This window comes from Perognathus longimembris, chromosome 11, assembly GCF_023159225.1.
Source record: "Perognathus longimembris pacificus isolate PPM17 chromosome 11, ASM2315922v1, whole genome shotgun sequence".
Taxonomy (NCBI): domain Eukaryota; kingdom Metazoa; phylum Chordata; class Mammalia; order Rodentia; family Heteromyidae; genus Perognathus; species Perognathus longimembris.
Genome location: NC_063171.1, coordinates 38,260,830 through 38,403,389, shown reverse-complemented (window position 1 = coordinate 38,403,389; position 142,560 = coordinate 38,260,830). Strand labels below are relative to the sequence as shown.

General features: G+C 48.4%; 1 protein-coding gene and 1 long non-coding RNA gene across 6 annotated transcripts; both read left to right on the top strand.

The window, feature by feature from the left end:
• The first annotated feature begins 26,903 nt into the window (after positions 1–26,903).
• Kirrel1 (kirre like nephrin family adhesion molecule 1) lies at positions 26,904–135,683 on the top strand. 5 transcript variants are annotated; one of them, XR_007212646.1, is made up of 16 exons: positions 26,904–27,209; positions 112,176–112,325; positions 114,264–114,413; positions 119,897–120,054; positions 122,268–122,418; positions 123,353–123,458; positions 123,619–123,767; positions 123,982–124,109; positions 125,023–125,197; positions 125,300–125,400; positions 127,321–127,519; positions 129,071–129,178; positions 129,331–129,476; positions 130,051–130,128; positions 130,338–133,589; positions 133,639–135,683. XR_007212646.1 is itself a non-coding variant. In XM_048358070.1 (15 exons), the coding sequence occupies exons 1-15, from the start codon at positions 27,158–27,160 to the stop codon at positions 130,812–130,814; spliced, it is 2,280 nt and encodes a 759-aa protein (XP_048214027.1). In that variant the 5' UTR covers positions 26,904–27,157; the 3' UTR covers positions 130,815–133,976. The 5 variants fall into 5 exon arrangements, 4 of the variants coding, with proteins under 4 accessions (XP_048214027.1, XP_048214025.1, XP_048214028.1 ...); XM_048358070.1 differs by having other exon boundaries at positions 125,071–125,197; positions 130,338–133,976; XM_048358068.1 differs by having other exon boundaries at positions 130,338–133,976.
• On the top strand, positions 41,836–57,584 carry LOC125360084. Its single transcript, XR_007212647.1, has 3 exons — positions 41,836–41,848; positions 42,284–42,286; positions 55,069–57,584. It is a non-coding gene; the product is annotated as an uncharacterized LOC125360084 (long non-coding RNA).
• Positions 135,684–142,560: the final 6,877 nt, after the last annotated feature.

Genomic DNA, 142,560 nt, shown 5'->3' with positions numbered 1-142,560 from the left:
AATTACTGCCTTCCTGTTGAAGCACATGACTCCCTGCCTTTCCTAATTACTACCTGTTTCCTTCTGGTGCGTGCATGACTTTGCTTCTGCCATGCTGAAACATTGAGAACAATGAGCCGAGGCATCTGCAGAGAGCAAATCTGGAAAGAGCAAGCCCACCTCCTGACTTCTACCATGACTGGCTAGGCCAGGGCAGAGCCTCCCAGTCTGTAGTGTTGTGGGGCTTGGTAATAAGTGGCTCCTAAGAAAAGGAATCACAGAAGGGGAGGGCACTTACCCACCAACCCTCTGCTTTTCTTGGTTTCACTGAACCCTTATTGGAAGCTGATGAACCAAAGACTGAGGCCTACAGTTGCATCATGTCCACTTCCTAGATGGAAATGCCTTCCCAGAAGACACCCTTCTTGATAACAGCAGACTCAGTGCTCTGTCTTCTGGCTCTTACCTCCACATTGCTTCCCTTCTGGGTTGCCTCTTCGTTTACTCTCCCACTCCCTTGCCATTTCTCCTCTCTGGGCCCTCCTTCTGGCTCCAGTTTTGCCATCTGCTTCTTTCCCATGAATGTTGGGTGAGTGCAGAAAGCAGCTACTGTCTGTGATGTGCACCTCTTAACCAGATAAGCCAGACTCTGGGTAGCTTCACGGAGGGGCAAAAGTCAGGGTTGATGTGGAGAGAAGATAATGAGATCCCTCAAAGCACCAACTTTAATGTTTCACGCTCTCTCACACATATGTCAGCCTATTTAATACCTCTGAGGTACATTTCAGGCACAGTAGCCATCTCCCTGAAGTATATCCACCCCCATGATGGGGTAATTAATCACTCTCTCTCTGAGCCTCAGCTTCCTTAGCTGTCAAATGGGGTGAGCCACTGTGGGCCTAACCAAAACCAGCCATAACAGCCTTCTGTCTTGAAACAAAGGAGTGGAGTTTATTCCTGATAACCTCTTCCTTTGGGCTTGCCAGAAGGCCTGCCCACCTCCTCGGTACATTTTGAGAGGCTTCAGTACTCTTATTTGAGGTCAGGGATGTCTCAGACATGCCCAGATGTCTGGCTTAGTCTCTAAGAATTTGACTTACACCTCACCCCTTGAAAAATCAATCACCTGCTCCTGTTTTGGAATCTGTTTCCTCCTTGAACCCGAGAGTAAATCTCTGTAATCTGCTTTTTAAAATTCTGGCATGTTGTTGTTCCTTGTTGTTATTTTTGGCCAGTCATACCATATTGCAATAGGACTGAAGGAGAGAGTAGAAAGAATTAGAAGTAAGACAGTGAGGTAGACAGTAGAGGGGAGGGAGTAAGAGAAAAATCTCCTCCTGTCTTGGTAGCTGGAGCGGTGGGTGGATCTGGCCAGCAGATGGCAGCACTGCACCACAGTGGATATGAGCGAGGGTGGAGGGGCCTAGCCCAGGGAAGATGAGTTGGGTGTGGAGCCAAGAACTGTGATGGGAGCACAGAGCAAGAGGTCAGTTGGCAGATCCCTATGGGATGCCAGGCTTACATTCAGGGATCCGGTTCCCCAAATGGTATCTGCAGCATCTGGTACATCCAGTGGGATCCAGCTCTAATTTCAAGCCCTGTCACCTAGCATTGGGTGACTTTCCACAGAGCTTTTCACACCTGTGAGGCTTCATGTCCTCTACCTGTCCAGTCAGCTTAATCTGCTTTAATAGCACCATAGGATAGGTGGCTTAAACAGTAGATATTCATTTCTCACAGTTCTGGAAATGAGGAGTCTGTGATCAGGATTCCATCATGGCTGGTTTCTGGAAAGGCCTCTCTTCCTGCCTTGCAAGTAGGTACCTTCTTGTGTCCTTACATGGCTTTTCTTCTGTGTGCATGAAGATGGAGAAGGGAGAGAAAGAACAGAGAGAGAGAGAGAGAGAGAGAGATTTGGTATAACTTTTTCTTCCATAAAGACAGCACAACAATGTTCATTGCAGCACAATTTGTCATAGCTAAAATATGGGAGCAACCCAGATGCCCCTCAGTAGACGAATGGGTCAGGAAAATGTGGTACATATATACAATGGAATTTTATGCCTCTATCAGAAAGAATGACATTGCCCTATTCGTAAGGAAATGGAAGGACTTGGAAAAAATTATACTAAGTTAAGTGAGCCAGACCCAAAGAAACATGGACTCTATGGTTTCCCTCATAGGGAATAATTAGCACAGGTTTAGGCTAGTCACATCAGAGGATCACAAGAGCCTAATAGCTATGCTCTTAAGAATGCATAAGATGATGTTAAGTGAAATGAACTCCATGTTATGGAAACGACAGTTATGTCACTGTTGTAATCACTTTCAACATGCCATGTGAAACCATAGCTTCTATTGTTGATGATCCTCTTGTATTCCTGTGTTTGTACCCACACTATCACTGTATCTCATCTGAGTACACTGGATACTGTATATACTGGTATTAGAATTAGGGAAGTGAAAGGGAATATCAAAATCAAGAGACAAAGGATAAAAAGACAAACCACTCCAAAAGCAATACTTGCAAAACCATTTGGTGTAAACCAACTGAACAACTCATGGGGGGAGAGGGAAGGGGGAAGGGGAGGGGAGAATGAGGGAGGAGGTAACAAACAGTACAAGAAATGTACCCAAGGCCTAATGTATGAAACTGTAACTTCTCTGTACATCACTTTGACAATAAATAAGAAAAAAAAGACTCTAGTCCTATGGAATTAAAACCCCATCCTATGACCTTATGTGTTGGTCAGCTTTCATTTACTGTAACAAGCACGTAAGACAATCAGCTTATAAAGGGAAAAGGTTTGTTTTGGCTCACAGATGTCAGGCTTCAGTCCATGGTTCATTGGTCCCATTGCTTTGAGCCTGAGCTATGGCAGCAGGGCATGGTAAAACCACCCACTTGGTGGCCTGGAAGAGTAAGAGACAAAGGAGGAGTCTGGAAGCCCACAGACCCCTTCAAGTTTATTGAAGACTTCCCTCTAGGCCCCACACTTAAAGATCCCATCACCTCCCAGTAGTCACATGAGCTAGGGAACCCAGCATTTATCACATGAACCTTTAAAGAATTTTCCTGATCTATGCCGCAGGACCATGTAAAGTCAATTACCTCCTTAAGGATTCTGCATCCCAGACATCAGTTCCCTGTCTAACCAGCTATGGAATGGAAACATTATGTTGTGGCTGGCATGTATGGTATCATCAGGCCTATGGTGGTTGTACCTATTCCAAAGGTGTATAGACCTTTCCCTTTTCATTATTTCCGAAACATAACAACTACTTCTTCATAAAGCATTTGCATTCTGTTAGGTGTTTAAGTCATGAGATGTCTTAAAGTATAGAGGAAGATGCTTGTAGGTCACATGCAAACACTGCACCATTTTCCATAAGGATTTGGGTATCTACAGAGAGTCCTGGAACAAATTGCCCAGGCTAGAGGTGAGTGACTGCACAGTCACACTAGGAGTTAGCCTTCAGCATATGAATTTTTTTCTTTCAATTTTTTCTATTGTCAAAATGTGATACAGAGGGGTTACAGATTCATATGAAAGGCAGTGAGTACATTCCTTGTTCTACTTGTTACCTCCTCCCTCATTTCCCCCACTCTCCCCTCCCTTTTTCCCTCTCCTCCCAATAGTTGTGCAGTTGGTTTACACCAAATGGTTTCTAAGTGTTGCTTTTTGAATGGTTTGTCTTTTTGTTCTTTGTCTCTCCATTTTGGTATTCCCTCTCCCTTCCCCACTTCTATTACCCGTATCAGACAATAAAGCGTATGAATTTGACAGGTAATTATGATCTTAGTAGAAGTGCACCAAAATACCTATTCAATATGCTTGTTATAAAGAATACACAAAAATACTTGAATATGAGAATGAACCAAAGGACTCTGGACACCCTGGGAAGTGACTACAGACACATTTAAAATTCATTACAGGAGTCAGTCATGGGGGTGTTTGCCTGTAGTCTTAGCTACTTAGGAGGCTGGAGGATTGCAGTTCTAAGCTGCTCAGTCAGAAAAGTCCTCACAAGTCCATTTCTAATCAATCAGCAAAATTCTGGCTTGGAGGTTGGCTCAAGCAGTAGAGTACCAGCAGTGAGCAAACAAGTTGAGTGGGAATATGAGGCATTGAACTCAAGCCTGGGTACTAAGAAAATAAATTTAAAATTTCCATAAGGAGCTGGGCATTGTGGTATACACGTGTAATCCTCAAGAGGCAGAAGCAGGGAGTTTGAGAGTTCTGGGTCAGCCTGGGCTACATAGCAAGACCCTGTCTCCAAGCCTTAGCTAGGATCACAGGCATGTACCACCAGTGCCTGGCTTTCCTATTTCTTTTTGACCATCACAGCACAAACATTTGAAATTACACTTTAGGAAGGACTCATTAGTAGTCAAGAGGCATTAGATGGAAAGTGGAAGGTGATAAATGATCTCCTTGCTTAGTTAAGTCTTTCTACTATCTAGGCAGCAATTGGTATTGGTATGAAGGCAGAAGACCTTATGTGGCTGGCCTTAAGTTCAGGAATGGAGCTCATCTCCTTAAGGCCAGGGCTCACTTAGTAAGCACATATGGAACCTACAGGTCTTCCTGGGCTGTGGTTGAGGTAAGAATGACTAGGGAAAGGTCTTCAGAAAGAATGTTTGAATTGGCTCTTGCACATGCATTCCCTAAGCCCCTCTACTTGATTCCTCCCTGAGGAATCTGCTCAAATTCTCTCCTCCTCCATTCCAACATGAGCTCCTCTGTCCACCTACGGGGTCAGCTTGAATCTCAAAAAATAAAATCCTAGCTACTCAGGAGGCTGTGATATGAAGATTGCAGCTTGAAGCCAACTTAGGCAGAAAAGTGTTCCTGAGACTCTTATCTCTAATTAACCAGCAATTTACTGGAAATGGAGCTGTGACTCAAGTGGTTGAGTCTTGCCTTGGCCAAAAAAGCTAAGGGCCAACACCAGGCCCTGAGTTCAAGCCCCAGTATTGCAATACATGCACACACACATTTATACACACACACATTTACACACACACACACACACAGAATCTCAAAAACCCTTAGAGATGTCACCAATGTGACTACATGGAAATGTATACGATTGAGAGAGAAAGCCATGGTGGGATGTGAGAAGTCAACCTGGCATTATCATCATCATCAATTATCATGATCACTATTTAACTACTATTTAATTACTATGAGACAGGGTCTGAGCTGAATATAGCAAAAACAATGTTCAGTGAAATCTCAATCCTGGCCCTGAGCAGACATCTGGTCTACCTGAGGAGAGAGGCATTAGTGGCATGTATCATGTGCTAAATGTGTGTCTGACACTTCTCCTGTTTTCCAAAACTTTACAGATAGACAGTATGGGAGGGCACTGTGCAGGAGGTGAAAATTGAATATTAAGTAGCAGGTAGACAAGAAAAGAGAAAGGCAATGCAGACAGGAGGAGAGCAGGGAGCAATTGAATGGGGAGAGGGCCATGTGTGCAATGTCCAGGGCCCCCTGATGCCTGGTAATGAAGTAAGCAATGTGTTATAAGACTGGAAAAAGCAGCCAGGCAGCAGTGGCTCACAACTGTAATCCTAGCTACTCAAAAGGCTGAGATCTCAGAATCCCAGTTCAAAGCCAGACCTGGCAGAAAAATCCCTAAGATCCTTACCTCTAATTAACTACCAAAATATTGGAAGTGGAGGTGTGGCTCAAGGGGTAGAGCACCACCCTTGAGTGAAAAGCTAGGTGAGAGTACAAGGTCCTGAGTTCAAGCCCCAGTTCTGGCACAAAATATAATAATAGTAATAACAATGACAATAATAATAATAATAAAATAGTTTGGGACAATCTTGAATGATAGGCAGGCATGTAAATTTCCCTACTAGGCCCTGGGGAGCTGTTGGAGACAGGGTTTTCCTTCCCTCTTTGCCTGAACCTACAACCTAGCAATTTTAGAGTAGTGACTAAGCACTCACTCCATTACCTCATTGTGTAACCAAAAATTAGTCCAGGAATTAAATCCCTCCACTGCAGCGTCAGTCCAATGTGGTGCAGAGGACTCCGCTTGGTGCCCAACTAGCCGCCTCCGGCATGCACAAGTCCTCTGCTCCCCCTTCCTTCCTTGGCCTTCACATTCCAGTTCCCTAGCTATGTACTCGTGTGAGATCATAAGTCACAGTACCATAAACCACTCCAGAGTGTGTAATAAGTGAATTATTTACCAATGTCCCTGGCTAAATGTTCACAGGGATAAATGATTAAGCCGCAGATCTGTCAAAAAGTTCCCATAAATAAGTAATTCTGCGCCGCCTTAATGGGCTTTGTAAATTACTCATTCATGCCACTGCCAGATCACTCTCTGGGGGTAAATTCTCAGGCCTGCTGATTTACTGCTGAGACCTGCACTAGGTGAGACGAATTCTGCTGGCCAGCTGGGCAGACTCCCCAGGTGCCAGGCCACCTGGCAGAGCCCCTAGGGATGAGGTTATTGGAAACCAATTGCTCTGCTATATCACTTCATAAGAATGTGAGGTCAGATGTGAGCTGACCCTCTGGGGCCCCTGTAGTCTGCTCTGTAAGACAACCCTGCAGTATCCAGAGCTATAACCATGAACATAGCATCCCAGGTCCCAGGCTTTGTCATCCCAATGGTCTAGAGAAGGAGACAAAAATGGAAATACAATAAGGTTAATGCCACACCAGAGTGCTATTCTTTGTATGTGTGTTGGAGTTTGAACTCGGGGCCTCATGTTCTCAAGTGGCCATATTGCTCAAAGCTGGTGCTCTACCACTTAAGCCACACCTCCACTTGTAGCCCTTTGCTGATTAATTGGAGAAAAGAACCTCATGGACTTTTTTGCCTAAGCTGGCTTTATGGAAGCCTTCATCCTCAGATCTCAGCTTCCTGAGTAGCTAAGATTACAGGCATGAGCCACCAGTGCCTGCCTGGCTCAGGGTGCTATCCAAGTCCATTAGGGGCACATCTAATTCAGCTGGAGAAAATGGGGAGATAATAAAGCACCCCTAACTCCTAGAGCTTCTGGCTTCCTTTCTTGTACCATCCACAGCAAGCCCCAAAGTGTGTGTGTGTGTGTGTGTGTGTGTGTGTGTGTGTGTGTGTGTGTGTGTTTGAGTTCATAGGAGGCAGAAAGTTGTAACCTAAGGCCAGGGAAGAAATATTTGTGAGCAGTCCTAATGGTTACTCTACATGCAAATTCTAGGACTGTGAACTTTCCAGCCACTATGTACTGAAAGTCTTTGTGCCCCCAAATTCACATGTTGCCTTAACACCCAATGAGATGGTATTGGAAGCTGAGGAGGTGGGGGCTTTAGAGGTGGAGTCCTCATGCAGAAGATTAGTACCTTTAGAAGACACGTGAAACAGATGATCCCTGCTCACCCACGAGAAGATAGATACAGACAGAAGGTGCAGAGAGAGGGCGGCCATCTACAAGTCAAGAAGAACCCAATCTGCCCAATCTATGTGACTAGCTACAGCAGCTCCCGCTCACCAAGGCATTAGCTATGCATCTGTCCTCAGATCCCTGAACTTCTTTCCTTTCCTTTGCTTTGACTATTTTGAGAGGATGGAATGAGACAATCCATAGAATAACCCTATGAACCTGGCATGTGGGAAGTGCTCGGTGGCTTTGTCAGCCTTCGTGCTTCCGATATTCATCCTCATCAGTCCTGGTAGCAGTGCAGTAGAAGGGGACCTGGGAAGTGGTCGTCACACCCACAAACACACACACACACACACACACACACACACACACACACACACACACACATACTCCTTCTCCCTAGCCAACATGGCCTAAATCAGCCACATCTTCCCCAGCATCCTCTTGGCATGAAGATCCCAACACCTTCAGCCACGAAGCAGGTGCTGGTGTCTGGTAACCCAGCCTCAGCCTAAGCCATTTTCTGTCCCCTCTGCACACATGGTGTGAATCACCCACCCATCCAGGCTTCAGTTACCAATTTCACTGCAAAGGCGAGACAATACACAATACAAAGGCTAGAATACTGGTCCAGGGAATCCTCTGAATTTCCCAATGCCTTTGATTTCCCTTCCTACCTGCCCTCCCTTCCAGCTTGCAGCTCTCCCTGGCCATCTTGTAGAACTAGTCTTTCTTGACTGATGGTCTGGGATCTGGAGTCCAAGGAAGGAGGGAAGAGCCTCCTCAGACAGAGCCTGGAGCTCCTCTGCCTTGCCAGAGGCCAGAGACATATCTGTGTCCCTGTCACATCAGCACAAAAGGCTTGTCTGGGGAACAGCTGACTCCTAAAAGCTTGAGCCCATTGCTGGGTGGAGACTCCTGAACTGCTAGACCACAGAGGCTCCCGGCTTCCTTCATTAATTTGCATGTGGGCACAGTGAGACCTAATGAGCTAATTGTTGCTTGGATTGTCAAGGGTACAATTCTGGGCCCACAGGTCAGAGAGCCCTGCCTGCTCTGCCTGCACAAGCCTGAAGGCGGCTGGGAGCCTTTATGTTCCACTCTGAAAAAAAGAGAAGATATGATTTCCCATCTTTCATAATCGAACCAACTCACACTTATTCACAGCTTGGCAGGCTTTCAGCACTGCATGAGCATCCGTCAACTCTTCATTCAGTTCATTCTACAGCGAGCCTCTGCCGTGTGCAAGGGCTGTGGCAGGTACTCAGGCATATTTACTGTGCAGTTGGTGCCTTCTGGAAACACACAGATGATTAGGGGAGATAAGACAGAGGTGCTGCGGAACCGTAATGTAAAGCAAGAGGCTCAAGGGTAACAGTGAAACACAGCTTTCTGATGAGAAGCAGCCCGGGAAGGAAAGTCGTGTGGTGTGAGAGGCTCCTCCACCCCCTCGCCACCCCATTTTAGGGGATCCTGAATATGGGTGAACTGCAGTAGGGAGGTCAGAATAGCAAGGTAGGAGACAGCAAGAACCAGCCCATCTGTCCCTATTGTGTTTGCGGAAGTAAAGGAGAGCTGGCCTGGTGGAACAGGTTACAAAGGTGAAGGGAATGGAAGGCTTTTTCCTCCTCCCATGCCACACTGCCGACCTCAAAATCCACACATGTACTCTTTATTTTTGTCTTTTGGCCCTATCATGTGTCTTGCAATGCATTAAGGGGCTCTTGTTCCCTCCTCACAAACCTTTGGATATGTTGTGCAATTCCTACATTCCAAATGAGCAAAGGCTTGAAGAAGGAATTGACTCATGCACTGATAAGTGTTGAGCCAGAATATATGACCCTCCCCCTTCTAAAATCTTCACTTCCTCCGTTAATCACCCTTCATCAGGAAGCCATAGCAAAACTCTAAATCACCCATGTTTTCATCTTGTTCTTGAGTATAACAAGGGCTCCCAGAATACCGTCAGATTCTCAGTTTGACAAGCAAGGCCCTTCAAATCTGACTAATTGTATCTTCAATCTCCTGTTCCACTAACCCTTGCCTCCATTGTCTATAACCAGTAATTAGAAGAGTTCGAGTTTATTGAGCATCTACTATTTCCAGACACTTTTCTCTCCCTCCCTTGCCGGTTGAGGAAACTGACTCATGGACTGGTTTAGTAATTAGCCTAAGGTCACATATGTTGCAGAGTCTGCGAATCACACTCAGACAGTCAGGCTCTGAAAGAGTGAGTTCTTTGTGATATCCACGAACAGCAAGTGGTTACTGGCTTCCATGAGATGATTCATGGTCTTCCTTCTATCTGAAATATCATGCCTTTCTTGTTTGCCTGAATAAAAACTGCTTTGCTCTCAAGACTTTCTGAAAGGCATGTATTTTCCAATGATTTTTCCCTAAATTAGTCTAGGGGTTAAAATCTTATCTAGCGTTCCTCACGGGGAATGCTGTCTATCTCTGTGTCATCACTTCTGTTTATGTGTCCGACTTCCTCATAGGCTTAAAGTGACTTGAGGACAGAGGACATCTCCTACATCTGCATTTTCCCAGGCTGGACCTCAGAATAAGGTGGACCCCACTTGTCACTGCCCCTACCACCTATGTCCTTCCTTCTTTATATAACTTTGCAAATGGTTGTTGTATTTCACTGCTTCTAGTCCCTGAGCTTTTTCACTCAAGGCTAGGGTTCCACCACTTTGAGCCACAATGCCACTTCCCATTTTCTGTTTTCTGGTAGTAAATTGGAGATAAGAGTCTCATGGACTTCCCTGCCCAGGCTGGCTTCCAACTGCGATCCTCAGATCTCAGCCCACAAGAATAGCTAGGATTACAGGCATGAGCCACTGGCTCAGCTCTCTGGTTCTTCCTTAAATCCACTTAGCCAACCCTTAGCCCTCTCTACTTCTCTGGGGAGTTTATATAAAGGTCACCTCATGACCTCTACATTTAGTTCTGATCTTGACCAGCAGCCTTTGGCAGTATTGACCACCTTTCTCCCTTGAAACTCCTCTTCCTTTGGTTTTCAAGGTGCCATTTTCCCTGGCTTTCTCTTTACTCTCCTTCAAAGACTCCTCTCCCTATTCCTTCTTGCCTCTGACCTCATAACATAAGAGTACCCCCCAACTCCAATCCACAGGCCTCCTATCATTTCTTATCTACATTCACGCCTTAGGTGACCTCATCCAATCTCATGGCGTGAAACACCATACATGTGCTAAGGCCTCCCAACTTTAAATCTCCTGCTCAGAATATTCTTTCTTGAATTATAGATTCTGTTATCCAAACAATTTACTGGCTTTGTCCACTGAAGTGTGTAATACCTCACACTTCATATGTCCAAAATCAAGCTCCTGTGGCCTGTATACACACACTCCCCAGACCTGTTCATTCCTGCCAGGTAACAGCCTTCAGCCTGCCCACTGCTCAGGCCTCCAACGTGGGAGCCATCCTGGACTCTGATCTTCTTCTCACAATTCACATTAATCCATCAACAAGTCATGCCCTTGTTGACTTTAAGACAAGTCCAGAATCCATCTTCTCCTTAGCTCTCTCAAAGTTCTCACCTTGATCAAGTCCCTCCTAACTGGAAGCAAGCTAGACAGATGAGGAGACAAGGGAGTTAAAATTAAGTATGAAAGGGGATAGACTCAGACATTAAAACCAGGAAGTAAAATCTGAAAAACCAAAGCAAATAGCTGTCTTCCCCCCATACCTACTTTTAGAAGTTAGGAGGACTGGAGATTAAAAAAAGGGGTGGAGGGTACTCTAACATGTGCCTTCTCCTTTGCAATGTTAAAAGACTAAACTTTAGCTGGTGAAAAGACAGAGAACTGGTAGAGTGTTCTGGGCAAAGGGAAGTGCTACAATCCCCTGTCTCTCTGTGCTGGGTGGGCCTGTCCTTCTGCTTGTTTCAGAATAGCAACAGCACCCATCTCTTCCACCCAACAGTGCATAGCCTACAAAATTAAGAAAACTGAGGAAAAAGGAAGGGGTGGAATCAATGGGGAGGAAGAATAATAAAAGGGTGACATTGATCAAAAGGTGTTGTATAAACTGCCTTGTTGAATGGCAACTCCTTTCTACAAACTACTTAGAAGACAATGATATATATATATAGATAGATAGATATATGTATATGTATGTAATATAAAAAAGAATTAGGAAGTGTTTTCCCAGCTCAGAAAGTATAAAGGCCACAGATAAAACGTACCATTTTTAGTCTTGACTCCCATTTCCTCTTTGGGAAGCTAGAACTCTCTCTCTCTCTCTCTCTCTCTCTCTCTCTCTCTCTCTCTCTCTCTCTCTCTCTCTCTCTCTCTCCCATTTCTTCTTATTTTATCCTTTTATACTAAAATAAGTCCTTGCTAAAACTTCCACCTTGTGAGCCTCTCCTCATTGTGAAATACCAGGAAATTCTTTTTACATGTGGCTCTCAAGTACCTGTGATTTTTTTTTTTTTGGCATGGGAACTGGGAAGCTGGGGGAATCCTTCACCCCTGATGTGGTGATATCCTCATTGGCCTCTCTGCATCAGCCTTACCTCCCTTCTCTTAGCTTGGCAGAATATTGCTGCTGCTCAAAACCTTCTACTGGTCACACAATTCCTCAGAATCAAAAGCTCAAAGTGAGATGGGCGTCCTTGGCTCATATGCGTAATTCTAGCTACTCAGGAGGCTGAGATCTGAAGATCCTGATTCAAAGTGAACCCAGGTAGAAATGTCCATAAGATGCTTATTTCCAATTAACCAGCATAAGCTAGAAGTGAAGGCTGAAGTGATAGAGTGTTAATCTTAGGTGAAAAGTCCTGTAAGGCCTTGAGTTCAAGCCCCTGTACCAAAACAACAACAACAACAAATGCCCAATGAAGAACAGCAAAAAGGAGTAAAAAAGTTCCAGAAAGGGAAACTGGGGCCTATTCTTTATTGTACTAAGTACAATAAGCATGGTTTTACCTCAGTTTTTTTTTCCTGGGACTTGAACTCAGAGCCTGAGCACTGTCTCTGAGCTTTTTTGCTCAAAGCTAGCACCCTACCACTTGAGCCACAGCTCTACTTTCAGCTTTTTGATGGCCAATTGAAAATTAAGTCTCATGGACTTTCCTCCTCGGTCTAGCATTGAACTGTACTCCTCAGATCTGAACCTCCTGAGTAGCTAGGATTACAGGGGTGAGCTACCCATGCCTGGCCACCACCTCCTAGCTTTTACACTGTAATAGCCACTCTAGAAAAGCTGCCCCAGATTTCTGCATGTCCAATTTCTTCACCTCCTTCAGGTCTTCATTCAACATCATCTTTTTAGTATGTCATGTCTATCTCTGGCAAACCCATCCTCCATCCCAACATTTTCCATCCCCCTTTTTTCTTATTTTATGTCCTTCAAACTTATTATCTGACACACTGTGTGCATTTATTTCTTCATTATACTGATTATCTATCTATCTCTACAAAGTCATGGATTTTTTTTATATCTGTACCAACACCTAGGCTTAAACTCAGGTCCTTAGACTCTTACTTGGCTTTTTTGCTCAAGGCTGGGTGCTCTACCACTTGAGACACACCTCTGGCTTTTTGTGGGTTAGTTGGACTTTTCTTCCCCGGCTGTTTTTCAACTTCAATCCTCAGATCTCAGCCTCCTAAGTAGCTAGGATTACATACATGAGCCATCAGTACCTGGCTGTGATCTTATTTTTTTTTAATTTAATTTTTTTTGCCAGTCTTGCAGCTTGGGACACAGGACCTGAACACAGTCCCTGGCTTCTTTTTGCTCAAGGCTAGCATTCTACCTCTTGAGCCACAGTGCCACTTGCGGCTTTTTCTCCTTATATGGTGTTGAGGAATCGAATCCAGGGCTTCATGCATGCTAGGCAAGCACTCTACCACTAAGCCACATTCCCAGCCCTTATTTATTTATTGTTTTTACACTCATTTATTCCTGTGATTTATCTAATGTCTAGTTTCCTACTGACACGCAGTAGGCACTCGGTGAACACTGGCAGAATGAATGGGTGAATGACTGGAGATACAACACTTCCCCAGTGGGTAAGTATTTGTTGGAACTGAGTTAATGCTGTCCAAGTCCTCTGCAGGGTGGAGTTTCCTCATTGGCAGCAAACCCTGCAAATTTCCAAAGCATCAGATGCTACTCCATTCACATGTAAATACAGAAACAGCCCCGAGCCAAAGAGAAATTACTTTTGTGTTCTCCCATATATGTGGATTGATTGTCTAGGCCTCTGCTCTTCTCTCAGAGAGGGGGAGCTGACAGGCCCACTGTTGTGTGGCAATGTAGTTCACTTACAAATAGAAGAAACGACTTGCAAACCAGCTACTTTACGAGTGAAGTTCTGGAAAATGCTCTCTTCAGAAGCAAAGAGGCAGTTTCTTGCTCACCTGGGAGGAAATTTCTGGTTTATTGTGTTTCTTTCCAAAGTTATAGCTTTCCAATCCTGCCAGAAGCCACCCAGGGAGCACTGCCTTTCAGAGTGGGGCTTCCAATTCTGAAAAATTAATTTTAAATAGAGACACATTACACCTCCCCACAGAGTACTTAGCAAGAAAGTGCTACTTAGACTCAGCGAGGCTGCCAGGTCTGCTCAGGCTTGGGTACTGATGGTAGTTGGTTCTTCATCCCCAGTCCATTCTCACCAGCCCAGTGGGATTCCCCACTCTTCCACCCTTTCCTCGGACTCCATACATGGTCCTGCCTTCTCTTCTGCTCTTCATCAGCCACTTAAATCCCACACATATTTATTGGGTGTCTGCTTTTTGGGGTTTCCACGGTGCTGGGTACGGAGAGAGTGTGAAGACAGAATGAATGTTTCAACATGTCACTCATTAGAATTGGGGAAGATATAATACAGGATTCTTCAAGGAACATACTCCCCATGTAACTCACGTTTGTGGAGTACAGGCACTGAGCCAAACACAGTGACAGGTAAGCAGACAGAATGTATACACACACACACACACACATACACACACACACACACACACACACACACACACACACAGAGAATACTAAGAGAAGGCTTCAGATGCAGAGCTAGTTGAGGCAGTATCCTGCAATGACAACCACATGTCATTGGGATTCTGACAAGCTAGCTTCAAGGTCCATGGTGGTATGGAGGCTGAGCATGCCAGCCTGAGGGTACTGGACCTAGTCCTGCTGCAGATGGGTACACTGTGGAGTCTTAACCAGCAGAGATGGTCCTGAGTGCCTAACCTGAGTGGGGAAAGCATTCTGGACAAGAGGTTTGGCTAGTACAGAGGTCGGGTTGATAGGACAGTGATGAGAGAAAGCTGGATACAAACTTGGCAAAGGTACTTTGCAAATGTGACCATGGTTCCCCAATTGATTCTGATTGAGTTCCATCAAAAGGGAGTTCACAGCCAAGTACCAATGGCTTATACCTATAATCCTAGCTCCTCGAGAAGCTGAGATCTGAGGATCACAGTTCAAAGCCAGGCCAGGCAGACAATTCCAAGAGATACATCTCCAATTAAGCAGCAAACAAGGCAGAAGTAAAGGTGTGGCTCAAGAGGTAGAGCACCAGCCTTGAACAGAAAAGGCTAAGTATGAGGCCCTGAGTTCAAGCCCCAGTACTGGAACCAAAAAAACAACAACAAAAAAAACCAGAACAGTAAAGACCAAAAGAAATTCTTTAAGAAAACCCACTTTTGAATCTATCTAAAATAAATTATTTAAAGGTACTGAAATATTTGAGGAAGGAAAGGAAGCGATTCCTCAAGGAGCAGAGGAACTGAAGAACTATGATTCTGCAAGAAGCAGCCTGTAAAACACACACACACACAGAGAAGCCAGAAGCCAGCTTAGCTTTGGGGATTCCATCGTTGACTTCCCTGTGCGCTAGGTCATATTTGCCCCAGGTGATCTGGGAGTGTGTGTGGCTGGGCACTTCTGAGAGGTCCTGAATGTATGAGGGGAAAGCAAGAAAGGTGTTCTTAGGCTGTCTATGGGTGATACAGCAACCACTCTAGCTAGTACCATCCTCTTACCTACAGGACTTTGTAGAAGAAATGTACATTAAAAATCTTAACCCTAACTTCAGAATGGGCTGTGCTTGGAGGTAGGGTCTTTGAAGAGGTATGTAAGTTAAATAAGGTTATAAGGCCCTGAATAGTCTAAAAAGAGGAAATGGGAACACAGACACCCACAAAGTGGTGACCAAGGGACCTACAAGCCAAGGAGGGGGATTCAGGACAAACCAACCCTATCCACACTTAGATGTGGGGCTCCAGCCTCTGGAAGTGTCTACGGTGGGTGTACACTGTTTAGTCACCAGGTGCTGGGTGTTTTCTGATAGACTCCAGAAGAGATCTGGAAGTAAGGGAGGGGCGCGCTGGGGGCAGGGTGTATGAAAGTAGCCCCTCCTACCCAGGCCCATTCCTTCTATGGCACTCGGATTTGCCTGGGAGCAGAAGGTTTGGCTCTGAGGTAGACCCGTGCAGAAATACTTCTGCTCCTCCCACCATCTGACTACCATTGTGCCCACAGGGCGGGTAGGGCTGATGAGGGGGGAAATTCTCTCCTCCTGGACAAGTTCTGGGCTCCCTGTGTTTTGCAAAAAGGAGGGTGGTCTCCCAGACTGTGGAGGCAGGGAAGCCGAGCCTGGGCTGTGTGGGGCAGGGGAGTCCCTCCCTCCTCCCTTCTCCCTCCTTCCCGTGGCAGCTGAGCCCCCAGCCCTCCTCTTTGTGGTTCCAGTTTATTTTCCAGTTAATGGAATGGGGGAGGCCCAGTCACAGCCGCTGCCCCTGGAGACGGAGTTCTAAAGGCATAAAGGCATCTCTTGCCGGAGCCTCCCGCCAGCGCCTCCTTCTCTTCCCTCGCCCCGGCCTCAGGCTGTGGTGGGGTGACACCTGCCTAGCGGTTCCCTCTGTCTGCCCTGTCTGGGAATGACTGCCAAGGGGTCTGGGTCCAGGCCAGTGCTGGGTGGTGTGCGAGGGGAAACCCTGAGGCCTGCCTGTCTAATCCTGCCTCTGCCATCTGCCAGCTGTGCATATCCCAGCAACTCACTAGTCTGTGTGAGCCCATGGTGCACCTTCTGTAATACAAGCCCTGGGAAGTCTGGGGATTTTGCTCTTGGCTCTGGATCCAGGATCTGTGCAGGAAACAGAGCCAGAAACAGGCTTCTGTGAGCCAGGCTCCGCAGACTCTCACCAGACCAGGCCTGGGCAGGTTACCTCACATCAGAACTTCGGATATTTGAGAGAGAGAAAACACCCCAGTGCCATGCCTCACGCCTGTAACCCTAGCTACTCAGGAGGCTGAGACCTGAGGTCCATGTTCAAAGCCAGCTGGGGTGGAGAAGTCCTTGAGACTCTTATCTCCACCTTAGCCACCAAAAAGCCAGAAGCAGAGCTGTGGCTCAAGTGATAGAGTGCTATCCCTGAGCACAAAAGCACAAGGGACAGGGGGACAGTGCCAGGCCCTGAGCTCAAGCCTCAGAACTGGCAACAAAATAAATAAATAAATAAATAAATAAATAAATAAATAAATACAGGCATCTCACATGAAAGAGAAAGAAGAGACAAAGGCATAAGGGGAAGAAACCTGGGCACTGTCCAGGCAAACACTAACATGTTGGAGAGTTAGGGACCATGTAGTGTGTGAAGCCAGCCACAGAGCTGTTTATGTAGCTGGCAGGTAAATAGAATCCAGAGGCTGTGCACGCCTTGATTACCTAGAGTGCCTAGAATTCAGCAGAAAATAGAATGACAACAGGGTTTTGCATGCCTGTTTTTGGAGTGACAACTCCACTCCTTGGAGCAGGCAAGTAGCCCAGAGCAGGGGCTCCAGCCGTCTTGCTCCCTCAGAAGAGCAAGGAGTGCCGCCACCCCTGAGCAGCGAGGGGGGGCAGGCGGGCACGGAGAACGACGCGTGAGTTACACCGTTATAAATACGCTTTAGGGCCCTGTGACGTGGCCATAAATCGCTGCGCTGGGCTCAGGTGATGTCACTCGACGCTCGGCTGTATTTATAGCTTTGTTCACTGTTCCTTGGATTTTTTTTTTTTACACATTCGGGTAATATGTGTCTTCTCAACACTACACACACACACACACACACACACACACACACACACAGTGAACAACAGAAGATAAACTTTCATACCGCTCTTCTTGCTTCCGTTTGTTGGAAGAATGATTTTCCTGGAGTATACCAAATGACTACTTAGTGAGGAAGCTTCTCCTGCAGTCTAATTACTAGCTCTCTGGCTTTATACTCCTGTATAATGGAGCCCAGCCCCTTCGGTACTCCAGGAAAACCCATTCTAGAACTTAGACCAGGAAGCATCTTTTACTTTTTTGATCAATCATGATAGGGCTTAAACTCAGGGCTTGGGCTCTGTCCCTGAGCTTTTCTCCTCAAAGCTCATGTGCCACTTCTGGTTTTCTGGTGGTTAATTGGAGATAAGAATCTCACAGACTTTCCTGCCTAGGCTGGCTTTGAACCACAATGCTCATTTCTCAGCCTCCTGAGATATCAGGATGACAGGTATGAGCTACCAGCACCCAGCTGCATCTCTCACTTCTATCACACCCTTCAATCCTACTAGGTGCCAAGATCTTGTGACAGCATGGCCCCATACTGGCCCACTCCTGGGCTTTTGAGAATTAGCAAAGGAAACAGACAGAGAATGCCTAATCACTAGTGGGACTGGGGCACACAGCAGGCAGATGAGGGCAGTAGCAAGGTGATCTAACCTGTCTGGAGGGATTCAAGAGGCTTCCCCAGAGAGGTGTAAGGTCTGTGGGATGAGAGGACTCAGCCCAGGCGGACGTGGATGAAGGGATGCCGTGGTGATCTGATGGTGACTCAGGGAAGGGGAGTGATGTCATATCTGAGCTTGAGAAAGACCTGCAGGTAGTAGAGACGAGGAAGGGATGTGAACAGATACCAGAGGCCTTCACTAGTAGTCAAGGCAGGAGACTCAGCCAGGGGAGATGGAAGAAAGTGCATCATTTTCTGGGATAAAACAATCCACAGAGCCTGGTACTGGCTCATGGTTTGAAGCCAGCTCAGTCAGACAAATCTGAGAGACTCTTATCTCCAATTAACTAGCAGAAAGCTGAATGTGGAGCTGTGGCTCAAGCGGCAGAGCACCATCCTTGAGTGAAAAAAAGCCAGATGAGAGCACAAAGCCCTGAGTTCAAGCGCAACTCAGGCACAATCAATCAATACAAACTACCAGCAGGAATCAGAGACTAGATGTGAATGGGGTAGGAAGAGGAGTTCAGGACAGACTGGACAATAGGGCACAGGGAATGTTCTTGAGAAAGGACAGCTGATGGAGAAAGCCAGGATTTCTGCTATTGGTTTGGTTTGGTTTGGGCAGAAAGGCAATATCTTCCTCTGGGTTTGCTTTTCCTTGGGCTGGGCACGGGAAGGGTAGAGGGATGGGTGGCTGGAAGAAGGTTGAAGCCCAGGGCTAAAGGTGGGTAGAGGAATGGTAACTGCCATGGCCTGGAAGCAGAGGCCTTAGTTCCAGGGCCTTTATTGCTGGCTGTGTCTTGAAGGCTGGAAGAGAAGCATTGGAGAGACATTAAACCAACATTCTCCATCTGTCCATTTAGGAAGCACCACCTGAGCCAGCAGCCAGACCCTGCTTGGAAAGGCACTGCTGGGCCTGTTCCCTGGCTCAGAAGCAGGGAAACCAGTAGAAGACAGGGGAGTAGCACTGGCTGGCATGGGGCTTCTAGATGGGAAGGCCCACCAAGTCACATGCAGGGAGCAGGAGGGAGGAACGAGGTCTGACCCTTACCTTAGTTGCAAGATCTAGGGAAGAAGTGGGCTCCAGGAACTTCACGAAACAGTTCTCACACTGGGAGCGCTTACAGAATTTCACATGGCCCCCATGGAACTCCTCAATTGACATTTCCAGAAAATGACCTCTGACTCCATATTGCAGGCAGAATATAGCACTGTCACAGTACCACAGGAACATGTGAGGCCCAGAGAGGGAAGACTATTTATCCACCACCAGAAACACTTAGGACGCACGGAGATTCTAATTCTCAGTTCTCTAGAGCTCTCACTTGATGACTCTAAGATGGCCTCAATAATTCATGGTCTGTACTCCTATCCCCCCAAAAAATCATTTTTTCATCTCTGTGCTTCTCAGCTCTGTTGTCTCATTCATTCGTCTTTCCCTTGGCCTGTGAATTCCCGGAGAACATGTGGTTGGTCCGGGGGAAGCTTGTTAATACATTTCTTGGCAATAAAGAAATGGCTGAATGGGTGAACAAACTGATTAATTAATTACTACTAAAACCCTTAACAAGTTTCTTTTTTTGGAGTGGTGATTGTGAAGACTGGAGTGACTTTGTTAAAGGTTGTTCTTTAAGGCACTGTCCCCTCTTATAATTAGGTTTAAGTAAACTAACCCCTGTGTTTTCACAAACCTCATTCAACTCATCCTTAAATCTACCATAGTGTTCAGTGTCTTTAATATAAGTTCAAGTCATAATACTAACTGCTAATCTCATCTCCAGCTAGGATGCAAACATAAACCACAATCTTGCAGTCCATTCCTGGTATTAAATGAACCTAATGATGTGTGGTTTTAGGTTTTCAAAGAAAGAGTTGGAAAATGCTGAATGTCAAGACTGTGGTCTCGGGGTAGGAATCAAAGAAACGAAAACCAAGGGCCAAAGAATATGATAGAGCTCTTAAGTGACACCCAATCCCCTTCCTGCTCACTTCATTTTCTGATTTTCAGAGACCTACAGGAGACCAGCATATGTAATAATGGTCAGAACTTTTGGGACACAAAAACAATTTTACTTGTAAGAGTATTTGAAATACTGAGGCACTGGTGGCTCATGCCTGTAATCCTAGCTACTCAGGAGGCTGAGATCTGAAGATCTCAGTTCAGACTGGGAAGAAACATCTGTGAGATTCTTATCTTCAATTAACCAGCAAAAAGCTAGAAGTAGAGCTGTGGTTCCAGCGGTAGAGGGGGCTATTCTTGAGCAATCAAAGCTAAGTAAGGGACAATGCCTTAGCTCCACGTTCAAGCACAAGTACACACACACACACACACACACACACACACACACACACACACACGTATTGAGGCGAGTCTGGAATTCAGGGACTGGTCACATGGATGAACCCTTACCTAAGAGACAGGAAGTTTAGGTTCTGATCCTGACTGTTCTAGAATTTGCTTTGTAACTTCTGGCAGCATTGTCTCACCCTTTCACAAGGGAATGGACTTCATGTTGTCTGAAGTCTCATCCAGATCTGAAGCTTGGTGCTTGAATCATCAATCCATCTTATTTTCTCCATTTTTTTCCCCTAATTAAGTCTATTTCCTCCCACCACCTCAGTGCCTCTGTCTAGGATCCTTGAATCCTAACCCTGTTTGTCTCCCCAATGGGCCACTCCTTGGAAACGAGATCTTCCAATCCCTGTGAGCACTGACAATGAAATCCTCATTAAACCTAATAAGAGATAACTGGTCCATTTAGCACAAATTGTCTCCCCAGGTTGGAGCTGGAATATGAAGCGCTGAGAATGGGTGGTAGGGAGTGGATCATAGTCGCTCACTGGCATTGCTGATGCCTGGTAAATACACAGGGTGTGTGTCTTTGCCAAGGACATCCTCTCTAAGCCCCTGCCCAGCAACTGCCTCAAACCAAACAATTTCTTCCTAAATATTTTGGGAGGGTTCTTCCCAGCAGACAGCCCATGGTGGAGTCTGACAGCCTTTCACTGAATAGTGGGACTGCTTCATAACATAGTCTCCAACACCCAGCCCCAGTCATGGCACCTGACCTCCTTTGACGCACCTTCAAATTCTCCAGGAGGCCAAGAAAGGCCACCTAATACCCCATGGCTACCCAGGATACCTCTTTAAAGCACCAGAGAGCTGTGTTTCCTTAGAATGTGTTCTTTGATCTATACACAGGTGGCCAGGTGGTGGCAGAGATGGGGGGAGGAGTGTGATGCCTTCTCAATTACTAAAGCCATTGGTCCTTGGCAGACAATAAGCACAGTTGGCAAATATGTTGGAAAATATGACTCGAGGCGAATATGAGGATGCACCAGCTTAGGGGTGCAGAATTATTCTTCTGATTTATTTTCATGGACAAGTAGTGTGTGTGTGTGTGTGTGTGTGTGTGAATGTGTTCATGCTAATAGTTGGGCTTGAACTCAGGCCTGGATCCTGCCCTTCAGTTTTCTTTTTCTTCTAAGGCTAGTGCTATACCACTTGATCCACAACTCTACTTCTGGCCTTACGGTGGTTACTTGGAGCTAAAAGTCTCATAGGCTTCACTGCCTGGGCTGGCTTTGAATTTTGACCCTCAGATCTCAGACTCCTGAGAACCTAGAGTTACAGGTGTGGGCCACAGGGCCCGCAATATGTTTGGCTTTTTGATGGTTAATTGCAGATAAGAGTCTCACAGACTTTCTTGCCTGGGTTGGCTTTGAACCATGATCCTCAGATTTCAGCCTCCTGAGCAGCTACGATTACAGAGACAAGCCATCAGTGCTCTGGGATGGGACTGGTACTCTTTACCCAGGCTCAGGGATGCTTGGTTACTAAGGAATGATCTATGTGCTTCAATGGACGCCTGTTCTTTCTCCTGCCTTCCAACTCTTCTCAGTGCAAGCTGGAGCCTCTCCCCAGTACCATTCAGGCCACCCCTTACCTCTGCCTCTATTACTGCATTATCTCAAATATTGCATTCTTAAGGAAAAGGAGAACATGAGAATATAGGCTGGGAAAGTAGGCAGAAGCTCAAAGCCTGATAGCTAGAAGGACTTACACATAGCCTTGTGCTATATGATATGAAATTGGAGAAGAACTAGGAAGGAGTCTTTTTGGTTTTGTTTTTTTTCTGGGAAGACTATGGAGGAGTAATCTTCTATGCTTGGGGCTGCAGCCTCTGCACCAGAGAGGGAGGCCAGGAACCCTCCAGCGCTCCCTTACCCAAAGGGACTTGAGGTTTCCTTTAGGATCAAGATTATTTTCCAGGCTGAAAAATCAAGATCTTGGCCTTTCTCTCCTCCCTGTCTTATAAGCAGCAGGGACACAATCCCCCACCTCCTCTGGCTGGGGGAGGAAGGGAGGGGAAGAGGACAATTTATAGAATTGTTCTGCTGTTCTTAGCCCTCATTGAGACAAAGAATTCATTTCAGTCTCTCAAGGTGGCTTCTCCTGCTGATGGTCATAAATTGCCTTCCTGCTCACTCCCTGACCTCTTGATCCTTTTGCTTTTGTGCTCAAGAAATTATTAATATTTCTCTTAACTCCATGTGTAACCTTCGACTGCTTCTCTCTTTTTTTTTCCGGGTGAAGTGGCATCCTTGGGAATGACTAGCTCTGCTCCCACTCCCGAATGCTTTCCGTCTGGGCTGAGCTCTGTGCGTGGGATAGAGACAAATCCATACCACAAACAGCCAAGAGGTGCTGGCGTTGGGGAACTCTAAAATCAGAAACAATAACAGCTAGCATTTACTGACTGCTTGCTCTGGGCCCAGCACTGCTCTGAGCACTGTGTGGACAATGCCTTAGTCCTCCCACCCACCCCCATGTATTATCCTTGCGTTTACACTCTGGTGAGAGTGGCTGATGGTGACCTGGTGAGAGTGCATTTGGGGACACAGGATCACACAAAAGGACAAAGAGAGGTGGGTAAGGCCAATCTTGCCCCTTTTATAACAACCCTCTGATAAGAACCTAGGAGGAAAGCAGAGGTACTGGTGGCTGGTGCTTGTAATCCTAGCTACTCAGGAAGCTGAGATTTGAAGATACCAGTTGGAAGCCAGCTGAGGCAAGGAAGTCTGAGAGACTCCTATCTCCAACTAACCACCAAAAGCCAGAAGTGGAGGTGTGACTCAAGTGGTAGAGTGCCAGCCTTGAGTGAAGAAGATAAGAGTCAATTCCCAGACCTTGAGTTCAAGCCCTAGTACTGGCACACACACACACACACACACACACACACACACACACACACTCTGTCTCTCTCTCTCTCACACACACACTCTCTCTCACACACACACACACTCTCTCTCACACACACACATACACACAACCAGGGGAGGCTGGTGTTGGTGGCTCACACCTATAATCCTAGCTACACAAGAGGCTCAGATCTGAGCATCATGGTTTGAAGCTAGCCCAGGCAGGAAAGTTTGTGAGATTCTTATCTACATTAAACTACCAAAAAGCCAGAAATGGAGCTGTGGCTCAAGTGGTAGAGTGCTAGCCTTGAGCAAAAAGAAGGTGTGAAGGCCCTGATTTTAAGTTTTAGGATCGGCATGTGTGTGCCTGTGAATGCACACACACACGTGTGCACACGCACACACAAGGGAATTCAGGAGAACTAAGCAAAGCTTTACAAGGTCTAAGTGCCTCCTACTAGGGTCTACCTTTTAAGGATCCCAGCCACCCTGGGAACCAAGTCTCTAATCTCACCTGCTTTAGGCTGGACATGTAAACCATATCTCCCCACAAAGTCAGGACAGGTGTCACCTCTGTTTTCAGATGAAGAAACCAAGGATCAGAGAACTTAGATACATCAACTGTCCAAGGTCACACAGCAAGTATGGAGCAGAACTGGATTCACACCCCTCTATCTGGTTTCAAGCTCCATGTTTCTTACTTTCAACACTCTGCTCAGCCTAGCTGATGGAGACAGGGTGACCAGCTTTTCTTCTTCTCTACCCTCAGGAAGCTCTATAATAAGAGAACACGAATAGTTCTGACCTCCCAGGCACCCCAAGTTTAACTGGGGTATGGACAAACATCCTGTTCTCGGAAGGTATGTTGGGTCTGATGGCAAAGACAGAGGCTTTGTCTTGAGCAGCACTGTCTGATGCCAGGGCCTCCACCCCAGGACGAAAGCTATGAGATTAGACTCCAGGAGACTCAGTTCATCCACGAACACAGAATTGTGAACGTGTGCTGAAAAGATGAGAGTGAAGAGACGTTGGGGGGCTTCATGGAGGTTGCTTCAGATGGAGAGAGGTGACACAGGATTGGTCACTGGCAGAGGAATACTAATGAAGAGATGACTGTGGGCACCCTGGTGGTGGACACTTGCGGGCAACACCTAGACAGTAGTCTACTTCTCAGCCCTGGCTACGCATTGGAATTACTTGGGGGGCATGCTTATAACTACTCCAGAACAATCCATCTTTTCAGGACAAGTCACACATATATTTTTAAAGCATGTCTGGAGTCTCTAATGCATAGTTGGTGTTGAATACCTCTTGGTGGGGTGGGATGGGGAGGCTCTGTAATCTGGGATGCTGAAGGCTCTGGAGAAGTGAGTTTGCTATGGGTTGAGTTTGGTGAGGATTTGGGATTAAAAGAAGAGGTTTCCCTCCCCCCGCCCAGTGTTGCTGTTTTTGTTTTCTTTTTGTCTTGTTTGTTCATCTCTTGGGGGGAGCACAGAAATGGAGGGACAAAGCGTGAACTAATGTAGCAGTGTCACTCACTATGTTGACACTATGTTGAAAATAAACTATACAACTTGTAGTGGGGACAGAAGGGGAAAAATTGGGAGTGAGGGAAGAGGTACCATGGTCCAAAAAGAAATGTACTCTTTACCTGACTTATATGACTGTAACCCCTCTATACATGCTTTTTTTTTTTTTTGGTTGTGGCTTTTAACTCAGGGGCCTGGTCATTGTCCCTAAGCTATTTTGCTCAAGGCTGTTGTTCTAACCACTTTAGAGCCACAGAGCCACTTCCGGTCTTTTGGTGGTTCGTTGGAGATGAGTCTCTTGGGCTTTCTTGCCTGGGCTGGCTTCCAACCGTGATCCTCAGATCTCAGCCCCGAGTAGCTAGGATTACATGCGTGAGCCACCAGCACTCCGCTATTCTGACCTTTATAATAACAATAAAAAAGTTCAAAGAAAAGCGATTCCTCCTTCCTTTCCTTCCCTCCCTATTCCATTCATTCTGTTTCATTTGCCTCCCACAGCATTTTATATAACCTGGGATATTTTATAGTTTTGTAAGGCCACTCTTGCTTCTTCTCCAGAATGGAACATTGTTCATTGTTATATCCCCCTTGCCTCAGATTGTGGCTGCCACTCAGCAGGCACTGAAGAAGGATCTGGGAGTGCATGATTAATGAATGAATACATGAGAAGCCCTTGTGGGTCTGTGTGTTGGTGTATCGGAGTGGGGTTACATTCTTGTATCTCTGGGCTTGATATGGCTCTATGTTCAAGTCGTGTGTTTTTGAAGACATGGGGAAATCTCCGTGTCCATGCACACTGTGCTCCTGGCGGTGAGTGTGTATTTTTCTGCCTGTGTTTCTGTGTCCTCGGGCTGTCTTGGACCACCTCTCTTGGTGTCCGGATACTTGGAGGAAAGAAGTGTTGGTGTCAGTCTGACACCAGCAGAGGGCACCAGAGAGCCACTGCGCTTCTGCTCTGGGACGGAAATGGGGGCCGGAATCTTGGCGGGGAGTGTTAAGGACCCGGGAGACACAGGATCGGGGAGAAAAAGAGGTGGTGGAAATCTCCCTAGGCCAGCATTACTGTAAAGTTGTGCAATTCCTGTGACTCTTCTGTTACTTCTCCCAGATTGGTTCACAGGGCCTAGACCTCCGGGCACCCCCAGCAACCCAGTTAACAGAAAGGGCTTGGTGAGGAGTGGGGAGAGGAGCCTGTGCCCACTGTCTCCAGGAATCCCTTCCCAATCCAGTCACCACCCCCCACCGCCCCCCATCTCTCAAACCCAAAAGATCTCAAACTCCCCCTGCGGTGCTTAGAGATCCCCTTGTCTGGCCTAAGGAGAAGGACCTGCCTCCCCCCACCCCCCAGCCGTCGAGTTGGCTGGCTCACCCTCAGGATGGCTAGACTCCCGACAGGAACAAAGAAAGCATCAACTGCGCCTCTCACTCAGCCTGGCCCCACCATGGCTGGCCCCCGGGGCTCCCAGAAGGCCCAAGAAGATCCCCAGTGTGGGATGAGTAGATTTGGGGGTGATAGAGGAATGTTTATACTCTTCCCCGTACCCCTTCCAGCAGTCACTCATCAACTGAGACTTCTTAATGGGGGGGGGGGGGTCCAGGGGTCAGATTCTGGGTGTGTAATTAAAAAAAAAGAAAAAAAGACTCGCGGCTAGAGGGTCGTCCTCACCCCCCCCCCCCACCGCCCCAACCTCCAACCCCATCCGCGTCTCGGCTCTGAGGCCTGGGGGTCCAGGTTGAGTCTAAACCGGAGGGGCGCGCGGGTGGGCCGGGGCCCGGCCGTCGGTGCCCCGGAGCCCGCGCGCCTCGCGTTCTTTGCCCTCAATTCCTTTCTCTCCGCGCTCTTCCCCCCCACCCCCCACCCCCCACCCGCATCTCCGTTCTGGCGAGGGGAGGGCGTGCGCGCGCGTTGGGGGACCGGGGGGAGGGGAGGGGAGGGAGGGCTGGTGGAGGGAGGCGCCGTCGGAGGGAGAGTAAACGTCAGGAGGGAGGGAGGGAGGGAGGGAAAAAGAGAGCGAGAGAGCGCGAGCGCCAGGGAGGGAGGGAACCCGGGAAGGAAGAGAAGGGGAGAGAAAGGGAGAGCGGCCCCGCGATCGGGAGCGAGCGGGCGGGAGGAAGCTGGGGGCGCAGAACTAAGTCGGGAGGGGGCGCGCAGGGCGGCCGGGCGGCGAGTTTGTGCGGGGCGCGCGCGTGTGCAGGGGCGGCGCGGCGGGGGGCGGCGCGGGCTCCCTCCTCCCGGCCCGCGCGCGGCTCGCGCCTCCACGCCAACTCCGGGCCCCAGCCGCGGGCGGGCGGGCGCACGGCGGGCGCACGGCGGGCGGACAGCATGCTGAGCCTCCTCGTCTGGATCCTCACTCTCTCCGACACTTTCTCCCAAGGTAGGGGGGCCCGGGTCCGCGCCGCCACCGCGGAGAGGGGGCGGGAGGGGCAGAAGGGGAGGTGGGCGGCCGGATGGCCCCGGGCGCGCCGGGGTCCACACGCCTCCTGGCGTGGGGCTCAGTCCGGGCGCGGAGTCACCCAGCTGGCGACAAGGAGTTTTCCGTTGATTTGCCCAAGTTGTTTCCTCTGGCTGCGCGGGAGAGCACGGAATTGGGGCCGCGGAGGCGGGGGTCGAGTGAAATGTGGTCCCGAACGCTCAAAGTCTTTTCCGGAGACCTTGGGTCGTCCCCGCCCGCCCCCCTCTCTGAGGCCCGGGGTGGGATGGTGTGGGGGGGGGGGGGCGGCGGCGACGCCGGAGCCCTGGCTAAAAGGGAAAGCTGGGATTTCAAATTTAGGGAGTGTGAGTGCGCAGAGAGCTGGGGACCTAGGCTCTTTAGAAGATGTCCTTAAGGGATTCCTCAACTCAGCTCCTGGGGGCACCCGCCCCCCAGTTCCAAGCTCAGCTCCAAACTGCCTAGGCCTGACCCCCCCCAGAGGAAGCTGGGGTGCGCCCGTACTAGTACCCCTGCCCAGGAGGCTTTGGGCGAGGGAGATGGCGTTCTAAATACTGCTTCTGGTGAGGCTGATGTGGAAGGGAGCACTGGGGAGGGCTCACCCCACTTGGGGACAGGAAAGTGTTGAGTGTGAGACTCATTTGGTTCTGGACGGGGAAATGCTGCGAAGTGAGGGAGGTAGTGGAGAGGTGAGGATTGCCGGTGGAGCCTGAGGGGGGGGGGGGCGGCCGGGGGCTGCGGGGTGGGGGCCGAGGCCGCCCTGGGGCCACATTCCAGCCACAGCTGGGGTAGGAGAATGGATTCTTGCCTGCGGGTTCTGACTCCCAAGGAAGATTTAATCCTGTTGAGCTCCTCCCCACACACATACCAAAAAAAAAAAAAAATGGAGCTGACACACGTAATAGACACACAAACACCATAAAACAGTCACAGACACTGAGACAGCCTACTCACCTACTGAGACATAGACATAGACACAAACATCCCCCACACTAGACAGACACAGCCGCGGAGATGCTGACACCTCTCAGGAAGACAGATTCTTCACTGCATCCACACCCCCCCTGCATCAACTCTCACACACACACACACACACACACACACACACACAGAGGACATGCGTGCAGACAGGCATCCACAAGGACACGACACTCACACAGAAAAGCTCCAGCAAACAAAGAAACTTGAACAGACATTCACATAGGCAGACACCTTATGGAGATGTGCAGTCTACAAAATGGAGGAGGTGGTCTTTTTTTTGGGGGGGGGGAGGAAGGATAGGGTGGAGGGGAGACAAGGAGATGGCTCGATTGGAAGGGCCTCAGGCATTTTTTTTTTAACCAGGTTCTCAAATCCCTTCCTGGATTGTGGGTGTGTGTTTGGAGGTGGGGTGTTTCCCTGGACCCCACCTCTCCTGGTCAGGCCCCTCCTCAGCTCTGAAGGCAAAAAGTCCTGCTGAGTTGGTGGGGGCCGGGCCTTGATTCCTCTTTCCTCACTGGGCCCCCAAGCCCAGCACATCTGTAGTGTGATGTGAGAGTGTGAGTTAGTGTTGGGGAGATGAGGGGTGTGTGTGTATATGTGTGTGTGTGTGTGTGTGTGTGTGAGGCCTGGCCCTGGGATTGGCAAGTCAGGCCAGCTACTTGGCAGAAAGTTGGGAAGATGACTTAAGTTCTGACTTTGTTCAGCTAGGCTGTTGGAAAGGGAGGAAGGGGAGGGTCTGGGTGGGGAAGGGCAGCAGGGTCAGTGTTAGTATGGGTGGGGGGGGCAGCTTATGTCTGCCCCCCTCTCCTGCGGGCCTCACAGGTTAGCAACATGGATACGAATGAACCTTAAGGAACAAAAGCTGCAGTTAGCACACGGGAGAGACAGACATGTGGATTGAATTGGGGACCAGAACAGCCAGGAAGAAATGTGTGCCGGGTTGCCTTTCTGCCTCTGGAAAGGGGGAAGGGGAAAAGGGAGGAAGGGAGTATGGAGCTCCCTCTTCCCTTGCTGCTGAGGAGGGGGAAAGCCTCACCTCCTGAAAGTGTGCCGAAGTATTCTGGGATGGAAGGAGAAGATATCAAAGAAAGGAAAGGGGGAGAAAGAGTTAGGAAGGAGGGAAATCTCTCCCGAGGACGGGGGTTACCTCTCAAAAGGCCAGGAAGAAGACTGGAGGGAAGGAGTGAGGATTTGTGGGGAGACTTGGCAGGCCCTCATTCAGCTTTAGCCTTCCTTAGCCTGCACCCCAGACAGGAGTTGTAGGCCAAGGACTAGGGCTGGGAGAGAGCATGCCAGAGGTTGGCAGGGTGTTGAGAGATGGTGGAGGCAGGGAAGGGGGTTGGAGAAGGTGGTAAGACCAGAATTGAGGGAATCAGAGAGGAGCTGGGAAAAGGAGATTCAGCCTCAGCTGAGAAATAAAAATCGTGTTTTAAAGAATTTCAATGGGCTTCATCAATCTTCATTTTTCACTAAATAATTTTCTGTATCTTATCTAAATGAAAACCATTATCCTTCCCCCCGTTTCCATCATGCGCCGGCTCCTCAGACTGATTGCGCCGAAAATTGAAATATTTATTCATTTTCTGGGAGATTTTCTCGCTCCCTAGTCTCAGGGAGGAGAAATTGAAAAAGAAAGATTATAGCTAATCAGAGCAATGTGGGATGACAGGCCGGCTGGGGTGGGAGCTGCCTCTTAGAGGGGGATAGCTGTGGGGGTAGGGAGAAAAGTCTGTCCCTCTACCACTGCCCCACCCCCACCCCTTGGCACTCATGCCACTGATTTTAAGGGAGTAAGGGGTATAAAGAAGAGACCCAAGGGCCTCCTAAATTCCTAGCATTTAGCTCTCTGAGCACAGTTATATCCTGGCAGAGAACAGAGGAGTTGGGAAAGGCTCCCCTCCCAATTTGCACGCTCACAGAAGCACACACAGCCTCCAGATGTCCCACTTCTGCCCAGAGCAGGACATTGAGTGAGGGGGCAGGGCAGGGGGAAGCTGGCAGAAATATTGGGTTTCCCCCTCCCCCACCCCCCGACCTTGATTGGACTCTACCTACCTTCTGCTTTCTACTCAGATCCAAAGGGAGATGTCAAACGTGTGAATCGTGCCACAACCCTGGATTCACAACACCTAGGTAGCCATGGCAGAAGCAGCCAGGCGCCTGCCCCACCTGGTTCCTTACCATAGTGGGTCCTTAACTGTCCTGGTTTGACCTCCAGTGAGGCAGAGGGGAAATACCTGCCCTCCCCCCATAGTTCTTACACCCCCCCCCCAACCCTCAAGAGAACTGCAAGCTCTAAGGAAGCTCCTTTAGGAAATCTTTCTGTGCTTGGGGTCCCAAGTCTTCATTTTTCTCTTTATAGTTCTGGCACAGTGCTGTGCCCTGTGGTAAGTGGCCCTTACATATCTAATCAATTGATTGTTTTGATGGGAGAGAGGCAAGCAGTAAATGCTGACCAAATCACAGGCACACAGCCAGCTAGCTCCCCTTTCACCCCTGGCAGTCAGGCCAGCTGGAACAGGTTATGTGCTCTCTGCATGCCTCAGTTTACTCATCTGTAAAGTAAGGCTAGTGACAACGCAGTATTGTGTGATGGCCACCAACAGTACTGATCCTAGGAAGTGCATGGCTGCATGCTTGCCTGAGCGTCCAGTAAGTGCAGAGGGAGGACTTTGTGTCTGGCTGTCCATTAGACAGGCCACTGAATTTCTGTGCTGTGTCCTCTCCTTGTGATGATTCTGTGTTTGAGCCCCAGCTCTTCGGCTTCTTCATCCTGGGCTTCAACCCTACCTATGTTTTGGATCCCTCACGGAGAGAAAACAGATGGGGTAGACTCAAAGACAAAATCATTCCTCCCCTGGTTGGAGACTTCTCAGGAAAGGTCTGAGGAAGGAATTTGAGGGTAGGGCGAAGCAGAAGAGGTTGGGGTTTGAGTGAGAAGGAGCTCAGGAGCTCGGGGCGGTGTGAAATGAGGAAAGATGCTAGACCCCGAGGTGGCAACATTTTAGAGTCTGGAAATAATACGGATCATTTATTGAGCCTCCGTGCTAATTGCTTTATATGAACTAGTTAATGTAATCTGTACAACCACCCCCTGAGGTAAGCTCTGTAATTACCCCCATTTCATGGATGAGAAACTGAGGTTTAGACACGTTAAGTATCTTGTCTGTGGTAGGGAGAAAAAGATTCCTTCATAGAGGGAAATTCACTCAAAGTTTTAAAACAGTCCTTTAACAATCTTCCCCCTTTGAGATTCTGCTCTACATTTTTGGGGTGTTAACTTGTTTTCCTTTGATGATATGACTGCTACTAAGCAATTTTTTTTAAAGGTTTACTTGGCTGTGTTCGTTTCTATATTAAATGCAGTCTTACTTGTCTAGTTGGAAACTTCCCCTTCCCCTACCTATATCCCATCCTCCAAGGCTTATCCAGAGAGGTAGGGGTAAGCACTGAGTACCGAGTCCAGGAAGAGTCTTAGGATAAGAAACTCCTCACATGTCACTTTCTGAATTAGCCCAGTCCCTGGCACACTTAGAGGCTGAGGGGTGTGTGTGTGTGTGTGTGTGTGTGTGTGTGTGTGTGTGTGTGTGTGTGTGTGTGTGTGTTGGTACTGGGGCTTAAACAGGGCTTCCTGCCCTGGCTTGCTTTTTTTTTTTTTTTTTTTCTCAAGTCTGGCTTGCTACTACTTGAGTCACACCTCCATTCCAGCTTTGTGTTGGTTAATTTGGGGATAAGAATCTCAGGGACTTTTCTGCCTGGGCTGGCTTCAACCCTTGATCCTCACTCAGATCTCAGCCTTCTGAGTTGATAGGATGATAGGTATGAGCCACCCTGAAGGCTGAAGTCTTGGATGCCTTTGTTCCAGCCTGACTAGGCAGACCCTCAGCCACACACTTCTGAGCCTGTTTCCGGTGACCTGCCTGGCCTTGGACAGCACAGTGGATTTATAGGCACTCAGCTCTGTGCCAGAGCATCAAAAACTACCTTTCATGGAGTTCCTCCTGGCTGCTTCAAAGCCTACACAAGTTTGCCACCCCCTATAGGACAGGAAGGGAGGACAGGTGTCTTCCTCTCTTTCTCCCTTACTCTCTTGCTCAGTCCTCTTTTCGATTTTTAGCACAGGAATGGCCCATCCACCTCCCTCTTGCTTCAGTGATTATTTATGAGGCAAGATGTTTTAGTCAGCGGGGGTGGAAATAAACACTGCCCCTTGTCTTAGAAAGGAGTTTGTCATGATCTTTTCCTCTCTTCCAGGGATTTTTATTTTATTTTATTTATGTTGGGTCCTGGGGATAGAAGAGGAGGCCTCAGTCATGCCTGGCAAGAGTTCTGCCCCTAGCTGGACCCACCCTTTGTGTCCTTTAGCTTTGCTCTGTGTGCAGTGTTTTCAAATATTAGCAACCTTGTCAAATTGCACCATTTCATTTGGTAGATCTTCCTAGGATGTAGGCAGGGTAGTTATTCTTTCTTCATTTGCTAGATGAGAACACGACATTCTAGACAAGTGGAATAGCTGGCTAAGGGGTGGAAGTTGAGCCCAAGGAAGAGGCCAGGAGATAAGTTCTTAAACAACTTATGTCTTCCCAATTTCTGGAGCTGTTTCCATTCCGAGGGCAGGGAAGTTCCTTTCCATGCCCCTTCCTGACCTACCAGTTCCTATCTAGTTTCTTCCCAGGGCTTTAGGCCAGTGGACTTGGCAGTCTCTTGGAGGGGACTCTGACCTGGAAAAGGCTGCACTGTGGCCGTAGGTCTTTAAGTGGAAGAGAAAGAGGCTACTGTGTCTTTGATCCTCCTGAAATGTGAGAGACAATATATGGAGTCAGGACAAAGAAGGGTATCTCCAAGTGAAGAAGGTCTATCTCATTTGTGGAAGGCCTACTTTGTGTTTGGCAAATATCATCACCAATATACTGACAACAATTTGTTAATGGTAGGTGTTATTAATCTCATATTACAGATGGGCAAACAGGAGCCCAAGTAAGTTAAACAGATTGCCTAAGATGATATAACTAGTAAATTGACAGCAACTTACAACTCACTAACCTGATAGAACCAGGTATGGGCTTGAAATCTAAGCCTGTATGTGGGGTGCCGCATAGAGATAGAACCTAGACGATTCTATCTCCACATCTCCTAAGGCTCCAAGTGTACTTCTTTGGCGTGACTGCTGCATGCAAGCCTGGAGTTGCAGACTCATTTGTGTGTGCAAATGTTCACACATGCCTGACTATGCTTGTGAACAACCATTTCTCAACCCCAAGCACATCTGGACAGATAGCCCTATCTACCCTAGCCATTGCATTCATAGAGCATTGGTGTGCAACAGCATTGCATTCCTCTGTATCCATTTTCCTCCTGGCTGTATCAGCCCTCCTGTCCTGGAAGGCACTGCTTTTTGCCTTGTATTGTATACTCTGCATCTTTGATGGATGTTCACGCTGCCAAGTTGAGAAAGCAGAGCCCTTAAGTTAGTTCCCTGTTCGCCATCCTCTGACTCTGCTTCTTCTATGTCCTGCAGTCTCAGCTCTTAATCCAGCCCAGCCAAGTCTCAGACAAGGCGAGCCCCATTGTGTTCTTGGGGGTACTCAGGATGAAGGCTTCTCTAATGCCTAGGCACACTGGAGAAGATTCATTGTTCTTTTTCTTCTCTCCACCTACTTTCTCTCTCTCCATCCATCAACCTTCTCCAACATGGAAGGAGTCCCCAAGTTTCCAATTTCACCTCCATCCATGTTTAATTTCTTCAACCACTTTTATTAACCTTTTTTGTCTCCAAGGCTACTGTCCTCATCCCTCTCTGCCCTTCTTGAGCCCATTTAACAAAATTGGGATTGTATTGAAATAAATGGGCCTTGCAGCCAGCCAACCTAAGGATGGAGGATCTTAAACCCAGGGATGGAAATCTCTAGCACTTTGTAGCAAATTCCATTAGGAGATAATGCTGCTGCTTCTTTCTTTCCGGGGCCAAACCCTGAGAAGGTGATGAGAGATCTTCCAGAAGGCTGTGTGGGTCCTTGTTTAGAGGCACAGAGGGACAGCAGGAATTTCTGAGTCTCCGAGGTGCGTATCTGGGCCCAGTAGGACTGGTTTAGGAGGATGTCCCATCCCAGGCTGGCCTAGGAATTAGAATCTTCTTCAGGACAGGATGATTGCTTTTTCTGTCTGTCCCACATTTCCTCCTGAGGCAGTGGGAGGAGTATATCCTGGCTGGAAGATATGTGGAAAAAGTATAGGATCGATTCCCTCCCATAGCTGAAATGCAGTCACGTGCCTCTGAACAACTCTGAGAGATGCTGTATTACTAAACACTTTCCTTGGTTGTGTGACCGTCACACAGTGTACTTGTACCAACCAAGTTTATATCACCAGATGACATAGACAAGTGTCCATCACTGACCAAAATGTCCTGGGGATAGAACTCAGGAGCACTTGTCTAATGCGCATGAAGCCCTGGGTTCAAACATGGTCTGCACCACAAAAGAAACAAACAAACAAAAACAAAGAAACAAAGGGAAACATTGCTACGTGGCAAATGACTATAATTGGATGTTAGTAAGTGCCAGGCAGTGTGCCATTGTTGCAAGATGACTGAAACACTATCTGTGCTCTTAGAGACTTTTACTTCTTAGTGCAAAGGGCTCAACTTTGGCAGGCCTGTTTCCTCTTCTACAAAATGGGAACAACTTACAAAAAAAATCAACAAACACACACTGCTATATGCAAAATATACTGGTAAAAATAATGTGGCATAAAAATCCTGTCATGGCTGGGAATGTGGCTTAGCAGTAGAGTGCTTGCCTAGCATGCAGGAAGCCCTGGGTTCGATTCCTCAGCACCACATAAACAGAAAAGGCCGGAAGTGGAGCTGTGGCTCAAGAGGTAGAGTGCTAGTCTTGAGCAAAAAGCAGCCAGGGAGAGTGCTCAGGCCCTGAGTTCAAGCCCTAGGACTGGCAAAAATAAAATAATAATCCTGTCATGCGTGGTGCCTCCCCTCAAAGGAGCTAACATGCCTGAACACATGCATGAATGTGTGCACCGCCCCCCCCTCCCAATTTTCTGGTAATGCAGAGCAGGGCAGGGGCCAGTTGGTACTGTCATAACAGATCCCAGCTAGATGGGTCAGTGCTTGCTATGGGCTGAAGTGATGAGAAGAGAGGAGGTAGAAGAGAGGAGCACCAGATGGGCCAAACTTCTACTATCAAGGTATGTCTGCCAGCTAGACAGGTGTGTTGAAGCTGTTTGTTAGTAAGGAGGTAGACTAGGGAGAAACAGATAGAGTGATAAAGAGCAGGGGATGGAGCCAGAGCCTGAAAGGCTTGATAGGCCAAACTTGTCTTAGGCCAAGACTGTCCTGTGAGAAGTAGGGAGCCATGGAGCCATGGATTACTTCTTCCCCTTCTTTATTCTCTTCCTTCTTTTCCTTCTCCTCCTCCTCCTTCTTCTACAGTCCTTGGGCTTGAACTCTGGGCCTAGGCGCTGTCCCTGTGCTCTTCAGTTCAAGGCTAGCACTCTACCACTTGAGCCACAATGCCACTTCCGGTTTTTTGTTTTGTTTTTGCCAGTCCTGGGGCTTGGACTCTTGCCAGCCACTAGGCCATATCCCCAGCCCCACTTCCGGTTTTCTGGTGGTGAATTGGAGATAAGAGTCTCATAGACCTCCTTGCCTGGGTTGGCTTTGAACCATGATCCTCAGATCTTAGCCTCCTGAGTAGCTAGGATTACAGGCGTGAGCCACCAGTGCCTGGCTTTGAATTTCTTCTTGTGCCAGTCTTGGGATTTGAACTCAGGGCCTGGGTACGGTCCCTGAGTTTTTGTGCTCAAGGCTAGCACTCTACCACTGCTCTACTTCTTACCTGCTGGTGGTTAATTGGAGATAAGAGTCTCATGGAATTTCCTGCCTGGGTTGGCTTTGAATCATGATCCTCAGACCTCAGTGTACTGAGTAGGATTACAGTGTGAGCTTCTGGCACCTGGCTGAACTTTTGTTTTGTTTTGTTTTGTTTTGCCAGTCCTGGGGCTTAGACTCAGGGCCTGAGCACTGTCCCTGGCTTCTTTTTGCTCAAGGCTAGCACTCTGCCACTTGAGCCACAGCGCCACTTCTGGCCATTTTCTGTATATGTGGTGCTGAGGAATTGAACCCAGGGCTTCATGTATACGAGGCGAGCCCTTTACCACTAGGCCGTATTCCCAGCTCCCTGGCTGAACTTTTAAAGCAAAGTGTATATTAAAAACTTATATGGATGCATGCTGGTGGCTCACATCTGTAATACCATCTACTCAGGAGGCTGAGGTCTGAGAATCACAGTTTGAAGCCAGCCTGGGCAGAAAAAGTCTTTGTAACTAGGAGTAACAAGTTTGACAAGAAATGTACTCACTACCTTACCTATATAACTGTAACTCCTCCGTATGTCACCTTGACAAAAAAGTTAAATTTGGGGAAAAAAAGACTGTGAAACTCCTATCTCCAACTAACCAGCATACGGAAGTGGAGTTATAGCTCAAGTTTTAAAGTGCCAGCCTCGAGCAGAAAAAGCCAAGCAAGAGTGCAAGGTCCTGAGTTCAAGGTACACACACACACACACACACACACACACACACCCCAAAACAAAAAATAGGCTTCTCATTTCATTCTTCACCTAACTGTTCCCTCTCCCCTCAAACTCTAAGCTGTTGTAGTCCCTTCAGTTTGAGCAACAACAACAACAAAAAGATGAAACGGACAATCAGGGTCTGGCCAGGCAGCAGTGAGCAGAGACTTTAAAGAAAGGTCAGTTCTACTGTGGGAATGGGAAGGCCGCCTGGGATCTGTGACCTGAGCTGAACTGGGGAGACTTTCTCTGAGAAGTTTTGGGTGCAAGATTAAGATGCCTGAAGGAAGAGTTCAATAAAGATAGGGGAGAGCTGAGTCTGAATCTAAGCCCTTTGTCATCTGGCCCCTCTAATCCCAGGCCAGCTGTATACTACGCAGAATCAGTTTCCATTGGAGGGAAGGAAAATAAAGTGAAGTTCCCTGGGGGAGAAGTGGGGGAGGGGAGGGGTCAGTCTTGGGCTATTTCCACAGATCAGTGGCCTTAGCTGTATACGTGCATTTAAGGGGCTGAACCTAGAGATTCTCCCACCTTCCGTGAGGAAGTGAGCTCCTATTTTCCCTCATGGAAACCTTTGAAAAGGGGGCCCTACCAGGGAAGCCAGGGCCTGCCTGTATTCAGTAAACAAGTTTTCCATGGTTTTTTTTTTTTTTTTTTTTGTCTTGTGCTGGTTCTAGGCCTGGGGATAAAAAGGTAAGTGAGATTTAGTCCTGTCCTTGAGGCACTGGGCCCTGTGCGCGAGATGGATATATAAACACATATTGACAATCCTATAAGATAAAGGCTGTAAGAGAGGTATGTGAAAAATGCTGGAGTCTTAACTGTCCAAGTGTGGGAGTCAGGGAGAGTGCTGGCCTGTGGGGGGCGGGCGGGGGGGGGGGGGGAGAACATCCACAGATGTGAGGCTCTAGGGCTGCCTGGCCTCTGGAATGCCGGCCCTTCGAGATAGCCCAGCTCCAGACAATCCCTGATTGTTTCCCCCCTGCTCCGGATGGAAGGAGCTGAGGAATCTAAAGGAGTGAGCTCTGATCTCTCCCGAGGATGACGATTTCCAGGAACAAAGGCAGTTTATATAAAGCACACTTTCCCTGAATCTCCCAACCTCTTCCCTTCCCCCTAACCCCTACTCCCACCCAAGAGGGCCGATTTCTAAATTAACTTTGTCCTTGTAATCAGCTTAGCACAGGTTTTATTATTATTATTATTGTTATTATTATTATTTGTATTATTATTATTCCCCCCCCCCCCCCTTCTGAGTTCTCCCTGGAGCAGCCTGGGGCCCTGCTTGCTCCATTACCCAGCATTGTCAAGCCGGGAGGCGCTTTTAACTGCTGCTTCCATTCGATTCGCTTAACTGGGAGGTTATTAAAAGGAAAGGAGCAGAAATGGGCTCGGCTGGGCAGGAAAGAGAACACAGGAGCCAAAGAAGGCATTTTTTTTTTTTTTTTCAAGGAACTTAGGGCTGGGCAGGCTGGCAGGTAAAGCCAGCCTGGGAGAGATTTTCTTCCCCTTGCTTCCTTGCTCACTGAGAATTTCCCTTTCTACCTGAACAGTAGGAGTCCTGGGCTTCAATCCCAAACCCTGAGCAATCAGTGTGCAGTTGGTGTGTGCCAACGCAAGGGCTTGAACTCAGGGCTTGGGCACTGTTCCCTGGTCTTATTGGTCAAGGCTGGCGTTCTGCCATTTGAGACACACTCTGCTTCTGCCTTTGTTTCCTTCCTTCCTTCTTTCCTTCCTTAGTTCCTTCCTTCCTTCCTTTTTTGCTGGTTAATTGGAGATAAAAGTCTCCTGGACTTTCCTTCCCGGGGTTAGTTTTGAATGGAAACCCTAAGATCTCAGCCTTTTGAGTAGCTAGGAGTACAGGTGTGAGCCACTGGTGCCTGTAATCAACTTGGTGTCTTAGTTTCTTGCATCCCCCAGAAATCGGCCAGCCTCATTGCACTGTGGGTGGAGGTGGGGTATCACAGAGGCCCCAGATTGCCTGCTCATCCTCTTTGCCCAACCCTCAACCCACACTCATGGCTGGGTATGCCATCATTGCTGTATCCTCAGCCTGTACCTCACCTCAGCTGCTTGGTTGATGCTGGGGAAGCCTAGGCCAACGTTGGCCAGCCACACTTCTGTGTCCTCTTCCCTCACCAGTCAGTGGGTGAGTGAGAATGCAAACTCATTTTAATGTCAGGGCAAGCCAAATATAATTAGAAAGGAAAATCTGACTTTGAAAAAGAGAGAGGAAAGAGAGAGAAAATCTAATGCAAAGCCAAGTTAAAATGACTTCTGGATTATCGGCACTACTGCTGCTCTCCATTTATGCAGAAAATTGAGAGGAGAGCCTGTAAAGGCAGTAGCTAAGGGATTTAGTTTGCACACATTGCCTTTGGTTTCATGCCAGAGTAATGACATAAGATACACCCAAGGCCATAGAAACAGGCAACCCCAAGAAAGTGACCTGGGACCCCCCTAGCCAGGGGTCTACAGGAGGGTTAGCCTCTGTTACTGTGGCCACTATCTATCACTTATTTGGAGCCTCAGTTTTCTCATTTATAAAATGCACACCAGCTGGGTGCCTGTGGCTCACACCTCTAATCCTAGCTACTTAGGAGGTCAAGACCTGAGCATCCTGGTTCAAAGCCAGCCTAGGCTGACAAAACCAAGAGACTCTTATCTCCCATTAACCACCACAAGGCTGGAAGTGGGGGTGCGGCTCGAGTTGAAAAAGCCAGGTGAGAATGTGAGGCCCTGAGTTCAAACCCTAGTACCAGCACAAGAAAAAAAAATGCAGACCAATCTCACAGGGTTTGCTGTGGGGATTGAATGAAAGACTATATTAAGAAGCAGTATCTGGTACTCAATATAGCAGTTCCTAATAGTGTACAGTGCTTGCTTTTCACATTTCACAGTGCAAGGCCGATGGGAGGAGGGAAACAATAGTGTGAGAGATGAGCAAATAATAGGCCAAATGTACATACATCTGTGTTAGTGGCGCCAAGGGAGCTGAGGGGCCATGTGGGTAATCCTTGTATTGGGTGGGGAGCTGTGAGGAAACAGTAGGACATCAGGGTGTCCCAAAAGCACCCTGCAATAGAATTAAGTCTGTGTCCTTGATCTGGTGTTTTGAGTGGCCTCTGCCCTTTGTGAACCTCAGTGTCATCTGAGAAACAAAGTGACAGCACCCTCCTCCTCTCTTAAGTCCTAGTAGCCAAGTACTCGCATGCCAGCACCCGGTAAGCTTGACCATCATTTTAATTCCTTTCTCTCCAGAAGGCTGGGACTCCTTTGTGTTTATTTAGAATGAAGATTTCTTGAACTTTTCAGATGCTTGCAAAATGTCTGGTGACTTGGTTAAAACCCGAAGGGTCAGGTGGAGGCTTAATCTTCAGCCTTCCAGGGGGAATGGATGCCACTGTAGCTGGTCCTCCGACCGCATGCTGAGGTGTGAGAGGAAGCTTTCCTCTGGGGAAACAGCTCTTTGGCGTTCTAATGGGAATCAAGCGAGAATAGAATTCATTAACAGAATTCGCTTTTCAGCCAGCTTAGTTGTATAACACGGCCTTGATGCATCATTGATTCGGGAGCATTGATATGTTTGTTTTAGAGGAGCAGGTTGTGGGACTGGAGGGCGAATGGGGAGATTGTCAGCATGCCTGTTTCAGCCTTGGGACTGACCTGTCCAGCCACCTCCCAAGCCCCCAGCATCTCCCCTCCCTGACTGGACTTCTCCTTCCAGCTGCCAGCTGCAGACTGGAAAAGCAACAGTGGAAACCCTTCCATGCCGGAGCCAGTCATTTCCACTCTGTTTTTTTTTTTTAATGAAAAGTCTTCATCATTCATCTTGATGGGAGATTGGGGGGCGGGGGAGGATCATTTTGACAGACCTTCTAGCCACAGCCTTGGCCCTGTTGGTTTTGGTTTGAAAATTGGGTCATGAGCAAATTGTGTGATTTGGGAAGAAATGGAGGTCATAGCGTAATGAGAGAGCACAATTTGTGGAGGGTGCGGAGCAGTAGGGAACCATCTCTGTGCAGGTCACTTTCTCCCTTTGATAGAGACCTAACAGTTGTTGAGCCAGTATAATGTGCTGGTAACTCGGTCTCAGTCTGGAGCTCCAGGAGGCAGAGGAGCAAATGCCTCTAGGGTTGCCTGGTTGTATTCCTTCCAGGTAAGAGTCCTGTCCACTGGGGTAACAAGTATTCCCGTTGGCTCCTTTTCTTCCTCTCTGGCCTTATGGAAAAGTGAGGAATGTTCATCCATTTGCAAGTGCAAAGAAGAACCTACCCACAGAAGCCTCAGTCCCTGGGGTTTCTGAGTAAATAAGGAAGGGGGTGGATCCATCAGAATTGGGCTTCCCGGGAGAAAGAACCTAAGGTCAGACATGAAACTGGAGCCTTGATTCTGGAAGATTCCTCAGCATTTTTAGTCTTCTTCTAGCTGGACTAACTGGAGTCAATTTGGGACCTCAGTGTTTGGCTTTCATCTGAAGAGAAAGGAATTTCATTAGCGTTCCCTGTTTACTCCTTGTCACATAGGAAGTTCTTTCTTGTGTCTAACCTCAACCTTTCCAGCTCAAGCTATCTTAATTAGGGACTGTCATTGAATAGTCTTAAGTATTGTGTATATTTGGATAAATAACACGTTCCTCAATAGCTTGGTTCATGTTCTCACACTTTAAGACAAAAAGCTGCTTTTATTAAGAAGCCAGCTCGGAGAGGTGAAGCTTCCTCTCACGCCCTGCAGGAGCCAAATGAGGGCTCTGTAGGGTCAGAATTTGCTTTCCAGCAAACCACTGAGACTCTCCCACAGTGTTACCTGACAGTGACCAGAAGGATGGAGTTCATAGGAACCTGGCTGAGTGTGTCCTTACCCGTCCAGTTTTCCCTTCTGTGCAGCTCAGAGCAGGTGGGGGATGGAAGAGTCTGGTATCCTTCCACCAGCTCTAGCAATGGCCTGAGCATCCCCTCTCTCTGTCTGCTCCCTGGGGGGCTGGCGGGGGGGGGGGGGAGAAGCAGAGAGAGAGAGGTGCTGACATCTGCTGGAGCTAGCTAGGTAGGAAAGTGTGCCTGAGGTGGGGAGTAGCGCGTCTTCTTGGTTTGGAGCAGAAGGTTTTGTTCTTAGAGTCAGGAATTTCCCCCTTCCAGGTTTGTCTAAGTGAACCCAAAGTGATGACAGTGTGGGTAGAGAAGAAGGAGATGATGGGGTGTCTGGTGGGGTACCACAATCTGATGAACAAATGTGTGCATTTCTCGGGGATACTGGACCTAGTTAGAGAAGTCCAAACTTAGAGCCTAAAACTTGAACTTAAGGGAAGAGACTTGGATTCTATCAGATTGCCAACTATGTATAATAGGGGGAGCGGACTCCCTATCTTCAGAGCACATAAACAGACACATAGTCCACCCAACAGAGGAGGTGGGTAAGGGTAGGAGGGTGAGTCCTCATGCATCTGCATGGAAGACAGTGGAAAGAGGCTCTAGAGCCTGGTGGACAGTCAGTTAGGGTAGTTTCCCTCTGAGGAGTGGAGGGAAAGGGCAAAAATGATAATGGGAGCAGGTAGGAAGGAGTGGCAGGGTGCAATGCATGAGAAAAATGGAAGAGAACCCCCTTAACAGGAGACTTGGTTGAAGACTATGTGGGGGAGGGGCTGTCTGCCCAGCCTGGGTTGCAGAGGCCAGAGGCTGTGGAGCTGAGACCTATGGTGACACCTTGTCAAGTGTGGCCCCTGTAGCATTCACACCAGCTGCCCGCATGACAGGCTCTCTTCCCGCACAAACACTGAAGCCCTGCACCTCCAAAGAGGAATGTTCCGGCAGCTCCTGAGAGGGCAGGTGGAATGCAAGTCCTCCAAGAGGGAGCACCCAGGCCTCTGGGGAAGAGGCATGTGGGCATCCTGATCTAGAGAAGGCAGTGACAGGATTACGAGTGGACTGCTTGTCAGGCACAGCCTGCCTTTGTGGCAGGGGAATATACCCTTTTTCAAGGGTAGCAGGATAGGACAGCCATGGCCCCAGGTTCTGGAATCACAGCCTGTGGCCTGGCATGGGACAATCTGTTGCAGGCTGCTCTGTGGCTGTTCTCTATCCGCAGAGCTACTGGCCCCCTTTTCTCTGGCCTTCCTGCCCCCTCCCTCTGCTCCCAAACAGATGCTCCCTGGACCTTCTTCCTCTGGCTGTCCTTCCCTGTCCGTTGGTCTGTCACTCGGCAAGAGTGCAGCATGCCTGCTCCTGAAGCATTTGGTGCTTGATAATTTGTGGATTATAGCTAACTCTCGATAAAGATTCTCCTAATTGCTTGCCTCACCTCAGGTTCTATCATCAAAGCAAAGCCATGAGGCCCCCCTCTCGCCCTCCTTTTCTTTTTATTATCTCTTAATTAATCACTCTGGCTTTCACACTTAGCAGATAATTACAGTCTCCTGGGCACGCAGCTCATTTTCATAACCTCCTGCTCCAAGCCGGCAGCGGAGGGGGTGGGGAAGAAGAAGGAGAGGAGGGGAGAGTGGGCAAGAGTCCCACTGGACGAACATGGGGAGGCCAGCGACAAGAGGGTAAGGCCTATAGAGAAAGGAAGGGACACTGAGGGGACGGTAATAGGGACATGTGGCATGGAGTGGTGATGGGATCATGGGAACCGGGACCTCAGGTCTACCCAGCAGGCCCCAGGATGTCTTGCCAGTAGCGAGAGGCTGGCAGTGTCCCAGGGGAAGGCCCCACCCCCGTGGGCAAGGCAGGGTGGACTGGGACATAGTCTTTGTCTCTGAATTGTGTAGTCTAGCTGCTCTCACCTGCTCTGAGCCACAGCAGGAGGAGGTGTGGGGCAGCCTGAAAGCTTAGTGAAACACTGGAAGGTCCCGAGTGAATTTCATTCATGGGGTGCCAGGTGAAGTGGGAGGGGCTGGGACAAGGAACCAACAGCAGCCTGGTCATGAAGGAGTTAGGATCCCTGCTTGGGAACGCTTCTGATTTGGAAGAAATGGGACTCGAACTCATGGAAATAAATAGCCAGTGACCACAGAGGAAAAGAGCTTAGTCAACTTCATTGGGGGAGGGGACATGCTAATGGGTTTACTATACGTTCATTGCATTTTAGAGATGAGGAAAGCTAAGCTGGACACCTGTGGCTCACTCCTACAATTCTAGCTACTCAGGAGGCTGAGATCTTGGTTCAAAGCCAGCCTGGGCAAGAAAAGTTTATGAAACTCTTATCTCCAATGAATCACCAAAGAGCTAGAAGATGAGGTGTGGCTCAGGTGGTAGGGGTCCCAGCCTTGAGCAGAAAAAAAAGCTAAGGGAGAGATAAGGAGAGGAAGTAATTTGCTCACGTCAGGTTAAATCCAGGTCTGTGTGGTTGGCTCTTAAAATTGTGCTCTTACCCTGGATCAGCCTAGCACTGGACAGGATTTAAAGGGGAAAGGGGAAGGAAGACACTGGCCCTGCTGGCCCCAGCCCTCTAGACCTGACTGCCAGCAGCTCTGCCATTCGGGCTTTCTTTGAGCTTCCAACCCAGAGATAAGTGGAGAGGGTACATGCCAGGGTAAGGGATTTGAGAGGCTCAAGAGAGAAAAGTTTAGCCAGCCAGTTTTTAGACACGGAGTTTGATTGGGACCTAAACTTACTGTGCATTCCTTATCTGTTCCTCATTCTTGTTTCTGAGCAACTCTGTGGCTTGGGCTTCTTTCTAGGGGCCCCAAAGGAGGAGTTTGGGGGTGAGCAATGCCCCAGAAAAGCCCCTCCCATTTTGAATTTCCCTTCATGACCTTTAGTCTCTTTTGTTCTGTCTATAGAATGAAATCAGTGGGTTTCTTTTACTTCCTTTGCCCGCCATTAACTGGCATTGGAGGTCTGGAACATCACCTCTCCGCGTCTTGATTGGTTCTCAGGAAAAGGAGAATCTTGAGGACAATGTAGAATGGAGTTCCCTGGTAAGTGATAGGTGCTCCAATCACCTAGCCTGGGCCTAGTAGCAGGTGAGAAGATAAGCTTGCTTCTTACAAAGCTGGCAAATGAAAGAAAGCCTCCCCGCCCCCCCCCCCTTTCCTGGGTGAGGGAAGGCATCACAATTCCTCTTCCCCCACTTCTGGTTGTGCTGCCAAGCAGAGTCTTGACATCCAGACCACTGACCCAGCACATTTTTTTTTTCTCTTGTGCCCAAGAGTTGTCTTTCCAGCTGGGGGCTGACACCAGCTCAAAGTGTATTTATTATTGGCACCCAGCTTCAAGCAAGGTTGAGGTTCTTTTTGCCTATCAGAGGCTTGTGTGTGCCAGCGCACTGGCCATATTGAAGTCTGATGACTTATAGCTTCTGATTTACTGGACAGTACAATAGGAAAATCAATCATTGGAAGGCAGAATAGGGAGAGAGCACTGGATTGTGAGTCTAGACATAGATTAGTATTCCTTCAAGGAATGATCTTTGTGACTTGGGCTTGTTCATCTCCAAGATTCTTTCTGGCTGCATATTTTTCTGATTCTGTGCCATCTTATGTTGAGTTCCTCAGAAGGATGGCTTTTTCTAGATAGATAGACCCCAGCTTCTCTGATTTTAGTGAGCTGTGGTTGGAAGTAGTGCTTTCAGAAGGCTGAAGTGGGTACCCTAGGAGAAGCAGCTTTTGCTCAGGAACTGGAGAGTTGTTTTGTTTTCAGCTCTCTGGATTTGGGATGAGGAGAATAAGGAATCTCTCCTCACCCCCATACACTGCTCTTTGGGGGCTGACCCAGCCAGCTCAAGAAGGTGGGAGACCTGACCAGCGGTGTGGGTGCTTGTGTATGCATGTTGATAAGATATTTTTCTCCCTCCTTGAAGAAACATGCTCTGGCTTTGCCCTGAACTTTAGCTTTGGCCTATGAAAAGGTTTTGCAGAGTCTTGTGGGAACATAAACATTTGGCAGATTTCTTTCCCTGAAAGCTATTTCTTGTCTTTTTCTTTTTCTGGGAACTTTAGCCAGCCAGATCAAGGCCCCTCTTTCTGCCCTTTCCCTCCTCCCTCCCCTCTGCCTGAGACACCCAACCCCCTGTACCCGCCCCCCCATGAAAACAAAGTTGACTGGTGTGTACTGGGGCCCGAAGAAAGGAGTGAAGCAAACAGATAGCTCTCCCAAGAGGAGAAATTACATGGGAAGGGGAGAGAGAGAGAAAATAAGCAAATGGCATCAGTGGTGAAAAGTGAATTCCAGACATTTAAAATTCTTTTGGTTTTAATCATCTCGGAGGCCAGCCGGAGCTGAGCTTGTGGGGGCAGGGAAGAAATGAAAACCAGGGCCATCTACTCCCAGCTCCCTGGAACCTCCTGTCTGCAAAAGACAGAAGCTTTCCCCCTGGAAGCTCTTGTGGCTTCTCAGCCCAGACCCACAAGGCCTCAGCATCTAACTGCCCAGCCCAGGGCCCAGGAAGGCTTACCTCCTCCAGAGGGCCCTTCCTGACTAACCCGCCCTTTTATCTCGGTTTACAGGCTCAGTTTACACTCAGCTTTAAAGCATTGACCTTTCAGTTTTCTAGCCAGATTGCAGGTTCCCTAAGGCCCTGGATTATGTTTTGTTCAAAACAAAACCAAACCAACAAACAACAAACCCAGCCTATTTCATAAGCCCTGGCCAGGCCTCTTATGTGGGTTGGGGCCCCACAAACTAGGCCACGTTTCTTATCTGTAAAGTGTGGAGGGGGGGCTTAAAAAAGTGTCTGAAGAGCTGAGCAGAGCCTAGAAAGAAAAAGAATGAGGTGCTGTGCAGGTCAGCACCTCAGAATTCTCTCCAGGATGGTCGTGGGGATGGAAATGATGGAGATAGAAACATGGCTAAAGTCTGGGGAAGGGTCTGCTGATAGCTTCTTCCCACTGCCTTCTCTGATGGCTGCAGGTAGAGATGGAGCCTGAATTCCAGGCTCTCTCCTTTCCTTGGCCAGGTGTTACAGTGAAGAAGTGCATCAGGACACTTTGTGAGGCAGGGCCCACAGGGAAGCAGAAACCAAGGTAGTCCCAGGACAAGGACTCTCTCCCATGTGAAGAAGCCTTTTCTTCTAGGTCCCTTCTTCTGTGCTCAATCAGCATTCTTCTTCCTTCTGAGCCCTTCCTCCTCCCTTCCTTAGTCCTTCCTCCTAAATAGCAAGTTCTCCATTTGTCTCTTTTCATTTGAAGGCAACCCTTTTATTCTTGCGACCACCAGCTGTTTCTCCCACTCAATACTCCCCACTTTCCTAAAACTTTGATTCTTGGGCCTTTGGTCTTTTTTGGTTGCTGTTGTTTGTTCTTGTTTAATAGCGCACAGCCTCTATTCCCTGCTCCCACTTCCCCAAGGTAGATTAGAATTGATCTTAAGAGGCTGTGAATATGGCCTAGTGGTAGAGTGCTTGCCTCACATTCATGAAGCCCTGGGTTCGATTCCTTAGCACCACATATACAGTAAAAGCCGGAAGTGGTGCTGTGGCTCAAGTGGTAGAGTGCTAGCCTTGAGCAAAAAGAAGCCCCCTAGGGACAGTGCTCAGGCACTGAGTTCAAGCCCCAGGACTGGCAAAAAAACAAACAAACAAAAAACCCAAACTAGAATTGATCTTAAAATGAGAGGGCTCAGGCTTGTAATTCTAGCTATTCAGGTGGCTGAGATCTGGGGATCACGGTTTGAAACCAGCCCAGGGAAAAAAAAAGTCTCATTAACCGCAAAAAGCTGGAAGCCGAGGAGTAGCTCAAGTGATAGAGGGGTCAGCCTTGAACAAAAAAGCCAAGTGAGAACATGAGGCTGAGTTCAAACCCTAGTGCTAGCACTGCCCCTCCAAAAAAAAAAAAAAAAAGAAAAGAAAAAAAAAGAGGGAGGAGTCATGTGACTGGATGTTACCTCTTCTTAGACTCCTTCCTGAGCAAGTCATGTCTTTTAGGGCCTCATTTGGCTTCGGCCATAAAACATAAAACAAAGAGCTCACTGCTGTGAACATGTACTTTATTTTCTAGGTAAAAAGGCAAGAACTGGAGTTCCTACCACTGTGACCTTGTGTGAGTCATTTCCTTTCCCTGTACAAGAATGGTACGGTCCACATAGAATGAGAGAAAGGCTGCCTAGCTATCCCTGTAGATCCCTTGGCATGTTATCTGAGATGACATTAGGTTATGTGCACGTGGTGTATGTATGTCAGATTTTATTGTTTAATCCTAACATTTATGGTGCAAAGGAATAAAAAGTGTCCTGAATCTAAAGTCCTGAGTTCAGATAGTATCTTTTTGTTGTTGTTGTTTTTGCCAGTCCTGGGGCTTAGACTCAGGGACTGAGCACTGTCCCTGCTTCTTTTTGCTCAAGGCTAGCACTCTACCATTTGAGCCACAGCCTTTTCTATATATGTGGTGCTGAGGAATCGAACCTAGGGCTTCATGTATATGAGGCAAGCACTCTTGCCACTAGGCCATATTCCCAGCCCTCAGATAGTGTCTTCATTCTTACTTTCTTTGTGACCTTGTGTGCAGACCCCTTTATCTAACTATAACATGAATCCTGCCCTGCCCTGCCCTGCCCCTCATTTGGGAGTGATGTGTGTGCCTGAAGGTGACCATCCTTGGGGCTTTTCTTTGCCTCAGCACTACGGAAATGTTAAATGAAAAGTGTTAAATGAAAAGACTGAACAGGAAGTGATCATCTGTGAACAGGGAAACAGGTTTAGAATGTCACAAAGACTTAAGTTGGGTATAGTTAGCCCTTCTTGTAGGAGTTGATCTCTGTACTGGAATATGTTTAGCTTAGCTGCATCCCTGGCCTCTATCTACAGGAAGCTGGTAGAGCCCCCTTCTCCAGGTGTGGTGGCAAACAATCCCTCAGACATTTCCAGATGTGACCCAGGAAGCAAAATCACCTCACCTGAAAAACCACTGAGCTGGAACTGGAAATCAAGTCTTCTGATTTCCTACTCCAAGGTTCTTCTAAAATACCACACGCTGCCCATTTCTCCCTTTACCCAAATATTCACCCTTCACTTATATCTCCTAAAATCCAGAGAGAGGATTATATTTTTGAGGAAGAAGTATTTTGTCCTCTAGCCCATTTTAGAGTGATGTTTCTGTATAAGCTGCTATTTAGCTTGTCTGTCTAGCCAAGGTTGAGGCTGGGGAAAGAAACAGGTGACCAAGAGAGTCAGTCAGGTGGGTAATCCATTATGGGGGGTGGTAGTGGACGGAGACCCTCACTTCCTGTGGGAGAGCTGAAGCTTGTGATGAGGATTTCTGAAAGATCCACTATCTCCTAGGTGAGAGTGACTCCTGGTGATACTAGGTGACAGATCTCAGGTAGCTGCTGCCCTTCACCTTCTCACGGGGCACACCCTTCCCACCCCTGCAAGAGGTGCTGAGACTTCTATGAAGATCTAGGACACCGTAGAGTACAGAAATCTGTGGTTTTATCTAACCCCTGAACGTTACGAACAAAAACTAGAACCTAAAGGGTAAATGACTCACTGCCCCAGAGCAGGCACTGGAACTAGAATTTCAACCTTACCCTCCTTCCTTCTACCCCAAACCAACTCATGCTGATGAACTCTACACAGACCTCCCTGCCTTTCCTACGTTGCACAGATCAGAAAGTGCTTTCTGGGGTTGGGGAATCTACTGGAAGATTTGAGGCCTAGAGAGCAAGGGGAAAGTCCCAGGGAATATACTCCCAGGACATCTTCAGAACCCCCCCTTACCTACTCCTCCCCAGATATGCCCTTATCTTTCAACCTCTGCCCCCATCTCTCCTAAGGGCCCAACTCTTGCTGTCATGGCAACCAGGGGATTAGAACCAGCTTGGAAGCCCAAAGGATACAGGAGAGGGCTTAGAGAGGAGTCAGGTGGAAGGAGGAAATGAGAGAAGGACACGATAAGGAAACAGCTGGGTGGGGGGAGCAGAGGGCAGAGAGGAAGGTGAAGGGGGGGGGGGAGGATGAGACCGAAACCTCATCCCTAGTAAGAGAAAAAAAAAGGGAGGGGGGGAGAGAAACCTCAACTTTTATTTAAAATCAGAGAGCAGTTGTAAGCCTGGAGTTGTTGCCATGGCAACGGCAAAGAAAAGGAGATAGAGAGCTTGTGAAGCCGTGAAAACCCAATAGGGGTAAATGTTTAAAGCCAGGAACAAAAACCATTCAGAGATAATTAAGTAACAGGCTGCAGGTTCCATACTCTTGCCTATTGTCAGGGGACTCAGGGCCTGAAATTCGGGCCTGCTTCTGCCTCTCAGCCTCTCACCTACAATCTCCCACCCTTTACTCCTTCCCCTCACACATCCCCAGGACTTCAAAGAAGCAGCTAGGACACACTAGCCCTCCTTCCAATCTTCTACCCACCTCCCTGCAGCCTAGCTCTCCTCGGACCAAGGTAGACAATTTTCTCTTCCTCACTACTAAGAAGAATGCAGTCTTTGGTTGGGTGAAAGGAAGAACTTCTGGACACAGAGTACTAGATGGACAATTGAGCTGTGGACTCTCTTCCTTGGCTCTTCTCCAGACTAAAGGTGTGGATGCCGCAGATTCTACATTGACAGCCACCCTGGGACCTCTGGATTGTGGAGTCGTTTGTGCCCCTCCAAAATGGTGACACTTGCTTGGCCCAGAGCTCTGATGGGGCTACTTAATGGTGTTTAATGCCACCTCTAATTCCTCTGTGAATGCTTCTTAACAATTTTTCCAGGCTAATCTTCCTAGACTTCAAGCTAGCCAAAAGTTAAGCTGATATTTGGGGGGTTAGGTATATTCTGTAGATTTTTTTTTGTCATAGTGCTTTGTTCTTTTTCAGATGAGTCTCACTCAGCACCTTAGTGCTACCCCAGACATCACAACCATTGGCTGCCGCACCCCTCCCTCCACCTCCCCAATTTCCTCAGGGAAATAATCCTTTGCGGTTCTGTCTCCCTGTGCCTTCATATGCCTCCCAAGAAATCACAAATATCACAGAGGGCTCTGATGTGCTTTTCTTCTTCTCATCTTGGAATGCAGGACTGAGCTGGGGCTAAAATAGCTGAGTCTGAACAGTCCTGTTTTATATCTGCAACCCTCCCCCCCTTCCCCCGCCTTTATCATCCACCTTCAGTCCATTCCTAGCCTAAGCCAGACAGACAGTCGGGGACTTGAGAACCGAGACCGAATGGCTTTGGCCCCTTCAGGAAACTGCTTTGACTGAACTGAGCATTGGGCACCATGCCGCCAAGCCTGCACAGAGGCTGGTTCTAAGGAGCAGCAAGCCCTAGGAGACTCCTCATTGTGTTGATGGCAGGTATGCTGCCCAGGACATGATTCAACACACCCCAGTGTCCTTTCATGAAGACTCACTGGTGAAAGTGCTGTGGTGCTACTTCCTTAAGCCTTTGGTTAGTTTTGTTTTTATTTTCAAATTGTGTCACCAGGTTTGAAGTTTTCTTCTATCCCTTGGCCATATTGAAGCTCGAGGATGAATCTTGCAGTACATCTCTCCTGAGGCCTTCAGTATTGTATGGTTTATACATAGAATATTCCCTTTATCTCAACTCCTGTCCTTATTACTCTCTCTGTTTTGTCTCTTTCTCCCTCTCCCTCTCTCTCCCCTGTCTCTGTCTTACTTAATCACCATCATCCCTACAGAGTTTCTCTCTCTCTCTCTCTCTCTCTCTCTCTCTCTCTCTCTCTCTCTCTGTGTGTGTGTGTGTGTGTGTGTGTGTGTGTGTACTTAAACTCAGGGCCGGGGCACTCTTCTTTAGCTAGTTTTGCTCAAGGCTGGTGCTCCACCACTTGAGACACAGTTCCACTTGGGCTTTTTGCTGCCAATTGGAGATAAGAGTCTCATGGACTTGACTTTGAGCCTCGATCTTTAGATCTCAGCCTCCTGAGCAGCTAGGGATTGAAGATGTAAGCCAGCAGCCCTCTAACTTTTGTTTTGCTTTTGTTGTTTTTGCAGTACTGGGGATTGAACCAAGGGCCTCATGCATGCTAGGCAAATAAATGCCCTATCACTTAAGCCATGCACCCAACTCCCCCTCTTTTTTTTTTTTTTGTTCAATTGTTAGCTTTGTTATGTCTGCTAACTTTTTGCAGACTGACCTTGACTTTATGATTCTCTTTCCTCTGTCTCCCAAATAACTGGACTTACAGGCACATGCCACCATGCCTGGCTCAATTCTTAGCTTTATTCTTTTATATTGCTGACCAGTGTGTCTGTATATGTTGCCTCAAGTCTTTTATGGGACAAGTAAACAAATTAAATAAGTTAAGCTATATAAAACATGTAGATAGTGCGGGGCAAATAATAAGCAATGAAAATGTCAGCCACTGTTTTAAGTAAACAAATAATACAAATTGTCTCTAATCTTCCTTTAGAGGCGCTGTAAAGATGGACCAGCAGCTGCAGGGAACTGTCCAGATTAAAAGCCTTCTGTAAATATAGTTAACACCCAGTTGACCCAGTAGGAAAGGGAGCTTCTACTTGAATAACACCCAGCCTGATTTTTTCTTAACCTTCCCCCACCCCCACCCCAAACATTGGACTGCCTCATGGTTATAATCATGATGATAATAATCAGATTTGCCTTGCTTATTAGAGTTGACTTGGACTGCTATTTAAATGAGTTTCTAATTCCCTGCTCACACCAAGACTGACAACCGAAACATTCTGGGTGGCAAAGGGAATCAGTCTGGCTGAGATTAAGATTTTTCCATGGATAATCTCCAAAGTGAGGAAGCTAGGTGTGAGTAATTGAGAGCTGACAGCATTTCACTGGATCCATTTTGCCTAGCCAGCCAAGGGAGAGAATGGTGCCTTGGGAGGACAGAGGGTTGGGACAAGAAGTGATTGTCACAGTGGGACCTCTCTTTCTCCTTGGGTCTTGCACCACCTGCCCTAGCTCAGGGGAGGTTGGCCCTAAGGTCTGTCTGTTGTCTGTTGGGTTTCCAACCAACCTTTCATTTGGTCCTGGGGGAAGAGGAGAAGGAACAACCACAACAGCCCCATTTTGTTTCACACCTCACATTTACTGAGCACTTACTATCTGTTCAGCACTATCCTTGTTGTATGTATCGAGTCCCTGTGAGCCCTTCTTGCTTTTGGAGTCTAGTCCTTCCCACCCTACCCCCCCCCCTTCCAAGTTGGAGAAGGATACACCACCCAGGGAATGGACTCTTCTTGTAACCCTTTCCTTCCCTCTAGGGATGTGTAGCCCTCCCTTATTTTCTGTTACCCTTTGCCCTTCCTTCTCTTTCAAAGGTCTGTCTACTTTTTCTTTCACACTTTCTTTCAAGGCCTTTTCCTTTTCCTATTTAAATAAAAAATTGAGAAAGAATATTGTTCCATATTTTCTCTCTCTCTCTCTTTTTTTCCTTTTAAATAAACTCACAGTGACTTACAAGGGGGGAAAAGGCAGCCCTCCCATTCTCTCAGTTCTTTTGCTAAGGAGACAAAAGATCCTTCAGAATTAGAGAGGAGGGGGGGGGAAGGGGGGAAAGATTCCAGTTAAAAATCTTCATCAGGGTCAAAAAACCTGACAGAAAAGCTTTGTTTGAAGGGAATGTGGGAAGGGGGGCGGGGAGGAAACTGGCAAGTCTAACCTCAGAAAGCAAGTATCTTGAGAGCTAGCGGAAATCTGCAGATAGTGAACATTCCCATTGAAGCATGGAAGAACTTTGATTTCCTTTTTAACCAATCTGGTCCTTCTGAGACTGGTAGTTTGTGCTGAGAGGAAGGACGGGGGTGGAAGGAAGGGGAAAGCAGGAAGCTCTGCCATTTCAGTTTCACCCCAGGTCAGAATTGCCCAAAGTGGGATGGCTGGCTGGAAGGAAGGCGTGGGGGCTCACTCACATACTGCCTACTTCCCCAACCTATTGCCTGTGAAGACAGAGTGAGAAGCTGGTGAGCAGGACTGAGTTTTGGTACTGCTGTGGGAACCCATCTCTAGCAGGGGGGGTGGGGGAGGCCCTGACTGGGATGGGTTGGGTGGGGCCTACCTGGGAATGGAGTGTGAGGGATGTGATGGGTGGGAACCAGCTTCCAACCAATCAGCTTCTCCAGGACTCAGACACATCCATTGGCTGCAAGAAGAGTGCCAGCAGAGGCTGGTGTGGCAGTGAGAATGAGGAAGCGAACCCTAGGTTGGACATTGGCCTTTGAGGGAGCACTGGAGAACAGAGAGGAGGGATGAAAAGGGATCAAGACCCCATCCTCACCCCAGTCCATGCAGATGCTGCCTGCCTTCTAGGAAGACTTGCTGGTGGTGTGTGACTTGGCCAGCTTGTGAACTGTTTGTGACTTTTACCTCCAGTACCTGATATCCAGCCAGTGATAGATAGATCATGAGAGCCTATGAACCGATTTTAATATTAGCATGAATAAAACCTAATTAAGGGAGAGAAATCTGTTCCCGTGGCTACTGTCGAAGCTAAGTTATCTCAGGGTCATTTGGATGGCTTGGGTCCATCTTCCTCAATCCTGTTGCTATGTCTTTGGCTTGAGGCAAAGACATCGAGGCTCCAGATCCTCCAATTGGACTTGTAGAATTCCTAGAGGCAGGCATGCTACTAGGCAGCAGACCTACATTCCCAGGCCTGAAACATACACGAAACAAAGACCCAGATCAAAGAAGGCAGGGCATGATAAACATGTGGTAGGCAAAGGACTACAAAGGGAGAAGGGGCAAAAAAGAACAGACTGGGTGGGGCTAGGGATCTGGCTCAGCGGAAGAGCATGAGGCCCTGGGTTCGGTCCCCGGCTCCGGAAAAAAAAACAAAACACAAAACTACAAAAGAACAGACTGGGGGGGGACCCCAAATAGAGTTGAGGCACCGCCTTCTGCAGTGGTGGAAGACCGAAAAAGAAGAAAACGAAGAAACACTGAGTTCTGAGACACTTGCAGAAGGACAAGATGGATGCAGGAAGGAATTAGCTGTGTATGTCCTGCACTATTTTCATTATTATCATCATTACACTCTCAGTCAGGCAAACATTGGACCACATTTTGGCAGAGACTTGTTTGGGTGATTGGTGTGGGGGGTGTCAGTTTGTGGGGTGACATTCATGCTGAATTTAATAGCCACAGGCATTTCCAGCCTGAACTTCATGTTGTCTCCCTCCACCCAACTTTTCACTCTGGGCACTTAACTTGGGTGGAGGGAGGCTGGAGTGGAAACTCCAGGCCTAATTGCTAGGTCTCGCTCAGCTCTTCCAGGGAGCACGGGGCAGGAAATTCCTCAAATTCCAGGCTTGTAGGATCATTGCTGAGCTCTAACCGCAGAGCTAGGGAAAGAGGCAGGGAGGCAGAGAATGAGGTGGGGGGGGGAAGCAGAGAGATAGAGACAGAGAGAAATGACTGCCTCCTCTCTGTCTTCTTTTCCCTTCAGTTTTTTAAAACAGCAGCACATTTTAGAAGGATTTAGAAGGGCTGCTAAAGGCTATGACAAAAGGCCCCAAACATAACAATCCCACTGTAGAGAAAAATCCCAGGTCTGGGAATCCCAGAAAAATTAGCTCAGAATTGAGTAAGTTTGACATTGAAAATAAACGGATGTAGACAGGGACAGAAATTATTTTTGTTGCCCAGGGTGCATTTCCCCCCCCCCCCCCAGCTCTCAGGAATAGCAAGTGGGAAGAACAACGGGCTGAGGAGAACTCAGGCAAGAACTATCTTGTTGAGATAAAGGATGGTTGAGCAGGGAGCACACATTTGCTTTTACTCTTAAGAGAGAAAGGAAGAGATCTTTTCTTTTTAAGCTCTCCTCCAGGTTAAGATGCTTTTCTACATATATATCATTTAGCCATTCTCTGGACAAACCCACACCTCCACTTGGGTCTGCCTTCCAGAGGACTGACACCTCACAAACGATTCTCTTTTTTAGTGATCCTCAGATCTCAGCCTCCCGAGTAGCTAGGATTTGTATGCTGGAGCTATTGGCAGCTGGCATACTATTCTCTTAAGAGCGTCTCTTCAAGTCTCCTGAAGAATTAACTGCTCCTGCCTTTGGGCTTCCAGAGCAAATTGCTTGTACTTGGGCAGGTTATATACCCTCTTCATCATAGTGAGTTGTTTACCGCCACCTCCTACACAAGACGGTAATGCCCATTAGGATAGGGAGTTAGGATAGGGAATAAGACTTGTTGTTTGTTTATATTTACCACTTCCCCTGTGCCTCTTCTCATAGCACATAGCAGAATGACTGTCACACAGGAAATCTACCCTCTCCCCAAAATGCTTGTTGAGTGAAAACCACAGTTGTTTGAGTGTGGATTATCCACTGGGTAGTTCCCTATAATGAATGTTTAATTCGTAGTCTGGTTGCCCTTCCAGATCAGCTCCTCACACTATCACTTAATATGTGCTCAGAGAATGCAAACACTTTTTTTAATATTATCTTCCCTAGAACATAATTAGGTGCTGCTAAAAATTCATTATCGTGCTTTGCAATGCCAAAAAGAAATGACTTTTGCATTATCCACGCCACTGCTTTTCTACAGTGGAGTGGGTAGACTGAGATGCGAGCAGTCTTAGTGTAACTGATGATGAGACCACCATCAAAGGCAGGTGGACACCAGGTTCTGATGGCTCACGCTTGTAATCCTAGCTACTCAGGAGGCTGAGATCTGAGGAGTGTGGCTTGAAGCGAGCCTGAGAAGAGTCCCTGAGACTCTTACTCCAGTTAACCAGCAGAAAGCTGACAGTGGAATAATTTCGTTCAAGTGGTAGAATACTGGCCTTGAGTGGAACAGCCATGTGAGAGAATTAAGGCCCTGGGTTCAAGTTCTAGTACTGGTATGTGCGTGCACATACAAAGAGCAGTTAGGTTGGTGGTGACTGAGGAGGAAGAACAGTGGCCCTGTCCTCTGTCATTCTTCTGGGTTGCTAAGTGTCCTGGAATTTGCACAGAACACATAGCATTGGGGCCCACCCTCAACAGTTACCTAAAAAATGGCCACTGAGGGCTGGCATCAAGGAAGGGATCACAACTAAAACCTCAAAAATTTAGTCATCAGAAAGGCTAACCCAAGGCTCCTAATTTTTTTGTTTGTTTGTTTGTTCTGCAATGGGATTATGAAATTCTTTCTGTTCTTCCTCAGACTTTTGTGTCCCACCTTCTTGTCTCCTGCATACTTTTGGGGAGGTGACTGGAATTTGTTTTTCATTGCGCCATATGTAGCTCTTCCACCACAAAGAGCAGCAGCATTTGGCTGACTGTGTGAGGCCAACATGTCTCTTTCAGTCCTCTGGTGGAAGGCCCTGACTCTGGGTGTTGGGGCTAGGCTATTGCTGGAGTCTTCATTTCAGTTTCCTTCCTGACTCTGCTGTGGATGAGCTGTGCGGTTTTTGAAGATGCTGTTTAAGTTCCCTGGGCATTGGTAACTCCCAATGAGAGGAACCTGGGTTAAGGCAGATGCTCTTTTTAGCTGTTACTTTTTCCATAGTCTATAATTGAGGTTGAAAAGAAATGTGCATACACATGATTTTTTTAAATGAATACTATTTGCTCTCTATGATAGGTTATAGGATACATATATATCAAATGTTTTCAATTCTCCCTCCTCCTTCCTGAGAAAGACTACTAGGCTCCCAGAGGTTCTGTGGGCATGGCTGCTCTGGTATGTGCAGTGCAAAGGGTTTTCCTTAGTCCCTTCTTGTTGGTCACAGAGGCAAATTATGTCTATTGTTCCCAGGATATATATATGCAACTGTGGATAAATATAATGCAACCTGAGGTGCTAAGTAGTGATGGGACAGGAAATAGTACTGGGTGGGGAGCGTGTGGCTGCTGCTGGTTTGGCCAGGCTTCCTTAAAGAAGTAAGCTTGGAGCAGCAGCAGGGCTCAGAGGAACAGATAGATCTGGGGAAGGGGGGTGGGGGGAGTGCTATACTCCAGATGTATGAGTGGAGATGGCTAGCGGTGGGATTTGGGTAGTCGTTCAAGTCTTATGCACCTGGATCCTTAGGCCCCTTTTGTGGGTTCTTGAGAAGTAGGTCAACATAATGCAGTTGAAGAGGCTGCATTCCAGTTTCTGGGCACAGGGAAGTGAGGAAGGAAGAAGCTAGAAGGATTATAGAGGCACTGTGTTTTGTCAAAATGAGACCAGTGTGGATGGGAGGGTGTTGGAGGACATAAATATCCCCGGGAAGGGAGTCTCAGGCAGAAGTTCCTGTGCTGAACATACTGTGTTCTGGTGCGTCACTTGGAAGGGACTTTAGGGGTGATCTAATCTCTGAACTAAGATCTGAAGACGTGCTCAATCTATACAGCTGACTCTGACCCAGCCTAGCTACAAGCCCCAACTGTAGATTGCCATTCCAGAGCCCTTTTCCATACAGCTCAGTGCCACCCTGGCTTGAACCTCAGTTTACCTACTGACTTTCTTCTTTGCCTGAGGTGCTGTGCTGGTTAGAATGACCTTCACACAACACAGGGTCACTAGAAAGGCTCGCTCCATATCTCTTCCAGCTGCCAATGTCTCAGGCCCTGAGATTAAGCCCCCTGTGCCACCCCTGGAAGAGATGAGATGACACAAGAACTTAGAAGGGAAGGACACAGGGCAGTGCTCTTTGGCCAGTATATCCATATCCGTTTGACCCAAGGTGAGGATGTCTGTAGACTGCTAAAGTGCCCCCAAGAACGCTGATCTGCTTATGTTTAGCATGCATGCAAGTACAAAGAGGCCTTGGATCAAGCCCAGGAGGAGTAGGGGAGAGCCAGTCATGACCATTCAAGGTGATATGAGGGTCCACAGGTGTTTTCTGAGATGCTTCTTTGGGGAACCAGTATGGATGGCCCTAGCTTTTCTCTACTGGTTGGGCCTGCAGCTATGAAGTGGGAAGCCCAGATGCCAAGTTCCTGGCCTGGAAACTTATACCTTACTTCCCATTTGCCAGTTGTCTTTGTAGGAGTTCATTCCACTGCTCTGTTGCCCTTGGGAGTGGTGGGAGAGGGCTGGCTCCCCAGTGACAGGGCTGTGCTTTGTCATCTGTGTCCACAAAGAACCTCCCTCACCATCTTGTTTTAGACAGCCAGCCATATGTTTTCATTTCAGTTGGCTCTCCTTTGTCAAGTATTCCTAGAGTCCCAGGCACTGTTAGGTGCTGAGGAAAAAGAGATGAACACAATATGGCTACTTGCCTCCCAGGAGCTCACAGTTAAGCAAGTTTTTATTTAAGACTGTAACAACACATCTTAAATACATCAGACTCTGACTACAGCAGGCATACTTTGGGACATATGACAAGAGACATAATAATGGGAATACCCTGACCACCAGACAGAGCCATTGAGTCTCCCTTCTCTGGTTAGCAGATAGGTTGGTACAATGGGAAGAACACAAGAAGAATAATCAGGAGACTTGGGTATCTTCTTCCATTTTGGCCATTAATGACCTTTGTGCTCTGAGAAAACTGTGCAACTGCCTTGGTTTTCAGTGTCTTAACTACATTGAGGTGAGGACTAGGTAATTTCTTAGATCTCTCTCAGCTTTAAGGTGGAGTACTCCAGGCAGGCTTCCTTGGAAGCAGTACAGCTTTAGTTAGAAAATGGGAAGGAAACAAATTATTGTGTTGGGAAAGACATCTTGCTTCTAATAGCATCTTGGAAACCTGGAGATAGGAAGAGGAGGAGGAAATGGAGATAAGGGTTTAGGACCTACATAGGGAGCAGGTAGTGTTAGAAGTGGTAGTTTCCCCCTACCCCCAAAGGTAAGGATGGAAGGCCTGAGATTCCAGCTGCAGAAGGCATACTGGGGAGCACAAGTTTTCCAAAGGGGTCAGCGTATTTACAGACATACTTACCAAGAGAACGAGCCACCGTGGATTGGAAAGAGCATGCGTTTTAAAGTTAGACATATGTGGTTATCATCACCTCCCTGTTCTGGAAGTTCACCCTGTGGTAAATGTCCTCTCTGTAGCTCCACCCATCCCTTCCTGACCTCAGAACTTGAAGGCACCTCACCACTTTGGCTGCATTTTTAGAAGGAGAGGGGGTGGTGTGGACCTCCAAATCCAGCAATTCCTTGAAGGATAGCACTGCTTGCCTTAAACTGGAGAAACCAGATCCAAGAAAAGAAGTCCTCCACAGCCACAGCTGTGGGCAGCCCAGGTATGGTGGGAGTGCACTTGTCACCAAACTGACCTGTGATGGCTCCTACACAAAGCTTTCATTCCTGCCCCTCTGTGTGGAGACAGCCAGCATCTTTGAGAGTTCTCTCCCTGACCTTGACCTCTCAAACTGTTACCTGTCCTTGGCTTTCACATTTGACTAGCTAGTAGAGTTTGAATGCTGCGGGCACTCAGACTGAGACAAGTCAGGTGTGTCTTTTCCATGTGTCCCACTCTCTTTTTCCATCAGGCAAGGGAAAGCAAGTATGCAAATGGTGAGGTTGGAAGCCTGGTGCTAGTGACTCCTCTCTGTAATCCTGGCTATTCAGAAGGCTGGGATCTGAGGATGGCTGTTTGAAGCCAGACTGGATAGGAAAAGCTGTGTTGCCCTTGTCTCTGATTAACCACCACAAAGCTATGGCTGAAGTGGTAGAGCACCAGCTGAGGTTGAATGCCCAGGCCTTGAGTTCAAGCCCTCATACTGGCATGCGTGTGCACACGCGCACGCATGCACGCACACACACACACACCAGGTGAAGCTGGAGAGAGAATGACATAGGAAGAGGATAAGAGTAGAAATGAAGAGAACAGTAAGAAAGGGAAAGAACAAGGGATGAAGAAAGATGAGTTGGGAAGAAAAGGAGGAACAAAGACAGCAGAAGGGAGAATTGGAGGCCAGGACAGAGCGCCAGCTAGGGAAGAAGAGTAGGTAGCCTGAAGACCCCTGTGGGGAAAACAAAGGATGGGAATGGGATTTGGATAGGTGATCTGGGAGGGAGGAGGCAGAAACCTGGAGGCCAGGACAAGGGATAAACACAGTGAGGTGGACAGCGGAGCCATGCAAGAAAAAGGAGAGGCCAGAGGGTGGGGTGGAAGAGGGCAAGGGAGCAAAGGAGATAGAGAGGAGAGGGCAGAGAAAGGTACAAGAGGCACGCATGGCTGGTTTAATGAGCCACTCTGCTCTCCTACTGCCCAGGAGAAGCCACTGCTAATTATGCCTCCATCCTCCTGAGCAGGAAGAGGTCAGGAGGGCCCAAGATGCGCTTGTCCAGGCAGAATGGTAGGGAGGAGGGGATGGGAACAGGGTGAGGTGTGATGGGGGCTAGTAAGGTGCTGAGCAGGTAGGACACAGAAAGGCCTTGCCAGTATCACTCAGGCCTTTCAGAGGCTGGGGCTTACCACCATCTATAGGTAGGTAGGGGTAGGGGTGCACCCATTTGTTTGTTGCTCAGGCATTGTTCTCTTCTTGGGTAAATCATGAGAAGATCAGAGGCTGTGTGAGATGTAGGAAAGAGTTTCAGGCAATGTTTTCTTTTCCCAAGCATTTTTGTTGGACATTTCTCCTTCTCAGTGTCTGGCACTGATACTTTGCCTTTGTTTCTGCATCTCAGAGATACAAACAGCAAAATGGCAGGGGAAAAACAACAACCCTCCAGCTCTGCCTATGCCGTCTCCTTCCTGTTTGTTGTGTTCTGCTGTCCCATGAGGGGTTTAGAACCGGGTGTGTGCTTATGAAAGATGGAGGGTCAGTGTACCAACGAAAAATAGGTGAGAATGTGACACTGAAATCAGAAAGAGCATGTTTTGCTTTTCTTTTCTTTAGTGCCGTAGCGGGCTTAAACTCAGGGCCTTATACTCTCACTTAGAGTTTTCTGCTCAAGGTAGGTCCTCTACCACTTGAGTCATACCTCCACTTCTGGCTTTTTGCTGGTTAATTGGCAACAAGAGGATCTCAGATTTATCTGCCCAAGCTGGCTTCAAACCTTTAAGCTCAAACTCTGCCTCCTGAATAGTTAGGATTATAGGTGTGAGCCACCAGTGCTTTGGAGTGAGCATGCATTTTCAAAATCAGACATACTTAGTTACTAGGATCTTGGATAAATTTCTGAACTCTAGTTTTTCTTATGCGCTAACCACATACCTGCGCCTTTCTACATGATACTTGTGCATTTTGACCTTCACAGTGATTCTGGGAGATGCATAGTTCACATTTTATTATCCCCATTTTATGGAAGAGGAGTCTGCAGCACAGAGAAGTTAAATCACATGTCCAAAGTCTCCTAGTTAAGAAGCTAGAGAACAGCTGGGGTTGGAGTCAGATAGACTAGCCTGGAGACCATGTCTCTAATTCCCATGCCCCAAAGCCTGTCTCAAAATGGGGATATTGTAATTAAATGCAAAGGCATGGAGAAAATTAGACCAACTGAAAGCACTTGGCACATAGTAGGCCTTCAACAGGTCTGCATTCTCTCTAAGTAATAAATAGTGAATCCCCAAGTGAATACCATAGCCAAGAAGCTCAAAGCAAGGTCAGATTCCTTTTTGTTAGGATAGCTAGAGAAATCTTCAAGGAGAATGCCCAAGGAACCAGTGTGAATCTAGAGATCACTTCAAAAAAGACCCCTCTTTACCCCATCCCCTGCCCTCTGTCCCCTATCCTCCCATGAGGATTTTATCAATGCTGTTCTAATATTCCCCTTCCTACCATCTACCCTTCATTCCTAGCCATAGGGCCTGATCTGTAGGCTGTTCTCTCCACCATCAACCCTTGACTGTCACCTCCTATACAACCTGTCACAAAGCTCCTGCAGAGCCGTGACTTGATTGGCCTTGTCTACCTGCTTAGAGTCTCCTCAGTGCTGAGTCCTCAAACTCAGGCATGAGCTGGTCTGTTACTCTCTGTGTGTGTGTGTGTGTGTGTGTGTGTGTGTGTGTGTGTGTGTGTATCTGTGCTGGTACTAGGGCTTGAACTCAGAGCCTGGGTCCTGTCCCTTAGCTTTTTCCACCCTATCTATTGAGCCATCTCACCACTTCTGGCTTTTTGGTGGTTAACTGGAGATAACTCTCTCCTGAACTTTCCTGCCCGGGCTGACTTAGAAATGAGTTCCTCAGATCTCAGTCTCCTAAGTAGCTAAGGATTATAAACATGAGCCACCAGCACAGGGCTGATCTGTAGCCTAAATCACCCTAATACTTGGGAGTACAGGCTGTGTGGTGTGTCCCATGGCTAGAGATGGGTTCATGCAATGTCAGTGAAATTTTGGAACAATTCGGGGCTATGCCTTAATTTTTTTGCACTCATGAGGCTTAAACTCCGGGTCTGGACATTGTCTCTGATCTTTGCTCAAGGCTAGCGCTCTAACACTTTGAGCCACAGCATAGCACCATTTCTCGCTTTTACTGTGCTTAATTGGGGGTAAGAGTCTCATGGACCTTCTTGCCTGGGCCGGCTGTGAACTGTGATCCTCAGATCTCAGCCTCCCAAGTAGCTAGGATACAGGTATGAGCCACTGGCACCTGGCTCCTTTTTTCTTCAGTTGTTTCTATAGCTGGGTGAAAAATCCCACTTTTCCTTGTAAAAGCAGATTTTTAAGGATCTCTGAAGGTATTCATTGCATTTGCCGATGACTCAGTGCCAGGCCTTAGGCTAGGCACCGAGGCTGTCGTGAGCAAGACAGAGTCTATTGGTGGGGATAGACAGCCCAGGAGTCGTTTTGCTAGTGATAAGTTTTGGGATACTGCAGCACTGAGGGGCTTGCTAAGATGTTATTTCTAAAATGTATTTTTCTCTGTTGGTGAGAGGGTAGGGAGGATTGGAGATAAAGCCCCATGGTGCTAGGTGAGTGCTTTATCTTTGAACTACACCCTAGACCCTGTTGTTGTTTTACCTTTTCTTTTCTTTTCTTTTTTTTTTTTTTTTTGCCAGTCCTAGGGCTTGAACTTGGCCTGAGCACTGTCCTTGGCTTCTTTTTGCCCAAGGCTAATACTGTGCCACTTGAGCTACAGCGCCACTTCTGGCTTTTTCTATATATGTGGTGCTGAGGACTTGAACCCAGGGCTTCTTGTATACAAGGCAAGCGCTTTGCCACTAGGCCATATTCCCAACCTGTTTTTCCTTTTAAAACTAACTGATATGTAATGCTTTCCTACATACTAGAATTTCCAAGCCCTTTGTTTATTTTTTCATTACAGTCCTGTGAAGTAGATATCATCTCCATCTTGAAGGTGAGCAAACTGATGATTACTAGGGGCCAATTCTCTTGCTCTAGATCTAGATAGAGCCAGGTAAAGCCAGGATGCAGACCCTGACCTTTCTCTGGTGTTAGTGGGTGTTCCACTGAAATAACACTGAAAATTACCCTACCCGGAGGAGGTCTTATTTCCCTTAAGTTGAAATAAATGACCTTTATCTTTGTGATCATCAGCTCAAGTCTTTGTTAAACTCCTAGTTGTGTCTGACTTTGTGGGGGCACCAAGGGAGGAGATTTGTATGGCCCAGCCCTTGCCCTCTAGGAGCTGCCGTCTTAGCCAGAGGCATAGACATTGATCTACCTGTATGGGACAGGTAAGCAACAGAATACAAAACAATAACTTAATATGAACAGACAGCTAAGAATTGACAAGACTGTGCAAGGTCAGGATATGTGCATTCTAGAGGCAGAACAGAATGTACAACCGTGGCTAAGCTGCCGGAGCAGATCTCCACAGTGCCAGACCCCGGGAGTACATTTGCAATGACCATTCTAATTCTCACTCCCTCTAGCTATAACAAAAGCCCGTGTGTGTGTGTGTGTGTGTGTGTGTGTGTGCGCGCGCGCGCGCGCCTGTGTGCATGTGTGTGTATATATATAATATACATATATATATATATATATATAAAACACACACTTCTTTTTTGATAGTTTTCTTCGGCAGCCAGTGCACAATTGGGTTGGTTGTAAGGCAAGTAGTTATGAGAGTCCTATATTTAGATAATGATGGTGAAACTTTTAGCCCTCCTGTAGCAATATACTGTAATTTATTCTCCTCCAATATACATCAAGTTTATCTCTTTAACACTGGGCTTTTATGAGGTAAAATGAGCACCTGTAATATATGAGAGAGAGAAAGTACCAAGTAGCAACTCTGCAATCAGAAAGATACAAAGTTTAATCCTAGACCTGCTAAGTCAATTCACCACATCGGAAGACTTTACCTGAGCTTTCCGAGCACAACTTGCCTCCTATGCAATTGGAGAAATTATCTCTACCTTGCAGGGCTGTTCAGAGAATTAAGTGAGATTGCATTCGTAAAGCACTCTGTAACCTGATGGCTTAATGTGGTCTTGTTGAATTCTTTAATTTTTATTTTTTTAAGAAAGTAATGCAAATGGTATGAAATTCAAATAATGCCAAAGGGTGAGCAGTGAAGATAACTCTTTATTATTGCTGTCTTCTAGCCATATTTCTTTTACATTTATGTATTTTGGACCTCACAAAATCCCAGTGTTCTAGGCGAGGCAGAGTGATGATCTTTGCCTTTCAGGTATGAGAGTTAAAGCCCCAAGAGGGCTTTAATTTACCCTAATTTTACCTATCTGAATAGATGAACATGTTGAGATTAGAACCCAAGTCCTCCTATCAGCACCCCAGCCTATCATATTCCACATTTCACAGTAGAAGGCAGAAAGATGGGCCCCCAAGTTGCTGAGTCTTATGACTTTGAGGCCTTAGACTCTTGACTTTGTACGAAGTGATGGGTCCTCTATACTTTCTTCACTCCTCCCATCCACATGCCGTTCAGACTCTTGCACAGAATTTTAGGTGATTTTTCTGTGACTAGAAGCCTGGGTCTGAACCATCCCAATGCATGCTTTATACCTTCAGCATACCTTTATACCTTTAGCTCCATGGGACTTCCCAGGAGAGCAAGAGAATGTGCTCAGTAATTCGCAAGCCCACACCTGCTCTCTAGGAAGCTCTGGGTTCAGAGTCAGAAGATCTAGAAACTGGGCCCTGGTGGCTCACATCTGTAATCTTAGATACTCAGGAGGCTGAGATCTGAGGGCTGGTGTTTGAAACCAGCCTGGGTAGGAAGGTCTTGAGATTTGTATCTCTTAATTAACAAGCAAAAAAGCCAGAAATGAAGCTGTGGCTCAAGTAATAGAGTGCCAACCTTTAGTGAAGTTGCTAAGACCTCTCAGGCCCTGAGTTCAAGCCACAGTACTGGCACTGAAAAAAGAAAAAAAGATCTGGGTTCTACCCTTGGGTTTTAGCTTTATAACCTTGGGTGAGTACTTCTATTTCTCTGCACTTCATCTTTTTTGTCTATTCAGTAGGGTTTGTGTTCTCTGTCCTCAAAAGAGTTATGAACTCACCTTCAGAAAGTCATTTTAGAAAGCAAATAGTGAAAGTATACACAAATCTATGGCATTATTTCTCCCCACAAGGCCTTGTGGAGGGGGCTGGGGGCTGGGGAGAAGTCCAGAAAGAAGTAGATTCATACTTGGAATTTTTTCCCCCGAAGCTAGGAGAGCATGGTCTTGCCCTGCTTGGGGGGAGCTGTCCAGGTCTGCACCCTTTCTCTGGATTTCACATCCAGAATTCAGATCCTGGCCTCTGGGTGTGAATGCTGACTTATGTACCTCTGAACATCCCATCCCGTCTCAGCTCCACCTGCTTATTCCAGTCCAAAGTGAGCAGTAGTCCCATTATTAAGACATCTCTAAGATGGAGCCAGCAAAGAGCCCCATAGACTGGAGCCTGCTGCCTGAGAAAGCTTCCCCTCCCCTCCCCCATTCATTAATGATTATGGGAGGTTTTATTCCCCCCAACAAAAGTGTTAATTAGACATCGTTCAGAACAGGGATATTACACAAATGAATTAAACTTGAACCAATCAGCAAGCCAGCTCTGTGCTTCAGGTCCCCTGAACAAGAAGGGAATTGAAGGCTGTAATGGGAAACAAATGGTGGGATGTCGTCCCTAATATAGAATAATAAGTAGGAAAGTTCCCTTCAGTTCTTCTAGCTTTGCTTCTTTGATGGCATACCTGTATCCTCCCACCTGTTCTACCTCTTTCTTCCTGTTCTCTCTCTCTCTCTCTCTCACACACACACACACACACACACACACACATACACACACACACACACACACACACACGGCTTGGACAGTTAAATTTTTTGTGTCAGTCCTGGAACTTGAACTCAGGGCCTGGGTGCCATCCTTGAGCTTTTCTCTATCACACAGCTCTACTTCCACTATTTTGAAGTTAATTGGACATAAGAATCTCATAGACTTTTCTGCCTGGGCTGACTTTGAACCTTGATCCTCAGATCACAGCCTCCTGAGTAACTAGAATTATAGGCGTGAGCCACTATTGCCCAGAATATTCCTTTTTAATTTTTTCCCCCCAAAACTGTAATGGACTTGTACCTCCCTGTGATACTTTAGATATGGAGCAGTGTCCCCTTCAGCCTTAGGGGTAATGTGGAAATGGAAAGAGAGTATATCTTGATATATTCTCTTGAAACCCCCGATTCAATTGCTATTTGTCCCTCATCCTCACCTTTTAGAGCCATTCATTTTCCCATCAGAAAACAGGGTGTTTATATCCTGCAGGTATGCAGCACTTGTCTGTTGAGTCTGAATGGCTGGGGGACTTCTGGGAATCTTTGTGGCCTGGCAGTGCACCTCTGGTACTGGTAACTCTCTGAGGGCAAAGTGGGAAGACAAGAAGTTTTAGTTTTTGTCTTTTATGGGCTCCTAGTTAACTTGGGGAGAGAATTTATGTTGAAGTGTGTGTGTGTGTGTGTGTGTGTGTGTGTGTGTGTGTGTGTGTGTGTGTGTTTAAACAAGCACAAATAAGCTGGGTATGGTAGTATGTGTCTGTAATTCTAGCACTTGGGAGGCTGAGACAGGGATTGGAAGCTGGCCTGGGCTACATAGTGAGGCCTTATCTCAAACAAACACACATACACACACACAAGATAGGACAAAATTAAATGAAAGGACATGGGTATGTGATAATAACTAGGAGAACTGGGTCTGCTGAGACGACAACAGAGTTAAAAAGTCAGCAAGACATACAGAGAAAATAAAGGAAAATAAATAAAGGAAAGGAAAGGTTTGTTTTGGCTCACAAGTTTGGAGGTTTTAAGTCTGGTGGGTTGGCACCATTGCTTCTGGGCCTATGGTAAGGCAGTATATCATGGCAGGAGTTCATTTAGAGGGATCTGGGCAACTGGTGACATCTGGAAAGAGGGAGGAAGATGATGAACCAATATCCCAATAACGCCTTCAAAGAGGTAGCCCTAAGGACCTAAGCTTCCTCTCACTAGGTCCCATCTCCTAAACATTCCAGCACTTCCCAATAGCACCAAAAAGGAGGACAAAGCCTTCAACAAAGGGAGTTTGAGAGACATTTCAAGTTCAAACTATAGCAAGGATCAAATTCATAGTCTCCCACCAGGTACGAGACCTTAGGGGCAGTCATGGAACTTCTGAGATTCTGTTTCCTAGGGCTGAGTTTTCATAGTTCTAAACATAAAGTGGAGGTGAAAGTGATCTGTGAATTATCTGCTCATCAAATGCGATTGCATAGTTTGTAGAGGAGGGACAGGGCACTCTGTGGGCGATTTATAATTTAGGTAGCTAGAGTGAAAATGTTTGGGGATTTGAAGCCTAAATAAATGAGTAGGGTTTGTTGTTTTTTTTCTTTCTCCGAGAGAAATTGAAGCACACTAAGGAAAGCTCACATTTAATATTCTGTATATTAGACTGGTTGTATATATCTACATGAGAATGTGTGTGTAACTTGTGTCTATTTAAACACCATTTTGGTTTTTTTTTTGTTTGTTTGTTTTTTTGCCTTTCTTCTACTTCCTTGGGTATATCAGATTTTGGAACCTTAGAACTGAAGCAGGAGTGGGTTGGGCCATCCCTCAGCTGCCTCCTGGCTAAGTATTCAGGTGCCCTTCTGGCCTCTTTTAGGGGATCAGTTACTCACCATCCATTGGCTTTTTTTTTTCCATATAGAAAGAAACCCCTTGGGACTGGTGCCCCAGGCAGTATCAGCAAGAAGGGAGGTCCAGGTGCTATATGATGATGTACAGTCACAACTGGACTGGTGGCACTTGGCAGGAAGAACTGCAGAGCATTCTGCCCTCTTCTCTGGCATCCTTCTTCCCTTGTGTGGAGAGGAGCAAGGACATTGAGACTGAGACAGGCCTCTGCCCTGCATACCAAGAGTGGCACATACAGAGACAGGAGAGAAATCAAGGGGGAGAGAATGAATATATAGTGACTATCCACACTGCTAGTTATTCTATCCTACTTACTGTTGACCCACTTAACTTAATTCTCATAGAGCTCTGTTAAATAAGAATTACTAACCCCATTTTCTGGGTGAGGTGTTAAGACCAGAGAAATGAAAAGTAGAGCTGAGATCCAAACTCAGGCCTCTGACGCTCAAGTCCTGGGTGTTTTTTTTTTTTTTGTTTGTTTGTTTTTAATAGCTGGCGATCTCTCAGAGAGCCTCTGTCACAATTGAGAGACAGGCCATGTCCCAGCTACAAATTGACCCTGTGGCTAATGACACCTTGGCAATTTTAGCCACAGCCTATATCAAAATAACAGTAATGCCAATAATTTGAGAGAAACATGTTTTTTTGCCCCTTAAAAGCCAGTTTACCCCACTCCAAAGTGCCAGAAACCTACAAAGCCTTAGAGAAACACATGGAGCCAAGGTACAGATTTATTCATGTGAGTCCTCAGATCTCAGGCCATGCTGATAACCAAAGTGTGAACAGATACTTCCCTAAACCAGCCACAAGACCAACGGATACTAGGAATAATCCTAAAGCCTTATGGTTTGTTTGGTTTTTGATATGGAAGGGATCTTGGGCCTTGACACTGCAAATCAAGGGCCATGAGTCATGTAGACTACAGTGCAGTTGGCGCCCCCTGGAGCAGAGTCAGAGCGAGGAATTTCAGATTGTCTATTTATTCATTCAGTTGTTTATTATTGTTTCAGACTTAGGTTCTGGTTGTGACTCATTCAGATGGGTACCGTGATGAGCTTGCCACACCAAGCAAGCGGGTCAGCTGGTGTTCTATGGTCATAGTGGACAATTTAGGGGGGAGGGGTTAGTGAGTCATTTGGGATGAAGGACACACAGCTTCTTTAGAGACTGGTTCATGATGGGACATGTGTGCTAGTGATAGAAGCCCATTGGGTAGCTTGTTGTTACTAGGAAGGGCGAGGGGTGTGGAGAGTGGGCACAATCAGGGAGGGATTTTGGTGTGCCCAAGATGTAGGCAGGGCCTACAGGAAGGAGAGTGACTGAGTTCATGGACTGAGTTCATTGAGTGTGTGGAGGAGGCCCAGCTCGTGAGAGGGCAGTGGCTTGATGGAGGGGATGGACTCCTGACTCCCACTAGGGCTGAGGACTTTTGTTCTCAAAGGAGGAGTTGGGCTGGGTGAAGTCTGAGGCCTCCTGACAGCTGACAGCTTTCCGATTCCCTGGCTTTTGAGAGAGCAAGAGAGGATGATCTGGAGTGGATAGCAAGTTGTCTGGAGGGAAACAAAAAGACGGCGAGGGCAAAGAGACCCGATGAGGGCAGTCACAGTGGAGTGAAGGTGACAGGCAGCTGGGCTGTGTGGCCTTGATGTAGCTCGGTGCATTGGCAGGTCTGCCTTGAACTCCCATCAGGTCGGTCTGGGGTCGTCTCAGCTGTGTCTTTGAAAGTATCCATACTTTACTTCTCTGTTGCAGATAAATTCTAGAGGATACACCATGGGGCCCACAGGTGTGATGGAGTGATATGCTCAGAGCCAGAGTCCTGGATACCTGGGTTCAAGTCCCACGGGTGCCAGTGACTAGGATTGAACCTTGGCCAAGCTGCTGCATCTTTCTATGTTTTCTCTCCAAAGTGACCCTCAGCTTTCGTATCCCATTTTTCCTTCCAAGCCACATACAGCCATGCCCTGGGAGCACCTTCTAGTGGACTTCATAGCATTCCACGTACTCCTCACACTCATCTAAGCTCTCCTCACCTCACTGTGGTTCCCAGGTAACCGTTGCCTCTTTGTCATCCTGAGTGTGTGAGGAATATGTTTGCTTCTCTTCTCAGCTCTTTGGGAGCCAGAGCAGATGACTGGCTTACAGGGCACGGAGCTGAGCCTGGGTGACTGTCTGGTTGGCCCTTCCCTCTCATGCTCATTTCTTCATGAGGAAGAAACTTATCAACTCTACAAGGGAAGGAACTCATGTGCCAGTTGCTGGTGGCTATAGTTGAGTAGGGACCTGACTCTGTGTCCACAGACTTTCCCAGAAGGCTCTCTTTGGGCCAGCCACCCATCTACATGGTTGATGAGGGAGGGAGGAGAACAATTTCTGTGCAGAAGGCTTACCTATTCTCTTCAGTGTGAGCTGCATACTGTATGTCATCCATTTAGCTCTCAATGCGACATGTGTTCACATAGTCTTCGACTGTGTACCCTGCACTGTTGTAGTCCTTGATATTCCAGCTAGGATGGAGGTAGAGAGCTTTGTCCTCCTCTACCTGGAGGGGTCAGGTGGTATGCTGGAGGTGGACAGGGGACAATTTGTGGAGAAGAAGCTCTAATTAAATTGCTTTTGTTTGGGTTTGATTTTGGTGCCAGAACTAGGGCTTGACTAGAGTCTACTCTCTTCTTGCTTAGCTTTTTCCCTTAAAGCTGGTGCCTTACTACTTGAGCCATGCCTCCTCTTCCAACTTTTGGCTGGAAATAAGACTGAGTAGCTAGGATTAATGGTGTGAGCCACTAGTGTCTGACTAGAACTTGTAATTAGGGATAAATAAGTAGTTTGGATGTGGAAGACAAAACAGTCCCTTTGAGTGTGTGTGTGTGTGTGTGTGTGCACCAATGTGCATGCACCAGTGTGCGTGCATGTGTGAGTACCTGGTACCTGAGCTCAGAGACTTGTACTCTTATCAGGCTTTTTATTTTTCCTCTCAAGGCTTGTGCTGTATCACTTGAGTTTGGCAGGTTAATTGGAGAGACAGACTTTTCTACCTCGGGCTAGCATTGAACCAGGATCCTCAGATCTCAGCCTCCTTTGTAGCTACAGTTATAGGCATACCCAGCTTTGTCTTCTCTTTTAAGAAACGCTTCTTGGTGTACAATAGAAGAAATGATTCCAAATATTCAGCAATCTCACAAACTGAAAATTGAGTGCACATAGTGTACCAGAGGGTCTGGGCAGAAGTGAGAAATCCTGGGATTTCTCCTAGCTTCAGGAACTATGATGGACTATAGAAGAGTGGCACATAGTAGGGACCTCAATCCATTGTGGATACACGAGTCCTAGAGACTATAATATCAGACCGTAATATCAGAGCTGTCGGCAAATGGCAAGTGCTTCATGAGGCAGGAAGTCCTGCAGCCCCGGAGATTCAGGAAGAGCCTGCAGGGCCCACATGCTGAGCACAGTGGACAGGGCCTCCTGATTGAGAGGGAGCGTGGACAAGGTGACCTCCATTGTCCCTTCCAGCAGGGAGACCATGCCATTCTGTTACCACCCCTCCTCAGGCCCAGCCTGCCTGGTCTTGCATCATAAATGCTTGGACTTTGCTGACAGTGCCTGTGTCTGGCTGGCTGGCTGTAGAATTGTCCATGAAGAGGAGCCCTGACGGCTCAGCAGTAAAAAGGAAAATCGCTTGGAAATATACTTCCCTTTACTGACCCTGCAGCTCTGTCCTCATTTTATTTTTCTGTATCAAATTGCCAACAGTAAAATTGCTGGATGCACAGCATGTGCTGTTCGCTTCCTTTATGGCCCCTCGTTCCCACCAGTTGGCCAGTAGAGAAAACAATTAGCAGCATTGGCTCGAGACTCAGGGCAGGAGGACATGAGAGCAGCGAGGGCTGAGCGGGATGTGGGAGCTCAGCGGGCTTAGAGACCGGGGCCAGGACGAGTGCGTCTGCACGTAGTCGTCATAGGCCCCACACTCACACCAGGTCATCCCGCTGGGTTTTCCTCCAGGCTCTCCAGTTGTCCGCACACCCACTCTTCTAGTGGGGACCCTATTGTCTGAGCATGGTTGTTCCCTGATCCTCTCCACCCCTTCCTGTGTCCTCTTGGGCCTCTGATGTGAATAGTCTGGCCATGCATGGTGTCAGTGTCTATTTTGAGACCTTCTCTCCGAATGGTCTTCATGTTGCTACCTGGGTTGGTGTGTTGGTCTCAGAGGAAGGTCTCAGAAGGCGGCACATGTGTCTGTCTGGTTCTGCACAGGGAACTGTGCTTGTCACCTGTGGGTGTTGTTGTTAGGTTTATTTGGTTTGTTTTGATGTGTTTGGCTTTCTGTTTTTTGGCAACCATGCCATCTCCTTGTGGCTGTTGATGCGCTTCTAAAGCAGAGCTCCAAAGAGAGGTGACAGTTGGCGCACAGAGGCTTCTCCTGCTGAGAGCCTGGGACTGGGCCTCCCCGGGGTAATTTCCCTCTGAACAGTTCCCCCATTCCTGCTCAGATCTGGAGGAGTGATGTCATCATCCTTAGTCTGTTCATTCATTCACTGGCTCACTTGTGAGTTTGTTCCACTAACCACCTTTATTGAGATCCCATTATCCTCTCTCTGGGTTGGACCTCTGGGAATACAGACACAAAGAAACATCTCCTAACCCTACATCTGACAGGGGAGACAGAGACTGACAAACTCCACGAGGCACAGCACACAAGCCTCATAGCAGAGGTAAGAGGCTGTGAAACAGAGCAGATGAAAGAGAGGCAGAGATTTTACATTCAGGCAGTAGGTTCAAAACCTGGCTCTATCTTTTACTAGTTTTTTGTTTTAAATTTTTGGATATGGGGCTTGGCCTGAGGGCCTGGGCACTATCCCCAAGCTCTTTTGCTCAAGGCGAGGGCTCTACCACTTTGAGCCATAGTGCCACTTCTGGGGTTTTTGTTTTTGGTAGATAAAAGTCTCACAGGGACTATTTCAGCCTGGGCTGGCTTTGAACCATGATCCTCAGATCTCAGCCTCCTGAGGAACTAGGGTTATAGGTGTGAGCTACTGGTGCCTGGCCTTTTACTAGTTTTATGATATAGCATGATGCAAGGTTTAGTAGAACGATAATATCCACTATTGTGGAGGGAGCACTAAATTAGGCAATACTTAAGTGGGCACTCTGTAGATTGGGCTTCCTCCTCTGTTTTGCCTGGGGAACATAAAGAGTCACTCTGCCTGAGTAAGTCAGGAGTGCTTCATAGAGGAGGAGACTTTTGCACTTGATCTTAACAACACAGGGACATTTTTCCTGGTACGTATGGGAGAAAAAAATAGTCCAGAAACTAGGAACATATACTTTCTCTTTTATTTTTTTCCAGTCCTGGACTTGGACTCAGGGCCTGAGTACTGTCCCTGGCTTCTCTTTGCTCAAGGCTAGCACTCTGCCACTTGAGCCACAGTGCCACTTCTGGCCATTTTCTATATGTGTGGTGCTGGGGAATTGAACCCAGGGCTTCATGTATATGAGGCAAGCACTCTTGCCACTAGGCCATATTCCCAGCCCCCGAGCATATACTTTTAAACATTAACTTTAGGGAAGAAAAGGCCTTGTCTGTATCTGCACAATGTGTGGCAGAGGGTAAAGTGGAAAGGAAGTTGGGAACCTGGATATGAAGGGAATCAAGGTTAGGATTCTGGGTTTTCTTGTCAACAGCTGGGGCGCAGTGGAAGTTTTTGTTGTCGTTTTTTTGTTTTGTTTGCCTGTCCTGGAGCTTGAGCTCAGACCCTGGGCTCTGTCCCTGAGCCTCTCTGTGCCACAGTACCACTTTGGCTTTTTTTGTTATGTGGTATTGAGGACTCGAACCCAGGGCTTCATGCATGCTAGGCAAGCACTCTACCCCTAAGCCACATTCCCAGCTCCACAATGGAAGTCCTGAGGCAGTGAACTGATTTTATATTTTAGGATAATCCCTAAATAGGAGACAAACAGGAAAGGCAGCAAGAGTTGGGTGTAAATTGAGGGGAGACTACATGCAGTCCTTTCACAAATGTTTATTGAGCAGTTATGATACCAAGGTACAAAGATGAAGCCAGATCTAGAGATCACTGTGGTAAACTGTGGCCAGAGGTCTGGAAGGAAGCACAGGCCCTACTACAGAGGACTCAGGAAGGATGTGAGAAAGGCTACTCACATACGGATGTGCATATAACTTAACTCCTGAGGGTGTCATTCACAGAGATCGCTGTGTAAGGTAGCCCCAGTGTTGAAATGGCAGTACAGGAGAAAAAATATGGGTGCGAGCCTAGGGAGAGAGACAATTCAGGAGAGAAAGCATTCAGTTCAATTCAAAAATGATTTCCACAGTGAGACAGTAAGATTTGGGGTCCTTAGGCCCCCTTGGGAACAGGCCTTACAGGGACATGGGGCTTCAAGAGCATAGGGGAAAGGCATGCTGGCAGATCTACCAGTGGGAGGATTTGAAGGCTAAGGTACCCCTGTCCCCTGAGCCTCACTTCTATCTTAGAATCCAGAGGAGTGGTTTTTCTTCACTTGCCCCAGGCTTTTATCACTCCCCTCTCTTTGAGCTCTCTCTCATTCTCTCTCTGTTCCCTTTAGTTCTCTCTCTGTCTGTGTATATTTTGGTACTGGGGCTTGAACTCAGGACCTGATGTTCTTACTTGGCTTTTTTGAGCTACATGTCCATGTCCAGCTTTTTGCTGGTTAATTGGTGGTAAGAGTCTCACTGCTTTATCTGCCCTGGCTGGTTTTGAACCATAAACCTCAAATCTCAGCCTCCTGAGTAGCTAGGGATTACGGTCCTAAACCATCATCATCTGGGTCCAGTTCGCTTTTGAACCGGATTCAGGCCTCAGTTCCTTACATGCAGATGCACGCACAAGGGCAGTGGACTTCCTCTGGTTTGTGCAGGGTGAGGGTAGGGGGAGTGCATTGCACACCAGTTACCTTACCTAGGCTGTTGATAGGGCATGTTGGCTGCCCTCCTTGTTGGGTAGCTGACTGGCATGGATAGACTGGAAGGAAATCCATGAGCTGGGCATACATCGGAGACGGTTTAGACAGTCTCTTTCCCAGCTTCTTTCTGGGGAAGGTGGTAAGAAGAACAAAGCAGACCTCAGAGGTTCAGGGGGCTTTGCAGAGCTCAGAGCAATTGCTGCAGAGCTCAGAGCACTCGCGGCAGGACCCCAATGCTTTCCAGAGTTGGTGATGTTAAGGGAGTTGTGGCTAGGACCTAAGCGACCAGATCAGAGCCGTCCACAGCTCGGAGAACAGAGGCCCAGGACTGTGGGGTGGCCCTTCCCTAGGGGACCCAGTGTGTGTTGATTTCGTGGATTAATTAGTTTGGAGAATTGGATAGCCTGCAGGTAAGCCACCCCCCCTCCCCATGGAAGTTTAAGGCTTGGGATGTGGGTGGCCTTTGATCCCTTTCATCACTTGTTTCATTGGAAGGAGACTATTCAGGAAAAAAAAAATAAAAACCAAAAACCTCCCTTCCCCTGTATCTACAAGCATTTGCATCTTTGGCTACACTAACACCTCTCTCTGTTACCTGAGGGGGTAGCCATCCCCCACTGGGCTGTTAGGAGACCAGGTGAGATTTGGGAAATGAAAGTTCTGGATAATCTGGTCATCTCCACTGGGCTCTTAGGACCACTAATGTTTACTGTATGCTCCATAGGTGACATTATCTCATCCTATTGGGGCTTGCACTCAAGGCCTGGGCACTTGCCCCTGAACTTTCTGGCTCAAGGCTAGCACTCTACCTGTTGAGACATAGCTCTACTTCTGTGCCTCCCTCCCCCCTGCCACGAGTTATTGGGATTTGAGTCTCACAGACTTTCCTGCCTGGGCTAGTTTCAAACAGAGCTCGTCAGATCTCAGCCTCCTGAGTAACTAGGATCCTAGGCATGAGCCATCCAGCTACTACCTCACTAAGTCTTCACAACCTCTGAAGGTGGGACCCCCCAAGCTTTCTAAGTAAGGAAATGAATGCAGTCAGCTTGTGGCACCCTGTGCCCTTTGACACCTGTCACTGTATGGGGTTGGGTAGCTGACTGGCATGGATAGACTGAAAGGAAACCTCTTTTGCCTGTCAAGCATTTTTAGTCATCTGTGAAGGGGCATGCACCCCAGCCCAACCCCTCCTCTGAATGGGCCATGAGGTTTACCTCTTGTGGAAGCTACAAGAGAGAAAAGACAATGGCTAAGAAGCTTCTTAGAAATAAAAATGGTGACCCAGGCCTTGTCTCTCCTCTGGTCCCTTCCTTTGTTATGGAGGGTTAGGAACAGGGAGGCTGACTCTCCTCCCTCCCGAATTCCTGCTCCAAAAGTCCCAGGCTGGCCCTTTCTGCAAGCCTCCCTTCCCCCAACCTGTGGCCTCCACCCCAGCCAGGATCAGATATGGCTTTTGTCTTTCTGCTTGGCTGCTCCCTTTCAGGGGATAAAGGCCTCTGTGTCTGTGAATGCTGATAGTCTAGGAGAGCCTAGAGGCAGCTTAGGGACCTTGCCTCTGAGCTCAGTGCCCTTTTTCATCACCTTCCCCTAGCCTGGAGCTCGGCGGCTGTGACTACTAAGGCTGTGGGGAAGGAAGGTACCTACCTACTCTGGGGAGAGAAAGAAGCCAGAAGAAAATATGCCCTCTGCAGAGGCAAGGAGGCTTGGGGGATGAGGTCCCCTTCCCCTCTCAAACTTCAACAAGACCAGATATGGCCTCCGGCTGTATCTTTTTTGGGAGGGGGGGCGAGGTGGGCGGGCAGTACTGAGGCTTGAACTCAGGGCTTAATGCTCCCTTGGTTCCCCCCCCCCCCAAGGCTCCTCTACCACTTGAGCCACAGCTCTACTTGTTTTTTCCTGGTTAATTGAAGGTAAGCATCTCTGGGGTTTTTCTGCCCCAGTTGGCTTCTCTGTGATCCTCTAATCTCAGACTCCTGAGAAGCAAAGATTACACCTTTGAGCCATGTTTGGGTGAGGGGAGACATGTGCCATGTTAGATGGTTGTTTCTTTGAGATGTAGATGATAAAAAGGTGAATACAAGCTTGTATTACTTTATCACGATCTATGATGATGATGTTCTATAGAAAATTATCCAAGAAGCAGCATATTGAAGGATCAAATCTTGGAGTCTTTATTAGAGCATTAACAGTCTGGAGGCAGCAGGTTGTTACAAAGGCCTGCAGCTTGCAAATACCCTTAGCACTGTTAGGAAACAGGCCAGAGGGCAAAGATAGAACAAAAACGATACCAATAAATCAATTCAGTTCCAATGGAGAGCCAACTTGGGACCCCGCCAGGAGACAGGACACAGGAAATGTACATGGAGACATGTGGCATGGTGTAATGGCCCCTGGGCTGGTCTGACCCTACATAGGGTCAGGTCAGGATGCTAGGTCACAGGAATCTCCTAGTCCCAGGCACTTGACTGGTCCTGTAACCTATAGGTCAAGGGCCCACCCCTGTCTCTAGGGATTCAAGAACACCCATCACCTGGGGATGGGACTTCCCTTCCTCTAGGAATTCAGGCACACCCATCAAGACCAGATGCCAGATAGTACAACTCACCATGTGGCCAATGACGGCACTGGCCAGATCTGACCTCCTTGCTACAATGAAGCACTTCATTAGACTATATAGTTTATCCTTCCAGTCATGTTTTATAGATGAGGAAACGGAGGCTCAGAGGAGTTACTTCACCTGTTCCATGGCGACAGTGGAGAACCTTTGAGGCCTAATCTTTTCCCACCCAGGTACATGCCTACTCCAGGCAAAAGCCCAGGTATGCATGGACTTTGAAGCAGGCAGGTCAATCCAACCTTTGGCTAGCCTAAACATTGCATTGTGGGCCTAACAGAAAGTCCCCGCCTCCCCCAGCCCTAATAGCCTTTTCCATAACTTCTGTCTCCTTGCTTAGACCTTATAAAAGCCTAACTCCAACCCTACCTCCTTGTACAACCTCAATTCCCATGGGAAGGTTGCTTACCCCTTGCCTTAATAAACAGTCCTCAGCTGTTGAGATTGAGTCTGGCCTGTTCCTTTCTCCTCCAATTTCCTAACACTAAAAACCTACCTTTATGGCCTTCCAAGCAAGGGAGAGAATCAGTAGACAAATTAAGTACAATAGTAAGTTGGATAACCATCAATGCTTTGGAGAATAATAAAACAAAGAGAAAGAAAATCCAGAATGTGGGAAGGGAGGATTTCAGTAAGGAAAGTGCTTGTCACATTTTTGTCTCTAGAAATACCTCATATAAACAACAAAGAAGGAAAAGATTTGTTTTGGCTCATGGTTTCAAACATTCTAGTCCATGATCCATTGTGTCTGGACCTGTGGTGAAGCAGAATGTCATGGCAGAGAACATGTAGTAGAACCATGCTGTTACCTGGTAGCTGCTGAGAAACAGAGAGAATCCAGGATCCCAATATTTCCTTCAAGAGGATGTCCTCAAGGAACTAACATCCTTCTACTAGGCCCCACTTTCTCATGTGTCCACCACCTCCCAATAGCACCATGTGTTGGAGACCAAGCATACATATGGGCCCATGGCAGTCATTTCAGATCCAAACCATAACAGGCAAGAGCTTACTTAAATGATAAATGAGAAAAGAACTGAAGGAGATAAGAGAGCAGGCATTTATTAATGTGGAAGACATTCCAGGGAGAGGAAACGGCAAACACAAAGGTCCTGAGTTGGGGATTTATGTGGTTTATTTGAGGAAAAGCTAATGGAGAATGTAGTGAAGGGAAGTACAAGGGAACAGTAAGAGAAGTGTGTGTGTGTGTGTGTGTGTGTGTGTGTGTGTACCACATTCATGTGTATACACTACACAAATTATGAAGGGATACAATATTGAAATTCCATTTCTAGCACCAGTAATCACGGAGAGTTAGTACACACTTCATAGATAGTCACAGTCCCCAGCAAGACTGCCTGTACTTCAGATGCCAGCCTGAAGTTTGAGAGGGCACACTTCTGACTAGAAGATCAAATGCAGAGGCTCCCATGACCCTCTTAGACGTGATAATTTGATACAGTAGCTCACAGAACTCAAGAAAGTGCTATTTTTAGCACAATTTTAATATGAAGGATGCAAATTGGGACCAGTCAAATGAAGGAGACCCCTAAGGTGAGATCTGAATGGGTCTGGGATGTGGAGCTTCCATTCCCTCTTACCTGTGGAATCAAGGTTATTATACCTGCACATAGGTGCATTTACCAACCTAGATGCCCCAATGATCTTGGGGGCCCTGGATTTTTATTGGGGTTTCACTATTACATCCTTAGCCATGTCAGTGGATTCAGCCTTCAAAAGCCTTCCCCCCTTTCCAGACAGCAGCAGATCAGGTGGATATTGACTCCAAATACTCCAGCACTGCCAGCTCTATCCTCTGCCTCTTTACCATAAACCCAGATGTGGTTCTTGGGTCTACTTGGTGTAACAAAAACATTCTTATCACTTGGGAAATTTCAAGACCTTAGAACCTCTCTGACCCTGAAATTAGAACACTGACCAAACAAATTCTTTATGGTAAAACTCAGGCCTTGAAGGAATGCTAAGGACTTGAGCTTTTACTTCAAGTGATGCGAGAAGTCATTGGTAGCGTTTGAGCCAAAGAAGACATGGTCTAATTTCTGTGTGAACAGAATCACTTTTGGCTGCTATGTTATGAGTAGACGGGTGAGGAGAGGGCAGGGGTAGGAAGACCCATTGAGGTAACTATGGCACTTGTCTTGGCACAAGCCAGGGGGCACCTTGCAGTCTAAGCAGAGTGATCCTTCTCTGGAGTTACAATGAAATTAGAACCAGTGGGAATTATGGATGGATAGGATGCAGGGTGAGAGCAAAAGAGGAATCAGGGATGATGCTGAAGTTTGTTCTTAAGATCCTGGAGGAATGAAATAGTCATTTATGGCAAGGTTTGGGGTGGAGGATCAGGAGCTCAATTTTGTTTTATTTTTATTGGATGCTTGGAATCGAACCAAGGATCTCATGTGTGCAAGCATGCACTCTATTAGTGAGCTACATCCCCAACCTAGGAGCTTAGTTTGGGGGTATGTTAAATATAAGATATCAACTAGACACACAAGTGGGCACAGTAAATAAGCACAGTTTGACAGTTGCAACTTGGGCTGGAAGGAGGGAATTGAGCTGAGATAGACCAGAGGAGGAGGTGTTTGAAACTGTATGGTTGGATGAACTCACCTGTGAAGCAAATGGAGAGAGAAGAATAGGCCAAAGCAAGGCTCTGGGAGCATAGGGCACTCCAACCAGAAGAAGGAAAGAAACCATCAAAGGAAGCTTTGGATGGGGAGGAGCTGGAGAATGGGAGGAAACCCGGAAGACCCTGGGGTCTTACAAAACAGTGAGGAAAGTCCTCGCAGAGCCCGTGGTCAGCTATAAGACTAAGCCTGGAGCAAGGACTGGGGAGTAAAGCTCAGTGGTAGAGTGCTTGCCTAGTGTCCGTGATACCCTGGGCCTAATTCACACAACAACACAAAAGTAAGCAAATACAAATAAAACTTAGGCCAGGGTACCAGTGACTCACTCCTATGATCCTGGCTACTTAGAAGGCTGAGATCGGACAATCTCAATTTGAAGCCAGCCCAGGCAGACAAATCTGAGAGCTCCAGTTAGTTTTTAGCTCCAGTTAGCCAGACTGAAACACTGAAAGTGGAGGTGTGACTCTAGTGGTAAAATGCCAGCCTTGAGTGAACAAGAGCACAAGGCCTTGAGTTCAAGCCCTAGTTCTGGCAAGTGTGGGTGCACACACACATTATTAGTATATGTGTGTATACATATATTAGTATGTATGTGTACATATATAGTATATATGTATAGTATGTGTGTATATATACTTATACACTTATATAGTAACTAAGTTATACATTATATATAGTAACTATATATAGTTATACTGTACATATACATATGTACATAACTATATATCTATAACTATAAATATACCTTAAAAAGAAAGACAAAGATTAAAAGACCTTGGAGACCCTCCTGTGACATAGGTAAGAAAAGTTGTGGTGTGAGGTTCATGAGAGACTAGAGTGGTTATGTATACTCCGCCTGAGTACTTTGCTCTAAGGAGAGCAGAAATTGGGGGGGGGGGGAACCTCTGGATCTGGGATCTCAGATGCCTTTGGAAGTGACAGTTTAAGAAACTAGAGCTGTTTGCTCATGAGCAGAGGAGACTGGGGGCATGTCATAACTTTTCTCACATGCTTAAAGGACTGTCATGTTGGAAGAGAATTAGATTCATTTTATGTGACTCTGGAGAAAAGAGCTAGGGCCAGTGGTGAAGCAGCTACAAAGAGATGGACTGTAGTGCAGCCTAAACAAGAATTCCCAAGCACCCAACTCATTCAGGACCTCAGTGGTGCATGCCTACTATGGGACCAGCACTTGCCTGGGCTCTGCAGAAATCAGAGGGCAAACGCCTCCCCTTGGAGCAAGTGGAAAAACAAATACACAGTCAAGCAGTGTAATTCAATGTGCAAAGTACTGACCTGACTGGGGTGGGAAATGGGGGTTCAGGGAAAGGTCAGATTGAGGGGAGGTGCATAATTGTTGTTTGAGGCCATTCTACTTACTGATAACTGAGAGCCTCTTTGGTCCCAATAAATGGGGCTTAAAAAAAGCATTTGAACTCCAGTTATCAGGTACATTTTCTGGATGACTAGACCATATAGATATATTCTTCATAGACATGATGCTGGATCGATGGAGGGTGCTTTATCATTTATTCCTCACCACAACCCTGCCAGATTCATTCTTTTGTCCCTATCTTATAGTTGGGTTCACTGAGGCTCACAGTGATGATGAAGCTTTGCTTAAGGTCACATTGTTAGGATCAAGATGGCACTGGGACTAGAACCAAATCCACCAGGCCCCATTCCAGTAGAAACATAGTGACAGTATAGTTACAGACATTGTCACTATGTGTTCTGCCCCTGCACAGAAAGGCCTGGGATCTCCCTTCGTGTTTGGGATCTCCAGTGAATCGTTCCCTTAGTCACACTACTTCTGCCTATTCTGGTTCCCAGTGAGAAGGAGTCTGTTCTGTTTAAAACAGCTTCCTAGCCGCCTCTGCTTGGGAGTTTGTCCCCTGCTCCCTCTCTTTCTTGACCCTCTCCTGCTTCCTGACCTTCATTTACATTCTCTTGCTTGGAGAAGTTCTTTAGAGCTTAAGAGCACTGGAAAATCTGGCATTCCTTGCACCTTTTGAGCCAGCAGTCCTCGGGTTCTCAGTAGTTTGTAGGACCTACCCATCCAGTCCAAGATACTATGGAGTGACATAGACATCCAAAAACTGTAACGAAGAAAGGTGGAATGAGGTCAGAGAGGGCAAAAATAATGCTAAGAATTAAGCCTCACACAATACCAGTATCATCTTCATTTTCTCAGCGAGGAAACTGAGGCACAGAGCCGTAAGGTACAGTGTGCCCCAAGTTGACCAGGTGAGTCAGTTGCCTTGTGGAAATGCCCAACCACCATGTTCAGGTTCCTTCCTTGGGAGGGAAAAGGAGAAAACCAAGACAAGAAAGACCTCGTGTCAGGTGGCTGTGTTGAGCCTTCAGGATGCTGTAGCTCGGGAGAGGAAAGAAATAGAGCTGATCTGGTTACCCTCTGTGAACTCAGTGCTGCAGAATCACAGCCCATCAAGGTGGGATGAGACCTTGCTTAGTTAGACTTTTCATCCACAGCGGGACACAGAGAGGTGAAGTGAAATGCCCACAAAAATAACATGAGACCTACAAATCAGCAGTTCCAGGCAGGCACCTGGGATGGTGAACATGCATGTGCTGGTTCCTGAGTGCTGCTGCTGAAGTGAAGGAAGCATAGTCCTTGTCCTCCAACTTGGGGGGGGGGGGTAAAAATCACAAGGGTAGGAAATAGTATGACACTGAGCAAGAGAGGGTGAAGCATTTAATAGGCTTGAGAAATCATGAGTGGTCCAGCTTGCTAGGGGTTGAAAGCGTACCTCTGAGAGAGGAGTAGAAGGTAAGATGGAGATGCTAGGGAATGTAGCACCAATTGAGCTTAGAAGAGAAGTAAGTAGGAGGAGCTTATCATAAAAGGCTTTCTGGAAGAGGAGGCAGTTGTATTTAGGCAAAAGAAACTTTGGAATTTCAAGAAGACAAAATGAATTAGATACGTGCAGGAGGAAGTGGAAGAGGAGGGAGGGATTAATGTTTGGATCCTGTTGAGTTGAACAGGTATTAGTTTGTTAGACAAGCATCAGTGAGTGCTCAAGCCTATAATCCTAGCTACTCAGGAGATTGAGATCTGAAGATCCAGGTCCAAAGCCATTTCAGACAGGATAACCCACGGGGCTCTCATCTCCCATTAACTACCAAGAAGTTGGAAGTGGAGCTGTGGCTCAAGTGGTAGAGTGCCAGCCTTCGGTGAAGAAGCTAAGAGACAGCACCCAGGTTCTGAGTTCAAGCTCCAAAACTGCCACAAAAAAACCCAAAAACCTATTCAGAGTGAGGTAGCCTGGTAATATATACATATACATACATACATATATATATATATGAATTAAATATAGTGCCTGTCATCAGGGAGCTTCATGGGGTGATAGAGGATGTGCAAAGACCATGATGGTAGTAGCTCCATTGGGGCTTGGCCCAGGTTACAGTTTAGAAGGACTCCTGGGTAACAAGCTCTTAAAGGATCAAAAGGAATTAACCTAAGGCAGGGCACTGGGGTAGGCTGCAACTGTGCATGTGCGGAACTCTCTGACAGGGCAGAATTTCTCAAAGGTGAAGTACACCAGCATGTTGGAGAGAGCAGAAGAGGATGCTAAAGAGGTAAACAGCAGCTAGTCTGGGCAGGACATAACCTAATTTGTACTTTGTCTGAAGTCAGTGGGGAGCCATTGAAGAGTTTTACACTGGGCAGTGATATCATTAGATTTGTGCTTTAGAAAGATCGTTCTGGCAACGGTGTGGAGAATGGATTTAAGAGGAGCAGGCTGGAGGCAGGGGAACCAATTAGGAGGTTATTGCAACAATCCAAGGGAGAGATGAAGACTTGAGCGGAGGCAGGAATAAAAATCGGGACTTCTTTAGGAAGGATACTCAGTGGTATCTGCTAGGGAGGCAAGAGAGGAATAAAGTCTGGGTGGAGTCCAGGTTTAAGTGAGAGTGAGGAGGTAGCACACAGTTTTTGAGCACAAAGACTAAAGAGATGAAGCCAAGAATCCCCCTATCACAGCATCCATAGCCCCTGAGTGAACTAGGGAGGCCGTCAGAGCCCAGTCTACAGCTTGTATGGACGGAGTCCAAGTTCAAAGGATGGTGAGAAATTCCTGGGATTTCCTGGCTGGGGACCAAGGGCTTGGCAGTTCTTCAGATTTAAAGCCAAAATCCGTGTTCAGAGGTGGGTGCCGGAGAGGGTGCGTGTGTGTGTATGTGTGTTTGTGTGTGTGTGTGTAAAGTCACAGCCCATGGCACAGCCACACATCACAGCCTTCTACTGAGAAAGATCCAATCCAATTGCCTTCATGCCAGAGTTCTACGAGGTGTCAAAGAAATCAGATACAGGGCTTAGAGGCTAACAGCAATACTGGGCAATATTGCCCATTAAAGCAAGAAGTCACTTGCTTGAGAGATCACTGAGCACTGCTGTACACTGTGCTCACTGTTCACCCTCATGCCGACGGGGAACAAGAACAAGGGCTATGTATGCATGTTTGTGTGTAAGTATGGTGACAGCACCTGATCAGGAGGAGTCCAGAGAGACCAAGTTAGGTTTCTGCCTTTACTGTTGATCAACTATGTGACTGTAGGAGATTCCCATCTGATTTCTTGTGTGCAGTAAAAAGAACTGGACTAGATCACAAACACATGCTTTTCTCTAGCTCTAGAACATGATGATTCTGAAGAATCTAGTCAGATTAGCTGCTCAAAGTTTCACCTAGTTGGTCTTTCTCTGGCTGGATCTTTCCTATTCTGGATTTTTGATAACTTGAGAGCAGGAAGTCTTCTTCCTTCTGTCAACCGCTCTGTCCTGCTTCAGTATAGACTTCATTGGAGATAAAGAACAGCTGCTCCAGCTGCTCATCCTGCTAAGGATGAAGGCTCTCTCTCTTCATCCTTTGGTGTTAACTAACTTGAACCAGCTGTTGACCTGGTAGATAAGGTGGGCCAGGAGCATGCAGTTAGTCCAGGCAGGTGGAGGGTTTACCTACACTCAGCTATGTTCTGTGCCTCAGTGTCCTGCCTCGGTGCCTAAGCAAATATTGTTAGCTCTACCTGGAAGGGCTTCCTGTGGTCTGTCTTGAAACAAGGGAAGAGTAAAGAACCCTAGTCTCCACTTCTACCTCCAGTCTTTACCATCTGCAAGGACAGCTGATGAAATGTTATTTCATCATGGTGCATGGTCACCTAACAGGTGACCTAAGAATGGCAGGACTGACATTAATGGAAGAAAAATGGTGGCCAGTCTTTTAAACTACTATGCACAATCTCGTTTAATTCTCACAACTACCAGTACTGCCAATACAACAACCCACAGGTACACCACCACCAATGCAAGAATAGCTGTTCCTGCTCTCAACTTCCAGTGTTCTGGGAAGGACCCAGTGCACAAATGCCCATCTTTCCTCTTGTCCTTATTTCATGTCCCTTCTTGCTAATTCTTTTCCTGGGAAGGGTATAAGAGTTAAATTTAAAATAAAAATTGTCCTTAACTGGCGCCCTGTCATTTTCAGGGTAAAGTTCAAGCTGTTAGAATGATCTCTGGTGCCTTCTAGGACACTTGTCACCCACCACTGCCTGTCCACCACCACACAGCTGGGTTCCTATAGTTCCTTCACCTACTGTCTGGCTACCTGAAATGGAGCCATCTTCCCCCTCCCTGCCTTTTCCCTCAGCTTCTACATTCTTCCAACCAGTAAATCCTGTTGCTCTGTCTCATTCACATATTTCATATCCCTTGCATTTTTCTTCATCCTCTGTCTTAGTTTTATATCCTTGTAATTTCTCTCCAGAGGCCCTACAGACACTCCTTGCTGTACCTAGCCTCCCTCCAACCACTGGCAGAATATTCTGGCTAATCATGTCTATCTAACTGCTGTGATCAAATCCAAACTGATGAGACACCATGGGATCTGGTCCCAGCCACCTCTTTTGCCCCACCCCTTTTCTTTTACTCTCTTGAACTCTAGCTCATCAGAACCACTTGCAGATATGTTGTACCACAATCCACATCCCTCCTCCGAGCCTTTCCGCACATTGGTCTTCTACTTGGAGGAGCTTTCCCTGTGCCACTCCCCACTCAACTGGCTACCACCTCCCACATTTCTCATCTCAGCCTGCATCTGGTCTCCTCTGTGCAGTCTGCCTGACCTCCAGCCTCTCAAACTTTTGTCCTTGCGTTTATGTGTGGAAGTCTATTCACCTATCACTTCCTTGAGATCATAAGACATGTGACATCCTATTTCCTTTGCCACCCCTGTACAGTATCCTACCCAAATGTAGTAGGATAAATGTACACTAAAGATTTCATGGATAATCTGGGTGCCAGTGGCCTGTTATCCTAACTACTCAGGAGGCTGAGGATTAGGGTTTGAAGCCAGCCTGGAAAGGAAAGCCTGTGAGACTCTTATCTCCAATTAACCAGCAAAGAGCTGTTGTTCAAGTGATAGAGTATAGAGTGCTAGCCTTGAGCACAAAAGCTCAGGGACAGAGCCCAGGCCCCCCTGACACATACACACACACACACACACACACACACACACACACACACACACACACACACACACACATTGAGTGAATGAATTCAAGAGGGGCCACGGCCATGGTCTGATCCCAATCTACCAGTCCTCTCTTATCTTCTATAAACAATAAAAATGCAACTCCCTATAATTGCCAACTACAAGTAGTTTGCAAGTGTATTTAAGGGGATTATCGTTTTTAATCCTTACAGTTTTGACCTGCAAATACCCAGTGCCCCAGCCATGCCAGACACACAGCACACATCTCTGCCCAGCTCCTTATGTCCAAAAGGAACATATCTACTTTACGCCCACACATGCTGGCTCAAGGCTTCACTTCACGCCATGCAAAATTTTCAGATTCACCTTTTCTCTTCTCACCATAGAAATTAACCATTTCTTTCCTGGGTATCAGAATTGATAGCTTACTTCAGCCTTCTGTTTAACTGATTGCTTATTATTATTATGAGATTTATTATTAACACCTCAAGGGCAAGGTTATGCCTTATCCCCTTGTGTTTCACGAAGTTGGTACATAGTAGGTCCTTCATGCTTGATCTGTTGATTAAAGTAGAACAGAATTGAACTGAACCAGCGGTTTAGGTTTTAAAGTTACTCCAGTGTTTGCTGGAATCATAGGCCATAGGGAGTGGAGAAAGGGGGTAAAGGAGTTGTGTTGGGATGAGGGTGAGGCCAGAGGGGTGATGGCTTAAAGTTGACAGCAACTCTACCAAAGATGTCTTGTTGGGCTGGGAATGTGGCTTAGTGGTAGAGAGCCTGCCTAGCATGCATGAAGCCCTGGGTTCGATTCCTCAGCACCACATAAACAGAAAAAGCCAGAAGTGGTGCTGTGGCTCAAGTGGTAGAGTGCTAGCCTTGAGTAAAAAGAAGCCAGGGACAGTGCTCAGGCCCTGACTCCAAGCCCCAGGACTGGCAAAAAAAAAAGGATTTCAAATTGTCTGTGGATATTACAGAAGCATCATCATTATTATCATCCTGATTTTAAATGGCCTACTGGGTTCTAAGTGGTGTGCCCTTGGCAACCTAAACCCATGCCAGGAACTTCTCATGATACTTTGTCACAGTGGTTTTCAGTGCCCTGCCCTGGCTTTAAAGAACCTCTATATCTCCAGAGCTGAAAGTCCTTTTCCAGATCTTGTCTCCAGCTATGTACTTTGTCTTCTTTATATTAAGTGGCAAAATGTGAGTTTAACCCAGGTCTTCTGATTTCAATAGATGTGGTTGCTGTTTTGTTTTGTTTGTAGTGCTGGGGATTGAACCCAGGGCTGTACACATGCTAAAGCTACTTGCTTAGCCAGCCAGCTACAGCCACAGCACCCAATGGACTTTTTTTTTTTTTTAACCAGTCCTGGGGCTTGAACTCAGGGCCTGGGCACTGTCCCTAAACTTACTTTTGCTCAAGGCTAGCCCTCTACAACTTGTGTGGAGCGACTTCTGTTTTGTTTCTGTGTATGTGGTACTGAGGAATCGAACCCAGGGCTTCATGCATGCTAGGTAAGCACTCTACCACTACGCCACACTCCCAGGCCCTACATTTTTTTACTCTACTAGAATCTGCCCCCACCAAGTTATGGGGCTGTGCTCATAAGAACAAGAGCATGAGGCTGAGCGTCTTCAGACTTATTTCTGTCCCTTTCTCGTCACCTCTTTCTTGGGTGATCCCTTGGCTCTTACTTAGCCTGTATGTAGTTAGGACTCAGAGAAGCTGAGCACACACATGGCTGAGCCTAAGGCCCAAAGCACACACAACTCTGCTCTGCTTTCTCGGAATGGAGGGGAATGGAGAGAGAAACCAGGCTGCCCTACCTGAAGAAGATGGCAGCTAGGAAAGACATTAAGCCAAGCAAGCAGAGGGTGTGTGTGTGGGGGGGGGGGTGCTCTCCTAAGCTCCTGGAGCCTGACATTTGCTGTCACCACCAACAGCTGTTTGCAGCTCAGCAGTTCCACTCTACTTGGTCCCCTCAGGCCCCTTCCACTTTCTTGTGGAAGAAACACATCTTAAATCTTTTACTTTTGCAGCTCTAACAGAGCTGGGAGTCAAAGAGAGATAAGCTAGCATGTCTGGAGGACCTGAATCTAGGGTGTCTTTTTTGGGGGGTGGGGAGTGGAGAACTGTGCATGGGTTATGTTGCTTCCTGCGCCCTCAGAGGTAAGAGCAGCAGCCCCCGCCCCTCCCCGTGCCCTGGCCATCCAAGCACCGTCTCGGGAATGCCAACCCGCCGTTAATTTGTGTGCCTTGCAAATACTTTATTGGCATCTCGTGGTGTTGAAAGTCATGTAATTATGAGCAGAATTTATATGTCGCCAGAGCCGCCTGGGCGCCCTCCCTGCATCTCCTTCCAGGCACTGCAAATATTGAAGGCTGACTTAGAAAAGAATCAAACCTACCCGCCTTTATCTGTGCACCCTGTAGATAAGGTTTTAATTGAAAATTGGGTTGTCTGTTCCCTGTGCCTAATTACAAGCTGCCTGAACTACCAACAGAGCTCAGGGACAGGAGCCCAACATCCTCAAGGAAGACCCGGGGTTGGGGGTCCCAGATGCGATGGCTGTGACTTTGGCAGCTTTCCTGCTTTTGCATCCTCCACCTGGGGCCTTCTGGCTTCTTACCCATGAGCAGGCAGTGGTATTTGCAGGCAAAGGCTTTTTCCTCCCCCCCTCCTGTGGCTGGGCCTTCTCCAGTAAGGACAGGATGCCGCTCACTGCCTGCTTCCTCCCTTCTGCCCTGCTTGGGATATACCTCCTCCCACCCCATCCTGCCCACTCCTTCCCTTCCAGCCCAAATGGACACAGAGTGTCCATGTTTCACACCTTTAGGCTTGCCTAGAAACTCCTTGTTCCCATCCAGTTCTGTGTTGGTCTTTAAGAAGCCCCTCTTAATAGCCATGGAGAGTCTGTACTGTGTCTCCTTCCTGAGTTCTTGTCTGTCCCACCAGACTGGAACAGCCTCTACCCTCTAAGGCAGCTCCTCCCAGGCCAGGACCAGGCGTTGCATCTGGGAGGTGCTTAGCAGTGCCTGGAGATGAGGAGGTTGTAGGCCAGGCATAGCTCTCATTTCTGCCAAGGACCCATGAAGGTTGATCACTGTGAGGGGGAGAAATAGGGTCAGGTTGGCTGCAGGGTCCACATTCATTCAGGCAGAAGATGAGCACCTAGGACTTGCCCTGGTTGGGTGCTCATGGCCTCCATTCCCAACTGTTCTCTGTCTCTCTCTCTTGGCCCTAGTCACATGTCACTGCTGCCACATTTGGCTCCAACAATAATTCCCCTGTCAGAGAGCAGGAGGAAGAATTCATTTTCTAGCTCCAGCCGGGCTGCTGTGAAATATGATTTCTAAAGTGTTAATAATGCATCGCGTTTAGATAGCACTTTACATCTTCCAGAGCAGCTGGCTGGGCTGGGGGCTGACAGCCTGGGCCTGGGCTTGGGGTTGGAGGGGTTTGGCATCTGAGTTTCATCTCTCTAGGTGTCTCCACTGGGATATGGGCCTACACCTTAATGCTTTAGTGTCTCCTATTGAAACAGAGGCAAACAATCAGTCTTGATCTTTAGATGGGATATGGAGGTGCTTCTATGTGCCAACCCCAATCCCATTCTTCCAAACTTGTCCTTCTCCTTTGTTCATCATCTAGAAAGCTCCCAGCATTTCTTCCTTTGCTTAGGTGCCTGTTGTGTGCCAGAGTTTGGAAGATAGGTTCTCTTGGTGTTGGGGGGCCTCTTGGGCATGGAGGTGTTAGGTAGACCTAACGTGAAGTCAGAGGAGGGTGACACTCCCCTTCTACTTGGATGGGAAACTGTGGGAGGCTCTCTGCAAGATACCAGGTCTGCCGGCAGAACCCAGCCCCCTTAAATCTGTAGGTCCAGAAAGGAACTCTTGCCATGCATGTCCTGGGTATTCTGCTCAGAGACCCTAAGTCTTTATAGCCTTTGTCAGCCCTCTCACCACACACAGCCCCTGTGCATCTCCCACATGTGTAAATAAAGACCCTCCTCCTCATCTTTTCATGACTGGCTAAGGCTCTTCTTCTTAGGTCCCGAATTTTCCCTTCATCCAGGCCACTGGATCCTTTCCCACCATTGCTCCAAAGGCTTGGAAAAACATCTCACCATTTCCCAGCTCACATCTCTCCCTCCTAGGGTGAGTTGAGGAAGAAGGAAGATGTGTTAATGGCTGTAGACGCCCTAGTTTCCCCCTTTTCCCACCAAGACCACAGCTGCCCTGATATGACACCATACCTGGGTGCCATCTTCTTCGCAGCAGAATATATGTTTATATGAGTAAAAATCACATTAATTTTTAAATGACCTGGATTTCTAGTTTCTAGGAGCCCTGCCTCTGCCACTAATAGTCTGAAACATCTTTAGACCTCGATGTCCTCATCTGAAAAGCAGGCTTTTGAAAAGGTGGTCATTAGGGGCTTTCTTTGATGACACTGCCACTTCAAACAATTCCATGGTGGATTATTAGGTAAAGAGAAGAAGTCCTTTGATAAGCATGTAATTGCCTTCCAGTTGATTTATTTCACAGGGCAAGTTGGTTGTGCATTGGAGAAGTGTCTTTGTAGATTGCCTGTGGGTCTTCAGCCTCATCTAGGGCTGCTGAGTCTGGCCCCCCGAGTGGCATCTCCCTGAGGGCCAGGCCTGGGTCTCTGTAATTCTGTTTGCACTCTGTGCTGCCCCTCTAGCCAGATGCTAACGGGAAGCTTTGTGATGCCTGGAATGAGGAGGATGGACGATTCCTGTCTGCCCTCAGCCCTCTGACTCCTTTCCCTTCCCTGGAAGACAATCCCTCACCAAGTTTTCCCAATGGATTGCACTGCTGCTGCTGTTCAGCTGACACCATTGCTGACGAGTTATTAAAAATCCTTCATTATTATTCTGTACCGTCTCTCTCCCTCCTCCCTCCTTGCCCTGCCCCAGGCTTCCAAGGCCCATGGCTGTCACTGAGAAATGCCTGGAGGCCCCTAGCCAACAGCAGAGATAGGCTTTTCCACCACCAACAACCCCCTCCTTCAAAGTGGCCCCTACAGATATTGGCAGCTGGTCAGAGGCAGTGGGTCCCACCTGGGACTGACTCTAGGGTTCCTATATAACTTGGGGGAGCTAGTTCAAATGTGCAAGGCTCAGTGGCTTTTATATCAAGAAACAGTTGGAAGCCAGGAGGGATTTTCAGTCTCCCTGGCATCTTGGTTAGGGAGACATCTTCTCAGGTATTCAGGTGCCAGACATCTGGGACCCAGTGCTTCATCCCCTGGGGAAAGAGTGACAGCCTAACTCCATCATCCACTCCCAGAGCTGGGGGTCCAAACCTAGCTCATCCATCACACGTCTTGATAATCAGATTTGGCTGCAGCAAGAGCAGAACATAATACTCAGCTCCTCTCCCAGCGGCATCGAAGACGAGTCCTGAGAGATGTGGAAAGCTCCCTGGAGATGCCTGAGGGAGGGGCAGCCACTCTCTCCCTAGGGAGAGGCCCCTGCTTCAGAGTCATATGACATATAAGAAAAGCAGCTCAGCAACCTGCCCACCACTCTCCTCCACCCTTCCCTGGGAGCCCTACAAAACACTCATGCACCTCGGGGCCACGGAAGGGATCAGGACTGTGGGTAAGATGCCTACCTCCTAACCTGTAGTCCATTCACTGCTTCTGTCAGATTTCTTTCTGCTTAAGCTCGCCAGTGCATCCTACCTCATTTTGACTACTGTAGCTCTCAAACATCAGATTGCTTTGTCCTGAGTTTCAAGGCCTTGGATCAAGCCTGGGTGCCATTTCAAGTTCTAGGACCCAACAACTGGACAGGAAGTGGGACAACAAGACAGAAAACTTGGGTGGCTGGGTTGGAGATAAGTGAGGATATCTATAATTAGCTTGAGAATCCAGGGGCCTGAATTTGCACCTTGAGGTGGCATCCAATTGAGTTGGCACCTTTTGTTTGTCTCTTGATAACTTGGATTAATTCTGAAGACTGCATCTATCTAGAGGTGGGGGGGGCAGGGAAAATAAATATAGAGTTATATGACATGAAATAAGTTAGGTGCCATGGACTTGGGGAAGAATCAGAGCTGAGATTAGGGACTTACTAGTGGGAGCATTGGGGTAGCCAGTAAGGGCCTGTACCTCCAAGGCCAGAGTGACTGGCCTAGGTTAATGGCTTAGGTTCCTACTTGTTCAGTGAACATCTGTTGGTCCAGGCACCCAGGGAACTGGTGATGCTTTTTCTTCAAGATGTTCATATTCTACTTAATATTTTTGGTTAGAGTGAGATTGTTGTTGTTCTTGTTATTGGATTATTGGAATTAGTGTTGGGTTTCAGGGACTGCTATGTAGATTTAGGATTGGAGTGTGACTAAAAGTAGGCAAAATGTTTGGTGTGAAGATTCTGTGTTAGTTCCTTCTTCTAAGGCTCTGCTCCTTAATTTTTTCCTCCCACCGCTTACCCAAGCTTGTCTGTGCTGTCTAAGGCTTCCTGGACTTACTGGAATCCTTTTAATGACAGCGGCCATCTGCCACCCCTCCTAGTGATCAGCCCCTTCCCCTTGGAAGCTCCTGGCACCTCCTCTGCCTTTCTCAGCAGGGAGTCTGCATCCTGCATTCCTTAGACTGGTTGCTGAGGTCTTAGGGCTCCCCTCCTGGGAGTTTCTGACTTTTACCCCTTTGGCATCTCTTCTGTCTTTAGTTAGTAGGATAACTCATTTGCCCCTACTCCTGCCCTGTCACCTCTGTACTGCCCTTCAAAGCCCTGACTCTCATAATTCTGTTTCACACAAGTGAGACCCTTCTATCTTCCTTGAGTTTGAATTTTCACTTGACCAGGGGAGCCCCGTCTCTTCTAGTTTCCCCTCTTGCCTCTAGGCAAGAGCCTCTTATCTTATCCATTCCCTCCCTCTGTCGCTTTTCATGCATTTCCCAGGTCTTGGAAGTTGTTTTCTGCCTGTCCTACTTCAGCATGACTGTTCTTCACTGTCCACTCCCTAAAGACAGCCCTCCCACCCCAACAGTCCTCTGCTGCCTCTGGGGCTAGAGAAATTTCCTATCATCTCTCCACAACAGCTGTGTGAGGCAGAGCCCATGTAGAATTCCTGCCCACCTATCCAGGATCAAGCGATTCTGTTAAGAACCATCATTGCCAAGCGATACTATGTGGGAAAGAAATAGCCAGCACTAGTGGCTATAATCCACACCTATAATTCTAGCTACTCGGGAGACTGGGGTCTGAGAATGGGTTCAGAGCTGGCCAGGCAGGAAAGTCTCTGAGACTCTTACCTCCAATTGATCATCAAAAAGCCAGAAAGGGGCTGGGGATATGGCCTAGTGGCAAGAGCGCTTGCCTCCTATACATGAAGCCCTGGGTTCGATTCCCCAGCACCACATATACAGAAAATGGCCAGAAGTGGTGCTGTGGCTCAAGTGGCAGAGTGCTAGCCTTGAGCAAAAAGAAGCCAGGGACAGTGCTCAGACCCTGAGTCCAAGGCCCAGGACTGGCAAAAAAAAAAAAAAGCCAGAAAGTCTAGGGGCTGGGAATGTGGCCTAGTAGTAGAGCGCTTGCCTCGTATACATGAAGCTCTGGGTTCAATTCCTCAGCATCACATATATAGAAAAAGCCGGAAGAGGCGCTGTGGTTCAAGTGGTAGAGTGCTACTCTTGAGCAAAAAGAAGCCAGGGACAGTGCTCAAGCTCTGAGTTCAAGCCCCAGGACTGGCAAAAAAAAAAAAAGCCAGAAGTCTAGCTGTGGCTCAAGTGGTGGAGCACCACCTTTAGCAGAAAAGCAAAGGACAGGGACAGTGCCCAGGTCTGGAGAGAAGGAAGGAAGGAAGGGAGGGAGGGAGGGAGGGAGGGAGGGAGGGAGGGAGGGAGGGAGGGAGGGAGGGAGGGAATTTGGAGATGGGCATGATGCACGGAGGTTTTTTCTCCCATTCATTCCCGGTGAAGTAGCTAATTACAGGCTCGGCCTCAAGCCCAGAGTGTGGGGATAGCTGGATTAAAGATACCAGGATTTCAGGAGTGGTTTGGGAAGGAAGTTCCAGAACTCCCTGAGCAAAGATCTAACTGCTCCCATCCCCACCTTCCATTTCAGAATTCTTCACATCTACCCACTGAGAAGCTAGTTCCAAAGGCCTCTCATTGCCCTGCCTCTTCCCCAACCCTTCCATTGCTCCCCGAGACCTCTCGTGCTCCCAGGAGGACCCACCCACACCCATCCATTCGAGGACTATGAGCTTGATAGACTCTGATGTCAGGAAAGGCATAGGCTACTCGTTGGAATGCATAGCACCCTGTCTCTTACTCCAGGAGATAATCGAGGGGGAATATTGGCTCATCCAGGAAACGAGGTGCTAAATTTGTTGTGAGATTGGTGTCACAAGCAATCAAAGGGAGGCTGTCTTCATGGAGGGCTGGGCAGCTAAATGAGAAATCATTAGGTTATTGCTGAGACCAGCGACAAGAGGTGGTGGGAAGAAAAAAAAAAAAGAGAGAGACACCCCTCCATCTATCTGTCTCCTAGGGGGGCAACAGTAGGTGATCAAAAAAGGAAGGAGAGACTCAGAGGTACCAACATGGCGTGTGCTGGAAGAGGCAGGATGCTTTCTCAAGGTTGTTCCTATGCCTGGGTATCTGCATCCTCTTTGCTATGGGACCCCATCAAGCTCCTCTCTGCTCCTTTGTATGAAATCTCAGTGAAAACAAACTTCATTAGTAACATGCTTTTGGCTCCTCCCCTGGTGTCCGCTGTCCTGGAACTGGAATGTACTGACACAGCAGGGTTGGGCATCTCTAGATCAGCAGAGTTTTTAGTGAGTAGAAAAGTTCAGAAAGGCACACCATGTAGGTCTAGGCCAGAGTAATTGCTTTGAATAAGATGGAAAAGGGAAAGCAATGCTCTCTTTAGGAACCTTTGAAGACTGCCTGGAGGAGAGGGATTTGAAGGATGTGTAGTAGACTGTGGATGGGAGGACGAGCCCAGCTGTATGGACTCAAGTAGATTGTTCTTCCTTTCTTCAAATGACTTGCCTCCTTCACAGAAATAAGGCCATTGAGCTGGCCTCACTTTCACATATTTTGGGATCCCAGGAGGAGCCAGCAAGTAGGCACAAACTCAGAGAAAACTCTCTTAGACACGGTGTGTGTGTGTGTGTGTGTGTGTGTGTGTGTGTGTGTGTGTGTGTGTGTGCATGTGCGCACGTGCTCATGTGTGTTGGTAGTGGGGCTTGAACTCAGGGCGTCACACTCTTGCTTAGCTTTTTCCCCTCAAGGCTGGCACTCTACCACTTGAGCCACACTTCCACTTCTACCTTTTTTGCTGGCTAATTGAAGCTAAGAGTCTCATGGACTTTCCTGTCCAGGCTGGCTTTGAACTGTGATCCTCAGATCTCAACCTCCTGAGCAGCTAGGATTGCAGGTGTGAGCCACCCTTGCCCAGTGGACTTGCAGTCTGCAACTACCACCAAATCTCCCCATTCATATTCTGTAAAATGCTGCGAATGGTAAAGTGAGTAGCTTGCCTTTCCCAGTGTTACTCTGCTCTTCTACCTGACAAGCAGACTGACAAACTGAGGGGAGGGAACAAAAGAAGAAAAAGTCAGGAGCAGACAAGAATCCCAGAGTCTCTCATGAGGCCCCTACCTTAGCATCATCAACCCTAATTCCTACTTTGGGGTCCTCCCTCTCCTGTGCAGGGTTGCTGTCTCTCGAATGCCTCCATATTGAGCCCCTGCTCATGCAGCTGTTAATTAAGGAGCCTCAACTTCCAGGCTCCCTCAGCTCCCTGCAGCAAATTAACATTCCTTGCTCCTTGCATGTGTAGAACGGACTAAGTTAGAGGGATCGATTCAGCAGCCGGTTGGAGCTGCTTTTACTTTGTGCAGGATTGATCCAGATGACCCCCCAGCTTGGGGCTTCTAGAAACGCCTTTGCTGGAAATCTTTTTAATGGAGATTAATTGGAAAAGCATAGAACATCGTGGTTATAGGCAGAAAGTGCCCTGTTCTGCTGTTTGATGACTCCATGCTGACACCAGTATGTGGATGTGTGTTAACACACAAGCTTACCTAGACAAGTGAGTGCAAATCAGGACACTTGCACCTCCCCACATACGAACTCACACACATTTGCCACCATACCCAGCCTTGCCCTTTTGATTCCTCTAAAATCCATCCCCAAACTTTACCAGGCAGACACATGGTTCTTTGTAACTTGGAAATGTCTGGCGGAAAGGACTGAGAAATGCTCAGAAAGTGTGAAATATCTAAAGATGTCTAATCTTGGTTCCAATTTCTTTATGTGCCTGGAATCCCAGCCACTTCCAACTGCTCACCGGACTTTTATGTCTCCACGTCTTGGCTCATGCTGTTCCCTTTGTCTGCAATACCCTTCCCCCCATTCTCTATCTGTTGAAATCCTTCTCCTATTTGAGGCTCAGTGCAATTTTTCACCAGCAAATGTGTATTTATGGAATATCTACCATGTGGCAAGATCACCTAGCTATAGAAAGGGACTAAATGAACTAAAGGAAAGGGCAACAAGAAGTGAGTCTTAGCCCAAGGGAGGACTACCTTAGAAATAAGCCATGGGACAAATGGTAGTTTATGTATTCATTCCACGGATATCTATGAAGATGTCTACTTAATCAACATCAAGGCTGGAACACCTTGGTGTCTGTGCTGACAGGAGTGTGTAGATGATAGAGGTATCCACATGCTTGCCTCTACCAAGCCTACCCTGATTCCATCTGCTCAGCAATGGCCGCTGATGCATAGCTTGGCACTGGAGAGCTTTTCAGCCCTAGCCCCTGGTTGTTATCTCACTGGTCTCCCCTATTAGAATGTGAGAGCAGGAACAACTTCTCACTCATCCATCTGGATTGCCTATTCCTAGGATCTTAAATGGCCATGCTTTCTCAACTTTACACTACTGCGTATGCCTTCTATCTTTGAGGAACCCTTGCTTTTTCCTTCTCTTCCCATGACCAAGATAACACCTACCCATGTACCAGAGCCCAACGTAAGATCACTCACTTTCTTTAGAATCCATTCATTAACCTTAAGTACGGTGTCCCTCCTTCTTGGCATTGTAGCACACTGCATTGTTTGGGTACTTAGGGATGTTTATTGGGTGATGGCAGGTTTGCATCTCAGGGCGCAGGACAAGGCCTGATAATGTCATAGGTGCTCAATAAATATTTGTTGCGTAAATGAATGTATATTGAATATTGAATTGAGTTGACTTTCTTTGTTTGATCCACTAATCATTAATGTAGATAACCAAACAACAAACCTTTATTGAGTGCCCATGGTGTGCAAAGCTCTATCCTGCCATTCATTTCAGATGATGTGCAGTGAACATTACATTTATTGCCTCAAGGAGTTTACCATCTACTTATCTGTACAAGGTGCCAGAATGAAATACAGACTAGATACAGACAAAAGTACACCTTAAAGTCAATATGATTATGTGTGAATATCATCACTATTGTATTGAAATTTCCTGGTTAATTATTGTGAGGCAAAGGCTTTATTTTATCTCTGACTGTCCTCCTTTTATTTTTTCTTTTCTTTTTTTTTTTTTTTTTTTTTTGCCAGTCCTGGGGCTTGGACTCAGGGCCTGAGCACTATCCCTGGCTTCTTTTTGCTTAGGCTAGCACTCTACCACTTGAGCCACAGTGCCACTTCTGGTCATTTTTCTGTATATGTGGTGCTTGGGAATTGTACCCAGGGCTTCATGTATACGAGGCAAGCATTCTTGCCACTGGGCCATATTCCCAGCCCCTGTCTGAGCTTTTTTATTCAAGGCTAGAGCTCTATTGCTTGAGCCACAACTCCACTTCTGGTGTTTTGGTGGTAAATTGGAGATGAGTCTCATGGACTTTCCTGTCCAGGCTGGCTTTGAACCTCAGTCTTTAGATCTCAGCGTCCTGAGTAGCTAGGATTACAGGCCTGAGGCACCAGCAGCCAACTATGACTTTATTTTTGTCTTCTAGTCTAGACTATTTTGTTTAGCCTGTTCCGTTCCCTTCAGATACCTCAGAATTCCTTCTTTAAACTTTCAGACTACCTTAATCAAACTGTCATCAGTTGATTTTTTTTTTTGATGGACATGTGTCAGAAGAAGAAAATATGTGAGCATAAATAGAATCATACAACACCAGAGTGGAAAGGAATCTTAAATATTACCCAGAGCTCTCTGGGACATTGCTGCCAGGGGGTTATCCAGACTTTTTTGTCAGTTATGGGGCTTGAACTCTGGGCCTGGGCACTGTCCCTGAGCGCTTCAGCTGAAAGCTAGGACTCTACCACTTTGAGCCACAGCGCCACATCTGGTTTGCTGGTGCTTACTTAGAGATAAGAGTCTCATGGACTTTCCTGCTAGGATTACATGAGTGAGCCACTGGCACCTGGCTCATCCAGACTTTTCTTTCTTTTTTTTTTTTTTGCCAGTCCCAGGCCTTGGACTCAGGGCCTGAGCACTGTCCCTGGCTTCTTTTTGCTCAAGACTAGCACTCTGCCACTTGAGCCACAGCGCCACTTCTGGCCATTTTCTGTATATGTGGTGCTGGGGAATAGAACCCAGGGCTTCATGTATATGAGGCAAGCACTCTTGCCACTAGGCCATATTCCCAGCCCAGACTTTTCTTGAACATCTCTAGTGATTCGGAGAGCTCATTGTCATATGCTATTATGTAGTTCTTAAGTGAATTAAAAGAAAAATCTTCTCCTAGGGCTGAGTCATCAATAAGTGGCCTATCAAGGGTCTTGGGCCCACACCTGGGTGATGGGCATGTTTAGTGTCTGTCAGGTCAGCCGTTTCTGAAGGCATTAGTAGGAACCAAGTGTTCATGTGGAGAACGTTCATCAAAGCCCCATGCTTTCCCATATTGCCTGTTTGTTTCATGGACTCAGATGGTCCATCTAACATGCCACAGAGCCTATAAACTCATCCATGCTGCTAGGTTCTAGATTCCGGAAGGGAATAATATCTATACCTGGATTTGCTGGTGAGGTGAGGGCCAGGGGATGGGAATGTCAGTAAAGCCCATTAAACTGAGAAGCAGAGATGGCCTGCTCCAGAGCTCCTGCCTAGTGTCAGAGCACACCAGGATTTCTTTCTGGTGCTTTCATTTCAGAGGTAAAGGAGAGAATGCTCTCCTTGCTGCTTGCTGCCCAGCCCTTTCTGAATGTGAGTTGAAGCTGTTTATTCAGGAGACTGCTCCTGAAAGTGGCAGGAGATCTCTGTGGAGGGGGTCTGGGACCAAGCCTGCATTTCTTGCTGGGCTTTGAGCCTATTGGGGGAACTCAGAGGTACCATTCTGGCTCTGCTCAGGCTGTACTTTGAAGCTCTGTTCATAATAGCAGTAACTAAGAATGTTCAGGCAAGCCGAGGGAGGCTTTCAGAGCAGAACCGGTGCTTGTCTTAATTACGGAGCTGCAGGGAGGCAGTGTGCCCATCTGCCTGAGGGAGGGGCTAGTGGGGATGGCTTCCCTACAGGAGGAGGGAGTGGGTTAGACCCAGGGGGAAAATAGTGTATATCTTCCCAGGCAGAGGCTAGAGATGGAGGTTAAGTGACTGATACTGCCCTCCATCCTCAGAGGGCAAGGATCAGAGCCCCTCAAGGACATCTGTGGAACCGGGAAGGGTTGGCTGGGGCTCTAGCTGGTCTTTGTGGGAGAGATAAGGGCTCTGACCTCAGCTGCCTTTGAATTCCCTCACATACAGCTAGCAACCTCCTCTTCTCCTCCTCTTCCTTGGCTAATCCCTTCAGAAATCCCTCCCATTTCTCGAAGATTTCACTCTTTCTCTTTGACCTAAAAGCTCAAGAGCTTCAGATGAGGCCAGAAGGTAGTTATCCACCCAGACCCTGAGCCATCCCGCCATCTGTTTTCATAGCTGCCAGGCATCCACCTTCGTCTCCCTCGCCTTCTCTAGTTTCTTCCTTCTTGTAGTGTTGGGGAGCTTTCAGTTATATTCCTCCCCTCCTTCCCTACTGACCACCATCTATGACGGACCAGCAGGCATTGGGGTGTTTCTGCCTCTTCAGAGGGTCTCCTGAGGCTGGCAATTTGGAGACATTTCTACCCCTTTGCTTTCCTTCCTTACTGAACTTCATTGCTTCCAAATTAAGGGTTTTAACTGGGTACCAGTGGCACACATCTGTAACTTAGAGGCTAAGCTGAGATTGTTGGGATTGCTATTCAAAGCCAGCTTGGGTAGAAAAAATTTTGTGAGACATGTTCTCAATAACCAGTCAGAAGCAGTGGCATATACCTATTGTCCTAAAGGAGGCAAGAGTTTGAACCAAGTCCTAGTGGCTCATGTCTGTAATTCAGATTACTCAGGAGGCTGAGATCTGAGGATCTTGGTCCAAAACGAGACTAAGCAGAAAAATCTATGAGGCTCTTGTCTTCAATTAACTAGTAAAAACAAAACCTAAAAGTAGAATTTAACTCAAGTGTTAGAGCGCCAGCTTCAAGTGAAAAAGCCAAGCAAGTGTGTGAGGCCCTAAGTTCAAACCTCTGTAGCAGTACAAAAAGAAATAAATAGGGCTGGGGATATAGCCTAGTGGCAAGAGTACCTGCCTCGGATACACGAGGCCCTAGGTTCGATTCCCCAGCATCACATATACAGAAAACGGCCAGAAGCGGCGCTGTGGCTCAAGTGGCAGAGTGCTAGCCTTGAGCGGGAAGAAGCCAGGGACTGTGCTCAGGCCCTGAGTCCAAGGCCCAGGACTGGCCAAAAAAAAAAAAAAAAAAAAAAAAAAGAAATAAATAGGGGCTGGGAATGTGGCTTAGCGGTAGAGTGCTTGCCTAGCATGCATGAAGCCCTGGGTTCTATTCCTCAGCACCACATAAAAAGAAAAGACTGGAAATGGTGCTGTGGCTCAAGTGGTAGAGTGCTAGCCTTGAGCAAAAAGAAGCCAGGGACAGTGCTCAGGCCCTGAGTCCAAGGCCCAGGACTGGCAAAATAAAAATAAATAAATAGAGTTAAAAATTAGGACTGGAGGCTTAGCAAGCGTGAAGGCCCTAAATCCAAAACCTCAATACTTCCCAAAGAAATAAATAAATAGAGTTTGGGGCCTTTTTCCAATCCTAACCTTAGGTCGTCCTTCCTCTCTCTCTCTCTCTCTCTCTCTCAGTTAAACCTTTTTTCTCCTGCTCTTTCTTGTCTGTCTTTGTCTCTGTCTCTTGCATTCCACAGTGTCACCTTGGGTCCATCCCTCCTTCCTTCCTTCCCTGATCTTAAAATAATATTTTAGACTCCTTGTACTGCCCACTTTCTCTTGATCTCTTTTGCTCTTTTCTTTCTGCCTGTAACTCATTCCTTCCCACCCGTCCTCTGTTTTCCTCTTGTCTTTACATATGGAGGCATCACAAAGAAATGAGACTGTTCCTTTGGCCCCCACTCTGGCAGAGATAGACATTTGGCACCTGGTGCATGTATTTGCTTCTGTAGGTTAGAGGAGGTAGAGGCAGGGTCAGGAGGGGGTGGAGGGCAGAGGCTGCCCTCTCCTGTCTGCTCTCCCAGCCCTGTGTGTATGCCTCCCTCAGCTCTTGCAGCCTGCTCTGGGTCTGTCCTACTTTCTGCTCTTCCTTCTTTCTCTGCCTTTCCTTTAGCCTCTGTCTCCCGTCTGAACTCTGCCACCTGTCTCCTCTCCACTACCTGCCCTTCCTTGCCCACTGAAGCCAGATGGAAATTTCAGTTTTTCAGCAGACACTTCCCATCCCTGCCACCCCTTCTCCGCTCTCCCCACTCCCCCCCCCCCCCCCACGCCTGTCATACTCACAGTAGCCAACCCCACTTGGGCTCACCAGGCTTTTGTCCTTCCCCGGGAAACATTGTCAGGGTCCCCTGCCAGGTCACATTTGCATAGAGCTGTCAGAGGAGGCCTGGCCCAGGTGCCTGGGGCTGGAGCCCAAATGGGGCAGGTGGGAATGTTTCCAGCCACACCTGCCAGCCTTTTTCAGTTGGAGCTCAAGAGTCCTTGGGAGTAGGCCTAGGCTGACAGGTGGCCCAGGGACCCCGGCTTGCCACCTTCCTGCTCTTCTCCATTTATTCAGGGTGTAAGGAGCTCTGACAGAGACTTCCACACAGAAGCAAACAAAGAATGCCCTCTTCCCTTCCCTCTCCTCCCCCCCCCACCCCACCCCCCTTCCCTGTTCAACCAGTTGTGGGGGAAAATGCCAGGATGGGCCCCAGGCACACCACCACTTCTCAGTCTGAAGGTGACAGGGCTGGGGGCTGAGTTCTTTGGAGACTCTTCAGGGTTTTCCTGTGGGCCAGCAGGAGGCAGGGATGGAATTTTAGAATGTCAGAGCTGGGGAAGGTCCTTGGGGCAAGTTATCCAGCTCCTTCCTCGTGGAGTTGAAGGCAGTCAAGATCCAGAAGAGTGAGGTGACAGCTGGTTGGGGGACAGAGCCAGGACCCAATGTGCCCATTCCTCCTGACTCCTGGCTCAAAGAGCCTCTACCTCTTCTAGCAGGGCAGTGCCTGGTCTGTCCTCTTTGCCTTCCAGAGTTCTGTTCCTGCCTCTTTGGGTAACTAATCCACTGGGCCAGACCAGTAAACACACTTCCCTTTCACATTAAACTCCAGCCTGCCCCTGTTGTCTGCTCTAATGTCAGAATCCAGGCCAGACGGTGGCCACTTGTAAAACCCCATCTGGTCCCTGGAAAGAATCCCCTTTGGCTGTTCTTCCTGTCCCCCAGCCTTGGAGATGGACATCGGGGTGCTGTGGCCAAGCCAGATGGGGGAGGAGAGACTGGTCCCTTTGCCTGTGGCTTAGGCTTCCTGGGTCCAGAAAGACTTGTAAGCAGGAAGATGGTGAAGGCAAGTCCGGTGAGAGCACAAGGCCTTCGCTGCCCATTTTCCCGGGGAATTGATGCTAGAGTGCCCTGGTGAGCAGGGCCATGGCCATGATAATAGTTCTGGAGTATTTGAACACTTATCGGGGGCTGCACTTGTCATTTGGAACTCTCCATCCCATATTCTGTAACACCTGACATCTATTCTGCACTCCTCTGAGCGAGTCAATGAAGTTCTCTGACCCCTCAGAGGGTCAGTGGAAGGGGTTACCATCTCTGAAGGCAGTCCTATCGAATTTTGACAGTATAGGACTCTGGGGGCTGGGCTCTGTATTGGGCAAAATCAAAAGACACAGACCTTCCTGACCAGCCAGGTGAGGGGACACCGAGCTTCTCTCCTGGGAGTTTCATGTCTAAGGGTCTGCCTGTGCATTGCTGTTGCTGGCCTTGGTTTTTGCCCTCTTCTGTCATCTGTCCTCACTCTGCCCAGCCTGCTCTCCATTCCTCTCTTCCTCTCCCAACCCCCACTTTTTCCCTTCTCCATCAGAAGTGCCAATCGCTCTCTCTTTCTTCTCTCCCTCCCCTTTGCTGCACAGAGAATTGAAATCCTCTTTTCTCTAAGAGAGTCTAATGTGAGGGACTGTCTGCTGTATTTTTCATAGAGCAGGAAGGAATTGCTGGGGTGGGGGAAGAAATACCAGTGGGGGTAGGAATAGTGAAGATGTGAGAGCAAGGAGAGGAGGGAGAGTGGAGAGTAGAGAGATTTAGTTCCATCTGAAAGCTGTCGGTGCGAATCAAAGGCTTCCCTTTGAACCAGCAGCCTGATCTGGAGTGGAGAGCTCAGGGACTGCTCCGGCCCAGGGGGTTCATTACTGCTCGTTTGATAAATCCGGGGAGACAGGGCCCCAGCCTTCACCATCCCCCTCTCCTGCTGCCTGCCTCCCTGGCTTCTCACATGCTTGGCCTTGCTCCCTCTCTTTGGTTCTGGGCCTGGGAAACTGATGGTCAGAGACATGTGCATCAGGACACGGAGCCGGGGAGTGCCCATGGGCTCAGAGACAGATGTGTTCTTGAATGCCAGGGACAGAAGGGCTGTATTTGTGGGCGAGAGAGTGGATGTATGTGCTTGTGTGCTGTAGTACATGTGTACTCATAAGAAGTGCATAGCTACTGGGCACCGGTGACTCACGCCTATGATCCTAGCTACTCAGGAGGCTGACATCTGAGGATTGCAGTTCAAAGCCAACCTGGGCAGGAAAGTCTGTGAGACTCTTTATTGTCAACAATTAACCAGCAAAAAGCCCCAGATATGGCCCAAGTGGTAGAGTGCCAACCTTGAGCAAAAAGCTAAGGGGTAGCGCTCAGACCCTGAGTTCAAGCCCCAGCACTCATGCACACACATGCACACATGCACAGGCACACACAGGAAGTGCATGACTTCCTGTGAGAAGCTCTGTTTATGTCCTATGATGGATTTAGAGGTCACTTTTTTATTTCTCAGTCGGAAAGGGGGTTTGAGGGCCGCTGGGAACAGCTCAGCGGTAGAATACCTGCCTAGCATGTGTGAGGTCCTGGATTCAACCTCCAGCACTGCAAAAATAAACACAAAGTGGAATTTGACCCCTCTGTCCTTGCTTGGCTCAGTGGGAAGAGTAGAGGGTCAGACACAAAGACTGGCCTGGCTCTGGACCCCAGTGGTAAGGATGGAGGAGAAATGCAGAGCAGCACTGGATGGAAGGTTGTCCTTGAGAAGGCATGTCCCAGGTGAGGGACATCAGCAGCAAGAGGATTCTGCGAGACTCTGGGACAGGTTTGCTTAATGACTAGGAATCTGAGCTGGTTGGTCCCAGAGGACAGCAGTATCTACTAAACCATCATTCCAAGAGGAGCTTGGTCCTCCGTTGTACTTACCGAATCTGTCCCTCTTGCTATCGAGTCCGATACGTACCAGCTAAGTGACTAGAAGAAAGGTGCTTGATGCCTCTGAGCTGTGGTTTCCTTATTAGAGTAATAATTGCTCCAACCTTATTGGGTTGTGGCATCCATTAAGTGAAATCCTATCAGTGAGGTATTTAGTACAGCAATGGGCACTTAATAAGTAGAAGCTGTTTATTGTTACTTCCTCTCCTGCTGGCAACCATTGGTGGCTTAAAGATGGGTACTTCATTAGTCACTGAAGCCTCCCTGGATGCCGTTGACCGGTGTCCTTGCCTGGACTACTAGCACTTCCCCCTCCTTGTAATTGGGTATTTACATCAAGCTTCTCCCATGTTAACAGCATGTAGAGCAACAGGCCACAGGCCCTTGGCTAACCCCAGAGGAGCCTTGCTCTCGGGGAGGTGAACAGCATGGAGTTGAAAATCTAAGCTGTGAAGTAGAGATTACAAACAGACAGAACTTAATGGGCACCTATGCTCTCTTCGGGACAGAGGTCACAAATCTAGTTCATTAGGAAGACTGGCTGTTCTCCGAATGTAGCCTGATGCCAAGAATGAAGCTCAAAGAAGCTCAAAGAATTCAGTTCAAGTCCCTTCTGTCATGTGTCAGCTATACTTTCAGCATCCTAGCTTTGTTTTCGTTTTCTTTAAAATGGAGGTCGTGGGGGCTGGGGATATAGCCTAGCGGCAAGAGTGCCTGCCTCGGATACACGAGGCCCTAGGTTCGATTCCCCAGCACCACATATACAGAAAACGGCCAGAAGCGGCGCTGTGGCTCAAGTGGCAGAGTGCTAGCCTTGAGCGGGAAGAAGCCAGGGACAGTGCTCAGGCCCTGAGTCCAAGGCCCAGGACTGGCAAAAAAAAAAAAAAAAAAAATGGAGGTCGTGGCTGGGTGCTTGTGGCTCTCACCTGAAATCCTAGCCACTCCGGAGGCTGAGATTTAAGGATTACGGTTTGAAACTAGCCCAGCCCCTGCCCCCCCCCTCAAAAAAAAAAGCCTTTGAGAATCTTATCTCCAAATAACCTACCAAAAAGAAACTGAAGTGGAGCTGCGGCTCAAGTGGTAGAATGCCACCCTTGAGTGAAAAAGCTAAGGGACAGTGCCCTTAGCTACACAAACACACAAATAATCAAATAAAAATAAAATGGTGGTAGTAATCACCACTGTGGAGTAGTTTTATCATACTAGAAACAGTATCTGCAGTGCACCTGTGTGGTGCACAGTCAGCATCTTATCATTAGGAATATTTATTTATTATTAAGTGGTATTGCTGGAGCTGAAGAGACACGAAAGGTAAATCAAAGCATCTCTGTTCTCAGGGGCTCCCACGAGAGTAGGGGAGACAGAAATACACACATGAGTAACTTTTAATCCTGGGCAGGCTGTGATAAGTGCTGTAACCGGCAGCCCAAACAATACAGTAGAGAATAGGGGAGGGAACTATTCCAAGTCTGAGGCTAGAAGAGCTTTGTGTTGCGGGGGTGATGGTGAGGGCGTGGGTTAACCTGAAGGGAAGGGGATCTGGAAAAGAAGTAGAGGGACTGGCTGGTAGGAGATCCGGGTTCCCCAGCTCCCATCTCTCTTCATTTTGGCAAAGAGCTTGGAGTTCTGCAGTCCCCGCACTCCACCACCCCCCGCCATCCCTTCCCTGCACTTCCAGTTCCCACCCAGGACCTCCCTTCTGCTCCCTGTACTCCAAGGGCTCAGCTAATAACCTGCCTGAAAACCCTGGACACACCTCCAGGGATCTTTATTCTAGTGGCAAACACAAAGGACCCGCCACCAGGGCAGCATTGGAGTCAGGTGTCACTGGGTATTCTGTTTTGAAGAAAAGGCCTGGCACAATTTGCCCCACAAAGCACACACACCTCCCTGCCCACCTGTCTTGGTCTCTCTGTCTCTCTGCCTACCTTCTCAGCTGCCACGGCCTGGATCTTCATAGTCCATGCCTATTCTTGTCTTGCCAGCCTTTCTTGGTGCCCTGCTGAACTTGTACATTTTGCATCCTGAGCTGTTTCTAACCAAGAACTTTTCTTCTTTCTTTCCCCTAGTCTCTGTGTGAGTGTCTGTCATTGTCTCTAGTTCTCGGCATCACTTGTGCCTGCCCTGTATGTTTGTGGTGCATGTGTGTGTGCACACATGCATACCAGTGTGCGCACACATGTATGCACTCTTGCACATGCATGTATGTCCTGCTGCCTGACTTCACAATGGCTGCTTAAGAGTTTGCCTCTTCTGGGCTAGGAATGTGGCTTGGTGGTAGAGTGCTTGCCTAGCATGCAAAAAGCCCTGGGTTCCATTCCTCAGTACTACATAAGCAAAAATCCAGAAGTGGCGCTGTGGCTCTAGTGGTAGAGTGCTAGTCTTGGGTAAAAAAAGAAGCTCAAGGGCTGGGAATATGGCCTAGTGGTAGAATGCTTGCCTCAAATACATGAAGCCCTGGGTTCGATTCCTCAGCACCACATATATAGTAAAAGCCAGAAGTGGTGCTATGGCCCAAGTGGTAGAGTGCTAGCCTTGAGCAGAAAGAAGCCAGGGAAAGTGCTCAGGCCCTGAGTCCAAGCCCCAGGACTGCCCCCCCCCCAAAAAAAAAAATGGCCCTTCTGTTGGTGGTGTCTGAATACTGGGAGGGAGGAAACAAGACCAATGTAGGTGAGAATTCTCTGACTCCTGAGGTCAGGCTGCAATGATTTGAGGCAGCAATGGGGCGGGGAGTGGAGGAGGGGGAGTCTATTCTGTTTTCACTGGCCATCTGCAGCCAGGCCCTCCCTGATTCTCTCCCTCCTGACTCCACACCCCACAGCCAGTGTTTTCCTGGACAGGGATGCAGGGGTGGGACTGCACAGTCACTCCCAATTCAGGACAGGCTTAGTTCAGCATTTATAGGTACCTGGGACCTCAGAAGTGTTCTTGGATGTGCACCTGTGCCGCTTGCTTTAGGCCACGTGTTGTGGTTGTACGTGCCTTCTTGACTCAGGACATACCAATACTTCCTTTATGTCTATTCTTCCTGCCAGTAAGCTGGTGTGACTTGTTGACTTGTCTGACACTTGTACCCCTCTGTTCTTCTAGGTGTTCTATGCTCTCTCACTTCTCTTTGTCATTCCTCCCCTCACCATTGAGTCAGAACCTTCCAGAATCAGCTTCTACTCCCCTTCCCAGCTCTGTTCCTCTCCCCTTTTTCAGGGGGTTTCCCAAGACTGTGCCCCTCCTCCCACTGGAGGGGTACACTGTCCCTTTTACTTTCCTCCTGCTCTGTCTCTGCCTGTGCTGAGGTGATGTCTGGAGGTGGGGAGTGGGGAGGGCTCTGCCTTCCTGGTTGGGGTTTTATAAGACATGACTGTTGGCTTAGACATTAGTTCATTCACACTCGGTCCATCAGCAGACTGATGTGTAACACCTGTGGTCAGTCAGGCCCTGTGCGTCTTGGGCCAGGAGTGACGTAGTCCAGACTCAAGGAGTTGCCCCTGGACCAAGTGGGGAGGGGTGGCCAGTGCATCTTGGTCCCTGTTCTGGCAGAAGTGAGAAGTGGGTAGACGGACCCTGTGAGGGAATGCAGGTGAGACAGGGAAGACTTCCCAGAGGAGTCGAGTCCACACTTGTCATTGTACAGGTGAGCAAGTGCAGCCCTACAGGAGGAAGCCATGTGCCCAAGGTCACCTCACTCCTCAGTCGGGCAAGGTCCTGATCTGACTCTCCCTCCAAGTGCTTCCCAACTCCACCCTGCTACAGGGCCACCACCCCTCCCCCCACTCCAAGTAGACAAGGAGCCAGCTGCTCAGTGCCCTCTGGAGACTTCAGCCCCAGACCAGGGTGTCCAGGCTCCTTGCAGAAAAACTATGAATATAAATCACATCTCTGGGCCAGGCTCAATGGCTACCTCACTCTCAAGCCCTTGACTTGGGCTCAGGAGGCTGTGGGAAGGAGAAACGTGAGTGTGGAGGGTTTGCAGCTTGTAATGGCACTTGAGAAATGCGCAAGGATATGAATAAATTTGAATAATAATGAGGGCAATGCTTGAATTAATAATACTGTCTGCTCACCTGACCCACCCATCCCCCCCACCAGGATCTCAGCACCTGTCATATAGGCTCTCAGAATGTGGGTAAGCTTTATCCTTTCCTTCTTTAGGAGATATGGGTGGGAAGTAAAGTCTAGAGTTGTGGAGCCACTCACAAGTATGGGATCGGGTCCCTGTTTCTAACTTCTTGCCCCACCCCCTGCAGACTCAAGGCCATGAATAAAAAGGTTGTGTCATGTTATGTCACAGTCTCACCTTCAGTCTACTCCTGGACAAACTTCTCAGCTCCTTTTGAGTGCCCACCCATAGGGATGGATGTCCAACTTGCAGGAAGACTCAGCAGGAAGGGGGAGCACCTCCCTCTCCCCCTCCCAGGCACACCCTGGCCATAGAGAAAAGGTTTCCATTCCAATGGAAAGGATAGAGCAAGCACCCCCTCCTGCAGGCTGCCTTCTGTTTCCTGCCAAACAAAAATGCGGGCATAAGCTGTGGCAGCGTCAGACAGGAAGTCCCAGGGATTGCACTGCCTTGATAGGGCTGAGTGATGGGCCGAGCTGTCCTTGCGTAAGGGACCAGGGATCAGTCTAAGAGGGCTTCCTGGAAGAGAGGAATGCAGGGTCTGGACAAGAAAAAAGAAGGAGGGAGAGATGAGGACTTAGGTGTCAGTACTGCTGTGGAGCTCTGTGGTAGACAGTGCTCGCCTAGCACAGTCTTTCGTTCCATCCCCAGCACCAAGAGAGGGAAGAGACTAGAAAGAAGCCTGTGCCGTGGTGGAGGGGAAGGCCCTGTAATAGAGAAAAGTAGTACTCTCTTACTAGTAGGGGTCAGAGAAATTTTGGAGAGCTGGATTTGGGAATCTGCAGAGATGCAGAGAGCTGGGAGGGAAAGAAAGAAGGGAGGGACTCTTGGGCTCTGGGAGAGGTAGTTTTGATCACCTGGGTGTGATCGATGTGACCGTGTGACATGGAAGCCCTGGCCCTCTCCTCTTTCCTGTCCCCTAGCCCCTTCACCTCCTCCCTTCCCTTTCCCCAGAGCTCAGCAAAGGGAGCTGATCACCACAGTTCCTGTGCTCTGCTCTGCACGAAGTGCCCAGGTCTGCCCCACCTCTGGGGCCGACCCAGTGATGGAGGGAGCGGGTGGGTGGGAGCTGTGGGAATGAAGAAACAGGCAATCCAATTCCCTGCTCCATTTAGGCTCCACAATTAAAGGCAATTACACTGCAGTTCTCTAATCAAATGCTCCCGGCCAAGCTGCCAGCCGGGCAGCCATGTGTAGCTTCCCACAGCCGGAGGGAAAGTGGAACAAAGTCACGTGGCCTTTCCGGTTCCCAAGGTGTAGGCGGCTGAGTGTGTGCAGGTGTGTTCCTGTGTGCACACCCCACCCCCATGCCCTCAGCACTTAGATCCAGAGGCAAAACCCACTGGATAAGAAAAGACCAGCAGGCCAGAAAGCTTCTGTAGTCACATGTGGAGGACACATTGGACATATTGGCCCATAGAATCTTGCTGAGAATTGTAGCCGTTTGCTGTGTTCATGGTGATGTATTTGTGTGTATCGGCCTGAGCTGCAAGGGTCACTGGCCACCTTTGTTTTGCCCATGAACCTGAGTACTTACAGAGGAGGCAGTAAGTGGCTATAGAGAAACAGCTCAGAACCTGAAAGGTAGGGGGGGTCGGGCTCTGATCCTTGGGTAAGATTCTCTTCTCTGTGGGCCTAAGTGTGCCCTCCACAAAATGAGTGGGTTGAGCCAGACCTATCTCTAAAGGCCTTTACGTAACACTGCACCATTCCTGTGATTGCTAAGCACTCTAGCTCCTGAAGCCCATTCCCACAAGCAGAGCCATGGAGGGAGAATGGAGCCAAGGGTGAACATGTGCTATCTTGGAGGGGAGGGCTTGGTGCTTAACTGGAGCAGGAACTGGAGGGCCCTCTCCCCAGCCTGAGCCCACACCCTTCCAACCTTTTACAGGGAGTGAGGGCCTGGTAGGGGGATCCGTAGTGAAGACCCTCCTCACTCATATTCTTACCTAATGCCCACTTTGGCTTTGCCAGGTACCCAGACCCGCTTCAGCCAGGAACCAGCAGACCAGACTGTGGTGGCAGGACAGCGGGCTGTACTCCCCTGTGTGCTCCTCAACTACTCTGGGATTGTTCAATGGACCAAGGATGGGCTGGCCCTGGGTATGGGCCAGGGCCTCAAAGGTAAGTAAGTGGGAGCTTAGGGGATATGGCTCGGTGGTACGTGGCTCGGTGGTACATACACACACACACACACACACACACACACACACACACAGCTGCCTAGTAGCTAGGCTGTATCCAGATGGTCCCATTTTCATACCCAGAATCCTGGACTTACCATGCCTTTAGCATTCTTACTCTCCAATGATCCAGCCTCTTCTCTCCTCCTAAGCACTCTCTCCTACCCAGTAGCTCAGCCCTTTCACATGACTGGATAGGCTCAAGAAAAGGCTATATGAACCTGGTTGATCAAGGGAAACAGACCTTTGCCTAAGAGAACTGCAGGTAAACAGGCAAACAGACAACCAGGTTCTGCAGGCAGACAGGTCACTCAGCAAGCACTGGGACAACACAGCCCCCTGCAAGGGGTGGGGAACTCGGGTATTTGTGTCCCAGGATGCTCCAGGCTGGTCTCCACTTTGACTGGCACTGGCTCTGCTCCATCCCAGACACTTCCCTCCCCCTGCACAGTCCCTATCTGCTCCAAGGCCAGAAACTCATTTTGACATCAGCTTAAGCACTCGTTTATTCATTCGACAAGCATTTATTAAGCCTAGGTGATGTAGCTGGTGTTGAAGAAGACATAGTGATTTTGTCTGAAACAAACAACAACAAAATCCAACCTCCTGTATTCCAAAGCACACAGAGAGACTTTGGAATGACTGCCTGGCCAGGGGGTGGGGGGCTGAGAGGGAGGGGTGAGGAATGAGAACACCTAGCTTTCATCCTGCTTCTGCCATCTGCCCACCTGGTGATGGTGGGAAGAGCCACTTCCTTCCCCAGGCCTTGGTTTGCTAATCTAACAGGTGCAACATGCCCGGGCCTGCCTACCTTACCAGTGCCCCTGTGAGTTCTGCACCAAAGGAGAGCATACACGTGTGTATAAAAAACACACGTTAGCTTTAAAGCACTGGGATAGTGTAGAACACGGAGGACTGTAGGTTTCCAGCTTTAGTATTTTTGAGGGGTTTGAGTTGATTTGCTCTGGGGGTGGGGGGGTAGTCCATGTAGTAGCACTGGTAAGGGAAATCTGCATAGAGTCATCTGTTGAAAGTGAAGAGATGGGTCTGGTGGATCTATTGATGATGGAGAGAGAAAGAAACTGGGAGAGAGGGAGATCAATAGATATGGAGTGAGAAGAATCAATAGCCTCTGGACAGAGGGAGATAATGGGGAACGGGAGGGAGGGGGGCAGGGGAGTAGGAGGTAGTGGGTGGAAGCCTAGAGAAGAAGGACAAGAGAGACTGAATTGAGAAGGCCAGAGGCCCACCCCCTCTGCTGTCTGCCATCATTGTGTGGGGGACTGAGACTGGTTTAGGGGCTCCTTCAGGGAACCAGCAGACCCTCATCCCCCTCCTGTGCTGAGTGGGGGCCAGGCCTTGGCCTCCCTTGAACTCCCTTTCTCCCTTGCGAGTCCCACAAAGACGCCCCAGTGAGCTCATGTCTGTGCTGAGCTGCCCTATATATTTCCCAGCGCCCATACTCTCCCCCTCTTCCCCCCCTCTCCTCTCCATCCTGCTGGCTGCCTCCCCCCCCCACCTCTTCCTTTGCTATCATTATGAGAGACATTTGTCTGCAAACAGCTTCAGAGATTTCATCTGTTCCTGCTCCTCTCCTGCTTCTGCCAGGCCTGTCTGCCCCTCCCATTTCATGACTCTCAGCCTCGCAGTAGAGATGGGGGGCTGGCATTGTGGTGTCGGTGTCTAGGTCCCCCTGGTCTCTCCTGACTAATGGTGCCCAGGAGAGGGTAGGAGGGCAGGGGGAAGAGTCCTGGCCTGTTGTGGATGTTGGGTCCTGGCACAATGATGACCTAGGGTGAGGGTGTGTCCTCTGGGGCACAGTGGTCCCAGCTCTTAGGTCAGACCCCCATGGTAAACCTCACCCTTTCTGTTTCTGCAGCCTGGCCGCGGTACCGGGTGGTGGGCTCTGCAGACGCCGGGCAGTACAACCTGGAGATCACTGATGCAGAACTCTCTGATGATGCTTCCTACGAGTGCCAGGCCACTGAGGCTGCCCTGCGCTCCCGACGAGCCAAACTCACCGTGCTCAGTAATGACCACATGCCTTGCAGTGCTCCCAGCCCCTGTCTGTCCGGCTCTCCAACTCCCTTTCTGATTCCCTGGCTTTGCCCTCTATTCCTGCGCCTGCTCTCCCCACTCTGCCTATGGGTTTCCTTCAACTACTCTTCCCCTGAACTTACTCCAAAACTCAGTGCCAGTGCAGAGCGAGGGGGCCATGGACAGCTGCTGCGGGGTGGTATGGAGCCTGTGGTATGGCATTCTCTTCTCCAGCCTCTGCCAAGCTACTTCAGAGGCCCAGATCTACCTCAGGACAAAAAGCTGCAGAAATCTGACTCTTGGGGGTTGGGAATGGCAGGGAGTATGGGGTGATGGCAAATTCAACCTTCCTTTTTCTGGCTCCCCTGGTAATCAGGCTTGTTGGTGAAGTTACCTTCTTCCTCTTCCTGTTCACCCCTTGAACTGCTGCCTCGGAGCCCCCAAACAGCCTTGGCTCCCACCCCTTCCCTCCCCCTCCCCCACCTCCAGGCCCAGCCTTCCTGCCTAGCGGTTCCGCTCTCTCTTAGCACTCTCCCCTCCTCCTCTCAGATTCGTGGGCCTCCTTGGGGAACAGGGTAGAAGGGCTGGAAGGAATGGGCTTGAGAGGACAGGCTGGGTCCTGCTGTGTCTGCTCCCAGCTATAGCTTGTGTCTCAGAAGCCATGCTCCCAGCAGCCCACTGGCACAAAGCAGATGTCCCTCTGTGGTAACCCCCAGGCTATCTGCATAATGAAGGGACTCTTCTTCTGCACACTGAAGTGAAGCCAGATCTGCCCTTCCCCTGTCCTCAATCTCCTCAGGCCTTGGTCTTTCTGTCTCTGCAGTTCTGTGGTTTCCAGGAGCCTTGGCTTCAGTTCTTCTTCTTTCCTTCCTTTCTTTCTTCCCTTCCTTCCTTCCTTCCTGTACTGGGGCTTGAACTCAGGACTTAGGTACTCTCCCTTAGCTTTTTCTGCTCAAGACACACTCTACCACTTGAGCCACAGTTCTACTTCCAGCTTTTTGATGGTTGATTGGAGATAAGAGTGTCATGGACTTTCCTACCTGGGCTACTTGGAACTGTGATGTTCAGATCTCAGACTCCTGAATAGTTAGGATTACAGGTGTGCGCCACCAGCACCTGGCTTTGGTTGTTCTTTCTCTCTCTGGCTGCCTGCAAACCCTTCTTCTGTTTTATCCTTACTCTATTTCTATCTCTTTCCTGTCTCCACTTGACCTATTCTGTTCCGTCTGTTTGCCTTTCCTCTCACCTGACCCAGGGAAGTGGGGAGCGGGGGAGAGGAGGGGAGCTGCTCGAGCTTATTTAGATTCTAAGTGCTTTGCATTTGGTGGGGGGGGGGAAGTAATCTGATAAGTTGTTCAGCTGTATCAGAAAGAGTAAGAACTCTGAGGGTCCAGAGGGCTGGGCTGTGGTTGAACCTTGGCCATTGTGGCAAAATGTCATACCCCAGGCACAGGTTTCCTCCCTGGTTGTGGTAAGGTGACATAATGCTGCCAGCCTTTTCTTAGCAATGGCCACCTTGTGCTCATGCACAGTGAATTGCAAACTGTGAAGATCTGGGCAAATGTGAAGTGAAGTGTCAGAATAAGTGTGAACGGGTGGGACCCAGCAGCTGGTGTCTCTGGATGTGAAGGCCTCCAGGGACTAAACAATTCAGGGTTGATGGGGGACTTTGTCTTCTCTGGGACTACAGTGGGACGGCTAGCCTGGAGCAGGGCTGAGGTCAGAGAGCAAGAATTAAGAGACAGCACTGGATGCCAGGACCTCCTCTCCATACCTCCCTGCTAGGCCAGCATTGCTTGGGAGCCACCAGACCTAGGAGACCTCCTCCCTTTTTTTTCTTCCTCACTGCCTCTATTTTTGGGTGCTATTTGTGTCCTACGGAACTCCCACCCTAACAAGGTACCCTGAGTGTCTTCCTTTCTCTCTCCTACCTCAGTACAGAGGAAAGGGGGTGAGAGGTGGGGAGAATATAAAGCTGACTCAGGGCCAAGATGTGTCAGGAGTAAGGCCTTGGAGTCCATTGGCCTGGAACAGTCACAGAAGGCTTCTTGGAGGAGGAGACTGCCCATGGGAACATGGGCTAGGAAAGTGCATTGTTAGGAAGCCTGCAGGCGAATGAAGCAGAGCAACACGAGTGGGGAAATGACTGGCTTGCATGTGGGAAGATGCTGTCAGTCTTCTGGTGCAGCCTTCCTCTTCCATCTTGATGACTTGAATTGAGGGGAGCAGGAGAGGCTGCTGGAGCTGAAAGGAAAGCCAGGAATGATTAGCTCAGCTGTCCCTCTCTCCTTATCTCTTTGTCCTGGTTTTTTTTTTTTTCCTTGAGACCTCAGATAGCCCTGATACCTAAATACTCCATGGAAGTAATAAGAAGGCATGATATTGCTGTACCCCTCCTGCGTACCTACCTTCCTACCCTTAGCCTTGGCCCAGATCACAGGGTAGGGCAGAAAGGAGCAGTGGATCCTGGGGTCTGTCTCCCTATACAGGCGAATCTCATGAACATCCCTCCATCCCCACAAGCCTTCTTCACAGAATGGCCTCTTTCATTTTTTTTCCATGTGGCTGGCTTTGAGAGGAGGCCTCTGCCCCCTGCAGACTCAGATGCAGACATAATATAGATCTGCAGGCCTATGGCTCGTTATTCACAGCAGTAACAAACCAGAGTGCAGCAGAAATGAGTGTGGCTTTGAGGTCAGGAGGATCTGGTCCCCCTCATCCCAGCTCTTGGCCACTTAACACACTCTCATTGCTGGGCACATGGGCGTAAACGTCCCTGAGCCTCAGTTCCTTGTCTGTAAATTGGGGTTAATGATATGCCCGTGAAAGGATTAGTAGATAGGCTTTGTGGTCAGGATGGAATGCAATCACACACCTAAGGCATTTTAGCTGACCCAGGTAAACATTCGGGGAAATGGTAAGGATGATTGGCTATCTCTGGATAGCTCACAGTTGGCTTCACCTCCTGGATCTTGCTTTTATCTTCACAATAACAGCCTTGGGGATTAAGTGTCAGTGTTACTTTTGACATTTTTTTAAACAAACAAAACTGAGGCCACAGACACATAGACAGATTGATACACAGATTCAAGCCACCAATCATAAATACTTGTTCATAAACACACAGACTCATGCCTCTAATGGTGGCTGAACAGACACCTCCACTGCCTGCCTTACTTCCCTTTGGCCACGTATGGAGGGCAGTGGTGGGTTTGCGGGGGTGGGGGGGGGGGCGCAAGAGTTTGGGAAATTCTAAAGAACTCTATACTCAGCCTGACACTGGTGGCTCACACCTGTAAGCCTAGCTACCCAGGAAGTTGAGATCTGATGATTGCAGTTCAAAGCCAGCCCTGACAGGAAAGTTGGTGAGATTCTTACTGCTAATTAACCACCAGAAAGCCAGAAGTGGCGCTGTGGCTCAAAGTGGTAGAGTACTAGCCTTGAGCAGAAGAGCTCAGGTCAGGGATAGAGCCCAGGGCCTGAGTTCAAGCCCAAAAGAAAAGAACTGTATACTAGAGGGTAGCAGCAAGATGTGACTTTAGAGCGACCGAGGCAGCCCAGGAGACCCTGAGTGCCCCCTCCCTCCCTATGTTTCTCCACATTTGCCTACTTCTCAAATTGCCTCTCATCTTTTTTGGTCCCTGTACCTGGCCTCCTCTGGCACTGGAACCAGAGACACAGGGGAGTGAAGAGGAGGAGCAGGGGATTCAGGGGCTAATTACCCAGGCAGGAGCGAGAGCCGCTGCTGGTTTTCTTCAGGGAGAAAAGCTAACAGATTTTATACTTCACAAGTGCCCGGCGTGGTACAATCTATATCCAGTACTTCACTGACCTTCATAAGGGCCCTGGGGAACAGGCATTGCCAGGTCTTTGGTGAAGAAACAGAGACTTGGTGTCTTAAGGACCCACTATGCATCGCACAAGGGGTAAATAAAGGTGCTAGGGTTTGAAACCAGGGCAGCGGATCCCAAATTCCATTCTTTTCCTCACCATACCAGTCCGTGTCCTGTCCTGGAGCCGGACAACTGAGGACACATTGTAGGCAGCTTCTTTCTACCGGAGACCCCAGGAGAGAAATTCCTCTTCACCCCTCTAACTCTAGGGCCAGCCTACACCACCCCCAACGCTGAGGACCACCCCAGTGTGTCTGGCTGTGCATCTCTGGATGTCCAGAGATAATCTCCCTCGGAGTCTTCCTCATCTTTGTCAAGAAAAGAGGAAAAAAAAAAAAAAAAAACCTTTTCCTGTTTTTGGTTTTATCTCCTCAATGAATTCCTCATTCATTGACTCGACCTCTCTCCCCAGGAAGTCCTGCTCTCCACCACCAAGCTTTGGCTAGACACTGGGGCTCGAAGAGCAGCCCCCTGCCCTCAGGAAACTTACCGTTGGGTTCACCTGTGTGGGTGTCGTAGCACAAAAGCTGGAATTTGGTAGCTTGATTTTTTTTTTTTTTAATTTTTTGCCAGTCGTGGGGCTTGAACTCAGGGCTTGAGCACTGACTGTCCCTGGCTTCTTTTTGCTCAAGACTAGTACTCTGCCACTTGAGCCACAGCGCCACTTCTGGCCGTTTTCTATATATGTGGCTCTTGCCACTAGGCCATACGCCCAGACTGGAATTTGGTAGCTTGAGACACCTGGTTGGTTCAATTCCTTAAGCATTTAGCCTGGTTTCGCCACATTCTAGGCCCTGGGGACTACGTGCAGAGGTGAATGCGAGAGCCCCTGGCCTTTTCCAAGGAGAAACAGTTGTAGCTGGGATAGAGATAGATACAAATCCTAAATAGCCTACGTACAGTGGGTGCCGAGTGCTCTGGGTGACTGGCACGGGGTGGGAATGGCAGGCCTTGTGCAGGATGGTAACAGTACAAGAGCCATCTGCTAGAGAGAGACACACGCCACAGAATGAGAGGATGAGAAGCGACAGGGCATGGTCTGAGGATCTTAGGACAGAATGCTGACGTGCTTGCAGCCAATGCACTGGGTAGCTGTAGCCATTGAAGATGTTTGAGCTGGAGAGTGGCATGATTTTAACTGTGTCATGGAGAAAACAACTGTCGGAAGGTGTGTGTGTGATGGACAGAGCTGGTGACATGGGAACACCCATCTGGCTGTTACAGGCTAGTGCAGATAGGTTGGAGTGGATAAAAGAAGGCCTGTGGAGGTAGACACCCTTCCCCAGGACCACTCAGATCCTGAGATAGCCCAGCCATTTCCCTAGCATGAGGCTATCCCTTCTGTATGCACAGGCGCATGTCTTTGAGCAGTGGTAGCTGGTGGAGTACCAGACTTGGATACAGGTTAGGAAGAGACTCATAGGGGCTGGGAAGCTTCTGGTATGTGGCCCTTGGGTGACACCACTGTGGGAGCAATAGAATCAGTGATTGTATGGAAAGAAAGAGAAGGGCAAATGGAGGGAGGCCTTCCCAGCAGGTGTTGCTGTACCTCAGGCTGACTTTGCCCGGCTTTCCTCCACAGTCCCTCCAGAGGACACCAGGATTGATGGGGGACCCGTGATTCTGCTGCAGGCAGGCACACCCCACAACCTCACCTGCCGCGCCTTCAACGCCAAGCCTGCCGCCACCATCATCTGGTTCCGAGACGGGACACAGCAGGAAGGCGCTGTGGCCAGCACGGTGAGACCCTGCCTGTTCCTCTGGCTCTGGGTCACCTTTCCCTTCCTATGGGGTCTGACCGCAGACTTTAGGGGCACAGGTGCAAGGAGGGCCCTTCAGAGGTGATCTGGTGCACTCCTGATTCATCTGTTGAGAAAACTGAGGCCTAGAAGTAGTTTTCTAAGTCCACTGTACCCTTCAGTAGTCGGGGTAGAAACAAAACCAAAGAGCTGTTCTCTCCGGGCTCTGGTGCCTCAGGCCTGTCATCCTAGCTACTCAGGAAGTGGAGATCTGAGGATCGCAGTTTGAAGCCAGTCTGGGTAGGAAAGGCCATGAGACTTCCACCAAAAAACTAGAAATGGAGGTGTGGCTTAAGTGATAAAGGGGAAAAAAGCCAGTTTTGAGAGAAAAACATAAGAAAGCGTACCCAGGCCCTGAGTTCAATCCTCAATACTGGCACAGAAAAGGAAAGGAAAAGAAAGAAGAAAGGGAAAAGAAGGAAGGAAGGAAGGAAGGAAGGAAATTGGCTACATGTATTAAAATGTTTGTGGCCAAACAAGTGGATTTGCTAAAATCATATTGTTTTAAGACTGGTGACACTTTCACTGCTGTCCCCCAAAGACGGGGGCATGGCCATCTCATTGCAGCCATACTTGGGTTCATGGTTTCTCTTAGGCTATTTTCCATGTAGGAAATGGCTTGAGTGTTGCTGTGATAGCTTTTGGGAATCTCAGCCTAAAGGTCACTGGACTCATTCTGAGACCTTGAGACTATCGGGGCTGTCCTTACACTGGAGGAGTCTTGGATCTAGCTGGTGAGAGCAGTGAGCCCGGCTGGGTGTGCTTGGAGGTCAGAGAGACAGCCTGACTGTAAGGGACATCAGTGGGGGCTAGGAAAGCACCCCGAAGGCTGGGCTGGCCCAAGGAGGCTTCCCAGAATAGGAGGGTTTGTTGTGGTCTCTGAGAATTCCAGGAAAGAAGCTCAATCCAGTCCCTTAGGGGAAAACTGTTGAATACAAAGAGTTGAAGCAAGAAGATTCCTAGTAATAATAAATCAGGATGGCACATCTGGTGTAGTAAGTTCATCACTTTAATGGGCGAAGTTAATAAGGAAGAAAACTTGAGGGCTGGGAATATGGCCTAGTGGTAGAGTGCTTGCCTCACATACACAGAGCCCTGGGTTCAATTCTTCAGCACCATATATATATATAGAAAAAGCCAGAAGTGGGTGCTGTAGCTCAAGTGGTAGAGTGCTAGCCTTGAGCAAAAACATGCCAGGGACAGTGCTCAGGCCCTGATTTCAAGCCCCAAGACTGGCAAAAAGAAAGAAAACGAGGTGAAGAAAAGAATATATGGAGATTTGTACTTTCTCTCTTTTTTTTTCTGCAGCCTTAAAACTGCTTTAAAACTAAAATCTAAGCCTGGCACTGGTGGCTCAACATCTGTAATCCTAGCTACTCCATAGGCTGAGATCTGAGGGTCATGAAGTAGAGCTGTGGCTCAAGTAATAAAGTGCTATCTGTGAGCAAAAGAGCTTGGGCCCCAGAACTGGCACAAAAAAATAAAATATAATATAAATAAATAACTTAAAGCTCATTTTATTTATTCATTCATTTATTTTTGTGCCAGTCCTGAGGCTTGAACTCGGGGCCTGGGCACTGTCTCTGAGCTTCTCTGGCTCAAGACTAGCCCTCCATCACTTGAGCTAGATACAGCTCCACTTCCAGGTTTTTTTTGAACTCTTAATTAGAGATAAGAGTCTCGGGCTGGGGATATGGCCTAGTGGCAAGAGTGCCTGCCTCATACACATGAGGCCCTGGGTTCAATTCCCCAGCACCACATATACAGAAAATGGCCAGAAGTGGCGCTGTGGCTCAAGTGGCAGAGTGCTAGCCTTGAGCAAAAAGAAGCCAGGGACAGTGCTCAGGCCCAGAGTCTAAGCCCCAGGACTGGCCAAAAAAAAAAAAAAAAGAGTCTCATGGCCTTTCTTGCTCAGGTTTAGCATTGAACTGTTATCCTCAAATCTCAGCCCCCTGAGAAGCTAGGATTACAGGCGTGAGCCACTGGTGCCCGGCTCTAACGTCCACTTTAAAAGAAACATGGAGAAGAAATTGGGAGTGGAGGAAGGTGCTGAAACCATACAATCCCCTTGTAGCCCAAGCCCATTCAGTCAGGTCCTCTTGAGAGGAGATTTTTAGCCTGACCACAACTTTCTCTGTCTTGGTCCTACCCCAGGAGTTGCTAAAGGATGGGAAGAGAGAGACCACAGTTAGCCAGCTGCTCATTAACCCCACGGACCTGGACATTGGCCGCGTCTTCACGTGCCGCAGCATGAATGAGGCCATCCCCAGCGGCAAGGAGACATCTATAGAGCTCGACGTGCATCGTGAGTGGGGCCTTGGGAGGGGCAGTCTTGGTTGGTGAAGGTGGTGAGGGGAGGATGACATATTGGCGGCCTTTGAGAAGAAGCACAGAATGTGTGGCTCCCTTTATCCCTTTCTATTTCCTGGTTCGGAACTGAGGGCAGGTAGGAGTATTGGGTGTGGCATCAGGAAGTCTCCCTCCAGTTCTAAGTGAGTGTGTGACTTTGGAGGATGGCTAATCCTTCCCAGTCTCTGTTTTGAATTATGAAAAGTTGCAGAAAATAAGATGCGGGCCTGCACGATTCTTTGTCCACAATTCCAAACTAAAATGATTGGTTGGCAACTCCTGAGCCTAGGCACTTTGGAGACGCTTACTTAGCCTGGCAATCACACATTTCCCTGTAGCCGTGTTTGTGTCGTCACTGTGTGGTATAGCCCGGGGGCTGCTGGGGGTCTCTTACAGTAGAGAGGAGGATTTGGAAATATATCCCGTCCTTAAGGTTTCATAAGGGATTGTAGACCTCTCTACCTGCTTCTTGGGGTTGTGAGCATTAAATCTAGTGTGGATGGTGCATGCTTACCTGATAAGTGCTCAATCAATACCCTCTGCCCAGGGAACCATGAGAGGCTGGAGGCGGAGCGGGTGGTGGGTAGCAGTTTGGGGGATGCTCCAACCCCATGGTTTTCAGCGAGCCAAATGAGTCCACACCGACGCCTAGTGGCTACACTTGGTCACTACAGCCATTGAATAATTTGTTCCTTCTGTATCATCCTTGGTGATTGGTCCACTTAGGAGCTTTTGCATGGAAAAGGTAAAGGAGATTGCTTATTTATTAGACACTGTATACTGTAAACTCGGATTCCCAGAGTGGGGAAGTCTGAGTGTATGTGCTAGGAAAGGAAAAGGGAACTCTGGGAACAGAAAAGATCCTGACTTCCTGTCTTTTAATTCGGCAGACCGTCCTACAGTAACCCTGTCCATTGAGCCCCAGACGGTGCAGGAGGGAGAACGAGTCGTCTTTACGTGCCAGGCCACAGCCAACCCCGAGATCCTAGGCTATAGGTGAAAGTGTTGGGTTGGGCTTACTCTGGGAATGCTACTGGAGGGTCCTTGAGACCTTAAGGGTAGAGGGTACAGGCGAAGTCAGCATCGTGGGCTCAGTTGTGAGGGTTCTGAGTTCTGATCCCATCTTTATGTTTCTTCCTACACCTCGCCCCCACAGGTGGGCCAAAGGAGGTTTCCTGATAGAAGATGCCCATGAGAGCCGCTATGAGACAAATGTGGACTATTCCTTCTTCACGGAGCCTGTGTCTTGTGAGGTCCACAACAAAGTGGGGAGCACCAATGTTAGCACTTTAGTCAATGTCCATTGTGAGTAGCTGGAGGGGCAGGGACAGGGGACAGAATGGGATCTTTGAAGGCCTCAGGTGGGAGGTTGGAAAAGAGCACCATGTAGCCGATAGAGTCAGGGTTGGGGGAGGGCAATAAATGTGGGGAGGTAGCAGGCAGGAAATGAAAGAGAGAGTCATTAGAGTTGGCTCCTTAGGAGCATGAGACACTGATGAGTTACTTGTGTCCCTTTTAGTTGCCCCCAGGATTGTAGTTGATCCCAAGCCCACAACCACAGACATTGGCTCTGATGTGACCCTCACCTGTGTCTGGGTTGGGAACCCCCCACTCACCCTCACATGGACCAAGAAGGACTCCAACATGGTAAGCCTCTCCTTGCCTGTCCCAAGTGCTGGGAGGAAAGGGTGTGGCTCTGTGGCGAGGGGCGGCAGTGGGGCAGGCTGTAGTATTCCTTTCCACACTGAACCTGGGCTAGGTCTAAGGTCTTAGGATTTAGAGAAGAGGGACACTAAATGGAATCAGCCTCAGCTCTTTTCACCAGCCTTTGCATCGGATGCAGGGTGGGGTGGGAGGCTGGAAAAGGGTCCAAGGTGATGCTGCTACAGTGGCCAGAGATCTGGTAAAGTCATTTTGGACAGGAAGCTGAGGAAAAGTACAGAGAGGGTTAGATTCCACAGCTCGAAAGGCCCACATTAGACAGCTAGAGCCGGAATTGTAGGGAAAGGAATTTCTAAGCAAAACATCCGACCTGCTTTGGCAATAAAACCACTAGAACAGATCATCAGAAGAAACTGTATTCTCTTTTATTTGTGTGTGTGTGTGTGTGTGTGTGTGCGCATGCACGTGCACACGCATTGCTACTGGGGCTTGAACTCAGGGCCTGGGGTGCTGTCCCTTAGTTTCTTTTGCTCAAGGCTAGCAACTCCATTGCTTTTTGGTGATAAATTGGACATAAAGAGTCTCATAGACTTTCTTGCCCCGAAAGGCTTCAAACTGCAATCCTCAGCTCTCAGCCTCCTGAGCAGCTAGGATTCTACCTGGGAGCCACCAGCTTCTGGGTGGGAGCTGTATCCTCTTGACATTACTGCAGCCATCACCTGCCCTCTCCCCTCGCCCCCGCCCACCCTTGTAAAGATGGTACCTTCAAATGCCTGGCTACCTAGACGAGATGAATCAACCAGACTCGGGAACCCGCTCTCTTTCCTCTGGCAATTCACTTGTGGCCTTTTCCTGCTTTCTTTCCCATGCCTCTGATGCGGGGCCCTCATGGACCTAGGGGCCCAGGCCTCCTGGCTCCCCACCCGAGGCTGCTCTCTCTGCCCAGGTCCTGAGTAACAGCAACCAGCTGCTGCTGAAGTCAGTGACCCAAGCAGATGCAGGCACCTACACCTGCCGGGCCATCGTGCCTCGGATTGGAGTGGCTGAGCGGGAGGTGCCGCTTTATGTGAATGGTGAGTGGCCTGCCTGAGTGGTTGGGGTGGGGGTGGGGGCCACTGGTGGACCAGGGCTGCAGCTCCTAACAGTCCTGCCTGTGTCTTCTTTCTTGCTCACAGGGCCTCCCATTATCTCCAGCGAGGCAGTGCAGTACGCTGTCAGGGGCGACGGTGGCAAGGTGGAATGCTTCATTGGGAGCACGCCACCCCCGGATCGCATTGTGAGTATGGGGATGGGTCTCAGAACAGCCAGCCCTTCTGCTCTGTGCTGGCCCAGCCTCCTTCCCAGTCCTCAGCTCATGCCATTTCCCCTTCACTTTTCTGGCATTCTCATCTTGTACCTTGCCTGTGCCACGGACACCTCTTGTCCCTTACTTGTGTGACCCTGAGCAAAATTACTGTTGAGGGGGGGAGACACATGCATGCACCACTGTGAAGTCTTGAACTCGGGGCCTGGGTTCTGTCTGTCCCTTAGCTTTCTTCCCATTCCAAGCTTGTGCTCTACCCCTTGAGCCACAGCTCCACGTTTGCTTTTTGGTGGTTAATGGGAGATAAGAGTCTCAGGGACTTTCCTGACGGGGCAGGCTTCAAATCGCAAGCCTTAGATCTCAGCCTCCTGAGTAGCTAGAATTACAGGTGTAAACCATGGGTTGCCTGTTCCTCATTTTCCTCATCTGTAACATCAAGGTCGTAGCCCCTACCTATAGGACCGCCTTGAGGAGTCATGGCAGCTCTCTTCTTGCTTCCTGGCAGAGGTGCTTGCTCTTGCTTCCCTCCTCCCCAGCCTTTGCTTTCTCCCTCCCCTTGATCTGCCCCTGCCTTCCTCTCCATCCGTTCTCTTTCCCTCCCTGCTCTACTCTTCTCTTTTCCTGCCTTTTTTTTCCCCACCAGCCCCTCGCCACTCTCCCACCCGCCCATCTCCTCTCCCCTATTCTATGAACCATTAATTCCTTCCGTGACCATTAACCGTCAAACCCCTCATCACATTTAATGACCATTTGGCTAACTCCAGGGCTGCCCAGGGACATTTCATTACCACGGCTGCCCAGGCAGCAGGCGGGCTGGGTTCCCGGGGGGCTTTCCCTGCAGAGCTGGGAGAATTGATCCCTGGCAGGAAGCCAGTGCTGGTCTGCTAGCCCTAGTTAGCCTGTGTTCTGGGTGAAGACACGTGGGGGTATGCGTTGGCCTGGAGGTCAGGGAAGGGGCCCTGTGGGATGGCTCTCCGCTGGTTCCTGCCCATTACAAAAGCTCTTGGATGAGTCTCTAGAGCCAACCAAGCAAACTCATGTGCGTTTGGTAAAGGTAGGGCTGAAGGCGGAGTTATGCATGGTTAGAATAGCAGCTAGAGCTGGAGGAAACCTTGACCACCGTCATGTGCTGCCCGGTTCTTTCATTTTTACTAAAACAAAATCAGGAAAGAAAGAGGGGGAAGAGCCAGGACTGAAGCACAAAATTCTAGAATCATCTTTCTTTTCTTTTTCCTCTACTCCCCAGATGTGGGGCTTGAACTCTAGGCCAGGGTGTTGTCCTTGAGCTCTTTGATTCAAGGCTGGTGCTCTACCACTTTGAGCCACAGTGCCACTTTCAGTTTTCTGGTAGTTAAATGGAGATAAATCTCAGACATTTCCTGCCTGGGCTGGCTTTGATCCCTGATCCTCAGATCTCAGCCTCCTGAGTAGCTAGGATTACAGTTGTGAGCTACCAAGACAGAGCATAAGGGAGAGGCAGGTGTGAGCCAATAGCTCCTGGCTGGATTCTGGAACCTTAATCCAGACCATTCTCTGCAACATAGGGGTAGCCAAATGTCAGCACCTTGGATCAGCTGCATCCATCTGTGGAATAACTATAAACATGGAATCTTGAACCTCTTCCCTGGACATTTGTATTTAGGACATAAGCCCCAAGAATCTACCTTTCTAGAGTCTCTCTTTGGGAGCCACAGCTCATCCAAGATGGGAGCTATAGTGCCAGGGGTTTGAGGTAGTGGCTACGACACAGATTGTTGAGGGGTGAACGGGGAGGAGTACAGGACTGGGCTTAGGGGGCCATTCACAGGGCGGCTTGGGTGACAGACACTTGGGGGATGTACCTCTGCCAAACTGCCCCTCCCTCACCTGCTTGCTGCCCCTCCCCCTCCCCAGGCCTGGGCGTGGAAGGAGAATTTCCTGGAGGTGGGGACCTTGGAGCGCTATACGGTGGAGAGGACCAACTCTGGCAGTGGGGTGCTGTCCACGCTTACCATCAATAACGTCATGGAGGCAGACTTCCAGACCCACTACAACTGCACTGCCTGGAACAGCTTTGGTCCCGGCACAGCCATCATCCAGCTGGAGGAAAGAGGTGACTGGTGTTGCTGGCTGACCAGCCGGGTGGGGCTCAGCATAGCCCGGGGGAAACCACACTGAGATTCAGAGATGGAAGGAAAGGGGTGGAAGAGCCAGGCCTAGAAGACAGGCTTCTGGAGTTGTCTTTTTTTCCTGAATGTGGGGCTTGAACTCAGGGCTCTATCCCTGAGCTTATTTGCTCAAGGCTAGTGTTCTACCACTTTGATCCACATAGCTCCACTTCTGATTTCCCGGTGGTTATTTGGAGATAAGAGTCTCACAGACTTTCCTGCCTGGGCTGACTTTGAACCATGATCCTCAAATCTCGGCCTCCTGAGTAACTAGGATTACAGGTGTGAGCCACCAAGACAGAGCATGAGGGAGAGGTGCCTTCTCTGGGGCCTCCCCTTCTCTGGGGCCTTTGTGGTCACCTGAGTAAGTTCACTCATGCTGTGAATGTGATTAATCATCTTTAGGCTCCAGGCTCTGCAGTTTCTGTCCACAAGAAACTTTCAGCTTAGTGTAGGAACTTGCAGCGTGGAAGCAAATGAACTCAGATGGGGCAAAAAATCTAATGATCAGTACAAGGCATTAATATTATTGAGTTGGAAGGATTAGATGAAAGAATACTTATAAATACCACGCACATAATAGGTGCTCGGTAAGTTTGAGCTCTCCCTCACCTCTTCAAGAACCCTTAGTCTAAGGAGAGAGAGACAGTTTCCTCCTTTTGGCACCTCTGGCAGAATGAAGTCCCAAGTCCGATAAGAGAAAGATAACACTTGTTTGTTGCTGAGGTTTTCCTTTTTTTGTTTGTTTTTTGAGAACCTTTTAAGCAGGTGGGATTTGGGGAACCCATCCTAACAAATTTAGCTGAAGATGCCTGTGGGGTGAGGTGTGACAGGTGGAGAGTAATTTGGGGCTCTGCAAGGAAAGTTGTCCAAGGGAAAAAGTCACGTCAGGGAACTGGTTCCAGCTAGGACTGCTGGGTAGAGAAGACCAGAGGCGGATTCCAGCCCTCCCTCCCTCTCAGTTCTGGAAGCCTGAGGTGGAGTGCTAGCCTTCAGCAAAATACCTCAGGGACAGCAAGCCCCAGGACCAGCACAAAAGGAAGAAGAAAAAAAGAAAAAACACAAAAAGAGGCGACAAGGGAGGAGTGTTGGAGCCCCAGGAGGACCATACTAATGGAGCATGCACAGCCGTGTAAAGGAAGCTAGAGAATTTGGAGGCAGCAGACTTCAAACAAGTGTGCAGCCCAAGAAGGGAGGGGCCGAACCTTCTGGCAGGTGGGGCAAAAGAACTACTGGGCTGACTACCGGACAGGGTCCAGCCTGGGCCCAGCGACAGGAAGGGTTGGGGCTCTGGTCAAGCTGAAACACAGACACGGTCCAATCACAATCCAACCTGGACTTTAAACATCACACGGTCCATGAGCTGTGCTACAACATAGCCTATGCACAGCCCAGGGTGGCCATTGTAGCTTGTGGGGAACCATCAGGCACCACTAAACTCAGAGCCCTGTGCAGCTTCCTCCTCACCCTTCCTCCTTTCCTTCCTCCGTCTGAAGAGGTGTTACCCGTGGGCATCATCGCTGGGGCCACCATCGGCGCAGGCATCCTGCTCATCTTCTTCTTCATCGCCCTGGTGTTCTTCCTCTACCGGCGCCGAAAAGGCAGTAAGTATATGAACGGCTTTCTGTCCACCTCCTCCCCCGCCCCCCCACATGCCCAACTCCAGTTCAGGGGGAGCTGGTAGCACCCACTGTAGAGGCCAGCAAAGAAAAGAAGGGAAGTGCGTGGCCCAGCTTCATCTGTCTCCCTGTCGCAGGTCGCAAGGATGTCACCTTGAGGAAGCTGGACATCAAGGTGGAGACGGTGAACCGGGAGCCGCTGACCATGCACTCCGACCGCGAGGACGACACTGCCAGCGTCTCCACGGCAACCCGGGTCATGAAGGCCATCTACTCAGTGAGGGTCCTGCTCTCCCCCAGCCTCTGATGCTCTCTCCACACCCCTAGAGCTGCCCCCATCCGCTCTCATAGCTGCAGCCCTCGCTCTTTCCTCAGTGAGCTCACCCCAGTCCTCAGCATGCGTGCGCGCGCACACACACACATACACACATACACACTGGTGTGCCAACCTAATTTCCCTCCAGCGGAGAACAGGGAGGAGCAAATTCTCCTTAGGCTTCCTCTGCCCTATCTTTCTTCCTCACAAGGGCGGAACTGAAAAGTCCTTAGATCTTTTCCAGCCTAAGCCCCTCCAACCCCCTTAGGCGACAATGAGGAACCGGTCCTGGAGAGCAGCAAGTGCATGGACCCATAGGTCACGTTCCTGTTAGCAACAAAGTTGAGTGCTAGCACCCAGGCCTCTGGCATCCTCCAGCACATCCCAGAGCCTGTGCAGGGAGGCATTCTCAGTGCATCTGCCCCAGACCCCAGACCCTTCCCGTAGCAGTATTGACTTAACCTTGGGGGTGGGGAGGCCTGGGGTTGGGAAAGGAGGACAAGAGCAAAGTGCTCATCGCATGCCTCTTCCTGCTCCGCAGCCCTTCAAAGATGATGTGGATCTGAAGCAGGACCTGCGCTGTGACACCATCGACACACGGGAAGAGTATGAGATGAAGGTGGGACAAGCAAGGGCTGCCTGGGAAATGGGGCCCAGCCCCTGCAGGAGGGAGGCGATGACAGGCCGGGAGGGGGGGTCATGCTGAAGGAACAGAGGAGGCCGAGAGGTATTGAGTGGAAACCTGGGAGGGCCCAGGAAGTCGTGAGGAGACCCAATCCCCTCTGAGGGGAATCTTAACAGTCTCTGCCCTCTTCGGCTATCCCCCAGGACCCCACCAATGGCTACTACAACGTGCGAGCCCACGAAGACCGCCCGGCCTCCAGGGCAGTGCTCTACGCTGACTACCGTGCCGCGGGTCCCACCCGCTTCGACGGTCGCCCCTCGTCCAGGCTCTCTCACTCCAGTGGCTATGCCCAGCTCAATACTTACAGCCGGGCGCCCGCCTCGGACTATGTCCCTGAGCCCACACCCTCCGGCCCTGCCGCCCCAGCTGGCACTGACACAACCAGCCAGCTGTCCTATGAAAACTATGAAAAGTTCAACTCCCACCCCTTCCCCGGGCCAACGGGGTACCCCACCTACCGACTGGGCTACCCCCAGGCCCCACCCTCTGGCCTAGAGCGGACCCCATACGAGGCATACGACCCCATCGGCAAGTACGCCACAGCCACTCGATTCTCCTACACTTCCCAGCACTCGGACTACGGCCAGCGGTTCCAGCAGCGCATGCAGACTCACGTGTAGGGGCCAGCGTCCGTCGGCTGGGGCATCTCTGCGGGGCAGAGGAGAAGGCTTTCACAGCTGTTCCCTGATATTCAGGGGCGTGGCTCGTTGCTCCCTTCTCGGACCAGCCTTTCCTCCTCCCGCTATGGCAGGTGGGGAGCAGGTCTCCCAGAACACACACACACACACACACACACACACACACACACACACCCCATCCCGAGGATGGTGCTCTGTGCATGCCCCAGCGTCTTGGGCCTGCCCTTCCCTCTTCTTTGGGAGGAGGTGTCACTTCTGACCTGTGTGTTTGCTTGACCCTGACATGGGGACAGGGAAAGTGAAGGTGGGGAGAGCAGAGGGGACACTTTTAGCATTCCCTTTCGACCCCACCCCTCTGGTCTCCCACGCGTAGGCAGAGCCGTGGGGTGCATGGGCTGGGGGTGGGCTTTGGCTTGAGGACCATGAAGTATGAGAGTGGGTGGCTCTGGGACCAACAGTCCCTCTGTGGTCTGTTCTTACATCCTGGGTGTGTCTCTTCCCTCTTCCGGGGAATGCGGTTAGCACCTTGGATTGAGTTCAGTTGTCTTCAGAACCGCCCTGACAGTTGAGTTCACATCTAGCTCCTATTCTGCTGAAATCAAAATGCCAGCCATCCTGGCTGCTACCGTGGACATCAGTCTGTCATCTTACAGAGGGATCCAGAAATGACCCGTGGCACTGCTCTCTTCCCTTTGCCCCTGCTGGGCCAGCCAGTTAAGTTCAGATGGTGGTAGAGAAAGGATGGTCAGGATCTTAACCTTAAATTGACCAGAGACCACTGTGCCCTACATGGCACTTCCCAGACCCAAAACTAGGGGGAGCCATTAAGCCCTCTTTCCCCTTCCCTGCCCCACTTCTTGGCTTTGGGGAGTGGTACTTTGGGGTCAGAGTGCTACAGGCTATTTTTCAAAGACAACAACAACCAAAACAATGAAAACCTCATTTGGAAAGGAAGCTTGCAGGGGTTCCCCCACCCAGATACAAGTGTCAATAGAAAGGAAAGGGGCACCTGTTCTCCATCAGATTCTTGTCACCCACCATTCCCTTTCAGTCTCCAAGCACCTTGAGTCCATATTTATACATCAGGGTAGTAAGGCCTGTCACACACACAGGCAGGCTCTGATGGCTCCTACACTGCTGTCCTACCCTAGGCCCTACCAGCTGGTCGGAGATCATTTTCCAGGAAACTTGGGAGATGCTCTCTCCAAGTTTTAGTTTAGTTTTGTTGTTTTCTTGGACCAATCAGATTCCTCTCACTGTTAGTGCCTTGAGTGTCGAGCTTTGGGTGACTGTCCCTGTGTGCGTGGCTGTATACAGAGCAGGTACTCATGAGTCTCAGGCAGGCTATCTAGTGACCATGTCAAGAGAGAGGTGAGAGGGGCATAGGGCCTGGAAATGGCGCCGAAGGAGAGCTTATGCTGATCCAAAGGAGACAATAGTGTGGAAGGGCACTGCAGGCATTCCATGGCACATGCTTTCTCATTCTCTACCCAGTACGTACATGTCCCCGTCCGTTATTCCATGCCACCACTTCTCAACTGCCACCTTCTGACCAAAGAGAATAGGCACTCCAAAGAATCTGTACCTCTGCCCGGGCCTCTCCAAGAAGCCACATCTGGAATTGGCTGTTCTTCACCTGCCTGTTGCAGCCAGCCTGATGGTAGTACACCCTCCCCTCCCCCTCCACAGTCTCCCCCCTCCCCATACAATTCCCAGAATGCTCCTTGCCCTTTCTCGGTGGTCACCATCCATTAGTCATGTTCGCTTTAATGAGTTACATGCTCGTCAGCCACGGGCCATCACCACCCTTACAGATGGGCCTGTGGGGTGACATTCCCAGCCATCCCCTTGCTGGTAAAGACTAGATAACAACCAGGAAGGCAAGTAGCTTCGGTTCAGACTTGGCAGACAGCCTCTGTGACCTCCTGTACTTGAGACTTGGGGCAGTTTCTACAGCGTGGTCCCTACCCAGGACATTTACAAGCTTCTGGCAGTATTCTATCCCTGCAGGCTCCCACTTCCCCACAGAGGCCTTTTCCTGATAGTTGTGAGGAGATCTGTTAAGAATGTAGGTGCCAGTGCAGATAAATTCAGACAAATATGTATTTTCGTAGACACCAGAAGCCATGGGTAATCCAAACACTTTAAATATAATGGCTTTTTAGACCGGATTTTTTTTTTTAAGTCATTTCTGTTTTGAGTTTGGCCACGTTCTCCTTCCCCCTTGTTTTGTTTCAGTCGTGGGTCCCCTTGTGTTGACATGGTGGGAACACAGGTCATGAGGTAACTAATTTGGCACTGCAGAGAGATGGTTGAGGAAGGAGCCCTGATCCAGACAGAGCTTGGCCACTGCACTCCGCTTCCCATTGCAGTAACGAGGCCCCATAGCACCGGCAAAAATCAGACTCCGTGTGATCAGAACCAAAGTTGGGGACCCGTCTATTAGGACCTCTGGAGAGTTGGAGGTGCCCTTGATCACAGGCCTTTCTGTGCTGAGGCAGTGTTTCAGCTTGGTGATGACGCCTCGGCACACGGTCATCCCGATCGCCCGTGATGTTATCGTTTTAGTGGGAAGAACAAAGGGCTTAGGGTCAGGAGATTGGGGACCCTGTTCTGCAGCTGCCATTTGCTGAGTGACCTTGGTCTAGCCTCTTCACATTCACTGCCTCCAATTTTCTGCCCTGTGGAATGCAGAGAAAAGGTCACACAAACCTAAAGCTATTGTTTTATTTTTACTGTGTTCATTTGGAGAGGAATGTGGGGGGACTTCCCTTCCCTGGCAAGGAGCAGTAGCAATTAGGGTGAGGGCCAGGGAGTGGGGAGGTTCTGCTCCACTGTAAGAAGTCTTCCCTTTGACCTTCTGGGTTTTTGTCAGCCACCTCCCTGATCCTAAGTCAGGCTGTGTGGTTGTCTATTGGATTCTGACAGGTCCACAAAGGTGTTTCTGGCCACGACAGGACATGATGAATTTGCCATGTGCCTAGATAACTTCTGTGTGGGAATTGAGAGCAGCCGTTCTTCCACTGGGTCCCACAGGGGGTCACAGGGTCACAGGGTCACCTGCCCTGGGGACAGCTCCCCTTCTTAGCAAGCCAGGCTATGCCTACAGGCAAGGTGACTTGAGTTGGAGCTCAGGAGCAAGTACAGCAGATCTCTTCATCAAGAAGATTGGAAAGGGCTGTGGTGGAGGGAAGAGGGGCCACGGCAGTTTTAATGTAAACCCTGGATCCCAAAGATTTTTATGGCTTTGGGTGACTTCATGGTCTGTTAGAGGAGGGTCCAGCCTGCATGCTCAGTCCCAGATCTCCCAGTCATGAAGTGAAACCCGTTGTGAGAATGGGGGAGGCAAGGATGGAGCAGGGCTAGGCTGACACAAATGAGGAAGTGTTAGCTCATCTAGGCTTCTCTGGACAATGGGCTGACTTTATCCAGCAGTTGCTGCTTTCGTGAAGGGCCATCTTCCTGCCCTGTGGATGGAGCACATGCCCTGGTACCCTGGTGTTAACTTGGGAGCCATGCATGCCAACAGACCCTTTATAATGGAATTGAATGGCCTCCCTGTACCCTTGACCCTCAAACATAGCAAGGTAGGCCATTAGGGTTTAAAGAAACCATGGTAAAACCAATACCCCATTCAGCTCAGTCACTGCCTCGCTGTGTGGACATCTCTGTTCCTACAGCAGAATTTCAGGACCTCTGAAGACCACTCTAGGCTCGAAGACTTTGGCCTCTTCCCATTTCATTCTTTGTGATTTGAGTCCAGACACTGTCCTGAGCCTGTACGGGTTGTTTTGCATGTTGAGGGAGTTGCCTGAATTAGTGAAGCTCCTGGCTCTGATGAGCCCCAAAAGGGGCATGCAAAGGCACACAGACCAAGAGATGTCCTTGGAGAGGCATTTATTTTGTGAAGAGGCTATAAAATTAGCATCTAAATATCCCATTCCCTTCTCCCTCTACCTTCCCCCTACTCCTGTGGTCTTTCTCCTCTCCTCAAGGCCCTACGGTTTCTGGCTCGCATGTGACAGCTTGGATCTGAAGTTCCACCTCTAGTTTGGTGGGGAGAGGACATACAGACTGCCCCAGAGATTTTGGTTTCTGGGGTTGGGGGTGGGATAAGGGAAGAACCCCATTATATCACTGTGAGGGAGCTCCAGGCCCTGTCCCTGGAGAAATAATTGCTGCGCAGAAGTCACAGGCCATACTGGGCAGTTTTGGTACAAGCCTGCCCTTAAAGAGATAACTATAATGTGCATAGAACTATCATTCCTACCAGTCTTGTTTCTGTGCCCCCCTCCCACCAATTTTTGATTGTTTGGGAGCCTTTACCACCAGCCTATGAGAGTTTGATGACCAGGACTCCTGTTGGCTTCTGGAGTTCTTTAGATACAGCCTTTGGGACCACCTGAACTCTGGGGAGAGCTGATTTTGCCATCACAAACTCCTGACTCAAATGTCTTTAGCAATAGTAACCCAGATTTTGCTGCCTCTTATTTCATCAGGAAGAGGCCCCGGGGTTCCTTGTCACTTTTTTCTGTCCCCGGCTATTCTTGGGATTACAACCTTTATTTCTGGCTCCAGTTCAATTTTCTGTAATTCCAAATTCCGGTAATAAATGAATCCATGATGATAATTAAGAGAAAACAAATTATATATATAATATTATTTTTGTTAGGACAAACCATCGTAGATTTTTAGCAATGTGTATCTATGTCCTTCACACTTTTTCCTATTCTGCCTTTTTTTCCTTTTTTTTAAATATTATGTACTATATTTTTAGTCTCAAACACGCTATATATTATATATATTTAATTTTATATATATAAATATAAATGTTTTAAAAAGTGCAATGTTTTGTGTTGTTTAATACATGAGTGACTGGTACTTAAAAGCCTGCCTGGGGTGAAATGGTATATCTAGGTTTGGAACAAAAGAAGCTTGGGACTGAGAATGCAGAAGTTATGTTTGTGTCACCTGGCTGACAGACAAACATTTTATTCACTCGTTTGAGATTGTTACGGGAACCTTAGGCCAATTACAATAGTTCAGGGACATACAGCCAGGAGGTCCATGATTTTTCCTCTGTGTGTGTGTGTGTGTGTGTGTGTGTGTGTGTGTACGTGTACGCCTGCCAACTATACTTTAGGAGGTTTATGTTTAGTTTTGCTTCCCCCCCAATTTATTGTTGTTTTAGAGGTGATATACAGCAGGGTTACTTTACATATATATGGAAATAAGTATACTTCCTTTCACACAATATCATCTGTTCCCTCCTCTTCCATTCCCTCCCTTTCATCTCCACCCACGAATTGCATAGTTTACTTTCATCAATGTCCGGTGTCGCCATTGTGTTCCACTGCTGTGCATTTTCACCCTTTTCCTCTCAGATATGGATGTGAATACACCATATATAAGGTAAAGGATACAGAGTCAACCAAAAAAGAAAAAAAAAAAAACAAATTAAGAAACAAGTCTTTTGCATTCGAGCCACAGCTCCACTTCTTTGTGGTAGATAATTCTCTCAGGGACTTTCCTGCCCTGGCTTGCCTTGAACCCAAATCCTGAGATCTCAGCCTCCTGTGAAGCTAGTACTACAGGTATGAGCATCAGCTACCAGCTAGAAGCTCCATGCTTTAGAACAGCACCCACACATCTGTGGGGGAGGGCTTTGAGTGAGGCAGATAGGTTTCACTGACTGAAATACTGCACTTGGAGTAGAACTAAGAAAAGTGACCACCAGGTCTCCCACCTTTTTGAACTTGAGCAGAATGAAGAAACAGGGCCCAGACCATCCTGCCCAGAAAGCCTAAATCCTCCCAGTTGCGTCAAGTTTGCTTGAGTTTCACATTGCTCGTTTCACAGGAATGTGTGAGGATTCCTGGACTTGTTTTCAGATAACGATTTTGAAGCTATAAATCATTAGAGAAATACAAGAGCTTATTGTTTTCCTCATCCAGTTAATGACCAGGCAAGCTCAAAGATTGTACACAGGGGACACAGAACACAGAGCCAAGAGAGGACATGAGGACCGAGGAAAAAATGCTTTAGAGATGACACAAGCCATAGCTCAGAAGGTTGGAGGTTACAGCCCAGGAGCTGCAGCTGAGGAGGGTGGCGGCTGGAGGCCAGGACCCAGGGCCTGTAGGTCACCCGAGGTAATGAGAGACTCAGGTGCAGGGTGAATGAAGTACGTTGCGCTGGCCCAAGTAAATCAATAAATAGCACTGATCGTCAGGAACCAGAAGCAAACAGAAGAGTGGAGGTAGGAGGGGGGGTTGCAAGCACCCAGGTGGTGGTTAGGGTCCTTTCTGCATTGCGTGCTTATTTGTGTGACCTGCAATGTGTGCAACCACTCAGGACACATTCTATTCATTTTGCATTCACAGGGCCAACAGGGCCCCAAACCTTCCACCCTCCTTTTTGTTTTGTGCCAGTACTGGGGCTTGGTTTAACTTGGTGGTCAATTAGAAATAGTTTCACTGACTTTCCTGCCCAGGGTTAGCTTTGAAGCACGATCCTCAAATCTCAGCTTCCTGAGTAGTGGGGATTGTAGACATGAGCCCCTTGCACCCAGCTTTAACTCACTTTCTTCTTAGCCACAGAAAGTGCATAGACCACACACAGCCTGGTGTGTTAGGCCCCACCCTGTACATTGGACCCCAGGTCCTCCTGTAGCTTACCTCCAGCCTGAGGACAAGCAATAAAGACATAGGCCCTTAAAACGAAGCATTGAGAAGCCTTCACCAGTGCTCCCTCCCGTGAGATCTGCCTGAGCACAATTCTTGGTCTAGGTTTAGACAAGTCTCTCTCTGGTTTTTTTTTTTTTTTAAAGCTTTTACATCTAAGTGTGATATCTAAAGTCCTCCTAAATCTGATCTCGAATCACCTCCTGAAAGTTATATCATTCAGAAGAACCTCTTCCTGTTTGCAGTCAATCCAGTCAAATGGCATGCCTTGTTTGCTGTAGGCCTTTGCACTTTCCCGCTTTTGTTGGTACCCAAGGTCTTTTTTTCTGCCTGGAAGGCCCACATAGTCCCAGGACCATCTGATTTCTAAATTTCACTTGTCTTTGAGGCCTTTCCCAAAGCCTTCTCCCCCCTGTATCTTTGCCTGACACATTGCTCACCTTTCTCCCCGCTGGGAAGTCCTAAGCTAATCTCATTTTTTGCTTTGGTCATAGGATTTTGTGTTATCATACAATAGCACTATCCCCTTAAATAAAAGGTACTCAAAGGCAGAGATCATGTATTTATTTTAATATCCCCTTCATCCAACCGAGTGACTGGTAGGGAGTTACTCACTGTGTGCTGGAGAAATGTGGGGGTAGAGAGAAAGAAAGGAGGAGGAGAGTCAAACACATAAAGCACAACACATGAGTGAAGTCTCTCCTAAGGGATCTCATGCTGGATGAAGAAATACAGCATGGTGATGAAAAGCATGGCTCAGGTAAATCCAACCTGATGGCATGGCCAAGGCTTACTGAACCTGGGTTCTCTTTCCCAGTACCTGGGCTGCTAGGCAAGGCCAATCTTATTACTTTGGTCCAATGTGCTATGAGCGTTTTAAGTAATCTATTGCTTCCAGACAAAAGCATTTGATGGCCAGTGTGAGGCTCTCCAGAGCTCTCTTCCCCTGCCCTAGTGACAGATGCCCATCAACTCTAGATGGTGAAGCTTGGTTTTTTTTTTTGGTGTCTGTACTCAGGACCTTATGCTCTTCCTTTGCTCTTTTGCTCGAGGCTGGCTGGCACTCTACCACTTGAGCCACATACTTCCAATGCCTACTTTTTGCTAGTCATCTGGAGGTAAGTGTCTCACAGACTTTCCTAGCTGGGCTGGCTTCAAACCTTGCGCCTCAGATCTCAGCCTCCTGAGTAGCTAGGATTATAGGTGTGAGCCATTGGTGCCCGGAGAGACAGTGTAGTATTACAATACTGACTTGGGTCTCTGAGTAAACTATGTTAAGCAGGTGCCTTTGCCAATCCATGACATTTAAGGGAGAAATTAATATTTGTTTTGCTAATTTATTGAACAGAGGGCATTAGGAAGCAGACCAAAGACCTCGGACATGCTGAACAGGTACTGAACCACTGAGCTACACTTCTAGCTCTCAAGGTACTGATTGTGTGTGTGTGTGTGTGTGTGTGTGTGTATGTGCGCGCCACTTGAGCTTAAACTTTGGGCCTGGGTGCTGTCCCTGAACTTTTTGCTCAAGGCTAGCTCTCTCATCACTTGAGCCACAGTTCCACTCATGGCGTTTTGTCTGTTAATTGGAGATAAGAGTCTCAGGGACTTCCCTAGTGAGCTGGCTTTAAATGACAACCCTCAAGTCTCAGCCTCTTGAGTAGCTAGGATTATAGGTGTGAGCCACTGGTATCCAATAATGGGTTTTTGTTTGTTTTGGTGCTGGTATTGGTACTTGAACTCACAGCCTGAGTGCTGTCTCTTAGATGGTTTTGCCCAAGGCAAACACTAGACCCCTTGAGCCACAGCATCACAGCTCTTCTTCTGATACTGAAATTTTCAAGTTGTTCATTATTGTATCAAAGTGTCTCCTGTCCTGATTAACACAGGAAGTGGTAAATTCCAGGTTTCACTCTTTGATTCTTGAGAAATATATCTTGGAATCTCTCTCTCTCACACACACCCCCTATCCCCCACTCTCTGTGAAACAGATTGGTAAGTGTACTGATTCAGCCTCAAAAACCTTGTTCCAGGGCCTGAGTCCTCAGTTAAAATAAGCTAGCTTTGTCAATCTGGAGAAGGGGAACAGAGGAACGCTGTCCCTTCCTTTGTCCCTGTCCTTAAATACATTAGAAAAGATGTTAACAATCACCAAAGATGATCAAGGAAACATGGAGTCTGGAACCAGAAGATTTAAGTTAGGTTAAAAAAATCACAGTAGTAGCCTGGCATTGGTGGCTCACATCTGTAATCCTAGTTACTCAGGAGGCTGAGATCCGCAAATCCTGGTTGGAAGCCAACCCAGGCAAAAATGTCTGTGTGACTCTTATCGCCAGTTAACCAGCAAAAAGCTGGAATAGAGCTGTGGCTCAAATGGTAGATCACTGGCCTTGGGTGGAAAAAGCCAAGAGACAGGGTCTAGACCCTAAGTTAAAACCCCAGTATGAGCACACACACATACCACACACACACACACACACACACACACACACACACACACACTTCAGCAACACCTCTTGTAACTGATGACAGATTGTCAGATCAGCACACCTTTCTGAGTTCCTGTATCATTTTCTGTTAAATGTAGGTACACAATAAGATGAGGTATGCAAAAGCATTTTTGGGGGGTAAATTGCTAGATGCTAGATGCTGTACAGATGCCCTACAGATGCCCTAGCATCCCACTCCACTCGTCCCATGCTGTCCCCACACCTCCGGATCTGCCAGCCACACAACACAAACACTGCTCTAGCCATGACCTCCTAGCAGTAGAATGTGCCCATCCAGTTGCACCTCATCAAGCCCATTTTGCCAGCACCCAGGTTTCTAAACCCAAAAGACCAGCTCTCTGCAAAGCAGGAACCTGGGGGAGGAGAAAGACTGGTTCATCCGTACTCACTTTGCCATTTTCTTTGCTCATTGTAATTAGCTACACAGAGGCAACCTCCTGGGGAGAGCAGAGCCATCAGCTCCCACAACTGAACCAAGAAGCTTTGTCTTTTTGTTCTTCTCCACATAATACAGCTCTCTTGGTGGTCGCTAGGCAAACACATCCTGCATTCATTTGCAAACTGGGGAATATTTCATATTTTGAAATGCAGATTAATGTTCCACCTCCCCCAAAGAGACACTAGTTGGAAACCTCTTTTCAAACTATCCTGTCAACATGCCTAAGCAATGGGGCTCCCCAGAATCATGCCACAGCCTGAGGGATGATCAAGATCCGGCTTTCCTCAGAGCCCCTGGGACTCCCTTGCCACATAGATGCTTACCTGTGGACAGCAGGATCTCAAATCTGAAAAGCCCTTCTGGGATGATTGGATCCCGTCCTGGGCCCAAAGCATCCTACGCAGCCTCAGAGACAAGTAGCTCTTCATGTCATGTCCACCAGGAGACACGAAAGCCCGGTGGCTTTTTATCGAGTCTGGGCTTTGGAATCTGATGTTTGGGCTTCCCTCAGCTCCGCTAGACTCCAGCTCTGTGCCTTTGGGAAAGTCCTTTAACTTCTAAGAGCTTTGGTTTCCTTATGGAGAAAAAAAAAATCATTCATTTATGCCAGAAATATTTATTGAACATTTACCACATGTTTGACACAGTTCCAAACCCTGGGGATAAAGCAGGGAACTACTGCTCTCTTGGAACTATTATGAATCGGTGGGAGATAGACAATAAACAAACAAATGGCCAGACCCTGGTGGCTCATACTTGTAATCCTAGATACGCGGGAGGGCTGTGATCTGAGGATTGTGGTTTTAACCCAGGCAGAAAAGTTGGTGAGATGCTTATCTCCAATTAACCACCCAAAAGCCAAAACTAGAGGTATGGCTCAAGAGGTAGCATGCCAACCATGAGTGAAAAAGCTAAGTAAGGTCACTAAGGCCTACGTTCAGGCCAAGTACCTCAGCCCCACCCCACCCCCCCAACTGAAACAAATACAGACCTTTTTCTTTTCTTTTTCTTCTATTCCTGGATTTGAATTCAGGTTTTATCATGAGCCATAGCTCTACATCTGGCTTTTTGATGGCTTATTGGAGATAAGAGTCTCATGGACTTTCCTGCCTGGGCTGGCTTCCAATGATGAGCCTCAGATCTCAGCCTCCTTAGTAGCTAGAATTACAAGTGTGAGCCACTAGCACCTACCTTAGAGTCTTCTGTTATTTTGGTGGGTTTATCAAAAGACGTTTCTTCCTTCTATTGAGCACGAATTGCCTCCTTGCAGTTTTTGCCCATTGGCTGAAGTTCTGTCTTTAGGAAAGGTCATCTAAGTAGGCTGCCTCTTCCCCAAACAGCTCTTTTGATTCTGAAACATGTTGGTCATGTCTGTCTCTTCTCTGTGCGCTCTTTTCTCAGTTAAATGTTCCTGGTTCTTCAAACCATTTCTCTAGATAGGGTTTCCTGATTTTTCTCATCCTGCTCAATTTGTTTTGGGTTGAGTCTTGAATACGTGCTTGGAATAGAGCTTTTCCCACTAGATCCCATGGGTCAGAGGAAGAGTTCCCAGCTCTGTCCATTTCCTGCCTTCTTGTCCTTCTGTGAACTCGGACCCTGTCATCTGACTTTTCCTAAGGATGGAGCAGTAGTCTCTTAACCTCCCAATGATCCCGAGAGCCACCTTCTCCATGGAAGTAGGAAGTGGGCAGAGATTCCAAGGAGATGGAAAAGAAGGCAAAGGGATCCACCAGCTCATTACGGCCGTAACTGCCACTACAACTAGATTCTTTGCAGTACCGAAAGACTTAGGGTGCCAATGTGGTGGGCCTAGTTGGTTTGTGTATGTGCTAGCACTGGGGCTTGAACTCAGGGCAGCTTTTGTGCTCATGGCTGGTGCTCTACCAAGCGGTAGAGCAACAACTCCACTCTTGGTCTTTTGCTGGTTAATTGGAGATAAGAATCTCACAGACTTTCTTGCTCAGGCGAACTTCAAACCACCATCCTCAGATCTCAGCCTCCTGAGTAGCTAAGATTACAGGCATGAGCCACCAGCATGCAGCGTACTTGGCATGATTTAGCCTGTTAACCTAACGCCTACCAGATCTTCCTGCTGTCAG

Excerpts from the sequence above, each read along its gene's own strand:
- Kirrel1 (XM_048358068.1), top strand. The coding sequence starts at position 27,158 with ATGCTGAGCCTCCTCGTCTGGATCCTCACTCTCTCCGACACTTTCTCC. Across the intron at positions 123,768-123,981 it reads CACTTTAGTCAATGTCCATT|TTGCCCCCAGGATTGTAGTT; the intron begins GTGAGTAGCTGG and ends TGTCCCTTTTAG. Across the intron at positions 125,198-125,299 it reads GGTGCCGCTTTATGTGAATG|GGCCTCCCATTATCTCCAGC; the intron begins GTGAGTGGCCTG and ends TCTTGCTCACAG.